Source organism: Dipodomys merriami, unplaced genomic scaffold (assembly GCF_024711535.1).
Source record: "Dipodomys merriami isolate MVZ:Mamm:240054 unplaced genomic scaffold, mDipMer1.0.p SCAF_91, whole genome shotgun sequence".
In the NCBI taxonomy this organism is placed as follows: Eukaryota; Metazoa; Chordata; class Mammalia; order Rodentia; family Heteromyidae; genus Dipodomys; species Dipodomys merriami.
Window position 1 is genome coordinate 5,073,335 of NW_027206524.1, and position 144,179 is coordinate 5,217,513.

Consider the following 144,179-nt stretch of genomic DNA (forward strand, 5'->3'; position numbering starts at 1 on the left):
TCTGTAAGTGGTTGGACAATGGAGTTGCCATTGAACAAAGCAGTTGATGAAAACAATATATCTTGATCAATGTCACCCCTTTGAATATTCTTACCCATCCTTCCCCTTCCCCCCTTCCCTCACTCATCTTAATTTTATAGGATATACCTTGGATTATTGTCTCATTTTCCTCCTTTTCATTCCTATACCTCTTTCCCCTTGGCTCTGCCCCACCCCTTTCGAATATTTGTTTCCTGGTATTTTATTCTGCTGAACTTTGGTTTTGGCTTTCTAAGGAATTACACTGTTTGAGATCAAACAAGGTTCATGCCAGGGATGCAAAACTGGTTTCACCTACCTAAATCAATAAATGTAATACAGCATGTCAACCAAAGTAAGGTCAAGAACCACATGATCATCTCAATAGATGTAGAAAAAGCATATGACAAGATCCAATAACCCCTTTATGATGAAAAAAGTCTCTAGAGAAGCTAGGAATACATGGCTCAATATAATAAAGGCTGTGTTATGGCAAACCTACAAATCCATCTTCTGTCAGTAGTGGTAGTATTCTGGTAAAGCAGGACCTCATTGAGTTCAATGTCCCCATTCCTTCCCTATGTATTCATTCCCACACTTGAATTCAACCAACAAGGATCAGAAGCTAAATTCATAGGTGGAGCTATGGTTGAGAAGGACCCAGTCCCTGTTTGCAGGTTGTGGTTTGGCTGATGTGAGCACATCAGAGTGACTGAAACCCAATCTTGAGAGGTTGGGGAAAGGCCTAGAGAAAGAATGGCCTAGCTGAGCACATGGACCCCTGGATGAACTTGGAAGAGATGAGGGGTAAGGTGGAGGAGGGCAGCATCCAGAAAACAGGCCATTGTGAGTCATGATAAAGGAGTTGGAATTTTAGTCTAGGTTAGTGGGAAGGCCTGTGTGTGTGTGTGTGTGTGTGTGTGTGTGTGTGTGTGTGTGTGTGTGTGTGTGTGTGTGTGTGTGTGTGTGTGTGTGTGTGTGTGTGTAAGTGGAAATCGGTATGTGAGGACGAGTTGAGATTTAAAATGCAGTCTTGATGGACTGGACATAGAAAAAAATTCTAAGGTCAGATTTTGGTGGGCTGGGTTTGCTTACGCAAAAGACTGAAAAGCCAGCATCCTCTTTTGTTTCTGTGGCCAGATAGAATTATAATGGATTGTGTAGGCTGATGCCATCCACAAGTTGTTTAGATAAATTGTATTTGTCAGTTCTCCAAAGACAAACAATCTGGCGGGATGTGTTTCACAACGTGATGAGTGAGGGAGATGCCGGAATCTGTGTTTTGCGAGTGCGTTTGTGTAGGAAGTGAGATGTCTGCTTATGTGCAGAAGTAGAAATGTCTTTGTGGAGTGAGTGGAATCTGCTGGTTAGGATCTGGAGAGAGGCGGGCAGGAGTTGGAGGTGTAGAGAGAGTGTGGTTCAGTCAAGCCAAGAAAGGAGACCTGGACACCAGAGCTTTCTAAGTAAGAGCCAAGTATCTGCAAGATGAGGGTGACAGACTTGACAGGCACAGTCCGGGGGGGGGTGAGGGGGGGGACATGTGGGTCTGTGTGGGTCTGTGCTGGGGCTGAGAAGTCAATGGGTATAGACATGTGACTTCCCACACTGCTAAGTGAATTACCAAGTGAAGAAATGACACCTCAGAAACAGCTCACTCTGCCTGGGAACAACAGAAAGCAGAGGTGGCCGGGCAGGGCAGAAGCCCAGGATGTTCACCAGTGCCCTGGATGAAGACATGGATTCTGGTGACGATGGATGTAAACGGTGTGCTCCGTTTTGCCAACAGGAGGAGATGCATGAAGTGAGACTGCGATTGTGGAGAATGGCACGTTCCTGCCAAGGAGAAGGTGTTGCTAGGAATTTGTGGGGCCTCCCAGGAGCAAGGGCGGGGATGGAGAGATTCATGTCATCCGTGTCCCCCGTTGTTGCTGGAATGGAATCATGTGGTGCTAAGTGGTCAGCCGTGATGCAATCTGGGCGCTCCACAGCCTGCTGAGAAAGAGCAGCCACAGGCACACAAAGGGCTTCTGCACCCAACTTTGAGTCAACCAGAAACCCAAGCACTAACCATCTGCCAAGCACTAAGCAACTGCCCTACATTACTGAATTCATTCCTTGTGCCCGCATCTTGTGGTACATGCTAGTCATACCTCCATTTTTATAAACAAGGAAACTAGGTCACTAAAGGAACTCCATTTGGGGATTTTGTAATGCTCAACCTGATCTCCTCTTCCTCACAGCAGTTGTATTTTTTCCTTGGGAGGAGTGCTCTTACCTGCTTTCACAGATTTTTTTGCCCCCTTCCCAGAGCTAGAGATTGAACCCATAGCCTTGTGCATATCAAGCATTCTACCATATTCACATCTTCATAACCCTTCTGTTTGTACTTTGTATTGTTAGTTTTGAGACAGGGTCTCATCACTAACTTAGCCAGGCTGGCCTGGAACTCACAATCCCTCCTGCTTCCATCTCTTGAATAGCTCAGATTACAGGCATGTACTACCATGCCCATTTTGGTGGCTGAATTTCCCAAGTCTAGGATGCAAAGTAAGCTACCAAAGTCAAGAGAAGCAAATTCTCCTTCCTGGGACTTTAAGGAGAGAGACACTGAAGAGGGGAATTGGTAGCCGTGAACTCAAGAGCAGCAGCTGCAGGACTACCTCGTGTGGGAGCTCCAGCCCCAGCCATCATGTACCATTCAAGCTTATGACTTTCCTAGTTCCTTCACCACTATCTAGCACCCACCTAATACATTTCCATTGGGGTAGGTCAACCAGGACTGATTTCTGTCTCTTGTGACCATTGAGCCCTAACTAACCATTGAAGGGTGGCAAGCAGAGGCTCTGGGACTTGAATCCAGGCAGCCTGACTCCACAGCTTACCTTCCCAATCCTGTGAGGCCATAACAAGGAACAGTGGTCCTTACACAGTTTGCACATATTGAAGCATGTACTGGGACTTTGGGAGAGCAGGGTGGGGTGGGGTCACTAAGTTGAGTAATGAAAACTACTGCTTCTCTTCAATAGATGCTATAAGGGAAGAGTCCATGTCTTGGATCTGTCTTCCCTATATCCCCTGTGTTGCTCCCTCCTTCCTCCTCCTAGAAGAGCCTACTACCAGCCTGATTAGCTGTGACGTGATTCTATCCTTGGTTAGTAGCTTCCTCTTCTGCCATTCTGCCAGGAAGGAGAGGCCTAGTTTCCAAGAGAAGAGCATAAAGTTTTGGGAAGCAGGTGAGAGATAGTGGCTGGGGCAGTAGCCTGACCTGCACGAGAGAGGACAGGTGGCCTGTACTTTATTTATGGTAGCCTTCTCTTATTGGCTTTCTTAATCCCTCAACGTTTATCTCCCCCCCCCCCTCCCCATTAGATCTTCTGTATAAACAAGTCAATTTGGTCAGGAAAATGCCAGCCTGATCATTTTCCAATCTGGTCAGTATTTTTCTTGCCCAACCTGAGATTCAACCATTTGATGTGAATTTTTTCCTATTTTTCCTGGCTTATTACATGGTTTCTTGGCTCCTCTCTTCCGTCAGCCCTTCTGGAGACCTCTATTCAGCGCCATTGAAAAGAGGCCCAAGATAGAAGATACAGCTTTAAACAACAATAACAACAACAACAAAACCTACTTAGGAGAGAAAAAAGGTAAAGCATGTGTGATTCTGTGAACTCATTTCAGCAATATGGAAGAGATTAGTTTCCAATTACTTTAAACTTGAAAAGCAAAATAAACACTAATAGACTGAATTCATTAATCTTGTGCTCTTTCTTGTCACTTTGTACAGGGTATAATTAATTACATTCTATTTATTTTCCTTATTATAATTTTTGTGCCAGTCCTGGGGCTTGAACTCAGGGCCTAGATAATGTCCCTGACCCTTTTTCCTCAAGGCTAGTGCCCTTCCTCTTGAGCCATAACTTCACTTCTGGCTTTTTGTGGTTAATTGGTGATAACAATCTCATATACTTTCCTTCCTGGATTGGCTTCGAACCAAGATCCTCAGATCCTCCTGAGTTGCTAGGATTACAGACATGAGCCACCAGTGCCCAGTTTAATTTTTGAAAAGATGATAGATGCACATGGTTCACAAAACAGTTAATATATCATAATTGTTCAAGCCTGTTGTGCTAGTTACTTGGGATGTGGAGATTATGTGATCTTGGCTCGAGCTCAGTCTGAGCAAAACAATCTTTGAGACTCCATCTCAACCAATGACTTGGTACCATGGCACATGCCTGTCATCCCGGAGATTTGGGAAAGCACAAGTAGGAGGATCACAGTCTAGACCAGCCTGGACATAAAGCAAGATTCTATTTCAAATTATCAGCACAAAAAAGGTTTGCAGGGTGGATCAAATGGTAGAACTCCTGTCTAGGGCATGTAAGGCTCTGAGCACCAGCCTTAGTACTGTCAAAAAAAAAAAAAATCCAAACTCACAAAACACAGAAACAAAATCCCTGTGTTTCTCATCTATCCTGCCCTGTAAACAATCACAATTTCAGTACTTTAATGATAAAATCTTTTTTTTGGGGGGGGTCCAGTTGTGGGCCTAAACTCTGGGCCTGGGTGCTGTCCCTCAGCTCTTCAGCTCAAGGCTAGCACTCTACCACTTGAGCCCCAGCGCCACCTCCGGCTTTTTTTCCCTGCTTATGTGGTGCTGAGGAATCGAACCCAGGGCCTCATGCATGCAAGGCAAGCGCTCTACCACTGAGCCACCTTCCCATCCCAATGATGAAATCTTTTAAACCAATATTTTTGCCTCCTGTAGGTTTATTTTAAACTTAATTTTGTATTTTCTCACATTAGTTTCATTGATCACTGCTTTAAAATTAAGAAAAGGCATGCGATATATCACAGACGCTATGCTGCCATTTCCCAAATTTGTGTCTTTAGTGTTTCCACTGTCCCTCAGATGAACCTCAGAATCCCAAAAATAATTCGCTGAGTTTCATTGTGCATCTCAAGGATCATGTAAGCAATGATAAATATCATGAAAAAAAAAAAAGATCCAATCGCAATCAGATGTTAAAAGCCACAAGAAGCCATTCCGGCTACTCCTATCAAACTGCCAGATGACTGTGTTCTTCTAGATCAAACTAAAGAAACAGCAGGGGCTAGCGGTGCTCTTCTGGAATTGGTTTTAACTCAGATCAACAACTACGTACCAAGTCAGTGCCAGATCCCGAGCAGGGAAAAATAAAATGCTTTTAAGGCAGTTCTAAACCAGAATGCTTTGGCTTGCATGATGTTGAAAAAAGGAGGGAGAGAAAGAATATGCTAGAACAATAGAGAGAGCAATAGAATAGTCTGCTAGCCACATGTTAAAATCACCTAGGAGAGCTTTAAAAAACAATTGGTCCCTGAGATTCTAGATTCTGGTATAGTTGACCTGGAGTGGAGCCCAAGGATGACTGAGCTCTCTGGGAGATTCTGCTGCGGTGTGGCCGGGTGAACCCTAAGGTTGTTAGAATCTAAAACAGTTGCCCAGAATTCATTGAGAGGCAAAAGCATAGGCCTACACTTAGTTTAGGCATCGTATTATAACTATTATTTTGCTTTCAGAGAATATGCTGAACAATAAAACAGGCCTGCTGTGGTTATCTGGAAAAATCCCTTTACTGTCTGCATGAAATGGACCATCTACTAAAACAAGCAGTTCAGAACTAGTTCCCCTGAGAGTTTGGATACATTTATGGCTTTGTGTCTTACCATAAATGTATACATCCCTGTTTTTCTCTGTAAAGTGATCATTACTTCTTCCTTTCTACTTCAAAACAAAGCCCAGAGCTCTCAGCAGCTTAGAGAGAACACTACTTAACTAAATTGGTCTCAAGTCATATTATGCCAGGGGAATCATAATGTACATATGCGTGCATGTATATGTATGTGTGTGTATACAAGGGGACAAAGTATGTGACTTTTTAAAAATCTTTTTGTGGTATTGGTATTTGAACTCAGGGCCTCATACTTGCTGGGCAGATACTGTCGCCACTCTACTAACCCCTGCTTGCATTGATGACTTTTGGGATAGGGTGTCACTGTTTGCCCAGGATGACCTGGACTGTGATCCTCCTATTTGTGCTTCCCTTTGTTGCTGGAAGGTCTACTGGATACCACTAGGCTGAAACATGAAACTGCCCCCATAGCTTGGGGGTTGACTGGCACAGGCCACTGTACGCAGCCATTGATTGAGCTGAAGTCTTGAGGGTTTTTGTTCCTAAGCTGGCCTCAGATTTCTGAGCTCTGATCTCTGCCTCTTGAAGAGCTAGATTATAGGCTTGAGCCACAACTCCCAGCATCAAGATATGTAATACTTCAAATCTAGTGTTTCCTAAACATTTTTGAGCACAGAACACTTTTGAGTCCACAGGAATTAATAAATGCTTGCTGTCAAATTAAGCCATGTGGTTTGTGGAGACTGGTTATTGGGCAACAGGCAATTAATGCACCTGAGTGTTTTTCCCTGTGGGTCTTGGTTTCCTCCTCTGTAAACTGAGCCACTTCATTACCTTCTTCATAAGGCTAGTGTAAGAAATTGGAAAGGAGAGACTGCCAGACATATAGTTCATGTTCAATGATCAATAGTTGCTTGTGGATTAGTATCTCTTTATTCTGACTGTTCTTTTGAGTTTCCACCCTCTTAAAACTTCCTTATACCTTTCATGTTCACTATTTATGCCTCTTTTTTTTTAATCAACTAGATGGGAAGTTCCTAGTCTTTCTGTTGTCTCCTATGAGTATTCTAGTCTCGAAATATAAGCAATAATAGGTTGCCCATCAAAGATCTGGTTTGTCGTATCTCCTCTGAGGACCTTGCAGACTAATAATCCTACAGCCAAATGGAGCCAGTCTACTTATTTATGAGCATCCTTTGGGTCCATAGGACACCCTGCTTCTTATTCAAGTCTTGTGGATCTCATCTTATGGGTTAAGGGCAGGTGGATGTCTCAGGAGATAGTGATAACTTGGTTCTTTAGGACCCTTCCTACTTGTATTAGTCCAACTTTGTATTGCTTTAACAAAATACCTTCCATAAACAACTTAAAGAGCACAATGATTTATTTTGGCCTGCTTAGGCCATCATCATGGGGAGAGTGTGGAAAAGCAGAGTAGCTCACATCAAAGTAGCCAGGAAGCAAGGAAAAGGAATATGGAGAGGGGCCACAGTAATAGCTAGCCTTGAAGGACTTGCACCCAATAGGTTAGGCCACAAGCACCTCTCATCAGATACCTCTTAAAGAAAGACTCAGTTCAAACACAGAGGCCTGCAGAAACCTTCCCTGACCACTACCAATCCTCTCTCCCTGGGGTGAGTGTCTCCATGGTGGATGTTCCACATTTCAGCCACTATTGGCTGACTGGGGTAGGAGTGGGTTATGGGGCTTAGGAGTTAGGAAGTGCTATGAAAAAATCTGCCCAGCAGGAGAATCATAGAACATGGACTAGGTCCTCTCCCTCTCTAGCTGTCAACCTTCCCAGGACCACAGGAAGACCATCTGCTGACACTGTTGTAGCTCTGTGTTCTTCATTGATGGTCAAAAGACAGTCTGAAGCCTCTGTTCTGACTAAGTAGGAATGGCCATGTATGCTTTATCATTTCCAAGGAATTACAATAGTCTAGATGCAAGTTATATGATAATTATATTAAGCATCAATATAAAACAATATGTTAACAGCATACTGAATAGAGTATCTTTGGTCACTCAGAAAACATAATCCTATCCTATTACCCAGGGTAATAGGAGAATATGTAAAATTGACAACTTATAGATCCTGACTTTAGAGTTAAATAAGAAATTTATATATTTTCTTTTTTTTTTTTAATTTTATTTTATTTGAGAACATACTGTACAGAGGGGCTACAATTACATGGGCAGGATAATGCATACATTTCTTACCAAGCATTGCAGCCTCCTCCTTTGTTTACCCTTCACCTCCCTTCCCCGCCTCCCCCCTCCCCCCACCCAATTATACCCCCCTCCCCCCACCCAATTATACCCCCCTTCCCCCCCCCCCCGACATTGTAAAGCTGGTTTTGACATGACATTTTGTACTTCTCATTGTTGCAACAGGTCCACCTGAATCCTTAAACGACTTGTTTGTCCCCAGCTCCTCCACATGTTATACTGACATCAAATATAGTGAAAGCGGGGGTTACACTGTGGGGGAGGGACATACAAAGCAACAAAGAAATAATCTTATAAATGCGTTAGAAACACATGCATGAAAGAAACGAAAACATTAAAATACATATTTAAGGGTTCATTTTCCTAACATCACATTATCTGACCTTTTCCGCTTGACTCATACCTAACTAGATATTGCAAATAAGGGAAACCATGGGACCTATGCTTCTTTGGGCCTGGCTTACTTCACTTAATATAATTTTTTCCAAACCTTTCCATTTCCTAACAAATGGGGAAATGTCATTCTTTCTGATGGAGGCATAGAATTCCATTGTGTATATATACCACATTTTCTTGATCCATTCATCTACTGAGGGGCATCTGGGTTGGTTCCATATCTTAGCTATGGTAAATAATGCTGCAATAAACATAGTTGTGCTGGTAGCTTTAGTGTGGTCTTGTTTGTAAACATTTGGGTAAATGCCCAAAAGTGGGATTGCTGGATCATAGGGGAGATCTATGTGAAGTCTTTTGAGGAACCTCCATACTGCTTTCCAAAGTGGTTGAACAAGTTTACATTCCCACCAACAATGAAGTAAGGTTCCTTTCTGTCCACATCCCCTCCAGCATCTGTTGTTGTTAGAGTTCTTGATTTTTGCTGTTCTAACTGGAGTGAGGTGATATCTCAATGTTGTTTTGATTTGCATTTCTTTTATGGCTAGGGATGTTGAACATTTCTTCATGTGTCTATTGGCCATCCTTCTTTCTTCTTCAGAGAAGTTTCTCTTTAAGTCTTTCGCCCACTAAACTGCTCAGCGGAAACCATCGGCCACAGGGAAGCTAATTCCAGATTTGCTCTACTTTAAATCTGGTACCAACACTTGGATCCTTAATCTACATAGAACTAATAAGAAGCTGAACAAGGCTTCTGACTAGAAGAAATTAGTCTGAGGGATAGCGCTTCTAGAACCTCCTCCCAACCTTCCCTGCCTCTTGCTTTAGTGACAATCTTGAGGAAATTTTGAGTATGTGTTGGGGAGGGGAGGCAGTAGCGAGAAAGATTCTTTAGCATAGATGGCCAGAGGCTGGAGGGAAGGAAGGAGAGGGAGGTCCAGGACTCTGGATTGAAGAGAAAAGAGAATATCATCCATTAAAAAAACCTCTACTACCCTACTTGTCATTAGCCTTGCTTTCCCCTGAACTACCAATCTAGAATCCTGCTTCCAGATTGTCTAGGAAAGCAAGGAAGTGGGGGTAAGGATGGAAGTGTGGGTACACCCATCTCTTCCTGCCTTTAGCCATGTAGTCAACATAGTTGATCACAGAGACACATTTTCCCACCTCAGGCACCTCCCATTTCACCTGAAAACAGTGTGTAATTGAGCCCAGATGTGAAGCCCATGGCGCCGGGCACCTGTGGTGCTGACTGGGAGGGAATCCAGTGCTGGCCAGGGTCAAGATGCCCAGCTCGCTCACCCCTGCACATGCCCCTGCACTGTCTGCAGGGATGCGCTCCCAAATCCTGCATTGTGCTTTTTAACCAATCCAAAAAGGAGTTAACTTCTCCCGAAGAGTTTTTGCATAATTGAAAACACGCATGCTGGCAAGGACAGATGGAGAAATTCTTGGTACAACTCCAGTGAAAAGGCCAATCTATCAAGGTTGTGAGACCAACAGAGGCTGGTCTGCTGAAGCCTGTGCATTTGGACAGGAGATGGAATATTGCACAGGCCCCCATCTGTGGGTATGTAGCTAGCTGTCTGAGTGTTGTATAGATCTGAACAGAAAGGAGTTTTGAAAAAACAGGAGAAGCAGGGAGGACCAGAAGAAACGAAATTGTTCCGTCTAAATGTACAGCACACTTTATTCTCCCAGGAGAAAGGTACCTCGGGTGATCTGTCAGCAGCTCACAAATGATTTAATCTTATGCTCAGGTATGGAGGTGATGAATGTGGACACGGTATGTGGTGGGGGCTGGAAGGGTAGGTTCTCTGTGCCATTTAGTAACATATTTCTTAGGGTTGGGAGGTTTGTCTCCTGATAGCTAGAGCTATCATTGTGGTTTAGGAAATTCTTACAAAAGACAAACATCACTTACAGTGTACGCCTCGTGTAGTCTCTAGCACTTTAAGGATGACCTAACAAGAAATTTGGTTTTGATCTGACTTCCTCCTATCATGGAAATTGCATTGGCCACTTAATGCAGGAAGAGGCCTTTGCCACCAGGCTCCACAGTCAGGGTTTCAGGGCTCTCTTGTTCAATAACCTCTGTGGCTCCCGCTGGTCATGTGCTCCCAGTGGCCTTCCATGCTCTGTGGGGGAGTCCCATGATGCCTTGCTTGACTGTGTTCTTCCAGGCCCCTGACCTCAGCCTCAGATCTCTGACTGGGCCTCTCCTCCCACCTCCCCAATGCTGTCCTCTGACCTGAACCAGATTGCTCTCTCTTCCAAATCACTCTGGGTATCTTTAGTCACTGAATGTTTCTGCCTCCTCCCTTCTGGATTTGCAAGATATTTCCAGGAATCATTGCAGTGACTCAATTTCTATTGAAGTGCAAAATCCTCTAGTAGCAGCCAGCCTTTCCCAACATGACTTCATTTCTGAATTAGACAGGCAACTCCTCCTCCCCCCACCCCGCTCCTTTTTTTTTAGTGGTGAAGAGATAGGTTTTAGTATATTGAAGTTTGAGTTCAAATTCTGGTTTGGTTACTAACCAGCTTTATCACTTTGGACAAGTTACTTTTGTTCCTTCAACTGTAAAATTAGGACAACAAATACCTGACAGTGATATTATAAGAATTAATTAGGATCTAGTATCGGGAAATGTTCAATGAGTAGGAGTTAAAAAATGATATGCCTTTTGGTATCTGTAATTATGTGCATGTATATACAAACACCTGTATTGTTCCACCTCTCCTCTGACATTCAGCGTTATCCCTGGCTCACAGAACTCTAGCACATACTGAGCCATGTTCTTGTTTCCCTAGCTTCTCATAAACTGAGTGACTCTAGTTAAGCCACCCCCGTTTCTGTTCTCTGGGCACTTCCATGCAGTCTGAGCCTAAAGCAGTCACTTGCCATAAGCCAAGACAAAGGGAACCCTGTGCTGGGGACCGAGGGAGCCAGAAGAAAGACTCCTGTAGAACCAATAAGGAAAACAGTGTAGAGGGTTCTCCAAACATCATTGAAAGGGGTGACATGGATCAAGTTGCATTGTATTCATAGACTGCCTTGTTCAATGGCAACTCCTTTGTATAATACTGAACATAATAATAATAAAAGACAGACAAGAAATAGAACTATTGACCATAGGATCCAGCAATTCCACTGTTAAGTATACATCCAAAGCAAAAGGACTCAGCATGTTATGCTCTCCTCCTGCTTACTGTGACGCTATTCACAATCGCCAAAAACATGAAATCCTCTTTGGTATCTATTGATGGATGAATGTGATGCAATGAAATACTATTCACCCTTGAAAAGAGTGTCATTCTATCCTTTGCAGCAATACGTGGTGGTAGAGGAGGACCTTATATTAAGTAAATAAGTCAGGCACACAACAGAAATACTTCCTATCTGTACTGACATGGGGAAGTCAAGAAAGTTGGTCTTAACAGAAGTAGACAGTGGTGGTCACTAGAGGCTGGAAGGGTAGGAGGGATATAGACAGGATGGGCACAGGGAAGGGCTGTTAGATGGAGGAACAACACAGTACTATCTTACTACTCCACAGTACAATAATTATGGGTGATAAAATTAATGAGATATTTCAAAGTGACTAGGAAAGAGGGTTTTGAATATTCTCAATACAGACAAATAATAAGTGTTTCAAGTGCTGCCTCTAACAATTACCTAAAACATATGGAAGGAAAGATCACACTGTACCCCATAAACATGCACAATTAAAAACAGAAAGAGAGCTGGGTGTTGGTGGCTCACGCCTCTAATCCTTGCTACTCAGGAGGCTGAGATCTGAGGATCGTGGTTTGAAGCCAGCTGGGGACGAAAAGACCCCCTGAGACATGCTGTGGCTCAAAGCAGTAGAGTGTTAGCCTTGAGCAAAAAGAGCTCAGGGACAGCACCCAGGTCCCGAGTTCAAGCCTCACAACTGACAAAACAAAGAAAAGATAGTGAACTGTGGGAAAGAATGAGAGAATGCTACCTTTTGGCTCTTTGATTCCCCACCCTCTTTGGTCACAGCGAACATGTGGATGACGGGAAAGAGACCTTCCAGTCTCCCTTTCCCCCTCTCAGAGCCCAAGGCTGCTGCCAGTTGGAGCCTGCTTGCTTCTGCAGAGCCCTTGACTCTTGCCCATATAGCAGATAAAAGTCGGGACCTCTGGAGCCATGGGACCCCACCAAGGGCCCCATTTGAATCAGGCTCTTGGTACCACACTTACCTTGCTTAAAAACCCAGGCCTTGGAAAATATAAAAACCCAGACCCTGGCAAAGCAAGAATAGGATATAATTGACCTATTGAGATAAAGAGACAACAAGATCCAGAATATGAACTGGATGTGTATGTGTACTTGCACGCACGCACATGCTATCTGCCTCCTGACATTGCACAAAGATTCTAGTACATCACTGAGGTTCTAAAACCACCCTCCAATGCAGCACTATGACAAGTCCCAATTTAGAGGTGAAGAAGTTAAGGCTGAGTTAAGTGTCCCAAGGTCACCGGACTAGTGAGTCTTGGGATGAGGTTGGAGCTAGGTCTTTCTGACCCGACAGATGAACAGGGCACAGGAGACAGCCATGAGAGATTCAGTTCTCTTGTCGGCTTGATGAGGTTTAAGTGCTGTGAGCCTCTTTTTTTGCTATTCTAGGAACTAAGACTCATTTCCCAAGGATGAGGATTTCCCCAGCAGGGATTTGAACCTGGATCCCATCTCCCAGCCAAGCCTCCAGCTGAGGTAGATAGTGTGGTGTTGGCGAGGCTTACATCAGGTCAGGGTGTGCATAAGGGCATCTTATAGAAAGAGTTCAAAATTGTGTTTTTTTTTGGGTCCGTCATGGGGCTTGAACTCTGGGCCTGGGCTCTGTCCTTCAGCTCTTCAGCTCAAGATGAGCACTCTACTACTTGAGCCACAGCATCACTCAAAATAGTATTTCTGCTGGGCGCCAGTAGCTCACGCCTGTAATCCTAGCTACACAGGAGGCTGAGATCTGAGGATCAAGGTTCTAAGCCTACCTGGGTAGGAAAGTCTGTGAGACTCTTATCTCCAATAAACCACTAGAAAACCAGAATTGGTGCTATGGCTTAAGTAGAGTGCTCTCCTTGAGCTGAAGAGCACAGGAACGGCACCCAAGCCCAGAGTTCAAGCCCCATAACTGGCCCCCCCCCAAAAAGTATTTTTTAGCCGGCATGACAGTCTGATGATGACAACCACACAACCACACAGATTTGTGAATAACTCCATCACCTTCAAATGGAAACCTTGGCCAAAGACCCTCTTTTCTGGTCCTTGCATGGATAAAAACATCTCAACATCTTCAACCCCACTGACCACTTGAGTGTGTTTTAGGAAAGGAAATTGGACATCAGGCAGAGGCAAAGGATTGGTGAGGGGTCTGTTGGATCTGTGATTGTGTGGGGCACCCAGCTTCAACTCACTGTAAGTATGACAAGCATCCTGCATTTAAGCAAACAAATGTCTCAAGAGTCCCCTGGTAATTATACAACCCCAGATTTATAGCTCTGAAGTCTTGTTGGATGAAACGTGTAGTAGAACAACAAACTTGTTAGATTATGACATATTCAAAGAGGAATGTGAAATATTCATTACAGCAACAGCTATGATGAAGGAGACAGCTTCAGGCGTGATACTTGAGGAGAAGAATAGAACATTGAACAACCACCAGACTTGGGTTTTTTTCCCCCTCCTCTTTTGTGATGTTCATTAATATCTGTTATAAAAGATCGATGGACCCAGAACATTATCCTCTACTCCCAAAATAAGATTAACCACTGAATGGAAGTAAGTGGGGGGAAGTGGGGAAAGAGTGGAGGAGATAGAAAACCTGGCCTGGAGGAGGTGTGAAATTTTCTCAGAATGCCTGGATGTTGTTTTCCTTATGTGTGAGCAAGGAGCTTCGAGTCCAGGGACAGATGCCTGCCCCACACTTCACCAGCATGGAGGTCCTGTGTCATTCTACAGCCTCATCATCTATGAAATACCATTTTGTGCCTTCTCTTAAAGTGACTAAGTTCCATCTTGTCTGCTTTGAACTCACCCATGCTTAATACATGAGCACTCAGATGAGATCAGATGTAGATGAATCCTAGAAGTTTGGGTAAGAGGCTTAGTCTGATAAATACCCCCCATTAGCTCTTCCAGCCCCCTCCTACCCACTGCCATTACAGTCTTCTCTGCTGAGGTCCTCTGCTTAAAGGAGAAGAAATTTGCTCCTCATGCTTTCTGTCCAAATTCTGACCTGCATGAGCAGGATGATTGGTTGTATGTAAAACACTTGATTCTGAGTAGTTTGTTGTGCTGCAGTATATAATGAGCACATGGTGGAGTTTGTAACACCTAATGTAAGATTTTAAAATCATATCTCATGTTAAGCCAGTCACCAGTGCTTACACCTGTCATCCTAACCACTCAGGGGGCTGAGACCTGAGGATCATGGATTGAAACCATCCCTGGCAGGAAAGTCTATGACACTCTTATCCCCAGTTAACCACCAAAAAAGGTGGAAGTAGAGATATGGCTCAAGTAATAGAGCAGTTGCCTTGAACGAAAAAGCTCAGGGTCAGTGGCTAGGCCCTGAGTTCAAGCCTAGTGTTGGCACAAAAACATAATAAATTAGATAATTTATTTTTTTTAATCTACCTGTTATCTATCTATCTATCCATCTGTCTGTCTCTCTACTCTTTCCCTAGATTTCATGACTATTCACAATATTAGAATTTTTGCACATTGAGGAAACACACACACACACACACACACACACACACACACACACACACACACACACACACACACACACACACACACACACACACACACACACACACACACACACACACACACACACACACACACACACACACACACACACACACACACACACACCCATGGCTCAGACCTGAAATCTCCCCAAAGGCTCATATATTGAAGTCTTGGTCCCCTTTGCAGCAGTCGTCTGAAGTCTTGGTCCCCTTTGCAGCAGTCGTTTGAGGTGGATGGTTCATTTTTTGTTCCTGGCCACAGCCTCCCTCTGTCCTTTCCCCTGTCTCTTCGCCCATGGCTTCTTGGCCACCATGAAGTAAACGAGTGCTCCACCACACACTTCTAGTCATAGCTCAGAAGCAACTGAGCTAAATGACCAGGGACTGAAAACTCTGACACTGTGAACCAAAATAAACCTTATCTCTCTTATGTTGTCTACCTTGGGCATTTTGTCATAGTAACAGAAAGCCAATTAACACAGTATGTGTGTGTATGTGCATGTATACACATGTATACATAGTAATTCCTGCTACTTGCAGTAGTTGCATTCTGTACATTCTATAAAGTCACAGTGAAGTAAGAGAACAAGTAACCATTATTCCCAAGGGCAATATAAGGTTAGATTTCTGCAACCCTCTGCTCATGTATTAACTCCATGTCACGTGTGTTTTGGTTTAAGGACATCTTAATATATATCATTGATTCATGAGTATTGGGCTCATAGCCAATAACACTACAATTTATATTTGAACTAATCTTGTCTTATATAACTATTTTCTCCCTTCCTGCACATGAAGCCCTGCACCTGGGCATTGTGCTTAGGGCTATTCCCAATGGAAAATCACGACCACCAACACAAAATGCTAAGTATGTCTTAAAAAACCCAACAATCTCAAAACCATAGCTCAAAGTGGATCACAGAAAGGACTTACAGTAGGAAACAAGAAGGCAGAATGTTAAGTCAACTTCCTTGAGATTGTGGACAATTCTTTGTCTTTTTTTCTTTGTGCTGATACTGGCACTTGATCTCAGGGCCTTGTGCTCTTGCTTGGCTTTTTGTGTTCAATTGCAGGTACTCTACCGCTTGAGCCCCATCTCCTCTTCCAGCTTTTTGTTGGTTAATTGGAGATAAGAGTCTCTTTGATTTCTCTGCTCAGGCTGGCTTTGAACTGTGATCCTCAGATCTTAGCCTTCTACCTAGACAGGATAACAGATGTGAGCCACCAGCACCAGGAGACACTGCCAAATCCCCAAGTATGTTGATTTAAGGGATACAAATTTTATAAATAAATTTAAGCAAGCAGGAAAATCTGCACATATACAATTTGTGACTAATGAAGGTTGACTATATATTTTTGGGGGACTAGAATCTAATAGAGGCTGACCTACCCATGGCATTTAGTTTTCTCTTTAGTCTCCTTTTGCTCCTGCCTTTTTATAAATACCACATCAACTTACTTGCAGAATTCGGGCCATTTGTCTTTCAGAATGTCTATAGGGAAAATTCATCTGATTGTATCACCATGATTAAATCACAGTGAAATCTTGTGCGGGGTTACAGCATAGGTGAGTAGTGGTTGTCTGGTTTTTGTTTTTGTTTTTGGTCTGAGGGAGAAAGAATGTGATGTCAGTTTGTTCTTCTGCAAGAGATGCTAAATTTGGCTCTCTGGCTTAAGTGCTGCTGTGCATGAGGCAAAGGCAGTGTGGTGATACAGGAGAGGACAGGTGAGGCCCTGGGAGAGGCCAGGGGTGAGTGCAGCAAATGATGCAGGTGATAAAGGGACCAAATCCCATCACTGACAGCTATTTCCCCCCCCCCCCCCCGCACACATCTCCCCCCTTCCCCCGCCAAGCCTGTACTGTTCCTACAGCCTTTTGCTGGCCAGGAGCACAATTTTAGTGTCTGGAGACCTAGTTTTAACCGGTAGTGAAATTAGGAGAAAAAAGAAAATCTCTTTCAGCTTGATATGATTTTCTTTCTGAGCTGGACACCGGAGCCTGCTGAATGCCGAGGCATAGGAACAGAAGACAGAATAGCTAACCCCTGACATCATTTTCTTCTTTGCCATGGCTGCTGGATGGCTATATTTAATATGATTGTGGTCAAACCAAGTCTGAATGGAGAAAGCCTGAAGCAGACCTAGGGCCCCGGCCAAGTGGCCCTAAGCCCACAGCGGTATCGTCATGGTGCACTCAGGAGCCCCCGGAGTAAGCTTTAGAGCTGTGTGGAGTCGTACTGCCTTTAACATTTCCCAACAATGATCTGGAATGCATCTGGGAAGCCTGCCTGAATCACCTGATTAGATCATGCTTCCTAAGGAGGCCTCGATGCAGAAATGGCAGGGCCCAGCTGCTCCCCTTCATTGAGCAATAGTCTTCTCATATCAGAATTACTCTTCCCACTTGTAGACAAGCAGACTCACTGCAGTGCAATGACGGGCAAAGCCACAAATCCAGTGACTAGTGGCCTTCCTTCCCCCTCCCCCATCTTGAGCTGTCAGTCAAGTGCCCTTGAATCCCAGTTGGGAGTGCTAGAATGATAGGCATGCACTACTATGCCTGTTTCACTTGTTATATTATCGAACCTAAGCAGTTTCATTGTGTGAATGTGTATGTTCTGGCCATGGGGCTTGACCTCAGGGCCTGGTGCTCTTATTTGATAGTTCCACTCAAGGCTGGTAACTCTACTGCTTGAGCCACACCTCCACATTTGGCTTGTTACTGGTGAATAGAAGAGAAGAGTCTCTTGGAATTGTTTGCATCACTAGCTTTGAACCTCGATCCTCAGATTACAGCCTCCTGAGTAGCTAGAATTACGGGCATGAGATATTGGCACCCGGCATAAGCAGGCTTGGAAAGAAATCTCTGGGATACAGTGGGGCGTGTCTACTCATTCTTTTTCTGCATGTAGAAACCACAGGAAGAGTCAATGTCAGAGTAGTTGTGAGCAGCTAGCTCTTAATCCCAACCCCTGCCATCTCTCCTGGTGATTAGGAGTCTGCTTTTCCCTGCCCCACAAGGTCTAGGGGCAGAGGGAGGGCTTGCTCAGGGTACTCTGCCCACATGGCCCCAGCTGGAATCAGAGCTTAAGCGAGCTGCAGAGTCTCACCTATATTCTTTTGCACAGGGGATGATTAATGGCATAGGAAAGCGAGTACGTATTCCCTCCAGTTGGCTGAGATCCCTCAGCCCTTATGGCTGACAGTATTTCACTCCTAACCTTGCTGTCTGCCCAGGTATGGCTCATGGCCACCAAGCCTGCATGCTGGACCATCTCTCACTGAAGATCAAGTGCTGTAAGTCTGGGGACCAACAGGAAGTGGTGTGGTTTGTTCTGAGGGCCGGAATCCCCGAGTTGGTTGTGAGTGATAGATTTGTGTGTGTGTGTGTGAGGGAGAATAGGGTGAGAATGGAATCATTCTGTTTGGTTTTGACTTTTAAGCATCACACGAATGATCTCTGGAATCCCCTGGCAGCTGGTAGACTTAGATTCCGCCAGCAATGAATTATATCCTCCACTTTCGATAGAATTACAAATGTCTTCAAGATGTTCAGTGCTCTGGGAGCAGGCAGCCAATTCCTGTTGGCTCTGTGGGATCCTGCTGTCTGAAGAAGGCAGCACCTCTCTTTCCAGAGGGGAAATGGGGAGAAGGCTGTGGGGAGACACACCAGAGACCAGGGAGAGGGGTGTGGTTTAGGGACCCAGCCTGGGCCAAGCCTGGGGGCGTCAGGGATAGAAAAGTGGAAGGAAGCCCCGGGAATCCCTGGCAGGCTATTCAGGCTGGTCTGGGCACCAGCAGATTGGTAAGGAGGAATAGGTACAATGGACTCAGCCTGATAATGTCTCCCTCATCACAGAAACAAAAATGACCCAAGTGCTCTCTATCTAGGAATAGATAATCAAGGAACCACAGTCACCTTTAATTAATGAACAAATTAATTAATTTATTTTTAGTGCTGCTCCCCGGGCTTGAATTTAGGGCCTGGGTGCTGTCTCTTGAGCATTTTTTGCTCAAGGCTAGCGCTTTACCACTGAGCCACAGCTCCACTTCTGGCTTTCTAGTAGTTAATTGGAAATAAGAGTCTCATGGAATTCCCTGCCAAGTCTGGCTTGAAACTACAATTCTCAGATCTCATCCTCCTGAGTTGCAGGATTACAGGTGTGAGCCAACCAGCACCTAGCCCACATTGCCTGAAAAGATATTCGGCAAGAACTAAACAAGGACAGGCTTTCACAAGGCAGATCTATCTATCTATCTATCTATCTATCTATCTATCTATCTATCTATCTATCTATCTATCTATCTATCTATCTATCTATCTCCTGTCTATTTAATTCATTTAACAAACATTTACTAAGATATTTACACATATGCTGACATAGGATCATACTTAGTGATTTTTGCTATTCAAAACACTCACTTAGCTGAAGCCATGTTCATGTGGCATCCCATCCTAATATAGTGTGAACTGGCTAGAATTGGTTTTCCATTAACCTGTGACCCACCCCATGGCTCATTTGCCATCAGAATGCTTTCTCCTCTCCTCAGCACTTTTCATGGCTCAGTAACTAGGAGCATTTAATAAAATTTTCTGCATAAGTGAGATGAAGTTAACTTTCCTTTGTCTCAATCGATGAACTTGGAGAGACAAAGATAAAGGAAAATGGCTAATTCCCATGGCAACTGTACTTGATTTTGTTACCCAGAGTTGAAATGGGCTGTATTACTTCCTTGGAGCGCCTTTGATACAACTCAAAATTCCCCTTTCCCCCTCAACCATTTTGGAGTCTGATCTCTTAGTACTCTCTTGGAAAGAGAGAAGGGAAGGGGTTGTGAATCCTGCAGTTGATGGTGAGGTTGATTTAACAAGCATTTGTTTAATAAAACCTTGGCCAGACTCTGTGCTAGTTGCTGTTAATGATGAGAGAGGTGACTTTTATATCAGTAGCCCTCAGTAATTGTGTACAGTATTGAGCTTTTAAGCGTGGCTGGCACCCTTGTGTGACCTTCCAGCAGTGTTCTCTAAAGCATGTTCATAGTGTTCTCCAAGAAGACTGCATCTTCTTGGCAGGGTCAGGTGTATTGCAGAGGAAGAGAGCTGGAGCAAGATACTTGGCTGGGGAGACTGCCAAAGGGCCGGGTGGCTGGAGATGGGTTCCAGCCTTAGATGTTTCCATAATCAACACCATACAAAGAAGGCAACAGACTTTTATTAGTGAATAAGACAAAGAAAATAGACACCATTTACCTGTGTGAATTAGTATTCTGCCCTCTCAGAGAACAACATTAACACTGGTCATTTTATTTTTATCTATTAATTAATTAATTTTTGTCAGCCCTGAGCCTTGAACTCAGGACCTGGGCACTGTCCCTGAGTTTCTTTTGCCCAAGGCCAGCACTCTACCACTTCAGCCACAGCACCACTTCTGGATTTTTCTGTGTATGTAGTCCTGAGGAATGAAACCCAGGGCTTCATGCATACTAGGCAAGCACTCTACCACTGAGCCACCTTCCCAGCCCCGACTATGCTATTTGTTTTATATTGCCTCCGGATGATGTCATCATTCTCTTGGCCTAGCATGTTTCGTTTTTCCTTTTTTTTTTTTTTTAATTTTGATCAGTGGTGTTGACCCGTAGTGGGAAAGAAGAATGACATTTAGGAGGGCCAGAAATAGAAGAAAAACATACAGGAAGCTTCTTAGATTTTGAGAATCTCTTTCTCTCTCACTCTCTCAGTCTCTCTCTATTTCTCTTGTGTGCCAATAGTGGGGCTTGAAATCAGGGCCTTGCACTTTTATTCATCTTTTTCACTCTTAGATAGCACTCTATCATTTGAGCCACACCTCCACTCACAGATTTTTGCTGATTAATTGAAGAGTCTCTCAGACTTATCTGCACAGGCTGGCTTTGAACCCTGATCCTCTGATCTCAGCCTTCTGGGTAGCCATAATTACAGGTATGAGCCACCAGTGCCTGGTAACTGACGAAGGCTTTTAATGTACCTTTATGACTGATGATGGGTAGAAAGCTGGTTTCTCCATTCTCATTACAGATGGAGATGCCCATCATCTACACCTGAGAAATGTCACTTCTAGAAATATACCCTATATAAACTCTTTCTTGTGGCATGTAGAGCAAAGTACTAGGATACATGTTTTAAATTAGAAATCATCTAAACACCACCAGTGCAGTATTTTCACAAAATGAACAATTGTTCTTAAATAAGTTAACTAGATCAAATTTTATCAGCATGGATAAGTCTCACATATGTTGAATGTGAAAAAAAGGAAGTTAAAATGAATATATATTTTGTTTGAAACTTTTCACATGACTTTAAAAACACTATATAATTTGGCATGCTAAAAGTTTAAACGTGTCTGGAAGGATCCATACTTGCTTCAGACTAGTAGACACAAAAGAGATGCTCACTGAGACATAAAAAATTATTCAGGTCTCTAGTGAGCCCAGAGGAGGGAACAAAAAAAAAAAAAGAAAGAAAAGAAAGAGATGACATGAGATGAATTACAGCTGATTCTATCATGGTTTATAAAATAATTTCATGTGTGTGTGTGTGTGTGTGTGTGTGTGTGCGCGTGCATATGCATATGTGTCAGTCCTGGGACTTGAACTCAGGGGCTGGGCACTGTCCCTGAGCTTTTTTTCTTTTTTTTCTCTCAAGGCTAGTGCTCTACCTCTTGAGCCACAGCTCCACCAGAGTCTCACAGACTTTCCTGCTCAGGATAGCTTTGAACCAGGATCTTCAGATCTCACCGTCCTGAGTAGCTAGGATTACAGACATGAGCCATTAGTGCCAGGCTATATGGAAATAATTGCAAATAAACACTTTCCTAGGTGTTTATCATGATTGTTAAACTTCTTGATGCTGCAGATAACTTTTTTCTGGGGCCATATTGACCTCAGTCACATCCTTTTTCTGGGGTCATATTGATCTCAGTCAAGGCCAGGCTTTGAATTGAACAGCCACAAGAATGTATGTGAGGTTCTGACCATTGGATTTCTCATCCGCTTAATAGGAACAATAACTCCATGTATTTCTTGAGGACTGAATTATGTTAGGTATGAAAATGGTTTGGTGCAGTACCTGGTAAGTGCTGAATGATTATTAAATATTAGTTCTGCTCTCTCTGTCTCTGTCTCTCTTGTCAGTAGTGAGTGCTGTTCCTGAGCTTTTTTCCTCAAGGCTAGTGTGCTACCACTTGAGCCACAGCGCCACATCCGGTTTTCTGATGGTTTATTGGAGATAAGAATCTCAGGGACTTTCCTGCCCAGGCTGGCTTCAAACCGTGATCCTCAGATCTCAGCTTCCTGAGTCACTTCCTGAGTTACAGGAGTGAGCCCTGGCTCCCCAGGCTTCAGCTCTCTCTTTCTGAGGCTATTGAAGCCTACAGGAGGAGCAGGTTGGAGGTAGACGATGGTAGGCCGGGAGCAGGGACACAGCTGGACGCATTTCTGCAATGATGACCCCGCCCAGCCCATCAGCCAATCCAGTCCCACGAGCTGCGCAGCGAGTCAGGGCACCTGGAGACCGAGGGCAGAAAACACATTTGACCCTAGAAGAAAATGCAGTTGCAACAGAAATTCCCTGTGAGTGTGATGGGAACTGGGTCTTGTTGGCCCCAGGCCCTACCTTTTGCAGGCTGGGAGCCAGAACAATGGGATGGCCTGGCGTCTTTACCCACCCCACCTGGTGACTTGGGTAAGAATGATCGCGGCCAGGTGTGGAAAATGAGGGAGAGAGATTAGGTCAGGAGACCTCTGAGAAGCACAGGAATAGGGTCTTTATAAAAGCCTTGAGGGAGGGGTTTGTTTTCCCTTGGTTCTGATGGAGGACACAGCCAGAAGGAGTTGGAAGACAGCACCCTGAGCCGGACTCTCCAGACTCCAGAAATGTGAGCAAATGCATTTCTGTTCTTTATCAGTTACCTTGTTACAGCCTTAGAGAGACTAAGATGCCCAGAAGGCGTTAGGTGTAATTTTCTAAGTCCTTCATCAGATACAAGTCCTGGACTGGCGTGAAGGAGGACGAAGGTTTACTCTTCTAGCTTCAGACAATGAGGTAAAAGGCTGGCCTGGGTGACTTCTCACCTTTAACCTTCAGGGCTGCAGTCCACGCTTCCCCTCTTCCTGTCTCCCCCCGCCCCTCACCCCCTTCTGGCTTGCTTTATTTTATTTTTCTGCTTCTCATTTGTTCAAACAGAATCATCCCTCTACTCAAAAGCAAATGCCTACCCAAGACCTTTTGTAAGGGCCTGAAGTCCTGTTCTTCACCTTGAAAGCCTTCTAACCTACTCAACCTCAAAAGCGCCCTTTTTCTTTTTTGTCCTCAAACTGAAGGGCCCCTTTCTGGGTGTCATCTAGAAGGACTTGTCATCATGTTACCCAGTCCGTTTTCCTGATCTTTTTTCACTTTATTTACCTTCCGTTCCCGTTTCCACCATTCCTCCTGGCTGCTGGCTGAGCCCATTTCACTCGCCGTTGCCCATTTGTGGTGCCTTTCTTGGATTTCTGGTTCCCACAGGTCCACTTTTCCCTTCCATTATAGTCTACTTCAAGTGCCAGTTGCTTTCTAGAACCTTCTGGGATCTAAGTTCCTTCCTCCTTTCTTATAATTGGGTATGTCCTTAATAATTATGTCCAGCTAAAGGACATAACCAATTACTGCACTTGGTAGGTCCGAGGGAGGAGAGAAAGGCAGGTGCATCACAGATCTTTAACCTTGGAGACAAGTGAGATGTCACCAGCTCTTCTGCCCTCTTGGCTTGTCTCTTGATGACCTTTCTTCCCATCTTACGATCACTGTGGGCAGCAGAGCGCTGATGAATGGATGTGGTCTTTCTCCATGCTCAAGCCCCTGAAGAGCCCGTTCCTTAAAATATGGGCAGCAATCATGCTCACCATCCCGACTCATAGCCCTGGAACCGGCCCACCCTGCTGAGTGCTCCACTCCAGAATTTCCTGCTCTCCCTTCCCTATGCTGTACTGACCTTTCTACTCCAAGAGGCCAAAAGATTTCCTTCTTAAGTCTTGGAACCTGTGTTCTGGCTAAGGCTCTTCTTTACTAGGCATTCATTTAAATATCGCCTGCTTGACCCACCTAGCCATCTACTCTTGCCCTTGGTATTTTTCCTGCTTGGATGTGGATCATCTTTCTCTCCTATTAATGTGAGATCTGCAAAGACACAGGCCCTTCTATAGGACCACAACTCAGAATATGATTGTTGAATGCGTGTGGACAGGATAGTAGTGATGGGAAGAGCATTTGGGGCAAAGGGAAGAGAATAAGTAAAGGAATGAAAAGAATAGTGAGCCGGCGTTCCCTGTTCCTTGTTTAATTGACTGTTTTTCCCTTAAGGCTCTGTTTCTGAGGGCAGTGACTTCATCTAATCTCAGTTACTAATGTGTCACCTCCACTCAGTTCATTGTGAGCTCTCTGGTTATCGAATGAAGGAATGAAGGAAAGGTCTAGTAAGTATGAACAAGACAACGAGACAAAATAAGCCTCTGTGTCAAGGGCCCTGAGTGCTGAGCAAATGTGTTTGTATTTTTTTTTCCCTGTAAAAATGAGGAGGGCTGGGAAGGTGGCTCAGTGGTAGAGCGCTTGCCTTGCATGCCTGAGGCCCTGGGTTCGATTCCTCAGCACCACATAAGCAAAAAGAAAAAAGCCGGAAGTGGCTGTGGCTCAAGTGGTAGAGTGCTAGCCTTGAGCTGAAGAGCTGAGGGACAGCATCCAGGCCCAGAGTTCAGGCCCCACGACTGGACCCCCCCAAAAAAATGAGGAGCCACAGTTTTTTTTTTTGCTGTTTTTACTTAAAAAAATTATACATTTATTGCAGATGAACTCTTTTTTCTTCTTCTTCTGAGTGGGTGCTGGTGGTCTAATGTTCACAGCAGAGGCTGATTTCAGCTAAGAGACACGGTAGCTCTGAGAGCCCCTTCCCACAAAAGAACCTGGAATAACTGAGGGAGAACTTCTACATTTCAAGTGCATCTGCGCTGCAGCTTGGTTGTTGGTCCAGGCCCAAGTTAGCGAGTAAATCAGAAGGCCTGGGCCCCTCTGAACTCTGGGTGGCCAATGTGTTCCTCTGTATGATGGAGGTTAATCAGACTGCCTCAGCTCCTGTCCTGATGAGCCTTGAAAAGTGGATGGGAATAAACGCTTAACAGCTACCAGGTGCTCAGTAGGTGCTCATACATATTAATCATTCACCTTACCCTTTACCCTGCTTGTGTTGTCTAATGCTCCAAACCTCAGCTCTGAGCATCTAGTGCTCAAAAGCACTGTGTGTGTGTGTGTGTGTGTGTGGCGGGGGGGGGGGGGGAGTGGGGGGGGCGGCAGGGACAGAAGAGAGAAGGCCCGCTCCTATGAGCACCTCCCATCATGCCCGCTCAAAAGCACTGTGTGTGTGTGTGTGTGTGTGTGTGTGTGTGTGTGTGTGTGCGCGTGTGGCGGGGGGGGGAGTGGGGGGGGCGGCAGGGACAGAAGAGAGAAGGCCCGCTCCTATGAGCACCTCCCATCATGCCCGCCCAGTGCCTGGCAGGTTGACAACTGTTGGGGACGCAGAATAAACTCCCGGGCAAGTCACCGAGGGCGTCCCGCCTTACACCCTCTTTTCCTCTCCAAATCCCATTTTGCATTAACATTCTCTTCCACCAAAACGCTCACTTATCTGATTGAAGTAGCTGCTTTTGTCAGACTATCTTATTTTCCTACAAGTTATCTATTGACCACGAGTGAGGCCCAGCCCAAAGCTAAGGCACCCGCATTGCCAGTCACTGTGCAACTGCCTTTGCGGTTTTTTCTTTCTTCTCTTTTCTTTTTCTCTTTTTTCTTTCTCTTTTTCTCTCTCCTGATTTCTCTCTCTTCCATTCTTGTTCTCTTTCTTCTCTTTCTCTCCTCCTCTTTTCCCTCCTTTTTCTCTTTTTCTTTCTCTCTTCCTCTCTTTTCCTTTTTCTCTTCTTCCTCCCCTCCCTCCCCCTCCCTTCCTTCCTTTCTTTCTTCCTTTCTTTCTTTTTCTTTCTTTCTGTCTTTCTCTCTTGCTCCCTCTTTTCTCTCTCTTTCCCCTCCCCTCCTCCTTTCCTTTCCTTTCCTTTCCTTTCCTTTCCTTTCCTTTCCTTTCCTTTCCTTTCCTTTCCTTTCCTTTCCTTTCCTTTCCTTTCCTTTCCTTTCCTTTCCTTTCCTTTCCTTTCCTTTGCTTCCCTTCCCTTCCCTTCCCTTTCCTTTCCTTTCCTTTCCTTCTCCAAGACTAGGACTTAAACTTGCTCTCAGATGCTTACCACACCTACAACCCAACTCGTACTATTTCTAACAGGTTCCCCTATGTTGTAAGCTGGCTGGGACCTGGGAAGGCCAGTCCCTGCCCTCTTTAGTAATGTCTGAGAAGAGCTACCTGGAACACAATTCACTTTTTTTCCCCCTTCGAATCCAGCCTTCCTTCTTGGAAGGCATGAAGGAATCAGGAAGGCAGAGACTATTTTTATGAAGCAAATTGTCAGTGCGTGATGGGACAATCTGTTTCTCTCCCTGGGCACACTTGGCAAACTCTCTGCTGAGCTGGTAACTGGGGGAGCCCTTAGTTTCCCCAAAGTGTCAAGTGGGGACACACCACACCACAGCTCATCCTGCTGCCCTCTGCCAGCCAAACCTGGGGCCCCGCAGATGGTGATGATCCCAAAAGCTTCATCATGCAGGGACAATTCTTTTTTGTTTGTTTTTTCGGTCGGTCGGTCGTGGGACTTGAACTCTGGGCCTGGGCGCTGTCCCTCAGCTCTTCAGCTCAAGGCGAGCGCTCTACCACCTGAGCCACAGCACCACTTCTGGTTTTCTAGTGGTTTATTGGAGATAAGAGTCTCACGGACTTTTCTACCTAGTCTGGCTTTGAACCGTGATCCTCAGATCTCAGCCTCTTCAGTAGCTAGGATTACAGGCGTGAGCCACTGGCGCCTGGCTTACACAGGGACAATTCTATCTCTTCTAGGTCGGGCCTGATTGCCCTGTGCTTCTCATTTTCCCCCCTGGGAAGATGATTGCAAGCTAAGGAAGTCAGCAGACTAGCTTCTTCATAGCTCTTTGAGTTTGAGCTGAACAAACTCCAGGTGATATGTTCAAATCCAGGTTGTCTCCACCGTAGGACGGGGGCTCCAGGGTCTATGGCGCATGGGCCTGCTTGCAGAAGACACTTAGTCACTGAGAAAGGGAAGGAAGGACTGTGGAGAAGGTGGGCAGAAGGTAGTGGAAGGAGATTGGGTAGCTTCAATCCTTTCATGGCTGCAGCAGGCAGCAGATAAGGGTGTTAAGGGCAATGTTAAAGGCTTCAAAGAAGGAGTGGTCCTTTGTGTGTGTCTGTGTGTCGGTCTGTCTGTGTGAGAGAGGTGAAAAGTGGGAGTGGGGGGGGGAGGAGGAGAGATAAGGAGCCAATGGGCTGGTGTTATATTGCAAAGCTGAGTGGAAGTCACAGAGAAAACTTAAGGACTGGCTCAAGAAAGCTCAGAGCGAGCTATCATGCGTTATACCCATCACAGGCAGACAGACAGACGGCACAGGGTCTTCATCTTTTCTTACCCTCCGATTCCTAGAAACTTTTTGCTGTAGGCCGCTCAGTCTCACACAGGCCTGGGCTGGGGTGAGTGTGAGCATGCGCCTTGTCAGATGGCTCTGGACAGAGGGTGAAGGTCCTGGGACACGGAAGGCTTCTCCAGTTTAGGGGCTCAGCCCTCATCCTACATAGCATCTTCTCCCAAGTCACCCTTGCTATGGCTTGTGTCCTTTCAAGCAGGTGTCCTGCTCAAGTAGGCCAGTGAGAAAGTGGACTGCCCACTTTTTACAACTTTCAGTTGTGGGGCTTGAATTTCGGCCTGGGTGCTGTCCCTGGAGCTTTTTTGTTTTTGTTTTGCTCAAGGCTAGCATTCTATCACTTTGAGCCACAGCGCCACTTCCAGTCTTTAGATGGTTAATTGGAGATAAGAGTCTCAGGGACTTTCCTGCCTAGGCTGGCTTCAAATCGCCATCCTCCGATCTCAGCCTCTTATGTAGATCTAGCTCAGGTTAGCCGGGCCTTGATGGCTCACACCTGTAATCTAGCTACGTGATCACCACCATGGTGCTGAGTATAAATGCCTTTCATTAATAGCTAGAAGGAACTCAGAAGCAAAAGCTGGCAGACACCAGTTGTCAGTTAAGTGCATTTGGGAAATGTCTTCTCAGAGGCAGTCTTTAGACCACAGTGTGGTCTTGGTATAACCAGGGCTGGGTTCTAAAGAAGCACTGAATGACAGCTGCTCAGCTCAGCAAATGCCAGGGATGAATGTGGGCCATGGAGAAAACAAGAGGAATGTCCTGCCACTTCCTGACTGTAGAACTCTTCCCAGATGTGGCCTCTCAGGTCATTTGAGGCTGGTCTGTTGATATCTCAGGTCACATCAAATAGTTCTGGCTACATAATATTTTCTTTTCTTCTTTTTCTTTTTCTTTTCTTTTTTTTTTTTTTTTTAGGTCCGGTCGTGGGGCCTGGGCGCTGTCCCTCAGCTCTTCCGCTCAAGGCTAGCGCTCTACCACTTGAGCCACAGCACCACTTCTGGCTTTTTTCTTTCTGCTTATGTGGTGCTGAGGAATTGAACCTAGGGCCTCATGCATGCAAGACAAGCACTCTACCACTGAGCCACCTTCGCAGCCCCTACATAATATTTTAAATTTCCCCCCTTCACTCAGATTCAGGTTTTGGGCACTGTGTCAGAACTGCTTTTGTTCAAGGCTAGTGTTCTACCACTTGAGCCACAGCTCAATTATGAGTTTATTGAAGATAGAGTATCACAGACTTTTCTGCCCAGGCTGGTTTCGAACCATGATCCTCAGATTTCAGCCTCCTGAACATCTACGATTTACAGGCATGAGCCACTGGGCCCCAGAATTATTTTAAATCTTTTGACCAGATCTGGAGGCAACACAGATCAGGTTAATTCTCATCCACACACAGAGGATTTTAAACTTGTGGACACGTTTCCTTTTTGTCTTGCCAGTTATACATTTGCCTTAGATATCCTTAGAGCACATGGCCTGCTCTGGCCAATGCTCTCAGATGCCTGTCCCAAAGTTCCCACCATGCCTTGTTTCCTGACAGTCCATCTTCCTTCCCAGCATTGCTTTTCTCCTTCATGTTTGCTCTGTGGTCTCCCTTCCTCAGGACAGGGAGCTTACTACTATACCTAGCAAAGCACAGAACCTGACCCATCGTCAGAGATACCCATACAGGTTTGTTGAGTGAATGGATGATGGTTTTCTGTCCTTGGAGTAGATAACCTTCATTTTACAAACAAGGGAGTGGAGGCAGAGTGTGTGTATGCATGTATGCTCTTGGTTCTCAGAGTTTTGAGAAAACCTGTTTTCAGCACGTGGGCATGGCATGGTGGTGCTTGCTTGTAATCCCCAGCTTCTTGGGAGTTGGTGAACAGGAGGATCACGGGTGAAGGCTCATCCAGGCAAAAATGTAGTGAGATTCCCATGTCAACAAATATATTGAGCATGGCGGATGGATGTATGGTCCCAACTACATGGAAGGCATAGATAGGAAGGTTGAAGTCAAGACTGGCCCTGGGCCACAAAATGTGAGACTCTGTCTGCAAAGTAACTAGAGCAAAAAAGGAGGTAGGGGCATGGCTCAAGTGGCAGAGCACCTGCCAAACAAAAGTGACCTGGAGTTGAAACCCCACCCACTTCCCCACCCCATTTAAAAAAAAAACTGTTTCCAGTGATTAGACTTGGGGTCGCTAGGGAGTTGGGCTTTTTCTGTTGAGAAAGGTTCTCATTTCTTTTTATATATATTTTTTATTGTAAAGATGCTATACAGAGGGGTGACAGTTACATGAGTAAGGTAATGAGTCCATTTCCTATCGAGCATTGTTACCCCCTCCTTTGTTTTTTCTCCTACCATCCCTGCCCTCCCACTTCCATAGCTCCTCCCTCCCTCCCCCCAAGCTGTAAAATTTGTTTTTAACATACTGTCTTGTACATCTCATTGTTACTATGGGTCACCTGTAGCCTTGTTTCAGCATTTTGTTGTTTCCCTTCCCTTCCCCAAATTAGAAAAATGTATATACAAGATGCACAGCACCTGAATCAAATACAGTGAAAACAGTGGTTATACCATGGGGGAAGACTGTACAAAGAAACAAAAAAAAATCATATAGTACATTAAAACAACAGTAACAAAGAAAAAGCCTCTTGTGTCCATATCTTGGGGTTCATTTCGCTTAGCATCATCTTATACGGTCATAGGTATGTAGCTTTTGACTTTTCTGCTTGTCTGGTAAGATTATCCTAGACATATACTAGTTAGTGCAAATAAGGGATACCATGGGAACTATGTTTCTTTGGGCCTGTCTTAATATAATTTTTTCCAAGTCTTTCCATTTCCTAACAAATGGGTGGTATCATTCTTTCTAATGGAGGCATAGAATTCCATTGTGTGTGTGTGTGTGTGTGTGTGTGTGTGTGTGTGTGTGTGTGTGTGTGTGTATATACATACATACATACATACACCACATTTTCTTGATCCATTCATCTACTGAGGGACATCTGGGCTGGTTCTATATCTTAGCTATGGTAAATAATGCTGTGGTAAACATAGTTGTGCTGGTAGCTTTAGTGTGGTCTTGTTTGTGATTATTTGGGTAAATGCCCAAAAGTGGGATTGCTGGGCATAGGGGAGCTCTATGTGGAGTCTTTTGAGGAACCTCCATACTACTTTCCAAAGTAGTTGAACAAGTTTACACTCCCACCAACAATGCAGCAAGGTTCCCTTCTGTCCACATCCCCTCCAGCATCTGTTGTTATTAGAGTTCTTGATTATAGCCATTCCATCCGGGGTGAGGTGGTATCTCAATGTTGTTTTGAGTTGCATTTCTTTTATAGCTAGAGAAGTTGAGCGTTTCTTCATGTGTCTATTGGCCATCCTTCTTTCCTCTTCAGAGAAGGGGTCCTCATTTCTCTTAAGTAGCTATGCTATACACCTGGAGAAATTCTTCTTGGCCATAGTGTAATATTTTCATTGATTACTAGATTCAGGTTTCTATTATTCTGAGTTTTGATTTTGGTATGTAATTTCATGAGACTTGATTTGTAATTTTTTTTCTGCTGGTCCTGGGGCTTGAACTCAGGGTCTGGGTGCTGTCCCTGAGTTCCTGTTTCTAAAAGCTAGCACTTTACACTTGAGCCACAGTGCCACTTCAGCTTTTTCTGTGAATAATTGGAGATGAGTCTTAAAGACTTCCTGCCCTGGGTTGGCTTTGAACCATGGTCCTTAGATCTCAACCTAATGAGTAGCTAGGATTACAGGTGTGAGCCACCAGCATCCACCTTGTAAATTTTGTTTTTGTACTGTCTTTGTTTACCATTTGTAATAGGGGAATACTGGTTTCATGAAAATGATTTAGAAGTGTTCGGTTCCTACTTTTTTAAAGAGGAGATAATGTGTTCTATGGGCAATTGTATTAAACTGGTATTCTGGTGAAATTGTTAGGTTCTGGGAGATTTTCAGGTTTTGATATATTTAATATATATTGTTAATATATTAAAATATATATCAAATATAATATTTGATATATTGAGATACTTCGTAATCTGTTTTCATCTTGTGTAGAATATTGGTAGTGGTATCTGAGGAATTCATTTTTATCAAATTTATATGTGTAAAAATGATTTGTGATCTTTTTTTTTTTTTTTGTCGGTCGTGGGGCTTGAACTCTGGGCCTGGGCCCTGTCCCTCAGCTCTTCAGCTCAAGGCGAGCGCTCTACCACTTGAGCTACAGCGCCACTTCCGGTTTTCTGGTGGTTTATTGGAGATAGGAGTCTCACGGTCTCTCCTGCCCGGGCTGGCTTTGAACCGCGATCCTCAGATCTCAGCCTCCTGAGTAGCTAGGATTACAGGCGTGAGCCACCAACGCCCGGTGATTTGTGATCTTTTAATGGTTATAGATCTGTAATGTTCTGCTTTATCGTGTGGTGATTTGTGTATGTGCAGATATGCTCTCTTATCAGTCTTGCTAAAAGGCTTAGTGACTTTATTGATTTTCTTCAATGGACAAGTGTTGAATTTTTTTCTTCTATATTCAGTTTCTTTTGCTTCTGTTCTGATCTTTATTATTTCCTTTTTCTCTTTATCCTGAGCTTTGCATTTATTTTGTCTTTCTAGTTCCTTGTACCAGAAACTTAGCTTATTAGCTTGTGAACTTTACTGTTTTTTTTTTTTTTAGTGGGGCAGTAGAAAGGCAAGATTGAATTTCGGGTCTTTGCATGCTAACGCAAGCTCTTCCACGTGGATTATGCTGCTAGACCCTCTTTTGTTTCTGAGACCAAGTCTTACCAAGACCTTTGCTAGGCCCTGTATGAAACTCTTGATCTTCCTGCCTCTCTCCAGAATAGGCTGGAATTACAGGTATATAGCACTATACTTAGGTTCAATATAAAATACTTTTATTATATCATTCACTTTTACCTACTTAATTCCCCTTCTCTTGATTCACTTCTGCCTCTCAAATTGTCTCCCTAGTATCTTTTTTTTTTTAATCTGTCTTAGATTCCACAATGAGAGAACACGTGATAGTTGTCTTTCCGAATCTGGGTTATTTCTTTTAACATGAAGTTCTCTAGTTCTGCCCATTTTCTTGAACAGAACATGATTTCTTTTTTTTTTTTTTTTAAATTGTGAAAATACCGTACAGAGTGGTTACAATTACATGGGCAAGGACATGATTTCCTTAAGGCTGAATAATATGCTATTGTGCATATATACCACATTTTTTTTTGGTGGTACTGGGATTTGAACTCAGGGCTTTGTACTTGTTGAACTTGCTTGGTTGACACTACCATTCAAGCCACATCTCCAGCTCTGGTTTTTGCTGGTTATTTTTGAAGTATTTGCTAGTATTTTTTTTTAAAGCTATTATGAATGGGATTTTCTTCTTGGTTTCTCTCTTAGCATGTTTTTTTTTTTTTTTTTGGTCAGTCGTGGGGCTTGAACTCTGGGCCTGAATGCTGTCCCTCAGCTCTTTAGCTCAAGGCTAGTGCTCTACCACTTGAGCTCCAGCACCACTTCCCGTTTTTCTGGTGGTTTATTGGAGATAAGAGTTTCACGGACTTTTCTGCCTGGGCTGGCTTTGAACCGCGATCCTCAGATCTCAGCCTCCTGAGTAGCTAGGATTACAGGCGTGAGCCACCTTCGCCCGGCTGGAAACCTAATTTTCTATGTTGATTTTTTTCTTTTTTGTCAGTCTTGGGGCTTGAACTCTGGACCTGGGTGCTCTCTCTCAGCTCTTCAGCTCAAGGCTAGTGCACTACCACTTGAGCCACAATGCCAGTTTTCTGGTTTATTGGAGATAAGAGTCTCACAGACTCTCCTGCCCAGGCTGGCTTTGAATGGTGATCCTCAGATCTCAGCCTCTTGAGTAGCTAGGATTACAGGCGTGAGCTACCAGTGCCTGGCTTCTGTGCTGATTTTGTGTCCTGAACTTTGCTCAATTTGTTCTACAAATCTTCTAATGGAGTCTGAAGGTGTTTTAATTATAGGATCATCTTACTTTCTATAGATATAATTTGACTTCTCATATTTGTCTCCTTTCTTATTCTCCCTTGCCTTAATGATCGGGGTAAAATCTCAAGTGCTACTCTGAGTAAGAGTGGATAGTCTGGTCTCATTCCTTGTGTGTGTGTGCATGTGTGTGTGTGTGTGTGCACGCGCACGTGCGTGTGCGTGCTTGCGCATGCATACACGCGTGCCTGTGCTTATCCTTAGGTTTGAACTTGGGCCTCCATGTTGTCCCTGAATTTATTATTCTCAAGGCTGGCACTCTATGCAGCTCCACTTCTGGTTTTGTGTGTGTGTGTGTGTGTGTGTGTGGTAAATTGGAGATCAGAGTCTCACAGACTTTGCTGCTCAGGCTGGCTTTGAACCACAATCCTTGGATCTTGGCCTCCTGAGCAACTAGGATTACAGGTGCAAGCAACCTGTGTGATCCATTCTTAGTTTTAGAGGAAGTGCATTCTCCCATTCAGTGGGGTGTTGAGGGGGTGGGGTGGTGCCAAGGCGTGATAATTTTATATCTAGTTTCCTCAGCGCATTAATCAGGAAAGGATGTTGAATCTTGTCACAGGCCCGTCTCTGTATCCACTACTCTAACTATATGATTACAAAAGAATTCTCGATTATATTGATGTCTGAATGACATTTATTGATTTCCATGTGTTGAACACCCTTCCATCTCTGGAATGAAACCAACTTGGTTGCATTGTATGCTGGTTGTTTCTTTTTAATATTGCTAAATTGGGTTTGGAAATTTATTGAGAACTTTGGAGTCTATTTTCATCATCAAGGATATTGTTGAATAGCTTTCTGTCTACTGACTTGTTTTGGTATCTGGTTCATACTGGTTTCATGGAATGAGTTTGAAATGTTCTTATTTAAAGTTCTTTTCAAGTCCTTATAGGATTTAGCAGGAAATCTGTCTGTTCTGGAATTTTCCTTGTTGGGAAAGGAGATTCAAGCCTCTTCCAAGTTGTCTAGATCACAAGTTTTGAAATTATTGCTAAGACAGAGTGACTTTCTTGGAATATAGACGCCCAATCTAGACATAGTAATTTAGTAAAGTTGGGAATGATTCTCTTGCATATAATCCTGTATGCTTTATTGTGGAAGGAGAATTACCATCTCCATTTTAAGTGACCGCATGTGACTTGGGGAGATGTCAAGGTAAGAATGCAGTTCAAGCTGAAGGCCCACCAAATAAGAACTATTTTGAGTATTAAATAGTACATGCAATGTATTTATTACCAGTACGTGAAGGCAACAGTAAGTGCCCAATAAATGTTAATGATGTTCTTTTTCCACATTTTCCCTTAGTTGGTTAAAGGTCTCGAAGACAGAAACCATTTTTTTTTTCTCCATGAGTACCATTAAGGTCTAGAATAGTTTTTAATAAAAACTAAATGTCTTGAATAGCATTTTGACCTTTTAATACTTCCCATTTCTCCTTGCCATGCTCTTTCTAAACTTTCCGAGATCCCTGTGGTTCAGTTTTCGTTTTGAGCTCTGTTAGAGGAACAATAAACTCTATTCATGGCAGTGTCATGGAGCAGTACGCTTCTATATCCATTGGCCTGTGACTCAATCATTCCAGTATTGGGCAAAGGTATAACATAAATTTCTTTTTTTTTTTCCTTGAAAAGTATATGTAGAGGTTGGGTGCCAGTGGCTCATGCCTGTTTTGCTAGCTACTTGAGAGGCTAAAACCAGGAGGACTGAGGCTGGAGGCTAGCCCTGGCAGGAAAGTTTATGAAAAGGGTCTAAAACCATAGTTGGGTGCTATGGCATGCACCTGTTGTCCCAAACTATGTAGGAGGGTGAGACTGGGAGGACTGTGGCTAGTTAGTCTGGACAGAAAAGTCTCTAGAGGGAAGCTGGATGCAGTAGCATACGCCTATCAGCCCAGCAGCTATAGGAAACATAAAGATGGCAGATCACACAGTTCAGGCATGCTCCTGGGTGGGAAGTGAGAACTTATCCTAAAAGTAACCTGCATAAAACATGGCCAGAGGCATGGCTTAGAGCACCAGCCTAGACTGTGTGAGGCCTTGAGTTCAAACCACAGTATGGCCTCTCCCCTCTAGCCCCCATTCATATACATCAAGAATCACAGATAGGCAGCTATTTAGAGCACACAGTTAATTTGCTCAGTGCTGAGGGAAAAGTTTTACCCCCTTCAAACAGAAGATCTAGAGGCAGCAAAGAGAATTCTAAATTTAATTCCAAGTTCACGTAATCTAAAATCAAAGTTAGATGAAAACAACTACCCTTTGAGATCAGGCCTCAGGACACGCAACCCCCCTCCCCCCATATTCATCTAATCCTTTTTTGGGTGCCAGTGCTGTGGCTTGTACTTGGGGCTTTGGTGCTCAAGGATAGTGCCCTATGACTTTGAGCTACAGAGCTGCTTCTGGTTTTCTGGTGGTTAACTGGAGATGAGTTTCATGGATTTTCCTGCCCAAGCTGGCTTTGAACCGTGATCCTTAGCTCTCAGCTCCCAAGGAGCTAGGATTACAGACATGAGCCACGGCATGCAACTCATTCAAAAGCAGAGGAGGACTTAAAACTCCCAGGTATTTTTCCTTTTAGCAGGAAACTGAGAAGTACTCACAACCAGAGCTAAAGAAATACAATAAAGCATTTTCCCCAGATTTTATTAGACAAAATTTACATACCAAGGATATGTTGGTAATGAGTTTTCTCTGTACCAAAATAGGCAGTTTGAAAAAAAAAATTCTCTCCAGTCATCAAACATGATCTGGTAGGGAAAATAAACACTGGCTAGCAGAATTTGGATCAAGATACATCATAGTCTTTGAAATTTTCAACCAAGAAAGTATGCGGTTGGGCCAAGGATACAGCAGATCATTGTCATTCAATGTTATGCCTTGAAAAGTTGGAAAATACCTTGGAAATAATGTCTTTATTTATGCAAAACATTAGATTGCTACAGGTAAAATTCTATGTTTCTGTACAACTTAGAGATAAACCGCATATGTAGGTCTACGCTGCTCCCCGCCCCCCCCAAAAGAAAAAAGCCTTTGTGCAAGTGGATTTGTAGTCCTTGCTCCTTAGAGGAAAACAATTCTTTTTTTCTGGATTAAGACAGTATATTTTTTGGAATCCCTTCAAAATGGGGTCATCCTTAGAGGAAACCTGAAGGGACCTCAAGAAGGGGAAGACGGAGCAGGGATGAAAAACCAGTGGTGTTCACAAATTCATGACTCCCAGAGCACTGATGTCCTGGTGTATGTCTAAAGTCAACTGGGTACTTCAGCCAATGGGTTCGGTCTTAGGAAAATCTCTGGCAATCAGTACAACTGGGCTTACTGTTCCTTTGATATAAGCTCACAGGCCATGTATCATTTGAGGAACACGATGGAGGTGTAATTCCTGATATAAATAGTTGTCTAAAACCTCACTTGTTTGGTAAACAAGATTTAAAAAAAAAACAGTGAAGAAAAACCCACTCTTTCTTGAGAAATTGTGACTTCTGACCCCAGAGCTTCCAATCAACATGGATTATCCTCTATGAAGTGTTCATTGCAAAGTGAGGTTTGGTTGTCAAACCACCTCTCCCAGTCAATTAATGCGCCACGGGACTGTGAACTCTGCAGAAGGATATTTTATTTGACAGACAGCATGGACTTCATACATATCCATTATCAGTGCCTTTGAAAACCAAACAACTTTAAAAGTTAGCAGCAGTTTTCTGCAAGTACAAAAATACACATTTGTTACATAACGTATCGTAATAAAATTCTTCAAGATATATTATACAAACTCAAAGCATTTTTTAAAGGATCAGTCCAATATATTATAGATTGATGGGAATATAATAAAGTGACACATAGTCTGTCTTCCAATCATACAATAATTTACAGCAATATTAACAGATTATTCACATTAAGTATCACAGGAGTATCTAGGGAACACTGAGTGTAGAGATGGTTGCTAAAAAACACTTAGTGACTATTTTCTTTTATGTGTCCAATGGGGTGGGTGGGTTTTTTTTTTCCTTTTTCCTACCTGCTATGATGAAAGACGATGACGATTTTTAAGTGTAGAACTAATTTCTTCCAGTAAGACACTCCAGGCCAGAAGATCTTCATTCACATCTTGCAGTTCTGTCAGTAGTATGCCCTAAGGTAAGGGGAGTCCCTGCTGACTTCCGTATTATAGACCACAAAAGATGCATGAGCAATATGGCTAGGTATGTGGTGGAATCTGCCTTCTATCCGACTGAGAGGGCCAGTGTCATGGGGGGAGGGGCTGGAGGCTCTTTGGGCAGAAACTTCTAAACATTAATTATAATGATCCAGAGCGTACAAGGCCAGGTTCTGGAGAAGTAGGATGAATCCTTAGCTAATACTAAAATAACTCCTTAGAGAAGACAACATTGTTCTTATCCTATAACTGAAAAATCCAATGTTTAGGAGAAGAGTAAAACATTGGATACAACAGTTGCCGAATGACGTAAGAAAATAGTTTGGAATATGCACAATTGTGGCAGGGACCAAGTCCTGTGGTTGAAGTTGAGGCGGACTCTTGGAGGACAGTAGTTAAAATAGAGGAGGCGGAGTTCATAGCTAGCTCTGAGACTATCCTCCTACTCTGGTTGGCAAGGCCCAAGAATCTCATGTCCTGGAGTGAATCTTCAAGACAGAAGAAGGATAATATATCTAAAACCAATCTTTTTTTTTTCTTTTCCCCAAACTATTTAGAAACCACACATCATTTGGGACATGAATATGAGAAAAAAAAAAAAAGAATTCCAGAGGGACACTGAAAGCCAGTGACCATTTGAGAAAACCCTTTTAGCTCCTTAATTCAGTATTGCAGTTTGTGACTCTAGCCAGCCACACTCTGAACTGGTATCTCCATTGCAAAGCTGTGACAATTAGAGAAGGCATGATTTAGAAGTGGTGTTTGTGGTTCCTGGCTAACAGCAATCGAAGAGCCAGGGCTGCCACTGAGCCATGCCGCGTGCGGATGACATTTGTGCAATGGATAAAGGGGTGTTATTGTACTGAGTGCAAACCCGAAGAAAATCATGAGAAAGTTTGCACGCAGTGCAGGTCAGTGCGGGGGGTATAATGGAGAGTAGCTGGGTGGATCTAAACAAAGGGCTGGTTCTTGGATTAATCCTGAGGTCATTGTGATCTTTCACTTTTTAAATTATTTAATAATAACTGTTCTAAGGCTTGAACTCGGGAGCCTGGGTGCTGACCTTGAGCTTTTATGTGCAAAGCTAGCACTCTACCACTTTTGAACCACAGTGCTATTTCCAGCTTTTTGGTGGTTAGTGGAAGATAAGGGTCTCTGGATTTTCCAGTCTCGGCTGGCTCTGAACCACAGTCCTCATATCTCAGCCTCTTGAATAGCTAGGATTTGTGAGTGACTGGCACCTGGCTTCATGGCTCTATTTATATAGTTGTAAATCATCTATTTGGGCAGTAGCCTGCCTCTGCCTTCATCCTTTTCTTTAGCCCTTGCTAGCAGTACTCACCCCGACAGAAACTTTTAAATATTGTAATGAATTTTTAATGAATATTTAATAGTTTGTTTTTTTCTTGCTGATACCAATGCAATAACAGTCTTGAGCAGCTCTGTTGAAACATGTCTCTGCAGCTTCCATGCATTAATTAGTAGACCAGGGAAATTTTACTTCCAGAGCAGTCTTTTCCTGTGTACTATGAGTAATGGCTGTCAGATGGTCACTTTCTACATAAAGAGTTGCAATTTTTGGAGTATGCTCTTTGCAGAGATACCTTTTTGAGAAGGCCCTGAAATGAGAAAATATTTTCCTCTTCCCCCACTTCCCTTTGCTCCTTTCCCAGAATATGTTTCCTGGAGCTTTTGCCAACCAGTTCAACACTCATGAGAAAACAAATCCATCAACACAAATGATTACAAAAAACAAACCAAAACCATGATATCATAGTACTCATTCATGGCTCTTGAATTAACTATTCTTTCCACTCTAGCTGGATCCTAAAATGATAAGTTGTAAGGACATAGGAGTAAGAAAGTGCTAGAGAAATGGCTTAGATTTGGGGGAAAGGTTGTGTGTGATGTCCTTTATGACCATATGTAGTTTTCTTCCTAATGCTTTGATTAGTGGCCATTTTCTTGGCCTGTCTCTTAAGAGCATCCTAGGTGTGCTGATGGTTTCACTGTGTTGTTCCCTCACTCCATGGGTCATAATCAGGACACCAATCTCAAAGACGCTGACACAGTCGGCAGAAAGGATGTTTTCTAGCTATCTGTTAGGCTATCTAAAAAGAATATATCAGAAAATGACCAAATCCCCAGCATTAATAGGAAAAGTCTCCCAACGCTTTCAAGTGATCACATTTTTTTTCTATTTTTAGCCTGAAGACTTTGCCAAGGAATCTCAATTGAGCATTTTGTCCTCAGTATTAGCATCATAAATGGGGGGTGGGGAGAGGGGTATCACTGTGATTGTGATATTATTATTATTAGCTCAGTTCCTGTCCTTGTAGACAACGTAAGATTCTGTGGTTAAATGTCTTTGGTTAAATGTCTGTCTGCATCACCACCAAGCACTGTAGAGCCTGGGCGGCGGTCATCGGGGCTGGCCATGGGATCTGAAGCCACCAAGCAGGATGAAGCGCCTTCCTGAGGCCAAGGATCAGAAGGGCACCGCCCTTGGTCCTCTTCTCCCTCACTGGGTCTGCTCTCCCCCAGGAGGAATGGAGAGTCGCAGTGATTCTCCGAGTCCTGACAGGGATAGGAAGCATACCACTGGCTTGGTTGCACGGCGGCCGTGGCCAGTTCTTCAGCTGCCCTTAGGGGTTTGTCTTCCGGTCTCTGTGGGACAGCGCTGGCTTCGGGGACATCAGAAGCCTGGGGCAGGGACTCTGACAGTTCTTTGAGAGAACCGATTTTCTTTTCCTCGGGCCTGGCGGTCTTGACTTTCTTTTTGAGGGACCAGTTTTTCAAACTGGCTAAGCCACTTCTCAGCCACATGCTGGGGTGCAGCGTCACACAATGCCTCTGTGAGTGCCACTCGAAGATGTCTTTTCTTGTGGAGGCCAGATGGCTGCTGGCCGGCTCTGTAGAAGGACCGGGCATTCCCGAAAGGAGGCCGGAGCCCAGAAAGTCTTCAGAAGAAAGCTCATCCTGTTTGCCTGGAGCCTGGAAAGTGCAATCGATGGGAGAGGAAGTGTCTGTGGGTGTGAACACGGAGTGTTCGGAAATCTGTGAAAAAGCACTGTCCTGGGAGCTCACCGAGGACCCCGAGGGGGAGGTGCCCGGGGAAGATAAGCTGGAGTAGCTAGTCCTGGGGCAGAGGTTGAGTCTGGGAGGTAACACCTTCTCAGTGCCCTGACTGGTGGCGCTGGTCTTGCCCACCTCAATCCCCAAGACCAAACTCTGGTTAATCAGCTTTTGCCCCTCCATCTGTAAAGACTTATGCCGCTGGAGATAATCCTCCTCTCCGTGCAAGAGACCCCCCTGGCAGCTGCTTTCATGGAGTTGCTTGGAGTAAATCCCCCTGAGATAGGTCAGCTGGCAGCTCTGGTCATCGATGTTGGGTTCTGAGCTGCGCCTGCGCATCAGGGAACTCTGGCGGGCACCTGCTGGACGGTAGCCTTCTGCCTCCGTCCCGAAGGGTTGATGGCCACCAGGGTCCTGGAAGGTCATGTGACTAAGGGAGGCCACAGAAATCGCCACTGGTTTGGACTTGGGGAATTTCCCCGCATGATGTCCCTGGGGCGCGGGGGTGTGTTTCTTTCTGGGGTTTTGCTGAGGGGTGTTTTTCTTGCCATCATCCGTGCCCGTGACCGAGCTGTGTTTCCAACGTGTCTGCCCCGCGTCGTGCAGGGGCTGGTGATTCTGCTTCAGGGAGTCTTCGTCCTTCTGAGACAGCACCACATCGCAGCTGGACTTGCGCATCTTCTTCTGGTAAAACTCCCTGAGATAGGAAAGTTTTGAATCCAGGTAGTGGATGGTCGGCTCGGAGCAGCGCCGGTGTCGCCGGGGGGCTTTGGGGGCATGGGGTGTCCCCACGGACTGGGAAGTGGGTATGCACGTGTCAGGGGGGTCCCCAGCATGCTCACCCAGGGATACCTCCCCGTACGTTACAAGAACGTTCACCAGCTTGGACTCGAGGGACGGTGGCAGCTGAATGTCTTCCTCTTTGGGATGCTCCAGATCAAAATCGTTGAGGTTCAACAGGCCTTCGACCTCGGGCTGGTCGAGGTCGTAGTCGCTGAGGGTTAAGACCGAGTCCATACTTCTGCTCCCTTGGCCAAGTTTCTTGATGAGGTCGCGGCCCGGGGCATCAATGTCCTCGTTCAACTCGTTTTCCAAGCTGTCGTAGGAGGAGTCATTCATTTGGAAGCAGGATGTATCTGTCAAGAAAAACCAAACCTGCTATTCACACTGTGGCTGCCACGAATACAGCCCACGATACTTTCAAAACCAACCTTCCATTCTATTCACAAGAAGGGGGAAGAATGCTTTCCTAAGTGTAGAAGATAAAGCCAAAAAGCAGACCCCCCAAAAAAAATCCTGTTAGGATATATTAGATATATCTCAGTTCCTCTTGAGATAAGATTTTTCTAAAAGCAATGACTATTCACCCTGAATCTAAGAGGGTGGTTGAACCACTTATGAAGGAATGAATGTTAAGTAGAGCTCTATTTTTAAAACTCTGCCTGCGAATGTGGACAGCACTGCTGGTCATACAGAATTAACTGTAGTCTTGGTGCAACCATTTGCGAATCCTATCCATTTCTCATACACCAGTTCTTCGAAGTTAAGTTCATTGTTAATCTTTACAACCAGAGCAAATAGTCTGGCGCCAGTGCCTCATGCCTGTAATCTGAGCTACTTGGGAGGCTGAGATCTGAGGATTTCAGGTAGCCCAGGTAGACAAATCTGAGAGACTCCTAACTCCAAATAACCAGAAAACAACCAGAAGTGGAATTGTGGCTCAAAGGGCAGAATACCAGCCTTGAGCAAAAATAGCCAAGCAGGAGCACAAGGCCCCAACTTAGAGCCTCAGCATGGAAAAACAAAGACATCATTATAATCTACATTTTATAGATGGGGATACCGATGTTCAGTCAGTGGCGTAGAATACTTGGCAAAAGAGAAAATAACCAGTGGCTCAGGAATTCATATTCTATATAGGTTGTATGCCTTTGAATCCATAATCCATTCCATAGCTCCTAATGATGCCAGCTGTGTTCTGGCTGTTTAAGAGCATGCTAGGGAGGAGGAGGGGAAGGGAGGGGAAAGAGAAAGAGGAGGAGGAGGAGGAGGAAGAGGAAGAGAGGCCCTTGACTTCCCTATTGCCTCACTCTAGTTTGAACCACTGTAGTGCTATTATACATATTAATATATGCTACAGTTCCTCATCAAGTGTCTTTAACAGAGTCAAACTATCATCATACCATAATATAGTAACAGTGCCAACTTCTGGGACCTCTTTTTGCATACTTTTTACCCACCCTGCCATGCTGAGAACACGTTCCATCTGCATAGCCTGCCTTGTAGAAGGGAACAGAAGCAGCCCCACAGACCCAGGTCAGACGAGGCTTTCTTCTCCCCTACCCCCCATGGGCCCTTGGACAAATAACTCATAGACACAGGCCTGTTTCCTGGAGAACTTCTTCACCATACCTGACGCGGTCTCTCTCGAGTCACAGCTCACAGAAACCTCTCCTAAGAGGGAAGTGATTTCTTCTCCAAATATCCTACAGGCATTTTCTATCAGAAATTGTATAAGCAGAGAAACCTGTGCAACAAAAAGGACACAAAGTACTATGTTCACATATGAATTATGATTTTAACCAATAAGTGCAAAAAAATGCCCGAGGGAAAAAAATATAAATGTCCTTTAATAACGAGGATACTGTTCAAGAGTAGTTTGGGCGCAGACATTCTAAACGGTGGACTAAAGCTGCTATTTGTGGCACCACTATGCTACAAAAAAATGCTACACTTTACCAATGGTTTTATCTCTTTTTGTCAGTCATGGGATTTGAACTCAGGGCTGGAGTGCTGTCCCTGCACTCTTTTAGCAGGTGAGTGCTCTACCACCTTGAACTACAGTGCCACTTCCCAGTTCTAGGTGGTTAATTGGAAATAAGAATCTCATGGCATTTCCTGCCTGGCTTTGAATTGTGATCCTCCGATCTCAGCCTTTGGTGTAGTTAGAATTACAGGTGTGAGCCATCAGCGCCCAGCAGCACCTTTAAAAATCAAGTATTTTTCACAGGTGGTTTGGGGTAAAATAAAATACATTTTATCAGGAGCTTGGGCTTCTCTGTGGTTATACCATGAAGGAATGAGCCAGCTAGAAAGGCAATTTGGGCTTTTCCTGATGAATCTCTTCGACTTAGTCATTGCCTTCTACTCTGCTCTCTGATTGGGTATTCTTGAGGAAGAGAGAAGAGGCGATGGGCTAGTGGGGTGGGGGAGTGGGGGTCTTCAGTACTACTCCACAGCGATGTACTGGAGGCCATCTGTAGTGCCTTTGTCCCGGTAGATGAGGCCAAGGGGCAGAAGAAATGCTGGGAGCAAAGGGGAACTTTATGTGGAATCTCCTAATGAACAATCAGTGGGGGGGGGCAGTGATTTCTATATTTACTGTATCATCACCTTGCTATTTCAGATGAGAACACTGAGTATAACGCCTCCTGCCCTGCACATCACCAGGTGGTAGGGCTAAGAACTGAGTCTTCTATCAGTGTTTTTTCACAAGTGCTTTCTTATTACTCTTTAGTTTTAGTTAGTCCTATTGTCTAGAAGGCTAAACTTTAGCTTCCTGCCTAGGCTAGAACCCCTGGGTGTTAACAAGTGCCATGTGTAAGGAGGTACACTTCCACTATTTAAGAAACGGCTCTGAATGTGTTTCAGAATGAGCATGGAGACCCTCTGAGGCATGAATGCGGGAAAACCCTTCTTTACCTTCTTTGTAAATTCATTTTCTAGTGTTGGGCTGGAGGAAGTAGGAGGCCAAAGAATGCTCGGAGCGATACACACTGCTAAGTTAAAGGCAGTCATCTGATTAGCTGAACAATGTCGGTGAATGTTGTACAGCACCCCAAACAGATACCTTAGGAAGACCACGTTGGCTCTCGGAAGTTGGTCTAATAGCCTAAAGACAGACAAAAAAAAAGGACTTTTAAAGCAAAGCGTTTAATTTAAAAATCTGGTCAAGGCAGACACACTTCACTTAGCGGAGGGAGCCAGGCAGGGTGAAAAGACCAATCAAGAACACAGCTCAGACACGCAAGGCATTCAGTTAATGTGGTACTGTGCAAAGTGAAGTCTGAATATACAGAAAAGGAGCAAGTCAGCGCTTTGAAATTGTTTTTTAAAATTTTTGTACATTGTCTTTATAAACTCAATGAAAATGTGAAAGAATGCAGAAAATGCCTACTAAAAAATGCTGCCTGTGGGATCTCCCTGAGCTGGTGCAGTTGTTTAACTGGGGCAAACCCTGCAACACCTTGGAATATTCTCAACTAAAACCCACAAAAGCTTTCTGATAAAATTGCTCCTTTATTTCTAAGTAGCAACACAGGATTGCTATCTCTTGGTGAGGACCCAATCTTCGACCTTAAGACTTCCAGATCCATTCTGAAAGCCTGTGATCTGCTTGTAGGTCAGCTTCAAGGTCAGTTTCTGTTCCGGGTCAGGGTCTCACACACAAGTCAAGCTTATTGCAGTCAGTTATACTCCATTCAGATTTTAAAGTGATCATTCATGGAAAGTAAGTGTTAACTATGTAGAAAACACACACTTAGATCTCTCCATATGCTCCTATTGGTGATTGTTGCTTTTTTCTTTTCCTCTGAAAATCTTGGGGAAATGAGATAGGTTGATACTCATTGAACAACCAAAGGCCTTTCTTCAAGACTTAAGGTTGGGGCTGGGAAGGTGGCTCAGTGGTAGAGTGCTTGCCTTGCATGCATGAGGCCCTGGGTTCGATTCCTCAGCACCATATAAGCAGAAAAAGCTGGAAGTGTCACTGTGACTCAAGTGGTAGAGCGCTAGCCTTGAGCTGAAGAGCTGAGGGACAGCGCCCAGGCCCAGAGTTCAGGCCCACAGCCAACAACAACAACAACAAAAAAGACTTAAGGTTGATAAGAAGAAACCAAAACACGCTGTAATAGAGCAGGCGATTATTGTGTATATTCAGTGGAAAAGCATCTCATTCATGTGGTATCTGATTCTTTGGGGCTCTAAAACTTTGGATTATTTTAAATGTCTAAGGTATAGAGAACGGATAGCAGTATATCTACATTGTGGTACTTTAAAATCTTATTCATTAATGAGTTAAACAGAAACTTTGGCATGTTTATGATTGCATGAATGTCAGTTTTACATTTTTCACAAACATCCCTCTATAGGAAACAGTATTTTGGATAATATACAACCGAGTATAGAATTTGATGGTTTTGGTTTACACCAAAACTGTAATGGAAGTGGAGGAAGTACCAGATTACCTGGGTTTGGCTTCTGGTACATCTCTGACAATTAGACTACTATCAGTCCAACATCGTATGTCAATAATTGTAGATAACTGGTATTTGAAAACTGTTCTAGGGAAAAAAAACTAAGCAAGTACAAGCAACTAAATAATAATGGGATGCAAGGGTTTTCACAGAGACTGAAGTATTTTTTTTTTTTTTTTAGTACAAGCCTAGGATTCAAACTCAATACCTGATGCTTTTACTCATTGGCTAGCACTCTACCAACTGAGTCTTCCCTCCAGGCCCTGGAGTATATTGCTTTGTGAATAGGCATTTCTTCCCTATTCGCTTACAGTGTAGAGAGCACTAGGGAATATGGGGTGGCCAGCTCTCCCCAACAATCCCCCTGTTCATGAGCCTCAGCATCACATTCCTTGTGATCAGGTTGAGACTATGCAACTTCCCAAGTCCTTCACTCGTCCTTCTGCTGTGTTCACAAAGCACTTAACAAATACCTTCTATAGCACAGATGATAGGCATTTATCTACCTCTAATCCACTCTCTACTCTACCGGACCTGTAGTTTCCTAAAGAGGATGGAACAGGTAATTTTCTCTGCATGATTTCAGTTACTGGATGAAATCCCAAAGGAATTATCTTATTAGCTGAGTAGCTCTACCCAGATTAAGATTATTAGCTAGTGGACTAATGTATTTCAGCTACTATGAGATTCAGAGGATGTTCAGTTTAAGTAGCCCACCCTAAGAAAAGTAGGGAGAAAAGCAACATCAATGACAGAAGCAGTAAAACCTCAATGGACAAGCTTATAACAGACATGTTTTAAAAGCATTTTTGAGACAGGATAATTTACCTTTGAATTACATTTATCTTCTGTTCATCATTTCCTTGATCCATTACACAGACCCAGTGACCATAGAGATCTGATGAAAAAATACTTCCCGGAATGTTTCGTAGAAAATCCTTGCATAGATTAAAACAAAACAAATATTTGACACCATTATTTCTCATGTAAATATGTACTGGAGAAACTACAAAACATTTTTGTTGGAGTAGTTAAGGTCTACTACTCTACTACATAGAGCTTTCAGCCAACTCTTGACTTTGGGGGGGGGTTGGTTGTGGGGCTTGAACTCAAGGCCTGGGTGCTGTCACTGAGCTCTTCTGTTCAAGGCTGGCACTTTACCACTTTGAGTCAAGCTCCACTTCCAGTTTTCTGGTAGTTCATTTGAGTCTCACAGACTTTCCTGCCTAGGCTGGCTTTGAACTTCGATCCTCAGAACTGTTTCTTGACTTATTTGTTATTGTTAGAATGAAATCACTGAAGTAATCAGAGACTAGATTATGGTGCAGAAAAATGAAGGCCAGTCTATTGGGGATGAAACTTCTGGAAGTTTACTCCCTGTCTTAAATAACTAAGTCAGGGGAATGTACATCACTGTATCTGTGGCAATCATTCTTCATGTACTTCCAGCTCAAGGCATTGTGGGAAGTGCTTGATACAGAGGAGTCTGAAGCAAAGTCTGCTCTCTTGGAACATTTTATTCCAGTGATCTTGGCACACACATGCATTAAGGCTTACGTGGGTTCTCTCGTCCAATAGCTCTCGTATGTTTCAGGGGTAAAAGCAAGTGGATGGATGCTTTACTATGTACTGGGAACCTGTGGGAGGGACAGCACCTGCCCTTACCCTGGAAGAGCTCACCTGCAGCTGGAGGTGGGGAGGAAGGTCTCTAATTGTAATTAACGATGATCATCGTCACCGATTTCCTATTAGTGATATAAACCTGCTATGCAAATAATGAACACATCCCTTCCTGCGGTCAGCCCTAGGCTGAGCGCCCCGTGCGGGCTGGTGTGGCGGATCAGGACTATGACACAAGCCATGTGGTCTGGTCATACGTGGCTTGTGCAATTCTCCAGCTGATTTTAGGAGATCCGTCTGCAGCATCCCGCAGGCTGGAGTCCCAACTTCGGGCTCTCATGCCTTCTTTACCTGTGTTGCTCCAACAGTTGATTCTGGTTTCTTCTTCCTTCCTCTCCCCCGTCTGCACCCCCACCCCTACCTAGCTCTTCCATCTCCCCTCCTAAATCCCAGCTTCCCTCTCTCCTCTCTGCAGCTCCCTCTCAGGCCTCCAGCTCACCACACCCCACCACTCGCTCCTCCTCCTAGCCTTCTTCCTCTTCATCCTCTCCTCCTCCTCCTCCTCCTCCTCCACTAGTAATCCTCCTGCACCCTTCCCCACCACGTCGCCTCCTCATCCTGGTCTCCTATTCCTCCTCTTGTCACCCTGCACTCCCCCTCTTCCACCCTTCTCCCCTCCTCCTTTTCCTCTCCTTGTCCTCCTCCTCTTCTCATCCTTGGCTTCCTCCCATCCTCATCCTTGTCTCAGCTCCTCAACCTGTCTCCCTCCCCTTCTTGTCCTCCCATCCTTCTCTCCTCCTCCTCAACCCCTCCTCAGTCTCTCCTGGTCCTCTTCCTTCCCTCCTCCTCCTCTCACCCCCTCCCCCATTTTCTTCTCCTCTCTTCTTAACTCACTCCTCCTATCCGCCTCCTTCCCTCTTTTTCTTTCTTCTCTTCCTCCCACTTCTTTCTTCCTCTTGCCTTCCTGTCCTCTCTTCTTCCCCATCGTCCTCCTCTCCCTCATCCTGTCCTCCTATGCCTTCTCTCTTCCTCCTTTCTACCTCCTCATGCTCCTCCTCCCCTTCATCCTGTCCTGTTCTCCTCCTCCTCTGGTGCCGTCTTTTCTTCCTCTGTCCTCCAGTCTTCCTCTTTTCATCCTCATCTCCTCGTGCCTCCTGTCCTCCATCTCTCCCGTCTCCTCCTCCCTGTTCCCATCCTGCCTGCCCTTCTCTCCTCTCAACTCTAGCTTGGTTCAATCACTCTCCCCCATGTCCACTTCTCTTGTTCCTCTCTTCTCCGCCCTCGCCCTTCTCCTTTCCTTTCGCCTCTGCCTGGCCTGCGCGCCCTCCCCGTCTCTCTCCTCCCCTCCCCACTCCTCTCCTCTCCTTCCTTCTGCCCCTTCTCCCCCTGCCCCATCTGACTGTTCTCTCTTGCTTTTCTCTTTCTCCCCTCTGTCCCCTCCCCCCTTTCTCCTTTAACTTGTGCTTCTCTCTTGTTCACGTGTCTCTTTTCTTTTCTCTTTCCTTGCCTCTCCCTTTCTCCGCCTCTCTCTCACCTACAGCCCTGGCCTCTTCGTTGCTCCCCTCTCCTCCTCCTCCCTCCCCAGCAGGTTGACCTTATACAGCCCTAGCTGTATACAGCCCTAGCTGGCCTTGTACCTTTTAGTCTCTAGTCTTCAAGTGCTAGGATGACAGGGGGCTTACCATCCTCATACCTGGCTGGCAGCAGCTTTTAAAGCCCAATGATGACTGTGTGAATTAAAAAAGACAATCTATGGCGATTCTTTGCAGATAGGAATAAAGCTCATATAACCAAACTCCATGTTTGGTGCTGCAGGCCTAGCCCACGTGGCAAAGAAAGGGGGGGCTCTTCCTACCTTCAAGACAGATGCTATCACAAAGACAGACTCGCAGTCGAGGTTGACTTCAACTCCAGAATTCAGTTTCTCCTTTAGCTCTCTGCAAGATTTCACGTTGGCAGACTGCCTGAAGATGCCTTTTGTGAGCGGGCCTTTGTGGTTCAGAAAGCAGAGCATGGCCTGTGCGGAAGCAAAGGGAGAAAACCCACCATGGGCACGTGGCTCACACCCACGAGGACAGGTTCTTGGCTTTCCTGGCTTCTAGAGTCAGAGTGGACGCCTTGAAGGACAGGGAGCTGGGCCAGGGACTCGAAGAACCCAAGTCTCATTGTTCCTGGCTGATAGTGATCATGTGAGAGGCTAAGGTAGATTCTGTCTACAGAGCAAATTCTAAGCTATCTCAGTTTTGGAAATCCGTAGACTAGATGGTCAACGTCTTCTGAGATTCTTCAGTAGCCAAAGCAGATTTCTATTTTTATTGGAAGAAGGAAGATTCTTAACCAAAGCCAGAGTGGGTGGGGCCAGATTGCCTTCCCTGATTGCTCACTTCCCGGTAGTTGCCATGCACCAAGGAGACTCACCAAGATAGGTTTGGGCAGATTTTCGTTCTCACAGATGTCTGGCAGAGGAACTCCGAAGAGCTGTCCTGGCATGGGCGACGTTGGTGACATGGGCAAGTTGTCCAGGTGAGTGCTAGAGCCCCGCCAGAAGGCCCAGTTGATGATAGACCTTCTCCTTCGATACGTCTTCTGACCCGAGTCTAACAAGATGGGAGATCATTGGGGAAAGCCGTTTAATTCACTTCACCTTATTTCTTTCTACAATGGCTCAAAAAAAGAGAAAATGGTGTATGGAAGCCCTATCAAAGCAATCTATGAAATTTCATTATAATACTTTACAAAATAAGGAAGAATCATGTGGGATTTTATCCACGGGGCAGGGGGAGGGGGAGACTAAAATGGGTATCTTTTTAGAACTTTGGTCCTGAGTTCATAGGTAAAATGAAGGGTCGATTAAAAACTTAAAGCAAAATGTGCGTCTATGCCCACACAATTTCCCCCTTAGCTCTAAGAGACAGGAAAGGAGAAAGGGGAGAGAGGAAGGAGAAAAGGGGGCAGAGATAAAAACAAGATAAAAGCGTAGAAGAGGAATGAGAGAGGAGGAGTTTGCTCCTATTGTTTTCTAGACACAAAGAATTCTCGTTTCCTGATTTGCTTCTCTACTACTGAGACAGGAAGCTAATGTTTTACAAAAACTCTTATGTATCTTTTTTCAGTTCACAAAATATGTTTACAGCAGGACAGATCCCATGCAAACTTGAGAGGAACCTCTAGGCCCCAGGGTAGTTGGTGATAAACTCTAGAAAGAAACTTGAACTCCTACTGGCTTGAACAAGTAGAGACAAGAGATAGTCCCAGCCCCTGGAGAATGGGGCTGAGGGGAGGGGTTGGGGGTGTTAGAAAGAGAAAGCTTGATTCTGGAAGCCCCAAGTATTGTAGGTAAATTTATTCCACATCCCCAGCTGACACCTAAAGCAGGGATTTGTAATTCAAGGGGAAAGGGGTAGACAAATGGAGAGAAGGGAGATGGTACAGACAAGAATCCAAAATGAAGAGCTTGAGGGAAGGCTGGGGAGGAAGAGGGTGAACAGGAAGGGCGATGTTGGTCTAGAGTCATCATATTCACAAACTGCTTTACTGAATGGTGACTCCTTTACAACTACTTAAAGATAATAGAAAAAAAATCTGGGCAAAAGCACAGGCTATGATTCTTTTCATTAGTGCTTCATTAGTGGATGACACCGCTGGAGAAATGCAGGTGGCACTCAGCAGTGTGGGTGGGGCTCTGGCTATGTCTGCAGTCCCGGCCGCCTTCTCTTTTAAGTGTGTCCTTCCTAAGTTTGCTCATTTGCTTAAGCCTCTTGTTTGGGTTAGGGCAAGTTTGGGTGGTTTTATGTGAAACCTCACTATTCTAATACTAGAGCCTTTATTATGGGGTAAGGGAAATCTGTGTTCACAGAGAATCTGGTGCAATAGAAGGCTAATAAGGAGGGAGAGAGGTTTCTGCAGAAACCATTAGTCCTTCTGCTTGCTCATCAGGACGGGAGGTACAATCAGCTTTCTAACACAGCACTGACAGCCTCTTTTCTCTTTTGATAATGTGATCATAAGGGAACACACAGTATGGTGTGTTACAGTCAGTACAAAAGAGGCATTGTAGCACCTGCAGCGCTGCCTGAGCCTTTGGCTGGACCCGGGAGGAAGGTTAAAGCAGAAAAAGTACCAAGGATAGATGGGGCAAATGAGGGTTACTGGCTACAAGTTGGTGATGTTCGGTATCAGTTTATAAAACCACCTTCTGAAATGCTCTCCTATCAATTAGCAACTTTCAAAAGAAAAACAACAATGTACCTGCTTGGGGTAGAGAGTTGGGTCCTGGCTTGAGTGCTACATTTATGCTGGGGGAAGGAAAGCTTTTGAGTCAGGCTGGCTGCGTGGAGGAGGGAGAGAGCTGCTCACCACTCAGTTGCTGGCTTAACGCCAGGCGGCTGGGCTTGAGGATGAACTGGCACTGCATGTCGCGAGGAAGGTGTTCAATGAGGAAGGGTTCTTGGAGGTTTGGAGGCGTGCCGGAGTCCCTGGATCCCCGTGTCAAGAGTGCAGTGTCTCGAAGGTGGCTCATTTTAATTCCATAGGGGAATTCATGCCCTACCAAGAGAAGACAAAACGAAATACAAACATGGACTTGGGACTGATGAGCATCGTGAGTACGTGTATGACAAAGTGGACTGTGCTGCCCGCCATTCATCCCTGTGACTTTGGGGTACAGAGAATCTTTTTGTCCCTGTGGACCTACTTGTATGCCCTGACTGTTAAAGAGACCACTGCAGGAAGGCAGGGGACCCTCTGGGAAGTTAGCGCCACTATGTTGGGGGAGGGGTAAAGGGAAGGAGAAAAAGTATCTTTTAAGAATCCCTTACTGAGAATGATGGTCTGCCTTGGAGATGAGTGCATATGCTGTCTTTTTTTTTCCTCCTAGGTTGGCATTTAAGAAGGGCATTTTAAAGGGTATTCTAGTTTCTCCTTTGACACTAGATCTGAAAAATCTTCAGGCAACCCATGATTTAAAATAGTTATCCTGCATCATGAGCTCCATAATACACAAGCATTGTAAGGTTTGGGCAAGGAAATGTTCGTGGCCAAGATGATTTAAAGAACAGGATGAAAACGATCCTTGAGGAACATTACTGATTGTTTTGTTACTGTTTATTAGTTATGTAATTGTCTGCCCAGGAATATTATTATATTATTAGCTATGCAATTGGGAGTGGTTGTTTTATACTTCCCTCCCACTGACTCCTCCTGAGGGTGGGTTTTTTAGAGGATTAAAGTCATAGTAATAGATACAAAAAGAAAACCTTGGCCATCTGATTGGAACATGGTTGTTTTCCTCTGCCGTACTGTAAGTCATTCCATTCTCCCAGTGTAGTCCCTAAATACTGTTACTCTCTGTGCTTAAATAATGGCACAGAATAAGTTTACTTATTACAGAACTCAGTATACTCTTCAGGCTCTTCCTTGCTACCTGGCATACACATACAATGAAAGTGTATTATTAACTGCCAGGGATTAAGGCAAAAGGCTCTTATAATGAAAAAAATATGAAATTCATTTATCAAAATAGCCAGCAGCTAATTTACAGTTGTTTTCTAATACCCACTGAGACACAGAATTAAAACCTTATGCATTTTTTTTTTTCTTTTTAGTGTACCAGTCCTATCCCTTGAACTCAGAGCCTGGGCCTGTGTGCTGGTCCCTGAGCTATTTTGCTCAAGGTGGATGCTCTACTATTTGAGCAGCTCCACTTCCAGCTTTTGGGTAGTTAACTGGAGGTAAGAATCTCAACAGATGTTCCTGCCTAAGCTGGCTTCAAATCTCCATCCTCAGATCTCAGCCTCCTTGATGTATGATCTGGTGGCATAATCTTATTAGGACAAGGTAGCAGTAGAAGCTTTAAATCGCAATGTTCCTAAAAGTTATCATCTCCTTAGTCTTCATTGCTTTTTAATAAATTACATTAAATTATATTGTTATTTTAGATACTTGATTCTATAATGACAACTTACATTGTTCACTTAAAAAAATGACATCAAAAGAAAAATACACCTGAAATGCAATCAGTCTTGCCTTTAGCTCTGCTGTCTAGCCTCCTCTTCTGTATTAGAATAGAGAGAGACATTTTGCAGGAACCTTTTGTCTTATATGTCTGGGGTCAGTGGTGGTGACAGGGTTACAGGAGATGATGCAAATGCTTGCTTTACACAAAGCCTAGCAGGTACTACTCACTCATTTCCCAATCTGCTATCGACACTGTCCCTTGTAACTAATCTACGTCAATTAGCTACACTGCATGAAATTATTGATCAAGATGTATTTTTTTGAAGTGAGGTGTCACCTGTTTATAATTCCTACCAACAACAGGAGGAGTGTAAGGTCTGAAGACCAGCGTAAGCTAGCCTAGTGAGACTCTGTCTTAAAATAGCATTCCTTACAACAAATGCTGGAAAACTTGGCTAGAGGAACAGTATAGTTCATTAGTTTTGTAAATTACTCTCTAAAGACACTTAGGAATCAGCATGGGTTATTTATCTCATTTTTTAAAGAGGCTTAGGAAAGTTCTGGGCACAGAAAAGATGATTAGATGCTCACTGATGATGGATTATAGGAGGTTTCCTATAGAAGCAACATAGTAGGAAAGGAGGGAACAGAGACTTCAAGAAGTGAACATAAAAACTTACATATGGAGAAGAATACCAGTACATATTGCTTTCTCACAGAGAAATTAGAAAACGTGACAAGCTAAAGTGAAAAAGCAAAGTGAATATTTTATATTTCTTTCCCTAACTGTACCATTAGCTTGTGGCATGAAAAAAAAATCCAATTGTCTAGCACGCAGTAAATGGTTAGTAGGTATTAAATGCATACCCCATGAAAGAGGTATATTATGGATTGGGACCACTTCCAAGACATTTAGAATTATAGTTATGACAGAATGCCGGCTTAGATTTCCCCAGAAACTTACCAATGAGTGGGTATGGTGCGGCTTCTTTTCCAGAATTAACCCATAACTGGTAATCTTTCTCAGAGCCCTTGGAGATAAAAGAATTAAAAGTCACCATACATCTTTCATGTTTGACACTTGCATCATAAAGATACACTTGGGGGGGGTATTTTATGCTTTGCAAAAAGAAAATTCAGGGTCATGGGGATAGTTATGGTTTTTCAAGATGGTTTTGCTAGTTCCTACAACTCATCTCCCATGCACGAAGGATTGGCTTCCTCTTTACCAGGCTACAGATTCCCCGCCCCCTCCCCCACAACTGCAGTGGGGTCAGGGTCTCACTACATAGGTGATGTGAATGAGAAATCAATATGCCACTGCACAGATTGATGCAAGAAGCTTGGAGGAGATAGATAGATGGCTTCAGTTGGGACAAGAACAGTCCCGGAAACAGAACAGAGAGGTTTACCTAGATAAGGGACTGGGTCAAGGAAAAGCAAACCCGTCACCAGCACTATTCTAACCCAGTAATACTATTAATCCATGAGAAAGAGACAACACTCTATCACTTAGCTCCTGCTGAGTCTGCCAGCCAGGGACAAAGCAAAATGTTTCACACGAATAGTCAAGTGTGTTGGTGATATTTCCTATTCTTTAACTGCTCTTGGCTATGGCAAAGGCCCAACAGACAACTGCTGGTCACACACACAGATTGTCCTATCTATCTTCTTCGTCCCATCCCTTGATCAGAGAGGAGGAGCAATCTAACAACTCTTTTGATTTTTAGGCAGTATTGAAAACACCGTGAAAATCTCTTTAACCAGGATTAACTAAGGTAACTCGCATTCCTGATTAAATAAAACTTAAGTTTTGTCTGGTCTAAGCAGACTAAAATCCGTAAAGAATTATAGATAGGAAAAATGATTAATGTATTGAACTCTTTCCCTACCCCTTAAACTACTCTTCTCTAAGCTCTATTGATAGAGGTCAGAACTCGATTCAGTCATCTCCTTTGCTAAACTTTTATTAATTAGGTTGTGTGTCCCAAATTGCGGTAGCACTGAGTTCTTTCAGCACAGCATGGTGAAGAGCAAATCTAAATACATCAGCAATACTACGGCAGATGCTAAGTGTGCCAGACCACATCATTGTCACCGGAGTATCTTCCTGGAGACTCTGACTGAAATGTTTAGGTTCTTTGCTTGTTTGCACACCTCAGAAGCCCTTGCCTTCAATTAAAGGACTCATCACAGGCTTTGCAGAGCTCGCAGGGAGCCATGGGATGAACCCCCCCCCATCCTTAATCTTCTACCTCATCCTCAGGTATACGCCAATCTTTCCCACTAATAAAATTTCCAAAAGTTTCCTCTGCCCCAGAAAGCAAAAAGTGAGAAACTACAAGCAAAACAATGTGGACTGCACACTAAGGATCTTCAAATTCATGACAGCGTCCAGAGCTCTCCTCACTTACAAACTGCCCTGAGTCTCATCACCCACAAACCACCATATCGTCAGGACCTGTAGTCAGTGAACAGGGCCTGTTTATGTTAATCATACAAAAGGGTCTCACTGCATTCTTCCCATACATGTATATGAGGTGCTTTGATCAAATTTGCTACTCTGTAATTCTTTTTATCCCCCATTAAATTTTTTTAATGTGCTTTACTATTAGTCTGTTTTCACACAGTCACCCCCCTCCCTGATACCAGCGCCTCTTCTCCCCACCTTTCGCTGTCCTTGATGTAAAAATTCTACTACAGAACACATTATTCTGAATTTGTCATTATCCCAAGACCAACTCGTAGGCAAACTGTCAGATAATGCCAAGAAGGAAGGGGGAAAGAAGGCTGAAACTCTATTAAGAATTTTCTAGCAAAGATGTTTTTGTGTGTGAGTGGAGATATATAGTGCACTTAGAGTAAAGCTTTCCTGTCTTTATTTTCTACATATGGGGGACAAAATAGGACAGATATGTTATCTTACAAAGCACAGTATTTACATCTAAGTTTACTAAATACTACTTTGAATCAAAAATTTCTTTATAATTAGGATGTAGGAAGTAGAGGCAGGAAGACCGTGAATTCAAGGCCAGCCTTGAGATTCTGTCTCAAAGCAAAACAAATAAAAAATATCTAGCAGAGTAACTTACGGTTATCCCTAGCATTTGTAATGACATGTTGATGACTTCACTCGCTGTATCTGAATTCATTACTGTTATAGTTTTGGACTGTAGGGGGGAAAAAAAAGAAATAAGAGATACATCTACAAATAAGGAAATTAAAGACAAATAATCATTGCTAAATGATGATCCAAAGACGAATCTTGCTTTCAAGCACAAATAGCATAAGGCACGAGACTTTAAGTAGGACACAGACCCTTCTTACTTTTACCCCTTGATATGCCCTTTACTAAAACATTTCTTTTTCTTGTAGAACCTAAGCTCAAAAAATACAAGAGCTTAAGCAAAGAGTATACATGGACCCCACTTCACATCATATACACACACAGCAAATCAGTCAGGCTGCCCTCTGCCTCATTTGCACATTGCAGTGGGAAATCTAAGAACAGAGAAAGTGCTGGGTCTCTCTTTCTGTACTCATAATATCTAAGTTTTTTCTATGTGTCTAGCCCTTGTGGTTACTAAGACTTTCATGAGAGGACTTAATCAGTGAGCACTGAACATACTAGAGAGCTCAATTCTCTTACCGGCTATGCAGATAAGTTTGTATGCAGGATAATTATCAGATAAAGCAGGTGGCTCTGATAGCCAAGGATTACATGATACACTCAAAAAAAGTGGCATGAAAAAAACACGTAAAATTAAAAATAGAGAAGTTTAAATCTCCTGAGAATGTATGGGTTGTCATTGTGTTCTAGTCTTTCTTTACTGTGGGCCAAGTACTTGTCTGGACAAATTGTTTTTATTTGAATTTTAAAATTTTTTTTTAAAAGATCATTGTAAATGCACTGATTTCAAAATGCGCTTCTTATTGTCCCAAATACAGCTTTAGAAAGGGCTTCTGCATCTGTTTTTCAAGTCAACAAGCCACCTTGATTCCACTTAAAGACACTCTCTCGTAAAGTCTTTTGTACAGAATCTTTCTAATTACCTGGATACTAAGCTAGTTTTGCTAACCATTAGACATATATGCTCCACAAAGTAATTACAGAAGTATATTTTCCCCTGCATGGCTTTCTGGGAGTCAGCACAAATGAATGGTAGAAGGTAGAGCACTTTGGCTAGAAATCAAATAACAGAAAATGGAAAGACCTGGCTATCCATTCCAGATCGGCAGAATTCACTGACAGGCTCTGCAACACAAGAGGCCAAGAATAATCTATTTCCTCCACATGCACTACTCTTGGGGGTGATCTTTTAGAAGCAGTGCTGGCCGAGACATTGGCTCTGTCACTTCATCCTGGATGTAGCCTCGCTTTTAATGATAAATAAGTCAGGGGACTTTCCATGAAAATTCTTTTCATACTGAACTATCCCTCCACTGTACTAAAGCAAACAGATCATGGCAGTCTCCTACCGTAAAAATGTGAATAGTTCCTGCAAGAATTTAAGTCAGATACCTGAACTGGTTAGAATATATGCCTAACTTGGGTTTTGTCCAATGCATAACTCATTCAGACTACATAGCTTTCCACAAAACTATTCCATGCGATCTAGGGCTACTAGAGGGACAGTCCACAGCATAAAAATATAATTTTCTAGCCAAGCACTGGTGGCTCATGCCTGTCATCCTAGCTACTCAGAAGGCTGAGATATGAGGATCAACATTTGAAGCCAGCCAGGGCAGGAAAGTCTGAGAGACTCTTTATCTACTATTAACCACACACACACCCATGCACAAAAAAAAAGAGCCAGAAATGGAGCTATGGTGCGAAGTGGGAGAGTACTACTAGCCTTGAGTAAAAAAGCTTACTTGGTTCTGAGTTCAAGTCCCCAGGACCAGCGCACACACAAGCACACACACACAAAGTTTCCAACTTGTTTATAATGTTTCTGCTCTTGAACTATAGCTTCAGCCAACCCACTACACAGACTGGTATTAAAGACCATACCAAAACACCGGGAGCCAGAAGCATGCTATCCCTTACAAAAGCCATCTTCTGCAAGTGACCCATTTTTTCTTCACCTGAGGGATTCAATCCTCCAAATCTCAAAGAATGAAGGACTTTTCCTGAGCACTCTTGACTTAAGAATTGACAAGCAGGGGGAAAAAACCCCTGAAGAATACTTCCCTGTACAGAAAATATCTCCTTGCTTACTAACTGCCTTTTGCTAACACAAATCTCGCAGAATCATTCATGCCAGGGAGAGAAAAGACACATCTCACAGGCCAGAATCTTTCCATGGGTGAGTGTTAAATACTATGGTGAACATAGATCTCTCGCTGCTTTTTCTCTGTGGTTTCCTTTCATACATACAAAGATTTGCACAGACTCAGGAAAAAGCATTCCCCCCCAACTATGGTATTTCAGTAGCACATTCATACTTTGTCATCTGTCTGTCTGTCTGTCTGTCTGTCTCACTCTCCTTGACTCCATGCTGTTCTCTACCTGAGGCAGGGACTTGGAATTGAATTTTCTGGCCGAGAAACACTTACATAGGCACAATTCCCAATGTCCTTGGTGAAGATTTTGAGGGGAATGCTCTTCGGGTAGTCCTTCTCTTTCTCTAGATTGATGTATCTAATCAAATGCAACGACAACCCAAAAAACACTGAGTCAGATGGAATTCGCTGACGGCTTACTTTTCAAAATCAATCGCTTTTGATCACATTCGAAATCGGCTTACGTACTACTTTTAAAAAAGACACGGGACAGACTCAGCCAAGTCAGATTACATGGTGGGTTGAAAGAGAATTTAAAAAAAAAAAGGTTTCTTCAGGACATTAGGCATGGACACCAAAAAAACCAAAAACCAAAAACCAAAACCAAAACCCAGAAAGAATGAGACATGCATTTTGCCAAGTGAGGTTCGAGAATCATGATCAGGGTCATATAAATAAATATATAGATCGATTTCTCCTTAAAGTCTCCCTGCCTATTCTGAACAGGTTTGGCCCCATATACTTACTAAGTGTGAGAATATATTCAATACTTCACTAGGCCAACCCAGAGCCATGGCTTCTCATTTCCCATTTAGTTTTCTACCAGCCTGGAATTCTTAACTCTCCCGTAGCTTGTGGAGGGGGAAAGGGCAGGAAGGAGGAGAGCTAGGGGTTTAGCTGAGGAGCTGAAGTTAGCCATTTTGGTCTAGATACTGGATTTGTGAGGTGGACTATAGAAAATCGTGCACTTTTGAACAAATCTATTAATTGGTAGTTTGAGGATGACAGGAAGAGGTAGAAGAGATGACTTAATTTCAGTCTAAAATGACTGAAACAAACCCCAATTTTCTCCTCCCAGAAAGGCTTACACCGAGAACATTATTTTACAGTCAGTCGTTGCAACTATACAATCTAAACAACCGATGATATTTTTTGAGGGCAAGCGAGTAATTTCTAGTAAGGGTGAAGGGAAGCGTTTGGGGATATAACTCTGCAGCACACGATTTTAAGCTCTTTTACCACAGGTGAAACATTAAAAATCAGAATATTGAAAAAAAAATTACCTCTGAAGGAGAGTGAGCCACGTGTCCTTTTGTTCCGGACAACTGCCAACAAAGAAAATAAGAGTGGAAGATGGAACCACAGAAGTAATTTATACCAACATTATATTCACAGACACCTCCCATTTCCACTCTGTAAGGAAGCTACATGGTTTGTGTAAAAAAACAACAGCAACAACAAAACATGTTCTGCACGTTTCTGTTGTAGAATTTTCCTTTGGCTTTTTCTCGGTTATTCTGTTGCTCTGCCAATATTTCTCATCTTTTCATGCATTTCAGTTGGATTTTTTTTCTTTTGGCCTCTTTATTTGTATTTAAAAATTATTTTCTGGTAATCTGGGGGATGAGTCACCTCGGGGTGGGCTTCTGTTACTGAGCTTCTTTCTCCTTTTTGTCCCTTCTGTATGCCAAGGAATTTTCTGTTGCCTTCTTGACACTGTTCTAACTGTTCGACTGTCTAGTCAGACTGTGTCGCTGCTCTGGTTTCAGCAGACAATGAATTTGGTGGGATGGAGTTACAAATTCTGTCTCACCGGTTCACCAAGGAGTATACTCACTGAACAGCGTCTGCACATGGACAGTGGAACTCCCCTTGTCTCGTTCCTCTTGCTTTCCATTCACCTCTGTACTCTGCTTCTTCAGGACTTGCAGGGGTTTGTGAGTTTTAGTGACCCTGTACCCTCTGGTGTCTTAAAAACCAGGAAACTCGCCCGACTGAGGTTGGTGCCTTCTTCCAAGTGCCAACTCTCCTCTCAGATCACCCCAGGTTTGTCACCTCTTCAGAACCCTTAGGTGAGTTACAATTGTGTGTATTTTGCTCAGCTTTCCGAGCTGTTATCCGTAGGCTGGTCAGTGTGCTAAGACTGCACTCTGCCATACCAGAGGCAGAATTCCTCAACCGTTGGCTTTGAGAGATCAAGTCATTTTAAAATCAAATGTATGTTTTTGCAAGAAAGTATTTTTTTTCATTAGTTCACATTAACTATACAGTGTGGGATTTCTTTTGGTGCTATGTCAAGACAAGAATACAATATACATTGATCATATTTACTCTCTCTCATTCTTTAGACCAGTATGGTCACAGAGCTTATACAGTGAATTTCTGTATTCATCTCACATCCTTTTACGTTTTTCTGATCCAATTCCTAAACACTGGCACTCACATTTAAAATAAACTCTTGACGTGACTTAGATTTTGTCGGTTTTTCTTTTGATGGTCTTTTTTTTTCTGTTCTTGAAGGCAATCCAATATCCTATAACATTTACCTATTCCGTCCACCCCAGGGTTGGTGTAAGGACAGTTGCTCAGTCTTTCCTGATTTTGGTTTAGCTCTTCACAGTTTTGAGGAGTACTGTTCAGAGATTTTACAGACTTGTCTTCGCTTTGTGTTTGGCAGATGGTCTTCTCATGGCTAGATTAGCATTTATTTATGTATTTTTGCTTTTGCAGGGAGGGAAACACTACAGAGGCGAGTTGCTTTCTTTATCACCTTATAGTAAGGGGTTCCATGTCACCACTGTGACATTATTGATGATGTCAACTTTAACCACTTGGCTACAGAGCCATAGTTTGAGCAATGCTATGTGAGGAAAACATGTCCCCATGTCTTCCCCCTCTTGAAGTTGCATAGGAATTCTTTTCATTAAAGAGATCACTTGGAATTCCTCCTTTTACCAAACGGATTCAACAACAGGAAGTGATGATATCTGTAGAAATCGGTTTTTTTAAACCAAGAAACTAATATGCAGAAAATGACCCCCCAATAACATGCTTTTCCCAAATAAGCTCTTAAAAGCTCATGGTAGGCCAGCAATGCATAACAGAATTTAATGGCATGCTTGTCCTTATTAAAAGATTAACAGCTTGGAAGATATTTTAGTTGTCTGGTTTCAAGACAATGCCTGAATAGTTTGTTGCGACTGGAAAGAAAAGCAGAACAAAAAGCCTCAGGTGCAGGTCATGCGTATTTGCCTTGAAGCGTAAAACAAAGACTGGAATATGGATACAGTTGCTGGAAACGACAGATGTGAATCAACAAACTCTAACTAATCATGTCCTGGCTAATAAGGACACATATTCTGAATTTATGAATCTATTCACCACTCTCCAGGCTTCAGACTGAGTCTTAGGAAACTCATTTTCACTCCATAGTATCAGAAATTCACTTTTGATGGTCATATCTCTGCAGACACCAAATCAGAAAGACAGTTCAGGGAACTTAGTCTTGTATCACACTTCATTTTGTTCGCATAACACAACACTACTGCTTTGGACAATCTGGGAGTAATATCAGGGAAAACTCATTCCTCAAACTTAGACTGGATTATTCTATAAAAATTGCTTGGGTGAAGATTTCTTTCAGTGGCTTGCAAAGACTGATCAGGTTTAATAACCAATATGTAAAACAGATACGTTGGCACTGCGGAAGCAGGGAGGATCCTAGAGGTCTGACGACTCGATTCCACACTCCTAATCCAGGTAGAACCCTTTCACAAAAATATCTCAGGCCACGCCAAGGAAACAGCTCTAAAAGTTCCCAATATTTATCATTTATTTTTAAACATTCGAATGAAAAAGTATGGCTTTAAAAAATAAGGCACATGAATAATTGACTTAAATACCTAAGCAGAATACAAGGTTTTTCCTTAAAAAATTAGAGGAACAAAATTTGTTTTTAATGGTAGCCAATCCAGCTAGGAAGGTGGCTCAGTGGTAGAATACTTGTCCAGCATGCATGAAGCCCTGGGTTTGATTCCTCAGTACCACATACACAGAAAAAGCTAGAAGTGGCGCTGTGGCTCAAGTGGTAGAGCGCTAGCCTTAAGCAAAAGAAGCTCAGGACCCTGAGTTCAAGCCCCAGGACTGGCAAAAAAAAAAAAAATTGAAAAATTAAAAAAAATTAGCTAATCCAAGCAAAGAGGAAGAGGAGCTGCGGTTCCTACCTGAAAGTAGCCACAAAGTTCACCGTGGGCCAGCCCAGGACAAAGGACTTGGTGGCATTAGTGTGGCCTTCTCCCACTTCGTCCACACAGCTAGCTGTCCACATGTCAGTCAATTTTATTTTATTTTTTATCTTAAAGTTATTGTTGTATCTAGAAAGAGAAAAAACAAAATGGTTGTGAGCTCACCATGTAAGGACAAGTTATAACTGTAGGATGCTTTTCAGACTACCGTTTCTGTATCAAAGGTAGTTCAAAACCACCTAGGCCAAAGTGCCTTTCTTTTACTATCATTATCTTTAAGTAGCTACACAAAGGAGTTGCCATTGAACAAAGTGGTTTATGAATGCAATAGCTTTTGATCCGTGTCACCCCTTTCAACATCTTATCCCTCCCTCCCCGAGGTCGGTGCCTTTTCTCCAAAGACAAGAACATCTCTTCGCTCCACTCCAGGCTGAAATTAGAAATCTCAGGAAAGAACAGGGTATGTGCGCATATGTTTTGGAAGACATCAAATAAGGGATTTCCAGAGGCTTCCTTGAACAATCTGGCTGCTCAAGTTAGCATGCCGATAATTTCATTTTCCAAAAAAGCAGCTTTCCTTAAATCCAAGCAGCCAGCTGCGGATGGCTCCTACCTGTGATCCTTGCTTCTCAGGAGCCTGAGATCTGAGGATCAAGGTTTGAAGCCAGCCCCTGGAGGGAAGGGAAGTCTGCGAGACTCTCATCTCCAATTAACTACCAAAAAAGCTGGAAGGAGAGCTGTGGCTCAAGCGGTAGATCACTAGCCATGAGTAAAAGAAGCTCAGGGACAGCACCTAGGTCCTGAGTTCAAGTACCAGAACCAGCCCATGCATACGCACGCATGCAGGCACACGCACTTGCACACACATACACGTTCACACACACAAAGAAAATAGAAGAGAAAAACAACAGGCAACAGGATCTCTTCATTTTATTTCTTTAGCTCTACCAGGGTATCTCTAATTGTTACAAGAAGCCAGTTGGCATAATTGTGGGCGACGAATGTCTGAACATTGCAGTGTCAGGTGATTGTCACAGTAGATTTTGACGTGGTTGGCCTTTGAAATGCTGGATGAAAGGTTGATTCCTCAGGCCTACGTGTATGACAGAAAGCATTCATAAACTGGCCACACTATTTTTCTATACACTGAGCACTGGATTTGGAACAACAACTTGCCTGAAATTTCCTGCTACTACAAAAATTCTCACTTGCTTACTTTCAAAAATATTTAAGTGGCTGAATATTAAAGTGTACAAGTGTACAATTTATTGACAAGTTGAAAAACATTGCTATCTTGTGAAAGATTAAAGAAAACCCCTTAGAATTTACAATACACTTTGAACTGAGTTGTAGCAAGACTTTCCAACCTTTAAAAAAGCAAGTTTATTTTAACTTTAGTTTTCATCCATTTTACCTCGCATTCTGGCAAAAGAGCAAAAAAAAAAAAACCCCAAAACTGAACCCAAAGGACAAATCAAACTGAACCCTGTAATCTAAAATTAGAACCTAAACTAGACGAGAATACAAAGAGAGAGAAAGCGAATAGACTTCACGTGATTATCATTCATCTCTGGGGACCTGGAAGATGACCTACTTTTAATCAGCAGTAAAATTGCTTTTTGACAATTTCTCCCTGAGCCTCCCGTAAGGCCCTGTGATGTGGAAATGCCATATATTTTGACCTCATTGACATATTTCATACAAATGGTGGGGCTGAGACTTAATGAGTTAAAAAGCACTGATAGACAAAATACCCAGGGAAATTCAGGACCTCCTATACATAAGGAGGTGGAGCCAGAGAGATTACCAAAAGCCAAATAGCTTAAGTATCACAGCTGCAATCTGAACTGGGGGGAGGGAGCTGCTTCTGAAGGGTAGTTCTGAATCACTACCCTTCCCCCTCCCACCCCCATCTTCTATCTTTGGTCTACTTTCTTGTCTAACACAGAGAGCTAAAGACTTAAAAAATATTGTTATTGTAGAGTTGATATACAGAGGGGTTACAGTTACATGAATCAGGTAATAAGTGATGAGTACAATTCTTTTTGAACCATGTCTCCCCTTCCATTGCTCTCTCCTGGATTTTCCCTCCCATCCCCAGCCACAAGATGTACAGTTCATCTTCCACATAGTGTCTAGTGAGTATTCCTGTTGTATTTGTTCACCCTATGTTCTGCCTATTCTGTGCCCTCCCTTATTCCCCCAACTACAAACAAACCAACCAGACAAAAGGAAAAGAGAACAAAAACAGCAGCAATGCTAATTTTACAAAAATGTCTCTTTTCCTTTTCTTGGAGTTCGTTTCATAGACTATTGAAGACCTTCTTGATAAGAGAGAGAGGAGAAATAGGTTAGGAACATTTATGGACATAAAGCTAGGTGAACCAAGCTGGTAACTCCTGCCTGTAATCCCTGCTACTTGGGATGATTACAGTTCGAGGTCAGTCTGGGCAAAAAGTTAGCAAGACTCCATCAGAGCCAGGAAGCTGAGTGTGTGTTGGTATGCAGAGCGATTCTAACTGCATGCGAGGCACAGGAAGAATCATGGTCCCAGGCTGGCCTGGGACTCATAACAGAGAATACCAGCTGCCTTCTAAATAATTAAATGCTTGTAAAACAGATCCCATCATTAAAGTAAAAAGGAAGGCCCTAATTTTATTGGAGAAACTATTTATCTTTCTAATGAATATCAAGAGTGGTCAGGAAGGCCCCCAGCTGGCTTTCATACGTGTTCTAATTTCCTACAGGAAAGAATGACAAGACTGGCAAACCATTTCCAGCAAGTGTGGTCAACACCGGGCACAGACTGGAGCAAATGTAATACCTGAGTCAGTCACAGGGGGCGCCCGCCCATGTTCTCTACTGCATCTGCTCCAATTCAACTCAGATTAAAAACAATAATAAATGTGGCAATAGGGGCCATTGTTTAGCCCCCTTGAGTTTGCCCCTGTAAAGGCGAGCTGAAGACTGAACCGCCCTTTCTGAAGGAAGCCTGAAGATGAGCTGATGAAACACCAAGTCCACCTGCTCCCCTCCTACCTGCTGCTGTGACCAGCAGGGCTAAGTGCTCGTCTCAAATTAGTTCAGCAAATTCAAGGGTGCCAGGGCTCCAATTATCCTCCAGTTGAGGATGACAAGGGACATGCCAGACTCAAGTTTGGTATTGCAGAGACGTTCCTCTTGGTGGTTGTTTTATTTTTTAAAAAATGTTAAGTTCCCATCTCCCCTCCCCATGAAATAGAAAGCCCCCACATTCGAGGTCAAGCTAGAAAAGAGAATGATCATGTCCATGACATTCTTTACATAACCCTTACCTGTATTTAGGTCCCAGCACACATAGGGACCCAGTACTTTTCTGGGGGAAAATTATTTTAAAAGATATAAAAGACTTCTGTCATTGCAGCTACTCAGGAGGTTGAAATCTGAGAATCAAAGTTCAAAGCCAGCCCAGGCAGGAAAGGCTGTGAGACTCTTATCTCCAATAAACCACCAGAAAACCACAAGTGGCGCTGTGGCTCAAGTGGTAGAGTGCTAGCCTTGAGCTGAAGAGCTGAGGGACAGCGCCCAGGCCCAGAGTTCAAGCCCCACGAACAACAACAACAACAACAAAAAGATATAAAAGAAAACTCCTTTTTTTTTTTTCAAAAGCAAAACAAACAGGAAACTCCAGATATTAGCTATCAGAGCAGAAGGCTAAACATTCTTTTGGTCAGTGTGGTCTCCCTTTGTGGAGATGCACTTTTACAATGATAACAGGAAGAGAGGGTAGCAGTATACTCACTTGATTTTGGTCGCCACGAACAGATCGTTGAATAGGAAGAGGTGGCGCTCCTGCCTCTGCAGGCCTCTTTTGAGTTCCACCTGGCCATCAATCAGCAGAGTCCTGTTGGAGCACAGGAAGGATGACAGGAACGCACACGTGTCGATGCCGGCTGAGGGACTGTCCCTGTAACAGGCCACGGGGTGCAGATCTGTTACTCAAATGATCTACTCCAAGACAAAGGTTGATAAAACTGCTGCTTCTATAGTTGGTCCCTGGAATAGATTGCATGCTGCAGATCAGCCAGTCTAAGACAAAGCTTTACAAAATTGTTGCTTATAGTTAGCCAAGAAATATGGAACAGGATACATTTTCAAACGCCACATTAGGAAGTGGCGCTGTAGCTCAAGTGGTAGAGCGCTAGCCTTGAGCTGAAGAGCTGAGGGACAGCGTCCAGGCCCAGAGTTCAAGCCCCACGACCGACCAAAAAAACAAAAAGAATCTCAAATGCCACATAGTGTCTTAACCGATCATATACACTATGCACATGCACATATACATGTTTTATACATATATGTATATAAACATACATATATATGCATGTATATACACATATATATACACACATATACATATATATACACACACACATTAAAAATTTTGTGCTGCAATACCCAGCTCAACACTCACATTTATAGGAGGAAACAAAACACAAATAATCTGTCTTTTCAAATTGCAACCCCAGTCAGTGCTTCCTGCTAAAAAATATATTCCACAGTAAGATGACTCTGAAGTTTTTATTTTCATGTGGCATGCAGTCTCTTTCAGTCTCTTGTAGTGTGGAAATGAGGGAAAGGTAAGATGATAACCTATGTATCCTCTTCATACAGCCCGGGAGTATTGACAAGTTCTAATCTGAACACAGCTCTAAAATGATCTAACAATGATGGCAAGCAGAGGCGATGAATTAACCTTCTACTGCCACTTACTTATATATTAACATTCCCTTTTCCAATGGATTAATGAAGTCATTTCTGAAAGGCAAGGACCATATTTATTTGTTTGCTTTTTATTTGTAGTAAAAAGCAGCTAATGGGCTGGGAAGGTGGCTCAGTGGTAGAGCACTTGCCTTGCATGCATGAGACCCTAGGTTCGATTCCTCAGCACCACATAAGCAAAAAAAAAAAAGCCGGAAGTGGCGCTGTGGCTCAAGTGGTAGAGCGCTAGCCTTGAGCTGAAGAGCTGAGGGACAGAGTCCAGGCCCAGAGTTCAGGTCCCACAACCAGCAAAAAAAAAAAAGCAGCTAACAGCTTCCCTGAAACCTGATCAGAGTAATCTCTCTCCATGTTATCACTAAGGATTAATTTAAAAAAGAGTTTACCTTTAGCAACAGCCTTTTTTGGGCGGTGGGTGGGAGGGGGGTTGTGGGGCTGGAACTCAGGGCCTGAGTGCTATCCCTGAGCTTGTTTGCTTAGTGCTACCACTCTACCACTTTGAGCTACAGCTCCACTTCCATTTTTTGAGTAGCTAATTGGACATAAGAGTCTCATGGGAACTTTTCTGCCCTGGCTGGCTTTGAATCATGATCCTCAGATCTCAGTCTCCAGTAGGAACACTTTTTTAAAGTGCTATTATTGCTTCTTATTGATCACCAAAGAAAGTCAACTAAAACTCTTAGAAAGGGCTATGTTTAGAAGTAGCCATCAATTAGAGATTCTAATGACAAGCACTAGATAGGATCCAGACAACTGGCATACTAACTAGTACAGAGTTGTCACTCAGTACTTGTTCAATAGCTGAACACAATTTACCTTCTAAAGCATTCCCCACATTTCAAAGCCTATTCCAAATGCCATCTCTTCTATGAACATTTTCTCAATTGAATGTTTGCTTGTCATCGCATGTACGGCTGATCTTTTGCTTCCTATCTCTCAAGAATTCTCATTCACCATCTATTGCACACACCATGCAGTCAATTGCTCATAGTAAAGGATGCGTTGCTGGGTTCCTGACATGTCACAGGTACGGGGCGTGGATTCGGCCCATGCCTTCAAGGAGTCAGCAGTCTGACAGGGGAATAGATGAGTGAACACTGTGATACACCACAGTCAGAGCAGTACAAGGAACAGAGAGGAGGAAAATGGGGCCCCGATCTGAGGCTGACTGACTTCCATTTCTTGGAGGGTGGACAGACAGATGGGTGAAGAGGCAAGGAGCATCACAAAGATGAGCGGGTGTTTGCACAATTGTTGGGAATTCAGGAAGGCGGAGGCAACAAGGGTCTGGGAAGTATCCCCGTAGAAGGAGCTTGATCAGGGGAGTTTTCTTTCCACGTTAGGGGTTAATCAAACCTTGTCTCAGCCAGCTGGTCACTCACACCCAGTTACTCAGGAGGCTGAGATCTGAGGATCATGCTTCAAAGCCAGCCCAGGCAAGAAAGTCCAGAAGTGGACCTGTAGCTCAAAGTGGTGGAACAAAAAAGGTCAGGTACAGTGCCCAAGCTCTGAGTTCAAGCCGCACAACTGACAAAAAAAAAAAAGGCAAAAAACAAACCTCAAATCACTTTGTAAGCTTTTAAGCAGGACACTGTGATTTGAAATAAGTTGAGGAAAGTATAAGAGGAGGGCAACTTAGAAGAAGGGAGAGCCATCAGGGAGAAACAGTTGAAAACACATTAAGAACTACTGACAATAAAGACCAAGTGTGTAAATGAATTAACCATGGGCATGATGGGAGTGGGCTGAGCTGTGGAAATGAAGAAGGTATAACTGAGCATGAGAAAAAGAATCTAGCTTCTATGTACTTCACCATACTATTTGTTTACCCAACAAATATCCACATTAGCATCTACCTGTGTGCGCTAGACATTGTGTTAAATAGTGAAGATATGGGAGAAGTACATTACTCAGGAAACTTTGGCTATAGTCCCAGAGCTCAGTTTCTAGCAAACACTGAAACCCACTGTTCTATTTGGTTTTGGCATTTTGCAGAAAAGGATGGTAGCCACGAAGGTTGGGAGAACTAGCTATATTCTGGATATGTTTCAAAGGCAGAACTTGTTACGATTTGACAGTAAATCAACCACTTAGGTGGAGGCAGAGATAGGGAATTTTGTTAGGTTTGAAATATCTATTAAATGGTATCAAAACAAGTGTTTTAAAGCTAGAGGAAGAGATTGGTTCATCTAGGGAGGTGGGATAGATGTAGAACTGTTTCAAGTGTTGAGTTCTGGGTACTTCTAATGCTTCTAAGACTTAGGCAAAGAAGGAACCAAGTAGAATGAGCTGTCTGGAAACTCAGCAGACAAGGGAAGAGAGGAGAGACTCGGGAAGTTAATGGCAAAGAAAAGCTCAGCTGTTATGGATGGACACTGATAAAGACATGATTCCAATTGGATTTACCTTGACATCAAATTGTAGGAAATTTATTACTCTGCAAGGACACTAGATTCCATTTTAGGAAAAAAATTATTGAAAAGATATTCAAAGAAAATTGGAAGCACACAAAAGACATCTCTAAGTAAAAGGAAGTACCAATAAAACAGTATTGGTCATTAGTGCGGAGAACTATTTACAAAGCCCCAGTATAATAGATAAAAGAGTTAAAATTTGTAAAGGCATTTTTTTTATAGTTAAGGGAGACAATTTTTAGGTATCCAAGAGACTTCTGTCCATAGTGTTCATAAACCATCTTCTTTCAGATGATGTTGTAAAAGATGTTCTAGATTTTATCTTTGTGGGGGAGGATCGTGGGAAGAGAAGGAGCAAGAAGAGGAGGAGGAGGAGTGGTCAGGACAAGAGAGGAGAGCAGGGAGAATGTGTGCACGAGCACACACATTGTGTCTTTATTTTAGATGGTCAGCTATGGAGGAAGTTGACTGTTATGTTGGTAGCAACTCAATGGAAAAACTCATAAGGCCCAAACTGAATCCTGCCAACAGTCAGGGGAGTGTGCATTCTTTCTAGTTAATGGTGGAGTGATAGGAGAGCTTACAGTTCTATTCTATAAACGTCTCTTCATATTTTAGAATTCCTTAACGAACATGTAAGAAAACAATTGAAAGGACACTCCCCAAATAAAGCTATCTCTAACTGTCAGAATGAAAACAAATTCACCCCAGTGAACACATGGTCCAGATCTCTACACTCAGAGTTTTGCGACTCAGAAGTTTGAGCAGTTCTGACATCAATATATCAGAGCTCTATTGTTGAACCAGCAATTCCAGTTGAGTTATCCAATCTGCCCAATGCTTACTGGAGGTTAAAACATTAAAAAAGGAAGGTGTTCTTGGTTCCTTTATCCTATTTTCTCCTATCTCCATCTTATTTTTCTTTTAATAAAAAATAGACAACAGGATTAAGTTCAGGATTAAGAATTAGCCTACTTCAGGCTGCAGGTGCACAAACATAATCATAAACACATTTTTATATAATAAATGAAAAACATGTGTTTAGCAAAACATAAGAGGAAAGAAAAACATTGGGGATAATAATAATAAAAACAACAACAGCAGGACGACAAGGAATAATTCACATGTAGAAATTCACCACAAAAGCCCTTTAAAGCCAAGGAGCTGAATTTACAAGTTTATTAGTCAGATTTTACTTCTTGTAATTTTGATATGGAAATGTTATATTTGTACAGTGAATAGTTTAAGAAAAATTCAACAACACTCAGAATGAACACATCCAAATTATACTTTAAGGTGATATAGTTCAAATAAGTCAACACTCCTTTTTCTTTTTCTTTTCTTTCTTTCTTTCTTTTTTTTTTTTTTTTTTGGCCAGTACTGAGGCTTGATACTGGGCCTGGGTGCTGTCCTTTTTGCCCAAGAGTAGGCTCTACCACTTGAGACTATGCATCACTTCTGGCTTTTTCTGTGATTTCACTGGAGATAAGAGTCTCACAGACTTTCCTTCCCAGGCTGGCTTTGAACCGTGATCCTCAGATCTCAGCCTCCTGAGTAGCTAGGATGACAGAAGTGAGCCACTAGCATCCAACATTCCAACATTCATTTTTAAATAAAACTTCATAAAGATTCTGTAGATTATTACATGGATAAGAGAATATTATGAAGAAATATGTGGCTATAGATCCAGCTACTGAAATGAAATAAAAAAAAAGATTTTAACTACGTTTTATCTATTACCACTTACTAAAAAGAAATACATAAAAAGAAAGAAAAAGAAATGAAAGCTGGGCACCAGTGGCTCACAGCTGTTATCCTAGCTACTCAGAAGGCTGAGATCTGATAAAAGAATATTATGTGTAACTTTGTGTTCATTAAGTTGACAACAGGATGAAATGGATTCATTCCATTGAAAGGCCAAATAACTAAAAGTGACCCAGGAAAGTACTGAATACTCAATTAATTCTTCATTTTATCTATGAAAGAAACTGCCACAGTAATAAAAACAAAAATTTAAAAAAAACCACTCCAACCTTCCCAGAAAGAAAACTCAATCCTTAGATAATTGCACTGTGTTTACTATCAGATGTTTTAGAAAGAAATAGAAGCACATTCTCTTTGAAGCTGGGGTTTGCATTTCCCAGGTTCTTTCCCCTGTGGGTGTCCCTAGGGGGCTGTTCATGCAGATGCCCCAGTCCAGTGACCAGAGAAAGAGGGAGGAGCCACCATCAAGATGGAAGATTCGTTTTTTATAACCTAATCGCTGAAGTGACATGCTATTGTTGTTATTGTTGGTCATGGAGCTTGAACTCTAAGCCTGAATGCTGTCCTTGAGCTCTTCAGCTCCAAGTGAGTGCTATACCTCTTAAGCCACAGTGCCACTTCCAATTTTCTGGTGGTTCACTGGAGATAAGAGTCTCATGGACTTTCCTGCCGGGACTGGCTCTAAAACATGAACCTTAGATCTCAGCCTCCTTCCTGAGTAGCTAGGGTTACACGCGTGAGCCACCAGTGCCCACCGTGACATACTATTGTATGCTTTATAACAGATCAATTCTGATACAGAGTCACATGAGATCAGACAAGACTACACAAGGACTCATTTGGGCCCGCTGTAGGGTTTGTCTTACAAAATGAACTTGCAAGAAGTCACACACGGACGTATACTAGTTATTGCAAATAAGGGAAATCATGGGACCTATGTTTCTTTGAGCCTAGCTTACTTCACTTAATATAATTTTAGTGTGGTCTTGTTTGTGATCATTTGGGTAAATGCCCAAAAGTATATGTCTGAGTCAAGCAGAAAAGGTCAGATAAGTTGATGTTAGGGGAATGAACCCCAAGATAAGTATTCAAATGTTTTTTTGTTTTTTTTTCCTTTCATGCAATTGTTTCTAACATATTTATAAGATGATTTCTTTGTTGCTTTGTATGTCCCTCCCCCATGGTATACCCCCTGCTTTCACTGTATTTGATGTTGGTATAATTTGTGGAGGGGAAGGGAAAAAACAAATAGTTTAACTAGGGATACAGGTGGACCCATTGCAACAATGAGATGTATAAGACGTTATGTCAAAAAACAAACTTTACAACTTTGGTGGGGGGGGTGGGGGAGGATGGAGTGGGGGGAGCAGAGGAATATGGGAAGGGATGGGAAGGGGAAACAAAGAGGAGGCAACAATGCTTGATAAGAAATGTACTCGTTATCTTGCCCATGTAACTGTAACTCCTCTGTACGTTATTCTCACAAAAAAAAAAAAAAGTCACACACGGATCCCAGATAAGCAAACGCTTGGCTCTACACGGGGAGGGGATACTTATTTTTCTTATTTTTTTATTTTTTTTTTTATTTTTTTATTTTTTTTGGTTCCAGTCGTGGGGCCTGAACTCTGGGCCTGGGTGCTGTCCCTCAGCTCTTCAGCTCAAGGCTAGCACTCTACCACTTGAGCCACAGCGCCACTTCCGGCTTTTTTCTTTTTGCTTATGTGGTGCTGGGAATCGAACCCAGGGCCTCAGGCATGCAAAGCAAGCGCTCTTACCACTGAGTCATCTTCCCAGCCCCTTCTTATTTTTTTTAGAGAGTGATGGACGCACACTGTGAGAAGTCTCAAGGGGGGTGCTGGTGGGTTAAAAGAGCGAACGTACAGAAGTTTTATGCATATAGATGGAATATTTTTTTTGCCATGAAATTAAAAGTACAATGCTTTATTTTTAAGTTATATGCAAAATCAGGGATTTACAAAAGACCATGCCTCGCGTTTTTCTATTGTCTGTGCTACCGAGTTGCTGTTAGAATTGTTGGGGGTTGGTGAGAATAGGAAAGACGCCATGCAGTCCAGTGGTCCCTCCCTTACCCCCAGCTCCGCCAATCTTGTCACATGGCTGGCAGAGGAGGAAATGGTCTACAGGAAGGACACACAGTCCCAACCAGGCCATAATGCAATTGCAACAAAAATGTATCCAGCCATGAAACGATACGAAATAGAGCATGGTATTCACTCTTTGAACGGGTCAGTCCCATTTTACAGGTAAGGAAAGTCCACAAAAGGCCATGTTGAAGTTCTCGCAGTTACTCAGAAGGGCTGAAACTCGCTCCAAAGCTGGCCCAGAGCTTTCTCTGAAGCATAACAATCTGAAGCGCCTCCTTAAGTCGTAACATCTGTTCTTCTGTTTCCTTCGTGTTTTTTTTGTTCTCAAGGTTCTGAAGGAAAGTCAATCACGAAGTGCCAAAAACACTCTGGGAAAACCTTCAAGTTGCACTGGGAAGGGAGTATCTAGCTCAATAAATACAGTAATGGCATCTTCGGACGGCCTTGCTGTTCCTTTGGACAAGGGCGAGGAAGGGGAAACAGGCATGCGCTAATGAAGCAATGCTTTCCCGGTGCCAAAACCAAAGATAAAATTGAATCATGACTGCAATTAGCAAGAAAATAAGCTATAACATTGGAATGGAGAAATTAAATGGACATGCTGTTCTGCAAGTATTAAAAAAAATAAACTAATTTGATCCTGTCAAAGTCCAGGAGAACATGGAAAAACTTAACACAATCTCCTAAAGATCTCCACCCAGAACTGCAGCTGAAGAAATAGCACACAGCATCACACACACACACACACACACACACACACACACACACACACACACACACACACACACACACACACACACACACACACACACACACACACACACACACACACACACACACACACACACACACACACACATCTGGCCATTTTGAAAGAATCTAAAGTTTGAAAAAGCATCAAAAGCACTATGGGTATCTAGGAAGCCTTTTGCCTAACAAAACTCACTCTGTTTGGTAAAATAGGACCAATTTTTACCACTTTATGCAGTGTCTTTCCTTTACATTGACTTACTCAACTCAAAAAGTTTTTCATTGCAATGATAAAAGGGATAGAAGTATTTGGCCAAAGCTTGAAGGGTATGTGTTTAGGAAGCAGCAATTAGGATTCAGGGTATATGGCTTTCGAGTGCCTACAATTATGACAAATAATTAAATAACTATAGGATTAGAAAGATGTCAATAAGCTACTATAGTTCAACCTTCATTTACCTTTTAGGAAAACAAATGCCTTTACTGGATGTGCCCTGAGGCTTATCAGGGAGAATTTCGGTACATAAGCGAGGCTGTCCTTATACCCAGAACTGAACGCTGTGGTGCTAAAGACTAAGGCATCTGGGTGTGATGAGCGACGTTGTGAATGCTCACCTTAGCAAACCTTTCATGTCTTAGTGTCCAAGACGTTTGTCATGCACTATACCACACAGTGTAACTACAACACACATCAACCGCTGATCTGAGTGGCGATCACACACCAAAAACTCGTTAAAAACCTGGAACTTCTCTTCCTTTCTACACTCCCTGGTTCATCAAAGACCGCTGGGGAGAAAAAAACCACCATTCAAGGCACCAACAGTTAACTCAGCCGCTCAGCTAAGTCTTCCTTCTTCTTGAAATTTAGCTTGTTTGATAAATTTTTTCTTTTTAAATTGTGATGCAGCTGTTGTCAGATGAAAGCCTTCTTTTAAATCCTCTGCAGATGTCTGCTTGAAGTTGGATAAAAGTTTTGTTTTTTTTTGTTTTGTTTTGTATCATCTACACATTATTATTTTAGAAGATCCAGGAGGCATCAGTAGAGAGAAATCGGGGCATGAAGCAAGGCCTGTAAAATGCCAGTAGAAAGAACCTGCTTCTTTGCTGTCTGACTCTATACTGCAAAGAAAATCATTCATATCCAGGAATGGATCCCTTTTCACTTCTCAAGAGATAGTCATGACTTGGAAGCAGGTACCAGGATTTTCCTCTATCAAGTGCTGCCTAAAATATGTGCCGATCATCTTGGACTTTGGAAAAAAGTTCCATATTTCCAGCATGCAATGATTAGAAATGCAAAAAATCTGTATTGTTTTTGACCCCTATGGAAAACAGTAGTGACATCTCTTAATAAAACAATTTGCTGATAATTCATAAAAATCTGACTTAATAGAACTTTTCAAGAACATGTGTTATGCAATGATGGATGAAATTCAGACTTTCTTGCATACATCTTGTAGTGGGATTTGATCTCCAACTTATTTTGCTACTCATTTTTGTGCCAGTACTGGGGCTTGAACTCAGTGCCTTGAATTCTCACTTGGCTATTTTGCTCAATGATTTAAACCACACCTCTACTTCAGGCTGTGTGCTGATTAATTGGAGGTAAGAGTCTCTCAGATTTGTCTGCCTTGGATAGCTTTAAACAATGATTCCCAGCTCTCAGCCTCTGGAGTAGCTAAGACTAGGGGCCTGAACCACTGGCACCTGGCTTGATGTTTAATTTTAAAAACACACACAAAAAGACAAGACACACAAAAAATGGAAAGAACCAATCTCAAAATCATACTAGTAATTAGCAGAACTAGTTATTACTAGTTAGTTACTAGTTAGTAATTACAAATATTGTGTGTACATTCAGCCTAATCACTAACTGTTATAGGCCATGGTCCTTTTGTTCACTTATTCCCCTAGAGAAATGGGATCAAAGCATATACAAAATTATGGAGCCATTGTGATCCTCTCCTAAGAACATCCCCCTTTAGTCCCACTGTGTGAATGTCTAGAATCTTGTATAATTTATCACGTCCAAATGTATTTTTTGTCTTTTACTGCCCAGCGTGTTTACTTATCAAATTACAGACACATTCTAGTTACAACAAATGAGGAAAACCATGCAACTTATGTTTCTTTGGGTCTGGCTTACTTGGGACAAAGGGTGAACAAATTCTGCAGTGATATTCACTAGCTACTATGTTGAAAATGAACTATACAACTCATGGGAGAGAGGGGTCAGGAGGGAAAAACTGGGAGAAAACAAGGGAAGAGGTGACACTGTTCAAAAATAAATGTATTCATTACCTGACCCAGCTATACCCGCACTGTACACCCCCTTTAAATAACAATAAAAAACGATGTATAGTAAAATCATAAAATATGCATTAAAATAGTAATTCATAAGGAAAACATACACCACATTAACTTAAGCTGTTTTTCCTTACTGTTGGCACAAAAATCATATTCTGCAACTACTGGGGAAGGTCTATCTGAGCCTGTAGAAGGAAACGGCTCTACCAGAAGTAGCAAATATTGCAGAGGTGCTAGGGGAGGCCTGGGTGGAGGAGCATGGCTGTGCATTATACTGCTTCACTGAGCCAAAGTAATCCTAATGGCATGTTCCAGTCACTCATGTGTTAGCATTTCTGCTAGCCTGGAGAGGATCTCTGGGCCCTACACCTAATTCCCTTTTGTTCTATGAAAATCTGTACACACATTTATTTTAATGTCACCTTTGGCATTCTGGAATTCACAGGTCTTCAGCATAATTTAAAAAATATAGGTAAAACATTAACAAAAATATAAAGGAACAATAAAATGAATAATAGGTGCTACATTTCCGTGTGTGTGTGTGTGTGTGTGTGTGTGTGTGTTCAGACACAATTCTCCTGAATGAGGATGAAGCAGTTACATGAATGACCTCCTTATAATCGGTATATTTGCTATATTTAAATTTAAGAGCAGGATGCTAAGAAGTTGCTCAATGTGATGAGAGCACAAGATAATGTACATCCACATGGCTTTGGGAAAGGGTTCTAAAAAGAGCAAAGCAGCTGTGCTTTTATAAAATGTAGCAGCCATTAAAATGTACAAAAATACTTGTGTTTACATATAAAATAGGTAATATGCATGAATAATTAGACACAGTGTTCCCCCCTTCTTTATTTTTTTTTAACAGATCTACTGGACACAGGGCATTTACACGTGATACAGGAATAAAATACTCTAGACTACATGGGCTGTTTCATGGCTCACATCATCTGTGTGAAGGCTGCTCGCTAGAGTCCTCAGAAAAATCCAAACCAACAAACAACACTCTAGGAGCCATCTTTTCTATCATGACACAGACACCATTGATGCTTATAAACAAATGACCCCACAGCTAAAAAACCAAGCTGTAGATGTGCTCTGAGAAACCTTCACACAATACAGAGTCCCAAGTACCTCCCAGCCGAGTGCGCTGAGCTCTGTACTTACTTGGTGCTCGGCCTCTTCTGCAGAGCTTTATCCAGGACTAGAGATGGGGCGCTCCTCCTCCTCTCTGCCAGGGTTTTCATTTTCTGTGGAGGAAAAGATTGCAACACATGAAGACCAGATGGCTTGGGAGGGAAGGAATGGTTGCTTTCCAATCCAATTGTGCATGTTTGGTTTTGCCTATCAAGGAGCCTACAATTGCATCATGGATTGTAAAACTATCACATCTGACTAGGATGGTACCGTACACTGCAGTGTCTCTCATGTCAGGGATGAAAGGCATTATTAGTCAGTTGTCGGGGCTTGAACTCAGGGCCTGGGTGCTGTCCCTGAGCTCTTTTACTCGAGGCTGGTGCTCTATCACTTGAGCCACAGCTCCAGTTCTGGTTTTTGAGTGGTTAATTGGAGTTAAGAGTGTCAGGGGGACTTTTCTGCCTGGGCTGACTTTGAACCTCAATCCTCAGATCTCAGCCTCCTGAGTGGCTAGGATTACAGGTGTGAGCCACCAGTGCCTGGCTTAGATGTGAATTATTATGTCACTCATACCCCAATACACCGCCAGGAAATACACTACCATTTCATAGGCAGGGTATGTCCTCAGCTGGGTTTATAGAAGAAAGGACATGACGAGGTCAAGTAGAGGGAGGAGAAAAACCACTCAAAGCCACACACAGATGAGATCATTACATACATCGGTGGACTAGCGTTTTCATTTTATTTTAAATTTCAATATTTACACCTTTGGGAATACCTTCTTCCAAATAGACTCGTTTTCTCTAAAGTAGGAAAAAAAATACAGTATCTTCTTTTTAGGTGACATCTAAATAGAAGGCAAACAGGTAGGTAACCTTGTGTGTTCCCTTTCAATGACCTCTCATTTTTGGCAAATGAGGTTTTATTCAACTTGAACGATCTGGGTAATTACTCTCTAAATTCAGGCTTATATATTTTAACAATTCTAGATACAGCCGTAGCGTCTACGTCCAAGAGACAGATGAGCATATTTAACAATAAAGGCCGTGCCGTCATCAAAGCCATTCTTCCCACCATACCCATTGGGCTGCTTGTGGTCTTGCTCACTGCCTAAGGGCCCAGGCAAGCCGTGCTTGCTCAGGGAACATTCAATATTCAAAACTAACCGGCTAGCTCCGTGTTGGTGTCCGATCACAGGATCACAAAAGAACCACTTCTCAGATAGAGGATTTGAGTATGAATCAGAGATTGACAAGCTGAACGTCCTTAGCACGTTTTTCTTTTCATTTTTAAACATTTCCTACATGCATGCAGTAGGCCTTGATCCAATTCACCTCCTCTCCCTCTCCCTCCCTGCTTCTTAAGACAATTCTATCAGCTACCATGGTTCTCCTTTCATAGTGCATACCAAAGACTTCAACCATACTCAACCCCAAATTTCCTCGACATAGTTCTTATCCCACAAATTCACTGTGTGTCCAGGGGTCCCTCCCAACCATTGGTCTCATCTTTACTCAGTACTGTATTCCCCTGCTTAATCTCTGGCTCATGATTTGGAAACGATAGGCACAAATCAACTTAGCTGGAACAATTATAGAAAACATCCATAGGATGGGAAACAAATGAAAAAGTACCGATGACCTCAATCGAGCATTATTAACCAGGAACCAGTTTCAGTTCCAGTTTACAGAAAAAAAAAAAAAAACAAATTCTGTAGCATGTGTATTTGGGGCCTTTCTATTTAAGTTGTCCTCAGATTATTAGCAGATACTAAGCCTTCCTGGGGTGAGTGATTTCAGTAGCCTCTTACTCTTTGTAACCTCTGTTACATCCCTCAGAAACAGAATTCGCAGCAATCTCACATCTTGAGGCAGAGGAAGAAGGGAGAAAGCTGGCTCCAAACCATGACTCTTCTGAATCTCGGCCTCTTACACAGTTAGGATAATAGGTAGGAGGCACCAGTGCCCAGCTTATAAAAGGGGCTTTTATTACCACTTTCTTATGGAAACCTAATGCCAGGAGGTCCCTTACACACAACATGATTAGACTATGTTTCCTCAGTCATAAAACAGATGTGCAAAACAGGCACTGGCGGCATCTACTCAATGCAGCTGGATGCATTAGCAAGCACGAAGTCAAAATACAGGAGTCTATTCTTTTTATTCCAAGTCCTTTTATTTGTACACAGACTTACTCAGCTACTAATGAGATATTCCACGTAAGATAATCAGTCACTTCTCTGGGCATCTTTCTTTGTCTACAAAATGGGAAAATAGGGACTGTAGAGTTTCTTAGGTCTTTCTAGCTCTAATATTTGCCATGAATGTGTAAGAAAATAAGCATATGTGCACCATGCATTTAGGATTCACATAATTTATATTGTTGAAGGGTAATGAAAACTCGTAGCATCAGCCCAGCGCATTGAAACGTAGCCTAGAGATTTAGGTATTAATTCATTCAAAATATACAGGTCTCTCCTGCTCATGTAGCAAACAATAAGGACTGGGAGCTTCTGCATGTTCCTAACAACTACTTGAAATACAATACACTGAAAGAGAGCAAGACTATTGATTGACTGACAAATGTACAATAGTGCAGACTTGTCAGGACAGGTTGAGGGAGCGTCTGTGCTAGCACCAACAACAGATTTTTTTCCCGTTGTTCTGTGACATGGTTCATTATGAAACTTTGCCTCACAGGAAAGAAAAGGTGAGCTTCAAATCATGCCTATTTCCTTTGTTAGCTTAAAAAGATCACTCTCCACGCTACATTTCAGCATTCATAAGTACTTGATGTTTGGACCCAGATGATACAGGATAAACAATAAACAGTTCAGGAAGGCAATATTTTAAAAAGATCAACTTTTAGAAAATCAGATACATCAGAGTAAGAAACGGAAAAAGGCAGCTGCATTGATTTTTTGGAAATGGTTTTGATAATGTATGATTTATTTGATATTGACCATCCCCTTCCCTCCCCAAATTAAACTGGCACATGTCTATAATCCCAGCACTCAGAAGGCTGACATATGAAGATTGTAAGTTCAAGGCCAGTCTGGATTATATAGTGCCTCTAAAAACCTAATTAATCAAAATTGTATGTGTCCTAACAAATACATGAGCAAACATGAAGTTGTATCATCTATTCCTCCACAGGGGAAAAGGCAAGGAAAAACCTGGAGAAGTTGTAGAAGAGAATAAGGGTACAGTAATTAAATTTTTAAAAACTTGTTTTCTTTCTTTTTTTTTTAACAAACAGCCATCTATTAAGAAAGTATAATATTCATATTAAAGAGAAATCAGATTGTGAATTTTCTGTCTTCTTTCCTCTGACGTTGTAGTCAGTTTTGAAGATCACAAAGCCCAAGAGCAAACAGAAGCCTAAAGATGAGAACTAAAAGCTCTAGTTCACTTTTTTGTTTATATTTCAATAATAACACAGAAGTGCAGCAAGACTCCATGAATCGCAACGTGCTTTCTATCTTGTCATTTTTAAGCAACTAGAAGTCTATCATTTATCTCTACCTATCTCTATATGTATATCTATCACACACACACTCAAGCTCCTTTTATATTTCATATATTACTGCTCAAGATTTTCTTTGTTATATTATTTAATTTTCTGCTCCTTTCAAGAGAGCAGAGACTCTGTCTCCAAATTTTCTCCCTTGCTTCTGCAACATTGTTTTTTTCTTAAAAACTCTTAAGGCTTAGTATAATGTCTGGCACAAACTACAAACTCAATAAATGGGGGTTTTAGATGGACAAGAACCTAACCCATCCACTACACCAATACCACCATCACCCCCCCACACACACACACAAAGAGAGAGAAAAGCAAAACAAATCTCTAAGGAAGGAATCATCAAGCAGTTGTGAAGGGGCTAGGTTGCAAGTGACAAGCTTGTGCAATGAAAACTACATCATTTAAACATATCGTTGGCATGGTACACAACTATCTCATGAGACACCCACAGGGAATTACTTGACAGCAAAGGGCGCTGGGGTAACTGGATGACTGTGTGCAGAAGACCAGAGCTGGGCTGCTTACTCAGACCACACACAAAAAATTAACTCAAAATTGATTCATCACCTGAAAGTCCGAGTTTGAAACGATGAAAATCTTAGCAAGCTGAGTGCCAGTGGCTCAGGCCTGTTAGTCCTTGCTATTCCGAAAGCTGAGATCTGGGGAACCCATTTCAAAGCAAACCCAGACAGACAAATCTGAGAGATTCTTATCTCCAGTTAACCAGCAAAAACAAAAACAAAAACCAAAACCCCAAACAAAAAAACTAGAAATGGGGCTGTGGCTCCAGTAGTAGAGCACTGGCCTTGAGTAGATAAACAACAGAGAGAGACTCGAGTTCAAGCTCTAGTACCAATACACAGGAAGGAAGGAAGGAAGGAAGGAAGGAAGGAAGGAAGGAAGGAAGGAAGGAAGGAAGGAAGGAAGGAAGGATGGAAGGGGGAGGGAGGGAGGGAGGGGGAGGGAGGGAGGGAGGGAGGGGGGAAAGAGGGAGGGAGGGAATCTTAGCAAAAACACAGGCCACTGATAGGTCACCTTGGATGAGGCAATCGATGGGATTCTAGAGGCAGCACCCAAACCACAGCAGCAGCAGCAACAACATCAATTAAACAGACAAGCTGGACATTGGCAATAAGGGGCATTTCCATGTTTCAAGAGATATATACCAATGAAGAGAGTGAATACAATCCACAGATTGCACACCTTAGACCTAATAAGCAATGCCCAGGAGAGGCCAAAGAAATGCCACAACTGGATATGCAGGCGATAAAAGCAGGCCAAGGATCAGAATAGGAAATTCTCCAAAGAAGATATCCGGGCTGCACATAAACATTTGTTCACCAAGATGAGCCACCAAGAAGTGCAAATGGAAACCACAATCACACACACTGCATACACATTTGGATGGTGATCCTGAAAAAGCGAAGGAATTCACTGGTAAGGAGGTGGAGAAACGGGACAGCCATATACTGCTAGCGGGCATATAAGTGGGTGCGGCTACTTGGCAAAACCTCTCGGCAGTTCTTCAAATGGTCACACAGACAGGTGCCATGTAAGATCTTGCAATTCTACTTCTAGCTCCATACTCAAGAGAAATAAGGACATATATCCACACAACGCTTTGAATACAAACATCCAGAACAGCATGACTCATAATAGACAGAAAGCAGAAAACAGAGCCAAGTCTGACAACCGATGAATGGATAAACAATGGTATATTTATGCAACAGAATATTAATGGAGATAAAAGATGAATGACGATGCACCACAACACAGTTGAACTTGGAAAAAATATTATGGTCATGTAGAGAAAAGTCTTGAAAGACCATCTATTGCATGAGTTCAGTTATAGAAACTGTCCAGAATAATCGAATCTATAGACATCATTGACTCCTGTTTGTCTGTGGTTTTTTTTTGGGGGGGGGGATTGGAGCTTTGGGAAACAATGACCAGTTAATGTGTAGTGTCCTTTTTTAAGGTACAGCTCTAAAACCAATTGAGGAATTCTGCAATGAATCTAAAAGCCATTCAGTGTCAAGTGGGAGAATTGTTTGATATATGAACTATACATGCTAAAAACAACAACAAAAAACTTTTTTCACTACTCAACTCCCAAACCGCTGGCTTCTATTCCAGCAAACTTGTTTATAGACAGAAGCTGTAATTTTCTTCTTTCTTGTAACCATTGCAAAGTACCACATAGGAAAATGTAAACCCGCGTCGTCTCTGCTTTCTGCCTAGCCATTTTTGCATCACAATGGTGTTCCAGTGGTTCTCTTAGTTGAATTCCTCAGAGATTTCAGGGATTCGCTGACCTGGTTACCATACCACCATGCCTCCCAGCTCTACCCAGGGGTGGCAAGTGGCAAATTCTCAGGAGTAGTGCATCACGTCAACAGATTGATGTGATGATGGTAGAGATCAAGATGGGTATCACACCTATCATCTGCTTTGTTGAATGGCAAGAAATTCAATACATAAAGTAAAACTAGGGTGAATGAGAGAAGGGGTGGGGAGAATATTGAAAGGGGTGACACTGATCAAGATGCCCTGTGTTCATACACTGCTTTGATGAATGGCAGCTCCTCTGTGCAACTACTTAAAGATATTAAAAGTGCTTTAAATATGTTTAATTATTTCATTTTAATTATTAGTTTTTGCAGCAAGCACATGATACTTAAAGGTGCCAACCCAGGCATGCTTCTGTAGGAAAAATGAAATTGTAATCAGGTAACCCAAGAAGACAAGCTCTCTGTTCATATTGCCAACAATTCAGAGAGACACTTTTCATATAACAACTGAGGACAGAATCAGATTTTTAACTTATGAGCCAAGAGATACGCCCTCTGCATTTTTTTTTACAACCTCTCAATCATTGTGAATCGATATCCTTCTTAGCACTCCTAGCGATGAAAGACAAATAAAGTGTATCAAAATAACGAGGGAGCAGACTGAAGTCAGAGGTTAACGGCAACTTTTCATGATTTGTCTAGAATCAAAATCTACGCACTTGAGTCAAATGTAACTGAGATGGAAGGAAGTGACTTTCAAGCATTTGACATAAAATAAGCAGAGCATTAAAATAAGGGCTCTGAGGAAAGTTGTTTTTTAAAGAAGAAATCCACACTTTCAAGGCTAGAGAAATATGTCATCAAACTATCAAATTTACAAACTAGTTTACTCAAATTTGACTATGCTTCCTTTACAGGCTAGTTGGTACAATCTGGTGAGCAATATACTCATTTTTTTTTCTTGCCTTTCTTGCAGGTCTGAAGCAATTTTTTGTGGAGTCATACTCAAGCCATTGGACAATTCTAGTTAAAAATATTAGCTCTACAATTCAAAAATATAACCTCACTTCTGGCTATGACAACATGATCTAGAACACTCACTCAGCAAACCAAAGCCTCTCATTATTGTCAATTGGCCCTGTGATAAAAAGCAATCTTTTTGAAAGGTATACTACATAGTCCAGGGGCTGGTCTTCAACTTATTATACAGCCAAGTCTGGCCTTGAACTCAGGATCCTCTTGCTTCAGTCTCCCATGTGCTGGGATTATAATGGGTGACACTATGCTCAGCTAATATAGTCTTAGATATATTTGTTCATCAGCCATCCTATCCAGAATCAGTTTGTGCATCTACCTAAAACAAGTATCATCACAGTACAGACCACAGTGGGAGGTAAAATTCCTTCTGAGGTTAAAAAAGAAACAAATGTTTCTTGGGGCTATTTCCTCTTCCCACAAGACAACAATAACCCTGAAGTACAACTGAGCATGTGAAATGGAGTGTAAAGAGATTGGCCCTAGCAGACAGTGGGATCCAACTATTGGGAGTCCTATGGCATGACTTCTCAGATTCTCTCTAAAGTGACTATGATCCCTGTGCTACCTGCCACAGGGAATCCAAGGGAAGCATACAGATGAGAATTCTCTGAAATGAAAAGCACTTTGACAATGTAACATTCTTAGAGGCTCTGAAGTGCCTATGCATAAATAGACATGCCACCATGGAAGTCCCTTCTTCTCTATTACCCTTTGTCCCTCTCTCTGAATCTCTGTCCATATGGAATTCTGGGGTATCCCTAATGACCTTTGGATTGCCTGGGTCTTGTTCTTTTTTTGGGGGGGGGTCCGGTCATGGAGCCTGAACTCTGGGCCTGGGCGCTGTCCCTCAGTTCTTCAGCTCAAGGCTAGCACTCTACCATTTGAGCCACAGCGCCACTTCTGGCTTTTTTTCTTTTTGCTTATGTGGTGCTGAGGAATCGAACCCAGGGCCTCATGCATGCAAGGCAAGCGCTCTACCACTGAGCCATTTTCCCAGCCCCTGGGTCTTGTTCTTTAGCCTGGCTACTAGACTCAAGATTTGGTCACAATTCCCTTAGAATAGCACTCAAGTACACAGGTCAATTGCCAATGGGATGCTCCCTGTCTACTAATCCCCAACAGGGCAGGTCTCCCACACCTTCTCCCACCAAGACTCTCTTGAGATGATAGCACTCATTCAACCAGGGCACCTATGATAAATAGGGGAAACTCTGGACACTCCAGAGTTTTTATGGTTTTGTTTTTCCTGGTTGTCGGGCTAGAACTCAGGACTTGGGAGCTGTCGCTGAGCTCTTTTGCTTCAGACTAGCGCTCTACCACTTCTGGTTTTCTGGTGGTTTATTGGAGATGAGAGTCTCATGGACTTTCCTCCCCACGTTGCCTTTGAACTGTGATTCTCAGATCTCAGCCTCCCGACCAGCGCCTAGTTTCCTTCTACTTTTAAGTGGCTGCCAACCCATGCCCTAAACTAGGAAGTGGTACAAAATAGTGACAGGCGAAGGTGCCACACGTATGTGTAGATACACTCAGGTGACCTGTAGAGTTTTGAGGACACGGGTATGACGCAATGGATTCTCAGGAAGTGTATGCATGGTGTCTCCAGAGATTTGGGTGAAAAACTTTTCAAATAAAACTTGCACTGAAAGAACAATTTGCTCTCCTGAAGAGGAGTGAGAGGTTTTTTGTTTTTCTTAGCCAAGATATTCTCCGGGAGGGTACTGTGGCTCTAGGGACGGGTAGCACATTGCGTCATGGTGACATTACTTTGACATGAAGCAACAGCTGTGATGCACAAAGTAGTTACAGACCTGTGAATTGTGGATTTTCAGCCTGCCAGTTCTGTCTCTATTCACCAAGGTGGACTCAATTTTCAAAATTCATCATTGAAGGCCTACCACCAAAATGGTATCCCTAACTTTTATAAACATTTTAGTTTATTCTAGTCTAGTCAGAAATGACTTAGTTGTTTTTTTTTTCTTTCATGCTAAAATGCTTAATGCCCTTTTTTTTTTTCTTTCTGCTGTTGTTGTTCAAGTCCTGGGACTTGATCTCAGAGCCTGGGCCCTGAACTTTTGTACCGAAGGATAGTGTTCTACCACTTTGAGCAAAAGCACCATTTCGAGCTTTTTGATGGTTAACTAGAGATAATTTCATGAACTTTCCTGCCTCGGTGGACTTTGAATCGCAATCCTCAGATCTCAGCCTCCCGAGTAGCTAGGATTACAGGTGTGAACCACCCGCACCTGGCTTCCAGTCATGTTTTAAGTAAGAATAACTTGATGTGAGATCATTTTCTTTCTTTATTCTTTCAGACTCAAGACATAACATTTACTGAATTGAAAGCGTCTCAACTGAGTTCCCACACACAATTTCCCACACCAGAGTCACCTGAGGCTCAGGGCTCCTACACATAACTTAGAAATACAGTCTTGAGTCTATTTAGAGAATATTTCTAACCCTTCCCAGCAGTAAGCAAGGCTCAGGTGTCAGCATGGAGGTAGGGCCTGGCTGATGAGTTCCCAGATTACTTCTGCCTTATACAAGAGCCTCAGAGTCGCAGATATCAAGGCCTAAAACCCAGGGAGTTCCCAAAGCAATTAGGCCAGTCGGGTATCAATGCGGGCCACCATTAGCTAATGTCCTACTAGTGGCTGCAGTGGGTAGAACAAGAATTTTCTGTACCTGATTTTATGTAATTCACCTTGTGAATTAAGGACAGAAAAGGACCCTAGTTCAACCATGAGCGAAATGTTTTGTTCTCAGTACCAAAGAGCAAAGCTTACTAAGACACTTTAATTAAGTCCCCAATACCACACACACACACACACACACACACACACACACACACACACACACACACACACACACACACACACGATGAAAGTTAGCTCGTTGGAAATGTTCTAGACAATGCTAGAAACAGACTTGGATCCAGAGAATGTAGAAAGTAAATAGTAAAGTAGAATGAAGTTTGTAGCAGAAGTTGCTACATTTTATTTTTATTTATATGTTTATTTATTTATAGTGGGGGCTGAACTCTGGGCTTTGGCACTGATCCTCAGCTCTTCAGTTCAAGGCTAGTGCCCTACCACTTGAGCCACAGTACCACTTCCGGCTTTTTCTGCTTATGTGGTGCTAAGGAATCGAACCCAGGGCCTCATGCATGCGAGCCAAGCACTCTACCACTGAGACACCTTCCCAGCCCAGAAGTTGCTGCATCTTAAAATGCTAGAGCTATTTTAAAATAATTTTCTCTCACCCCATGCCTTTAAGCCTCTTTCCTACCCCAGCACTCACCTAGTTCAATAGATTTTAATTAGTATGGAAACCAAAAGGTCAGTGTGTTTGACCCCAAGTCTTTCCTGAAACTGAATGCAGGTTTGAATATATTCTTCTATGGATCCCAAACTATTTGGTTCAAATAATGGCTGTTTTCAAGCATATATGATTCCAGAAGAATTTAAAGCATTATCTGCATGATGTTATTTACTGTAGAGCCCTCATTTTAGGAATTCCTGTGCAACTTAATTGTCTAGTCTTTTGAAGTATCCCAGTGATGGAAAAATCTTGGTCCTCGCGGGGTGGATTTGATTTTTAGAAACAGTCAAAATTTCTGATTAGAAAACAAAATAAAGAGATCCAGGCAGGCTAATTCTACTAGAGATCAAAAGAATACATGTGGCTGGCGAACAGAGACATCTTACATAGCATCTAAAAGCGAGTTCCTCAAAATCAGCCACCTTAGGACCTTTGAACATGCTGCTGTTCCAACTCCCTAAGAACTTTCTGTTGCATGCTCCTTTTTTAAAAAATTTTTACGTAAGGGCTAAGGATAAGAGTTAAAAAACATACCACCTGGATGGCAAGCACACGGAGAGACGTTCAGAGCATCACTCAGTAAGGAAGCTGCGAACCCAAACCATGAAGAAGACTATAGTCCAAAAGGCAGATAACAACACGTGCTGGAGAGAATTCTGACAAGATGGACTCTCTGTCTGACACACTGGCGAAAATGTGAAATCACTTCAGAAAACAAGTAATGGAACATCCCTCAACTGCTAACGATACACCCCTAATGTATGACCCTGTCATTCTGCACCGAAGTATTATACAAAAGAAATGCGAGTGGTTGGGAAGGTGGCTCAGTGGGAGAGCGCTTGCCTTGCATGCATGAGGCCCTGGGTTCGATTCCTCAGCACCACATAAGCAGAAAAAGCCAGAAGTGTCACTGTGGCTCAAGTGGTAGAGTGCTAGCCTTGATTTGAGGGACAGCGCCCAGGCCCAGAGTTCAGGCACCATGACCATCAAAAACAAACAAACAAGAAATGCAAAAGTGGGTCCATGCAGACTCACAGGTGAATGTTTACAGCTCCTAAAAACTGGAAATAACCCGAATGCGCACCCACAGGCGAATGGATAAATGAACATTCACAGGTGGAGCATCCTTACTCTGGAAACTTGACATCTTCAATGTTCCAAACTCTGAAGGTTTCCAAGGGCTGATAAGTCTTCAGGAGAAATGTGCATCCAGATCTCACAGTGTGACAGTCCAAACACAGTGTATAAAATGATCTCCAGGGATGTATAAATGAGTTTCATGCCGTGACTTCAGTGTCATCCCTGACATATCCCATTATCCATAAGCAAATAGTTCCAAATCTGAAATTCCTCTGGTCCCAAGTGTTTTGGATAAAGCAAAACTACTCAACAATCAAAGGCACTGCTGTATACAGTATGAATATCAAAATAATTATATTGAGTGCAAGAAGGCAGATGAAAAAGAAAAACTAGAATCCTTTTATAAAAGTCCTTTAAAGGCCAGGCTCCATGGCTTACACCTGTCATCTTACCTAATCAGGAGGCTGAGATCTGAGGATTGAGGGTGGAAGCCAGCTGAGGCAGGAAAGTCTGTGAGCCTATTTCCAATTAACTGCCGAAAAGCTGGAGGTGTAGCTGTGGCTCAAGTGGTAGAGTTCTAGTTTTAAGCAAATAGCAAAGTTCAGGAACAGTGCCCAGGCCCCAAGTTCAAGCCCCAAGACTGGCATATACACACAACAAGTCTTTAAACTGAAAATGTAATCCATAGTGACAACCTTAGACTAGTGATTGCTCGGGAATGCAGATCTGATTTCATAGGTTCCTATTTATTTATTTTTTTGGGTCCAGTCGTGGGGCCTGAACTCTAGGCCTGGGCGCTGTCCCTAAGCTCTTCAGCTCAAGGCTAGCGCTCTACCACTTGAGCCACAGCGCCACTTCCGGCTTTTTTCTTTTTGCTTATGTGGTGCTGAGGAATCGAACCCAGGGCCTCAGGCATGCAAGGCAAGCGCTCTACCACTGAGCCACCTTCCCAGCCCTCATAGGTTCCTATTTATTGTACATCAATTATACCTCAGTGAAGCTATAAATCAACCTTAGCTCTTTAGGTGCACCAGCCACAATGCAAGGGTTCAACAGGCATATGTAGGTAGTGGCTACTGAACAAGACATTACAGATAAAGTTTCACCATCGAAGTCCTCCTCAACAACATTGCTCCAAACTAGGGGTCAGGAAGCTGCTCACAGGGACCCCACAGCATGTTTTTCTATATAAAGTTTGATTGGTACACAGCTAGGCCCATTCATGTACGTATTGTCTATGTTGCTTTTCTAAATAAAGTTTTATTGGTACACATCTAAGCCGACTCATTACATATTGTCTGTGCTGCTTTAGGCAAAGCTAAAATAGCTGCAGTGAACCATAAAGCCTGAGGCCAGGGCCCATGCCTGTCCTGTTAACTGTTCTACAATTAACCCCAATGATACCTATTAGGCAACAGTCTGGAAGCCTATAGATAAAGAGCCTCTCTCCTCATGGTTCTCATATTCTGGTGCAGGTAACAGGTAAGAAACAAGTGAATACAAAAACAGCAGGTGACACGCAACACTAAGATAACAGTAAGAATGGCTGCACCGCTGGCGGGGTGACCCCCTTTTATGTAAGAACTTCCCAGTGAGAGGCTCTGTGGTCTGAACAATACGAAGGTGTCAACAGCACAGGCAGGTGTAGGGGAATCTGGAAACACCAATCTCTCAAAACAAGAAGGAATAGGATAACTTGATCATGAGAAAGAAGGCCCACACAGCTGGCTAATAAGGAGGAAAAGGAGAAAAAGGAGGAGTAGACAAGGCTAAGAAAAGAAATCTGAATTTTGTCATGCATGGGATGTCAAGTGCATCAGAATTTTAAGCAGGTAAGTAACGCGATTGATTTACATTTTGTGGTGGTGGTTGTTGGTTTGAGACAAGTTCTCACAAAGTAGGCCAGGCTGGCCTGAACCAAAAAAATGAAAATAAAAATAAATCCTCCTCAAGACTCCAGAGGGCAGAGATTGTACGCATGTACCACGTGATCAGCTTAATTCCCATGCATACACAGATCACAGGTGCTACTAAATGGGGGCTGGGTCATAGGAAAGACAAGAGAGGTGTCAGAGAGACCTCATGACTTCTGCAAAGGAAAGGGAGAGATGGAGGTGGTTAGCTGAGCCTTAAGCATCAGCAGTATTACTAAATGGGAGGAAGTCAAGCTCCTTTCAAGGGAAAATAGCTCTCTCTCCTGAACTGGTTGGTGCAGAGGAAATGAATTGAAACAGATCCTAGATTTGGAGTTCAATTGAGACCCAATTTTATACGATATATGTATATATGTCTCTCTCTATACACACATATGTCTGTATATACACATACATTATAATCCTTTCAATTTGATATTTGCTTTACCCAGCCATCTTGGCAAAGGTAGGCACTGGTTTGGTGAAGCATAAACCTGTTACGCTTTGTGATGTGTGGTACCATCTTAGAGACAGGGGCTCTCTTCATAGCAAGGACACCGGAAGGAGGCAGAGCAAGTCTTCATTTATAGGACAAGTGCCATGGGCAGAAGATGTAGCTGCTCTCCCGTGCTTGCTTCCCGGGCCTGCATGCTTTATAGTTACATTTAGTTACAGGCTTAGTTACTGCTTAGGAAGATAATCCTTTGATTTTTCTTTTCCTTTCCAATTCCTTAAGATGATCTAAATAAACAATTCTTTAAAAATCAGTATCAATTATGGCGTCTTCACTTGTCATCCTAAATGTACTGAGACCCTGGTAAATTCACCGTTTATTTGGGAAGACCCCCCCTCTCTCTCACACACCCCATCTCTGAAGGGAGAAAGAGACAATCAGCAGCCTCCATACGTCAAAGACTGAGAGCCAGAACCACAACCCATACATCAAGTTCACACACACTCCTAGATGGCTTTGCTTCAAGGTCAAGGCTGTTGGGCTGCTGGCTGGCGCGCGTTTCCACGCTCGCTTCCCCCTCCCGGCCCCTTCCTAGCCTCCCTTCACCTGACCTTTAGCCAAGCCGCCAACCTGCCAGGTGGGAAGATTCATGACAGGCTGTAAAATCTGCACGAGCTTCAAGGGAGCCCGTGTAACCCCCTCATCACAGCAATGCCACGGCTTCCAATATTTCCCAAGGGAGAACTAGGGGATCCCTTTAATCACCCCGACTTGTTTTTCAGAGAGGCTGGAAAAGGCCATCACCATAATAAGCAGCAGCAACAACAAAAATGAGCCAAATATCAGAAGGTCTGGGGCTGGAGGAGGGGAGGAAGGGGGGAGGAGGAGGGGGAGGAGGAGGAGGAGGAGGCGGTGGCAGATGGGGGCCAGAACAACCCCCCCCCCAGCAATTCCCAAGAGGACTGCCACAAGCCAAGGCTGGCTGCCCTTGATGGGGGGACCGGGCCAAAGAAACCCGACACGGGTTTATCCGAACCTCCTCCGGGCCCCGCGGCTGCCGCCTTTATCCCCAGCAAAAGCTACAAGTTGTGGCCTGCGGGGTTCCCAGGGCGCCGCCCCGCGCTCACGCCCACCCCGAATCCGGGGCCGGCTCCGGGCGCCCCCTCCGCCCCCCAGCCCAGCTCCCGGCCGGTCCGCGCCCCACAGTGGGACCGTTAGCGCCCCCTGCCCGCACCCCCAAATCCCGCATCCACCTGAGACCCCTGGGCGTGGGAGCGGCCAGGTGAGGCGGCTCGGACGCTGGGGCCCCCTCCGAGCCCGCTGCCCAGGGAGCCTGCAGCGGGATTAGAACTCCAGACCGCGGGGATCGCGGGGAGCAGGAGGGGGGGTGCCCCCTGGGATGGGGAGCGGGAAGGCGGGAGCGTAGAGGACCCGCAGGGCTGTTGCCTCCTGCGGTCGCCCGCGGGGCTCGTGGTGGGGAAGGCGGCCAAGGAGGGGCGTGGGAGATGGGGGGTTAGCGTGGGCATGCGGGAGGGGGTGCGGTGGGGGGCGTGGGGATGCGGGGTCGTGTGGAGAGATCATGCGGGGGGGGCGGGGGGCTCTGCGGATTGTGTGGGAACGCGGGCTCCAGCGGAGACACTGAGGTGGTGCGGGGATGCGGGGGGTGCGGGGATGCGGGGGGAGGGTGGGGATGCGGGGGGAGGGAGGGGACGCGGGGGGGAGGGGATGCGGAGGGTGAGGGGATGCAGGGGGTGCGGGGATGCGGGGGGGGGTGAGGGGATGCGGGGATGTGGGGGGTGCGGGGATGTGGGGGGTGCAGGGATGTGGGGGGTGCGGGGATGCGGGGGATGCGGGGTGCGGGGATGGGGGGGGTGCGGGGGATGCGGGGGGGGGGTGCGGGGATGCGGGGGGGTGCGGGGATGCGGGGGGCGGTGCGGGGATCGTGCGAGGACAGGGGCCTTGCGGGGATGCGGGGGTCGTGCAGGATCGTACCCGGATGCGGGGTCCTGCGGGGATGTGGGCTGGGGTGGGGGGGAACAGGCCTCCGCCCGCTCCGCGTCCTCACCTTCCTGGTGCCCGGTCCTCCGGCGAGCTGAGATACGCCCGTCAGGGAAGAGGAGCGCCCCGGCTGCCCCCCGAGAGCATCCTGCTGGGGGGACATCGCTTCCATGAAGACAACTGCAAGCAAACCCCCGGCCAGGAGAGGGCTACGCGGTCATGTCCACGGGCGGGAGAGGAGGCTGCAGGGGCGAGGACGCGCGATCCGAGGCTGCCAGGCTCGGTCCCGGGGCGCTCAGCTCAAGCGAAGAGCCGAGCTACAGGGGTGCAGAGGCTGCGCCTCCCGTCGGGGCCATGAACCTCGGGCTGCGCCGGGCTCCGCTCCGCGCTCGCTGGGCCGCCGCACCGCCCCGCGGGCTGCAGCGGACGACTGCAGCACCGGCCCGTCGCCGGCCCCGCCCCTCCGCAGGGCAGGCCCCGCCCCTCCGCGCAGGCCCCGCCCCTCCGCAGGGCAGGCCCCGCCCCGAGCCCCGCCCCGCGGAGCTCCCGCCTGGAGATCCCAGGGCAGGGGGTGTCTCCTTGGGTCCCCCCAACCGCCGCCGCGCCCCTCCCTGTGCCCGCCCGCGCGGGGGGGGGGGCGCGGGGGTACCGGCGCTGCCCGTGGAGACCTCAGCCAGAAGGCGGGAGGGGCAGTGATTCTTGCCTAGATGTCCTCGGGTTGCTAGGGGGGACCGCCGGCCCCCCTCCCTCCCCCCATTCCGCGACACCCCCTCTTCCCTTCTCCTGAGGCCTGGGGATAGACTTCTCCGGGCCCGGGCTGTGCACGTGTGCAGCGCCCTCACCCTCTGGTGCAATCACGAGCTGGTCTAGGTGACCCCCACCTCGGGGAGGGGAGAGGAGGGGAGGGAGAGGGGAAGGGGAAGGGAGGGGAGGGGAGGAAAGGGGAGAGGAAGGGGGGGAGGGGAGGGGAGGTCCGCAGCCTCCCCACTGCTCCAGGCACCAGGGCTTCCTGCTGTCTGTCTGCCCACGGAGAGAAGGGGAGGGGAGGGGAGGGGAGAGGGGGAGGGGAAGGGAGGACGGGAGGGAGGGGAGGGGAAGGAAGGGGAGGAGGAGGAGAGGGAGAGGAGGAGGGGAGGGGAAGGAAGGGGAGGGGAGGAGGATGAGAGGGGGAGGGGAGGGAGAGGGGGAGGGGAATGGAGGGGAGGAGGAGGAGAGGGGGAGGGGAGGAGGGGAGGAAGTAAAGGGAGGGGGAGGGGAGGAGGAGGAGAGGGGGAGGGGAGGGAGGGGAGGAGGAGGGGAGGGGAAGGAAGGGGAGGAGGAGGAGAGGGAGAGGAGGAGGGGAGGGGAAGGAAGGGGAGGGGAGGAGGAGGAGAGGGGGAGGAGGAGAGGGGGAGGGGAGGGGGGAGGAAGTAAAGGGAGGGGGAGGGGAGGAGGAGGAGAGGGGGAGGGGAGGGAGGGGAGGAGGAGAGGGGGAGGGAAGGGGGAGGGGAGGGAGGGGGAGGGGGGAGGGGAGGCCGGGATGCTGGTCCGGCTTGGGAGAAGATCACCCCGCGTGGGAGCGTTTGTCAGCTCTCTGCGCGGAGCACAGAACTTCCTGTCAGCGCCAACAGTGGCCTATTCTCTTCTTTTCTTGAGGCGCACACATAACATCCGAGGGGGGGAGTCTGCAGCCGGCTGGGGGGGGCGCGCCGCTCCGCGGGGCTGGCCTCGGTAGCTGGCATTCTTCCCTTGGAGTCGGAGGGACGGAGGGACGGGCGAGGGAGGCCCTGGCCCGACGGTGAGGCCCTGGCCGTGGGACACCAGGCTGGGGGGGAGGTGGGTGTGTCTGGGCTCCTCCGGAGGTGACGGCCAGTGCGCGGTGACTGGGACGGGACTGGGAAGAACAGGCTGCTGGCTAGCTCCAATCCAGAGCAGGGAGTGCTGTCCAAAACACACCGCTGCTAGCTCCGCCATCACCCAAACCCTGGCGTCCTCAGTTATGGGAGAACTGGGGAGACCAGGTCCCCGCTCCTTGCTAAGCCTTGCGCACATCACGGCGTTTAAAGTAGGGTTAAAGGATTTGCTTGGTAAGTATGTGCAACGGCACGCGTGTTTCTTCAAGGGGAGCTCATCTCTCAGCTGGTACCAGAGCAGGGACCGAGTTTATCAACCGAGTTTACTATCCGCGTTACACCGAGGGGACCTGCGGGGCCTTTTATTTATTGCTGAAATTTGTCCTATGACTTGAAAGTTGTTTAATCCCTGCCATGAACAGACACTTGGAATTTTCCATTTTAATTTCAGTGATATGGTCTCCTGATATTTCAGGCAACTTATTAGATGTAGTCTCTATTCTGTGCATCTCACAGAAATGTAAGCTTCCAGTGGGCAGGGATCTTTTGTCTTTTTTTTTCCCCTCTTGTCCATAGTCAGGCTTGAACTCAGGGCATGGGCACTGTCCCAGAGCTCTTTTGCTCAAGGCTAGTGCTCTACCACTTTCAGCCACAGCTCCACCTTTTTTGGTGGTTAACTGGAAGAAGTAAGAATGTCCTCAAATCTCAGCCTCCTGAGTAGCTAGGATGACAGGTGTGAAGCACCAGCACCAGCCCTTTTGTCTTTTTGTTATTGCTGCTGCTGTTTACTGTTGAATTCTAAGACCTAAAGAAGTATAAAAATAAAAGCTGCAAGTGGAGCTGTGGCTCGAGTGGTAGAATGCTAACTTTGAGCACAATAGCTCAGGAACAGTGTCTAGGCCCTGAGTTCAAGTTCCAGGACCAACACACATTCACAAAAAGAGTCAACATAATAATATGTATATTTTTGGTTAAAATATACAAAAATACATTTTTTGTTAAAAAAGGAATAGTTGTTTGGGTCTTAGACTGCAAGAAATTGGGCTGGTAAAGACTAATGTGCAAATCAAAGGGGGAAAGTTGAGGCTTCTTATTAAAGAAGCTTAGCTAGCCATGGAGATGGTCAAAAGCAGTCTCAACTCAAGGAAGTGGGTCTGTCTTGTTGCTAAGGCAAAAAACAGATCTATTAAAGGTGGGAAGGAAAGAGCTGTTAATCTTTACTTGGAGGACAAGGACAGCAGAAAGAAGTGTACTTCTAGGAAGAGAAACTGATCAATAACGCAAAGAAAAAGACTGAAAACTCTACTTATTAGCCAGGAAGTCATTATGTTATCTAGAACACCTGGAGGGAAATGAGTGGGTTAGAAACTGATGAGCAAAGATGAACAGAATATAGGGTATGCACAACTCTCTAAGAAGTGTGATTATGCTAGGGAAGAGAAAGCAGCCACTGGGGAGAAGGGATAGGGACTTTAAAGAAATCCACAGGGGTGGAACTATAGATAAGAGTATCTTTAAATACTTAAGGGAAGGGAAGATATTAGGGGTCTGACACAGAAGCCAGGGATGCTGGAATGGATGGGATGGAAACGAGATGTACTATTGTCCTATCCAAAATAACCCTAAAAGGCTTGTATTTTTCAATGTCTATTATATGGATGAAGAACTTGGTATTGAGAAATACTAAAGTACTTGTAAAAAATCATATAACTAGCTGGGTGCTAGTGATCACACTTGTAAATCCCACTGAAGTAGTCTGAGACCTAACAGGATTGAAGTTTGAAGGCAGTCTGAGGAGAAGAGACCTGGAGGATTGAGTTTTGAATAAGTCTGGGCAGAAAAACCTGTAAGATTCTAGTTCCAATTCATCAGCAAAATACCAGACTGGATGTGTGACTCAACTAGTAGAGTACAAACATAAGTGCTGAACAACAGCACAAGGCCCCAAGTTCAAACACACACACACACACCACACGCACACATGCATGCACGCACACACGCACACACACATCATATAGATATGGAAAGCAAGAGCCAGCTTCAAGCCCTGATAATATAATCTTTTTTTTGCCAGTCCTGGGCACTGTCCCTGAGCTTCATTTGCTCAATGTTAGCACTCTACCACTTGAGCCACAGTGCCACTTCTGGCCTTTTCTGTGTCTGGGGTACTGAGGAATGCAACCCAAGGCTTCATGCATGCTAGGCAAGCACTCTACCACGAAGATACCTGCCCAGCCCTGGTATAATCTTCTTTCCGTTTCTTATACCAGGAGACTTCCTGCATTTTGCTCCATCCATTTGCACATAAGATAAAACTAGAGAGGACCCCAAGCCCTCTACTTAGATCATAGTCAATGGCTGACTTAATGACTTAATCACTTAAAAATATATGTTCTAAAGCCATGATATTTCTACCAGAAACGACGAGGGGGTGGTGAAAGGAGAAATGTTTAGTTTGTTCTCTGATCTAGACCACATTAATGAGTACTCATTTATCAATTATGAGTCACTTCCAGTATTTCTATTCATTTTCTGTTGTCAATTTGATTTCTTTTGCACTGATTCTTACTATTTCTTCTTCGCTTGGATTAATTTATTCTTCTACTTCTAGCTGCCTAAGGCAGAAGCATCACTGATTATAGCTGCTCCCTCTTTTCTAATATTTGTTTTCAGTGTAAACTTACAGTGCTAGGTAGTGAATACCTGTATTGTATTCAGCTATTTGCTTGCCGCGATGCTAGAGCTGTTTTCATTGTATCCCACAAATTTTGACATTCCTTTACATTTTTCTTTGGCTCAAAATATTTAAAACATTCTCTGGAGATTTCTTCTTTGACTCATGCATTATTTCATCCTATTCTGAGAGACTATGATGATTTTTCTGCTCATTCTTCTGTTACCGAGTTCTTGTTTAATGCACTGTGGGTCTGAGACTAGACACGTGTCTGGTGCGCATTCTCACAGATTTATTAAGATGTATCCTTTGTTTTCTAGTTACCAATTTCTTCAGTTGGTGCACCTGCACAATTGATGTCATAAAAGATTATTCTTATCATTGGATTAATAGCCAGTCTATTTGTTTTCTATTTATTACCTTAGTATTTGTCCTCATTTTTGTCTTCTACTCTTTTTCTGGTTTGAATTGAGCATGTTATATGATTCCATTTGCTCTCTCTCTCTCAGCATATTAGTTATATTGCTATATACCAATAATTTATTTATTTATTATACTAGGGGTTGAATTTAGGGCCTTGAGATTGCTAGGCCAGGGCTCAACTACTTGAAATAGACCTCTCCCTATGCCCAACCCCAGCCCTTTTTGATTTTGTTGTTGTTGTTTTGCTTTGTTTTTTAGTCAGTCATGGGGCTTGAACTCAGGACCTAGGTGCTGTCCCTGAGCTCTTAAGCTCAAGGCTAGGGATCTCCCACTTTGAGCCACAACACCACTTCCAGTTTTCTGGTGGTTAATTGGAAATAAGAGTCTCATAGACTTTCCTGCCAAGGCTGGCTTCAAACAGAGAACTTCAGATCTCAGCCTCCTGAGTAACTGGGATTGCAGGCATAAGCCATTGGCACCTAGCCCTTTTTGGTCTTTTTAAAATAGGACCTCATGCCTTTTGTTCAGGCTGGCCTTGGATTGTGATCTTCTTAACTATGCTTCTTAGATAGCTGGAATTATAATCACAATTATAATTATACTCATAGGGCCCATCATGGCTAATTTCTTTGTTGAGTTGGGGATCTCGCCAACATTTTTCCCCCAGGATGACCTTGAACCACAGTCTTCCCAATTTCCACTTCTTGAATAGCTGGGATGATAGAAGTGTAGTGCCATGTCTGGCTTCCTTCTCAATCTTTTTAGTGGTTGGCCTAGAGCTTTACAAGTCCATTGCCACAGGCCTAATCTATGTTCCTGGAAGAGGAAGAGCTAATGAGAGAAGGAAGAAGAAAGGACAGACTCTTCCATGCATCTTTCCTGAGTGATGCAAAGGGGCCTTCCAAAACCAGAGTATGAAAATGAGAATGAGACAAGAAGAAGAAATCATTTCCCCAGTCATGAAACCTGAGAATGGCTTTGCTTGGGCTTTGCTTTCCCATGTCAGCTGATCTTTAAGACACAGAAGGCCCTCTCCACTGATGCTGAGAGAGCGCACCGTTCACGGCGTGCTGAGTGCTTCCATAATTCAAAGCACAGAGCAGAAAGAGGTGACAGATGAGCAAAGAAAATGCTTATGTTGACAGCCAGAAATGTTTAGTAGTCATCAAAGAATGGAAGGAAATGGGCTCTACATGAATCTTTAATGGGGTTTGGAGCAAATTAAATTCCACAGAAATGTGCTGAGGCACATGGCATTGCCTAAGGGTTAGCTAGAGCCCCAGGTCGGGCGATCAGGGGGAACCTCCAGTGTGCATCCCTGTGTGTGGCAGGGAAGGGAAACAAATGTGGATTTACTTTTGGTGAGTGCATTAAAGCCATAATACATTTTCTCTTGAGTCTTTTGGTCAGGAAGAATTGTTGGGTGTCATCCATAGTGAACCCAAAGACAAGGGGAGAAAAAGAAGATGCTTGGTAGAAAGAGACTATCAAACACAAACATGTCCACTGCATCACAGACAATGGCTACGGACCCACTATTCTGTGCAGAGTTCAGAGAAGACAAGGTAAAATTACAGCTTTGACAGGAGCATTGGCAGGTCTGAGCTTAACCAAATATTAGCACTCACCCCAACTGTAATGAAATACAAGTAGAGCAGCTGGGGAAACACGAATGTCACCATTTCACTGGCTGAGGCTTTACACAAAGACCTTGGTCTGTGCTAGAACACAAGATCGAGTCTCCACAGGGTGATGTCTCATGAATTGTCAAGATCAAGGTGCTGTCTTTTAAAGCTTTGGATCTATATTTAGAAATGGAGGGGAGATAGGAGAAGGGAAAGAGGGAGGAATGAGGAAAAGAAGGAAGAGAAGAATATATATATATATATATAGATAGATAGATAGAGAGAGAAAGAGAGAGAAAGAGAGGGAGGGAGGGAAGGAGGGAGGGAGGAAGGAAGGAAGGAAGGAAGGAAGAAAGGAAGGAAGGAAGGAAAAAAGAAGGGAGGAAAAGAGGGAGGGAGGAAAGGAGGGTGGAAGGGAGGGAGGGAGTGAAATCTATAAAAGCATTGGTTTGCCGAACTTGTAAGGATTGGCCTAAGGCTGCAAGGTAGAAACAGATCTTGAATTGTGTGGATCCTGACAGCCTTTGGTAGAGAGTAACATGATCAAATGCTTTAAACCCTCTTCTGCAGTACATTGTGCAATTTGATTGCAATCACCCTCTGCAACTCCTGTGGCTACCTTTTCCTAAAAAAGGAAATCTATAGCAGATGAATTGCTTAATGGCTAAAAGAGCATGAGAGAGAGGTTCTTCATAATTAAAGTTCAAAAGCAGAGTTTACCCCAACTACAGATGGAATATATAACAGAGGAAGCTTTGACCATAAGATTGTCTTGTAGAGTCTCTGTCATGCAGACTGATAGGATTTGGAAGCCTCTGACAGATCTCTGCTTTTAAAAATTACTTATCCCCATGTCTGGAAAAGAATGAGAGTCTACCTTCACTCTGGAGAAATATGTTTATAGATCACTCTATTGAAATCGTGGTCTGGTCTGGTTAAGATTTTCCTATTTATTTTACAAGTCTATCTGGTATATTGTATAATCATGCTCTGGTCCATTTTATTTACAACGTTTGATCGTTTCTCAGAGCAGTCCCACAAGCAGACCTCAAGTCTGGAAGTGGAACAATGAGAAGTCAGTTTAGTTTTGTGTTGTCCTTCCTGTTGGGGCCTAGTGACGCTCACCTCCGTGACCCATAGGCCTTGTGTAAGAGAAGTCAGTTCACGAGGAGGGCTGGGCGGCTGATGTAAGCCGCGCAGGTATTTTCTACTATATATTTTAGCAATCCCATTTCCTCCAGATGTACACATCCCCTTAAAAGACGCAAAAATGTCCACAGAGCGTTTCCTCGTTCCCACTAGAGTGCTTTTCTTTTTTTTTTTTTCTCTCATCTGTACTTCTTGTTAATCACTCAGAAGTGTAAACTTGGGCAACTTCTTCTTCTCTCTTTCTTTATCAATCAGAATATGAAAAATGGCATCTTTAGCCATAAAAGAAATGCAAAGCAAAACCTTATGGAGATTGCATCTCAGCCCACTCAGAATCTCAGCCCAGTCAGAATGTTTATAACCAAGAAAGCAAACAACAACACAACAACAATAACAGCAAATCTTGGTGAGGCTGTGGAGTAATGAAAGTCTTACACATTTTGATGGGGATATAAATTAATGCAGCCACTATGGAAATAGTATGGGGGTCCCTTGAAAAACATCAACAACAACAACAACTAACACTAGCTGGGCATTGGTAGCTCACGCCTGTAATAGTAGCTATTCAGGAGGTTGAGATCTAAGGGTTGTGGTTTGAAGCCAGTCCAGGCAGGAAGGTCTGTGAAACTCTTATCTCTAACAAACTACTCAGAAAAAGCCAGAAGTGACACTGTGGCTAAGTGGTAGAGTGCTAGCTTTGAGCACAAAGAGGTTCAGGGACAATGCCCAGGCCCCGAGTTCAAGCCCCAGGACCAGCAAAAAAGCATCATTAACAAAACAACGCAAAACAAAAAATATCCTAAAAAACAGAATATATGATGCAGGTATATCATTACTTGATAAATACTGATCGGAGTCAAAGTCAGACTATAACAGATACCTGTATATCTATGTGTAAGACTCTTCAATAGCCACGCGATGGAATCAGCCTAGGTTCCAATCAATGCATGAGTGAATAAATGAAACATATTGTGCACATGCATAATGGTATGTTATTCAAAGAAATGAAGTATTAGTCAAAAAGAAGAATAAAATCAAATTCAATTTTGTAGGAAAAGGAATGGAACTGAAAATCATCATGTTAAGTGAATTAAGCAGATTATTTCCGAATTAAGTGGACAAGAGTCTCCTAGGTGGACTGTAGAGGGGAAAGCATGAAAGTAGAAGGTAGCTATTAGAGATGAGGATGGGGTAAGGAGGTGAGAAGATGGAGATGAATAGAATCCAGGTACATACCAGGCATATATGAAATTGCCACAATGAAACTGACTAATAGTATATAATTAATTGTATATGAATAAGAAAGGGGGTAGTACATTAAACCCAGCTGATTAAACAGTCCATCCCCCAAATACTCATATGGTATTATCCCTTCATTTTTTTTCAAAAGCAGGTAATTTATCACCAACAACATAATCATACTCAAGGAAAAATGCTTAAAAAAACTGAATCCCACCATGGCCACACCTCCTCACACACTTGGGAAGAGTGAATCAAGTCACCAGTCCATCCAATAGCAATGACTCTGTGTGTAAAAGATTTTTTTTCAAGAGAAGATGCATTATTTCTGCAAATAGTCCTGGAGATCATAGGTCTTTCCGTGGTCAGAGCAGGCGGCTTTTCAGAATTATATAACAAACATAGCTAAATTTGGTGATACAAAGATTCAAGACAATTTCTGAGACCAATAAGTCCCAATAATGACCAACTGCATCTATGAAACTTACTGTGAGCCAGAGACTGACTCCATATTATCAGCCAATGTTCACACCATTTCCAAGAAGTGGTATTAATGCTGTAATTTACAGAAGTTCAGAGGCCTTTAAGTATCTGTCCTCAAAGCCACTCAGGTGGGAAGGGGGGAACAAGTGTACTGAAAGTTAATTTAACTTGGCCAACAACCATGTTTGTAGTAGACTATGTTGTTTTAAGTATGGCGGGTGAAAGGTTTCATACAGTTCACGATCATGCCTAAGACAGTTGAGCTGAATTTTCTGTTTTATACGGCCTTTGGGCGGCAAACTAGGAGCCTGCCTAGATGACTGAGAAATACATTTTGTTAGGAGAGTTCTAGGAAACTGCTGTTGTAGCAGAATGAGCATAATTTCAAAATAATATGTCTCTAACATTTGATATAATTTTTTTTCTATTTAACAAATTTTTCAAATTTTTCAAATTACCACAGTTTTTCAAATTGTGGTAAATAATACATGTCATCTTAACTAGTATCTACAATACTAATACTAATGATCATTATTATTATTGCTATTTTTTTGTGCTGGTCCTGAGAATTAGACTCAGGGCCTGGATGCTGTCCCTGGGTTTTTTTGCTCAAAGCTAGTGCTCTACCACTTGATCCAAAGCTTCTGGCTTTTTGATGGTTAATTACACATAAGCATCTCACAGGACTTTTCTACCCAGGCTGCCTTTGAACCCTGATCCTCAGATCTCAGCCTCCTGAATAACCAGGACTACAGGCATGACCAGCAGTTGGCCTATTATCCACTTTTAAATGTACAGCTCAGTGGTATTAAGTACATTCATATCACTGTATCCACTGCTACCTAGCCTTAGAACTGTTCTCATCTTGCAATGAACTCTGCACACATTCGACAATAAGCCTCCATACCAGAAGCATCTCTTACAATTTTAAAACGAATTATTTCAACTAACCAACCAAGTGGAATAAAGGTAACATAGTCAACTAACAACAACACATGTTGGTGCTATTTGCGGGGGATGGATCTTACTTTTCCATTATATATATATTTGCTTTCTTTATTAGATTCAGTCACCTACAGCTTGCTGGTGGTGGTGGCGGTGGTGGTGGTGGCGATGCATGTGTTACATGGGAACGCTGGCCATACACACATTGGTAAACAGAGCTGAAGAAACGATCCAGGATACTACTCCCCTCTCTGTGCTGAGGCCTTTGCAAGAGACCCACCTAGGCCCGCAGTCCTCAGCAAAGTCAGTGCTGGGGGAGCGATGTCTCAAGAGCGGTCGCCCTCCCTGCAGGCATCAAAGCCCCCAATCAGAGAGGAGGCTTCAGCGTGCTCCCAGGCAGGGTGACTTGTTTATTTAGTGTCCCTAAAGGCATCTTACACCCATGCCTGGCCTAACTTTAGATGTTCAGAAGTATGCTTATTAAACAAACACACAAAAAAAACACCCTTGTTTCCATATCTTGGAGTTCATTGCATTAGCATCATTTTATGTGGTCGTAGGTAGGTAGCTATTGGGCTATTGTGATCCTCTGTTAGGACTATCCTAGACATACTATGTCAAGTTATTTCTTATTTCTTTCTCCCCCTCCCCTTTAGTTTATCTCCTGTTGTCACTGTTTTTGATTTTGGTACCCTCTGTCTTGTATATGCATTTATCTGATATGGGGAAGGGAAGGGAAGGGGAATAACACAATGGTGAGACAAAGGACAAAGGGTGAACCAATGCAACAGCGATACTCACAAGACACTAGGGTGGAAATGAACTTTACAACTTGGGGGGATGGGAGTTGGGGGAGGAGGGAAAGGGAGAGAAGATGAGGGAGGGGGTAACAGTGTTCCACAAGACATGTACTCATTACCTTACTTATGTAACTGTAACCCTTCTGAACATCATCCTTACAATCAAATCAAATCGAAGAAGTATGCTTATTAAATTGAGCAGTCGACAGTGGCTGAGGCTGAGAAGTGAACTTGTGACCTAGGGATGACCAATCAAGAACTCATCACCATGCTCAGAACATTCTTGATCTCCATATAGCCCTTGGGGACCGAATTATTTATCCCTTTGCATCAGAGATTTCCCTTCATCCCTCTGAGGCCACTACAGAGTCACCGTGAGATTACCGTGAGATTTCTCTTTACTATTTATTTTTCAGTATTGAGTGTTGAATTCAGGCCCTTGTGAGACAGCTGCTGTACCACTTGAACCACCCCTCCAGCTGGCTTTGCTTTCAGGTTATTTTTCAGCTAGGGTCTGACCTTTGCTTTTCACCTGGGCTGGCCTCAGGCTGCAATTCTCCTACGTATAGTTCCACATGGCTGGGATTACAGGCTTGAGGCACTGTTCCCCACTGACAGAAAGCTTCTGTCTCAAAAGGAAGTTAACTCTGGTTCAAGGCTGACAAAGTACCCTTGATCCTGATAAGCAGTAGACAGCAAAAGGACCTGACTAGGATCCCTGGGGAGGTTTTCTAGACTATTCTTAGGCTGCTACCACTTAAATCCCGGGGCAGATTGGTGGTACCTTTGAGGCCTGTTTTGTCCTTTAAGAAAGTCTACCTCTTTGAAGTCACACTCTCTAGTTTTCCCTTTTACCTCAAAATAAGCAAGAAATCTAGATGATCATATTAAATTCCAAATCAATGCAGCAATGAATTACAACTCTATCAGCCTAATGTATGCTTGGTATGTATGATTTGTGAGCCAGTGTCAGAATCCCTGGGGTCAAGATTGGATGGGAAGGGTTGTCTTGCCCTGCTGGCTGTTGAAGACCCAGCAGTTGGTAGTGTCTAACACAGAGTATGGTTCAGTAACTGTTGAACAACAGCCAAGTCAGTTCAGTGACACTGTCAAAAGGAAAAGGAGAGGAATTGACGGAGGCTCTCTAGATACCACCCCATCTCTGCTAGGTGTTCATCAATCCTGGGAAAACTCCAATGCTACTTAATCTTTACTTCTCGTTTTCTAAGACCCTCCTGTCAACCTCTCATCACAGATCATTGTTACAGATGCAATGATTTTGTCTGCAGTATTTCTGAATTCCCCGGTTTTAATCTATGTGGAGAAACCTGCTCGTTAAGAGCAGACAAATGACTTCTCTATCCTTCTCACCCATTTTATTTTTACCCCTCTCAGTGCAGCTGTTAACTTTCCTTGAGCAGGCAGAAGTAAAGCAGAAATGGAACCATTTATATACCACCATTCGTACATTAATACCTATAATTATTACTATTAATAACATAACCTCTAACTCCATAAATTCCAAAGTGTGATCACATACTTGGCCTGGAACCCTTACTACAGTTTTGCAAAGCGATGTTTTGTATAAAGCTTGACTCTAAACCAAATAGAACAGATGGTTCTGTTCAGTTGTTCAACGAAAATGTATTGATCATCTGTCACATTCCAAGAAGTACAGACATAAAGTTACGTGTCTGGCCTGGAGGAGCTCATGATTTAGATGGTGGAGAAGTTGGACAGGTGGGGTAGTCATGGGGCACAAGAGGTGGTTGTTAGGAATTAAACATTTCAAAAGGATTAAATCCCAGCCTTTGATCCAGCCTTGGGTGTAAAAGATCTAGGGAATATGTCTTGATTTAACAAAACAATATAGTCTCCCATTACCAAAGGTGATTCCTTTGTAAAATGTCTGGTCAGCAAAACTGAAAAAAAAAGCATGGACTACGAAATGAAATTTACAGCTGGTTGAATAACAAAAGGGTAATCATTTCTTAAGTAATAACATGAATGGATGTGTTTCGGGGTGTTATGAGGACCCGTCCTTGGTGAAGATGTGGAAGGCACAGCCATCCAATTTGCAAATGTATCCAACTTTGCAAGGAAAGGGAAGGCCAGGGATGATACTTAAGACAGTTTTAAAAAGTAACTTGGTATCAAAAAGGCAATGGAGGGGGAAGGGGGGAGGCTGGGAAGGGATATGAAGGATAAACAAAGGAGGAGGCTGCAATGCTTGGTAAGAAATGTACGCATTATCCTGCCCATGTAATTGTAACCCCTCTGTACAGTATGTTCACAAATAAAATAAAATAAATTAAAAAAAAAAAGAAAAGGCAATGGACAGAGGAGTTACAGTTACCTATGTCAGATAAAGAGTACATTTCTTTTAGTTTTTCCCTCCCATCTCCACACAAAAGTTGTTCAGTTCATTCTCAACATAGTATCTAGTTGATTACCACTGCTGCATTTGTTCACCCCTTGTCCCTCCATTTCTGTGCCTCCCTTATCCTCCCAAAGACAGATAAAGGAACAAACAAGACAAAAGGAAAAGAAAAATAGCAACAAAGAAAAAAATAAAAACCTTTCCATTTCCTAGAGTTCATTTTGGTGAATATTATTTTGGTGTCTTTCATCTGTGCTAACTACAATGTGCCTATAAATCTACAAGTCAATACATGGGATGGTAAAAGAAAAAATTACTCTGGGACATGATCAATGATGTAGGTCTCTAGGTATTCACACACAGTGAAACAAAGGAGGCTGTTCTTAGGAGAGGATTACAAAGGCATAATAGCTATGTGCATCTGATACTTAAGATTTAAAGCAACGCCACCACATTGGAATGCTGAGCTCGATGTACGTGCTGTGAAATACAGATTGAGTAGTCCTTATTTGAGATGTTTGAGACTAGAAGTATTTCAGAGTTTGTAGAGTTTTTTTTTTTTAAAGAATATTCTCATACACCTAAGAAGTTTTTTTAGACACAAGACACAAGTCAAAATACCAAATTTATGTCTCTTACACCCTTATACAGTATTTCTAAAGTTAATTTTATGCAATATTTTAGTGTGCTTGTGTTTTGGCTGAATGGGATCAGCGAGGAACTGTTTAACCTATAATTTTTTTTAAAACCCATTAAAATTGAATTACACAGTATAAGATTGAGAAGATTTAAGTAACTAATGATTTACATGGCAAAAAATTGACCAGAAATCTTTTAGCTATAAACTTTGTTTAAGCCAGAGATTGAGCTGGCTAGCAAAAGCCAATACACACTTAAGCTACAAAAAGTAAAAGTGTAGAAATATGCTCATGCATATGGTTAACCAGCAAATACCAATGGACAAATATGTGATAATAGATAGATAATATAGATATATAGATAATAGATAATATCTATCATATAATAGATAATAGATAATAATAGATCATATATATTATCATATATTTCTAATAATTTTATGGGTACAAATCTCATTTTCTTTTTTTTTCTTTCTTTCTTTTTTTTTTTTTTGGTTTCAGTTGTGGGGCTTGAACTCTGGGCATGGGTGCTGTCCCTCAGCTCTTCAGCTCAAGGCAAGTGCTCTACCACTTGAGCCACAGCGCCACTTCTGATTTTCTGAATGGTTTATTGGAGATAAGAGTCCCACAGACTTTTCCTTCCTGGGCTGGCTTTGAACCATGATCCTCAGATCTCAGCCTCTTGAATACCTAGGATTACAGGTGTGAGCCACTGGTGTCTGGAAAATTTCATTTTCCTAATGATACTGCATGCTTCTTGAGGCATCTAGTTTGGGCCCTTAATATAATGCTTAAATATACCATATAAGCTACTGAAATGAGACTCATTCATTGGGAATTCATCAATAACTAACTTCTGTTCTTTCCCCAAATCCTTTTTTTTTTTTTTTTTTTTTTTTTGGTCTTTTTCTGTCTTAATGGTCAAAATTGATACTTCCCTCTTATGGAAGGTGGGGTGGATGAAATTCTTTTCCTTTTATACTACTTTTTCTAGTATACCTTAATAATATAAGGGAATTTCACTGTGATCATTCTATAAATGCATCCAGTATACTTTGAACAAGTACACTGACTGAGATAGCAGGAAAAACAATCTGGGTGATGAAACTTTTCCTCATGAAGAAGAAAATGGGTGAAATCAGTTGTAATAATGAGATCCAGGAATTTGTGTGTCTTGTCCCTTTATAATGGCAGCCTAGTAATGAAGCGTATATAACCAGACTTACTATCTGGGTCTAGATACTAGTGGTTCTGCCACAGAGACATGCAATTTTGAGTAAGATATTTAAATAATATGTCAAAAGCACCTGCCTTGCAGAGCTAGCGTGTGAATTAAAAATTCATGACCTTGAAATAGATTGGAATGGTGCCTTGTACCAAGAGAGTACCTAGGGAAGTCGTTTGCTATTATTATTATGACCCCTGTCTTTAAAAAGATTGAATTGTTCACATTTTGTACTGCAAAGTGTGTAAGAGTAGCTATGATTAACTTGCCCTTTCAGAAGATACTGGAACCACTCCAGGACTTACTTTTGGCCAGGCACTCTGTATTACCTACAGCGATGCTGGCTGCAAACGCAATGCTCATAGAAGATAATGAAGTATGACACAATTGCAAAGTCAAGAAGATTTAACCCCTAGAAACACCCAAAGGGACTTGATTTGGATTTGTCCTATGCTTGCTGGTATGATTGGCAAGAAGCAGGCAAACAGTGGACTAATGGGTGGTTTGGAGCCCCTGGGATGGGAAGATGAGCCTGTAGAACACCTTCACTCAGCCCTGATGTTCTCACAGATGGACAGAGCTGCTGGCTTCAAGATCTGGGTCCACGTCTACAAATTCCTTCAGTGAAAAGTGATGGACTGGAGGCCACTGAAGCCATGCTACATTTTTAATCTTGTAGTAATGGGATTTACACTCAGAATCTCATACTTCCTTGGCTGGTGGTACTCTACCACTTGAGTCACTCCTCCAGCTCTGTTTCTTGCTGGTTATTTTTTGTCAGTCCTGGGGCTTGAACTCAGGGCCTGGGCATTGTTACTGAGCTTCTTTTGCTCAAGGCTAGCACTCTACTACCTGAGCCACAGTACCACTTCCAGCCTTTTCTATTTATGTGGTACTGAGGAATGGAACCCAGGGCTTCTTGCATGCTAGGCGAGCACTCTACCACTAAGCCAACTTCCCAGTGCTTTGCTGGTTATTTTTGAGGTAAGGTCCTGCTTCACTCTTGGGGAATGTGCTTGAGCCATGATCCATCTACTTTTGGCTTCTGGTAGTTTCTAGAATCACAGATGCCTACCACCGCATCTAGTTTTTCTCCATGGAGATGGAGACTGATGAATTTTACTATCCTCCCATGCAACCTAGGATGGCAGATCTATGCCATTGTGCCCAGAATTTCTCTGCCTGGACTATAATCCTCCCAAATAGGGGGGATTACAGATGTGAGCCATTGGTACCTGGCTTATACTTTTATTCTTATAACAATCAATGAGAAGAAGTATGGCATCTCAGAAATCAGTCCCAGGCTTGGGCTCTGGACCCTGACCTCATAACATCCTTCCACATCTATAAGCTCCGGTGAGCATGTGCAGCTTTGCCAACATTTCTGCAGGCCTGGGATGTGGTTTTTCTCAGGGAAAACAAGTAAATGCTGCTGGACTTGAGTGTTCTTGAATAGCCGGCCATTCTGCAGGCTTTTGATTTGCAGCATTCACCCCAGGGGAAGCTAATGCTTCTAAGTGATGCCTAGGCAAACAGCCAATTGTTTTTGCTTACCATTAATATGTGCTTCTGATTTGGTTACCATGGTTACAGAGCTGATTTTCATTGTAACCAAGTCCAGTCTTTTTTTTTTTTTTTTTTGGGTCCAGTCATAGGGCCTGAACTCTGGGCCTGGGTGCTCTCCCTCAGCTCTTCAGATCAAGGCTAGCGCTCTAACACTTGAGCCACAGTGCCACTTCCAGATTTTTTCTTTTTGCTTATGTGGTGCTGAGGAATCAAACCCAGGGCCTCAGGCATGCAAAGCAAGCACTCTACCACTGAGCCACCTTCTCAGCCCTCCAGTCTTTTTTTGTATGTGTGCTGGTCCTAATGCTAGAACTCATGGCCTGGGCACTGTCCCTGAGCTTGGGCACCAGGCTTGGTAAAAGAGATCCATTAAAAAAATATCTAGCCGGGTGCAGGTGGCTCACACCTGTAATCCTAGCTACTCAGTAAGCTGAGATCTGAGGATCACGGTTCAAAGCCAGCCCAGGCAGGAAAATCTATGAGACTCTTAATCTCCAATAAACTACTAGAAAATCAGAAGTGGTGCTGTGGCTCAAGTGCTTGCCTTGAGCTGAAGAGCTGAAGGACAGTGCCCAGGCCCAGAGTTCAAGCCCCATGACCGACAAAATAAATAAATAAAAGTATGGTGCACTTTTATAATTAAATGAGATGCTACCACTTGGAATCAAAATAATATTTGCTCCTAATGAAAATACAGGAGCAGCCAGATGCCTGTGGCTCACGCCTGTAATCCTAGCTACTCAGGAAGCTGAGATCTGAGGATCCTGGTTCATAGCCAGCCTGGGCAAGAAACTGTGTGAGACTCTTATCTCCATAAACCACCAGAAAACTGGAAGTGGCGCTGTGGCTCAAATGGTAGAGTGCTTGCCTTGAGCTGCAGAGCTGAGGGACAGTGCCCAGGCCCAGAGTTCAAGCCCCATGACAAAAAAAAAGTAGAGGAGCAGTTTTGGGAGTGAGAACTATGTCCCCACAATGGTGAAGTGAGTACATTAGCCCAAAGGGGAAAATTCATTTTCTTTGCATTTCTTTTTTTCTTTTCTTTTCTTTTTTTTTTTCCTGCAGAGCAGGATTTGATCCACATCACTCTTCTTCATCCCTACAAAGGGGGGATCTTAAATATTGTATTTGGCCTCAAGTGTGTCTATCCTTACCCATGGCAGAAACACCACCAGCCCATGCAATGCCTTCCCATTTAAGCAGAATGACCTTTCAGAATGAGGAAAGTGGCTGTGCAATCCCCAGCCCCTTCTCTTGCTCTGAGGCTCAGCGTGCTCTGCCTTTCACAACCCATCCACTCACAGTGGACACCAGCTAAGCCGCCCAGAGCTTCAAAACAAGCATGTACACCCCAGAGGCCTGACTGATGTCAGCCCACTTCTACCCACGCAATTCGTGGGGGCTGTTCCTCTGGTTTCTCATAGCTACCTCGAACATTCTTTTCTGCCAAGTTAATCTATATACCAATGATGGTTGGAATGGGAGAGAGACCGACTCAATGTCTTCCAGTTGACTATCATTTCTTTGAAAGATGTTTTTCCCCTCAAAGTATGTTTTGATTTATCTGTTTTTTACCTCCCACCCCCCTGCCCATGGCTTCATCTTGCTCATTCTGAGAGGACCCACAGAGAATGACTTTGAGAATGTCAAATAGGAACCTTTAACTCAGCCCCAGTGAAGGCCAGGCAGCAGGCAGCGCTGGCAGCACCCCAGAGCAAATAATGATGGGGCATTTCAATATTCATTCTGAGTGTTGCCTATTCCCCTGGGCACACGGTCCTTTGGAAATGAAGCAACAGTAAGATCTAGTTTGAGCTGGTTAAAGCTAAGATATTTCAACAAGTGTGTTCCCCCACACACACACAAGTATAAATCCAACCTCATCACAGTGTACAGATTCTCCTCAAAGACAAGTGAAGTTACCAGACTCAGGAATGGGTCTGCCTTAAGGCACTGGGCACATCTTAACCATTTCTTTTCTTGCCAATCAAAATACATCCTGAGCTGAAGTCACAGCAAGGATATCTACTGAGGAAGGCATAGAAAACAATTATTATTATTATTATTATTATTTTAAGATTCAAGCCTGGGATTTGAACTTGGTACCTGAGGCTTCTGCTCCTTGGCCAGCTGAGCCATGCTTCCAAACCCAATGATTATTAGTTGCCTGTGGCCTGGTTGCATTTGGGAAGAGTTTTGATTAATCCTTGTGTGGGTGGCTATATGTCAATCTGCACAAACATTTGCATGAATCCTTTATTTCCTTGTTCTTTTGGAATTTGGTGGGCAGCCTGACCACCAGCCTAACACCCAGCCAAAGTAGAGAGCAAGGAAGGTTTATTTTAGACAACCTCACTGCTGCTTCTGAATCCTTCTTTCTATATCTGTGACATCTCCTCCCCCAGATGCCCTGAGCTATTATGTTCTCCCTCTCTCCTTTCTCCTCCCTCTCTCTCTCAAAAGTTGCTCAGGGTGGAATCCGAATAAGTCACTGTTTGAAGTTTTGAGATAGGATCCCAAGGGAACAATAGTTCCTTTTTTTAAAAAAAATTCAGCAGTGTTAGAAAATGAGGCATCCCATACAAATAAAACTTCCAGATAAATGAAAATCAGAATTTGATGTGCTAATTAAAGAATTAATTGGCTTGGATAGAAACATTAAAAATTATTACATATTTATCGCTGTTTTTATACAAAGGGCATTAAATGAACAGTTAACCAGTTGTGTAGCATTTCACATATAAGTGCTGTTTGCTCAAACTTGCTCATTGATTTTTTGCAATGTTAAAGGAAGATGCCCGGGTGCTGTTTGTGGAACAGGAAACACTGTTTCAAGTATAAGTTGTTACAATTTATACCACACTATAATACAAGGACATCTTGAACCTCTGTTGAGGTGTGTACAATATTTGTTCTCCAAAGTTTGCTGAGATTTCCAGTCTGTTGGCCTCTATTGAGTCAGCATCTAGTTCCTGTTGCTGGAGAACTTTTATCCAGTGACTTGGACCTTACAACTCAGTTTACTCCATATACTTCTTTGAATTAAGCATTTTAAATCTCCTGTAGGCTGGGAAAAACAGATACATTAACTTGCTAGAATGTTTTACAAAGAGGCGGAACAACACGTATGTCAGCTTGGCTATCATCTCTACAGTTTGGCTGTTTCACTATCTAAAGGGCTAACGTTTTCTTCTTTGACCACATTTTCTCAGACTCTGACTTTAATCTGGATTTTCCTATTCTGCCCCCCCAGGATGGAACCTTCTTACACCCAAGTCCATGATTAGACTTCTCCAATCCTTCTACTTCTGGGGAATTTCAACTCTCAGCTTTCTCTAACTCTGTTGTCAGGCTGCTTAATGTGCCTAGGGAAATGCAGGAAACCATATTGAATTGTATATTATGATGTAAAAGCTTTGTAAAAGGACTATATCATTGGTAGAAATTATAGAAGATGAACTTAAAAATGGTTCCCTCACCAAAATAGATGACTCATAGTTCCCAAACTCTACCTCAAGGTCTGTTAAACATTTTGGTATATTTCCTTCCAGCCTCTTCTCTATATATGTATGTGTATGCAGGTGATCACTTTTCAATGATAATCATGTTGCTCTCCTATGTGTTACATTAGACAATCTTCTCTAACTGGGATCATTTCCTAATAAATTCCAAACAGTAGAATTATACTTCCCTAGCCAGGTACTGGTGGCTCACACTTATAATCCTAGCTACTTAGGAGGCAGAGATTTGAGGATTATGGTTCAAAGCCATACTGGGCAGGAAAATAGGAAAATCTCAGAGACTCTTATCTCAAACTAGCCACCAGAAAACCAGAAGTAGAGCTGAATCTCAAAGTAGTAGAGCACTAACCTTGAGCAAAAGAGCTCAAGGTCTCACAACTGACAAAATAACATAAAATAATCACCTTCCCTTCCCATCAAATGCCATGAAGATTTAAATTAAAGTCACTAGAATTTTAAATCCTTCCTTCTTCATTTAAATTTTATTCTTTTCCTCTTAAATATGCTCACAATGTAAACATTTATCTTGTATCCACTTTGTGTCAAGTGCTAGGGATGCCAGTGAGAGTAACACATGGTCCCTGCCCAGTAGAGACCCTCAGTTTGATGTATCTCAAAATCAGTGCTAAAATAGGCATATAGTTGGAATAAGAATGCACAGGAGAGTATGTTCAACTCTAGACACAGGAGAGAGTTGCTCTGTCTCTTTCCTTCTCTCTTTCTCTCTCTCTGTATGTGTACATATGTGCAATGCAAAAGGGCACTTCTAAAATAATTCTTGGGCATAAAACTGGAGCTCTACATGGTGCTCAAATTGAGGATGTTCCTGTAGCAATGAAGAAGCCAGGGCTCAGATAGATCAGGTCTGGTTTCTGCACTGAACTGGTGCCTTGAGATCAGGATCAGAGACTGGCTGGTCCTCCAATCTCAATGCCAAGCACCTATCTGACCCTTCTTAAATGTGTGAGCTTAATGATCACAATGACAATTTATACAAAGTCGAGTGGTTAGGGAACAAATTAGGGAACATAGTTTCTAGGTATGGATTAATTGCATGTGGGTTGCATAATCCATTGATGAGTTATTGATGAGCAAAGGTGGTTGTTCTAAGCCATGTTCTACAGACAAGAATTCATGTTGCAGAATGGTGTATTTAACAGGCAGGAAATAAGTGGTTAAGGCTTTGATCTAGACTGCCTCATTTATTTAAAAAAAATCTTACAGTAATGATTAAAATAGTTATTTAAAAATCATATGACCAACAATGCCTGGAAATTAGAAGCAAAATTCCTTTTCATTAGTGAAAAGACATTTATAAAGCACATTCACAAAATGGTTCCATGTGGTTTAATTTTCTTAAACTGTTTTTGCAGTTTTGCCACATTTCCAGCGTTTTCATGAAAACTTGAGGGGGTGGGGAAATATTACCCTGTGAACTTCTTTCTTTTCTTATTCAGGGAAGTAAATAAAGATGAAACTATGTGTATGCATCTGAGATCCAGATAAGGGTTCCTTTGTGGCGCTCGCTAATATAGACAAATCTATTTCAATTTTTCTCACTTCCCTTTTCCTTTCAAACCGGGTCCAGTTAGCCTTGGATTCCATCTTCTTCTTCCCAGTTACAAAACCGAATGGGATGTTTGTGCTGAAGGGACATGTCTGTGCAGTGACTCAGAGGAAACCAGCATTTGTAAACCATGTTTCTCTAAAGTATAAACACGGCCATGGCTCCGTTCCACGAGGAACAAGGCCCACTCACTGGTGTGGCCCCTGGCGACACGGATTGCCAGAGAAGCTGGGCCAGAAATAAGACCAGGTTTGCAAGTGGCCTTGGAGGCCCCGCCACTCTTTGGTGATCTGTCATCTCCGAGAGTCGAGATAACAATGGCTAAAATGAAATCAGACGAAGAAACTGGTGCTTTGCCAGAATGGACTGGTCTCTTTCGAATCTTTCATGCAGTTTTTGAGGCCTGGAGACAACTTCCTTAATGGCTAATGGTTGCTAACTTATGTCCATGAGTTCTCTTCTTTAGAAAACACCTTTGCTTCCGTGCCTCAGCTCACCAGATCATCTGCCGGGAATCTCAACAATTACAAGGACATTTGCTTTTAGTTCTGGAATGGCTGAGATTTACTTTTGAATCCCAATTGTTGCTTTGCCTTTCCACTTGACATAGGTCTGTGAAGGACCGGTGTGGTTTCTAAACACTGAAAATGAGGGCGTGAGCTGCGGGCACCAGGTCCTTCCTCTCCAATTGGGAAGGGGAAAAAAACAAACTGAAACCAAAATGAAAACAAAAACCAGAGAGATGTGCTATCATGTGACAATGAGAACATTAGTCCTATGGAAATAAATTAGGGAGCTAGTGTGGGTTAACAGAGAAAGCCATCAGATGATGGTGAGGCGGTACCTTCTATGAAACTGCAGCCTAGCTGAGATCCCAATGATGCACAAGAGTCAGCAGCCAGGATAAGAACACATCTGGTACGTGCACGCACAAATCCCTGAAAAGAACCGTCTTGGCTCCCTTGAGGAACCCACACAAATCATGTGGTGATTGGCAGGAGAGGAGGTGGGACATGGAGTGGATCAAAGCCATTCTCTGAGATATCTCTCATGGAAAGGTGGAACTCTTTTTGCCTTGTGTTGATTCTGGGCTGGCGTCTGACTGTTGTGACCATTAGTACGCATGGCTAATCTGGAGTTGTCTTTAAGATGCCTAGCGGTATCTTCCTTCTTGGTCCTTTGGGGTCTGAACGCGCATGTAAGAAGGCTCACCACTTCTGAAGAAGATGCATAGCGAAAGAACACATGAAGAACAAAGAGGTCCAGCTAAGCCCAGCCTTTTAGCTGTCCCTGCCAAGAGGCTAGACAACTGAGCAAAGCCACCTGGGACCAGCTTAGCTGCCCGCTGAATACCACTTCGTGGCTCCAGTACATGTTTCATAAAACATAAAAGCCATCTGGTTGAGCCTTGCCCAAAGACCTGACAAATTTATGAAATATAACTCAATGGTGGCTATTTTTAAGCTACAAAATTTGGGAGCAGTTTGGGTCTCAGCAAAAAGATATCCAAAATAGACAGATAGGTGGGAACAGGTTGTTTTGACCTTGAATGAGAATACAGAGTGCATTTCTACGACCTTGAGCCTGGATGCAGAATTCAGTTTGGTTTGGATTAGGGACCACAAGAGGTCTTGCACAGAAAGTGTGGAGATGATCAGGGTTATGTTACATTTGAAGACTTACTGTTTTATTCCTAGCTCCCTTGTTCTTTTTCTTGTGCAAGAAAATACAGCTGTGTTTTAGTTTAACTGTATTTTATATATATATATATATATATATATATATATATATATATATATATGGGCATAAGATTATTATCTCTCTATAAAAATAACATTATCTACATCAAAGGATTGTTGAAGGCTTAAATAATATAGAATTAAATGCCATAAAGTCATTATGAGAGTGTATAGCATCTATCTAAGTATTCAGTACATGGGAGGTTATTTTTTTCTGGCTTAGCTTTTATCTGAAAAAAAAATAAGAAACTTCATTACATTAAAATTCCTCTCAATTAGTCCTTAGAGGAATCCTGTGTGTGTTCACATATAGAGTCCCTTGCTATTCCAGTTACAAATCGATTTGATTTGGCCAGAAAAACCATCACTTGCAATATTCCATCATTTCCTCTCTTTTCTTGGGATTGGCTCTTTGGGTGTTCCAAATTAGCAAGCCACGGTTAGAACTGATGATGGTCCAGGTGCCCGCTGGGATTGCTGTGCCTTCTCCAGTGTGGGGTGAGCCATACTTCTGTCTCCTAACTTGCAGGCCACCCTAATTAGCCTAGCACTCGAACAAACTATAGAAATCTATTAAAAAAACCTACAAAAAGAGTGACGCATTAACCTTCCAGATTCTTACAGAACTTTCTGTGGTCCGGTCAGAATCAAACATCATAACATAATGCCATACCAAATTATGTTTCAGGGATACCTGTTAGGTTTAGGTATATTTAATGATATTGGGCTGGCTTTGAACTGTGATCCTCAGATCTCAGCTTCCTGAGTAGCTAGGATTGTAGGGGTGAGTCACTACTACCCAGTAGAAATGATTATTATTTAAAACAAAGGCCCACAGTTGAGTCTGTACACTTTCCTTTTATGTTAAAATTTTACTACAGGAACAAGTTACTGAAGTCAGGTTTGTCTAACTTGAATGAAAATAAATTATCTTTCTTCTTATTATGTTTTTATTATTGTTTTAAAATTTACTGTATTGTATGGGCTGGGAAGGTGGCTCAGTGGTAGAGCACTTGCCTTGCATGCATGAGGCCCTGGGTTTGATTCCTCAGCACCACATAAGCAGAAAAAAAATCTGGAAGTGGCACTGTGGCTCAAGTGGTAGAGTGCTAGCCTTGAGCTGAAGAGCTGAGGGTCAGCGCCCAGGCCCAGAGTTCAGGCCCACGACCAGACGCCCCCCCCCCAAAAAAATTACTGTATTGTTCTTATAGAGGTAACATACAGAGGGATTACAATTACCTGAGTCAGATAATGAGTACATTTCCTTTTGAGCGGTGTCTTCTGTTCCCTCATTCTTTCCCAGACCCTCCCTCCTGTCTCTACCCACAAGTTATATAATTCACTTTTATCAGTGTCCAGTGAGCTCCACTGCTGTGCTTTTTCACCCATTTTCTCTCGAGTTATGTCCCCTCCCTCCTCCTGAAGATATACATGCGAATATACCATACATAAAGAAGAATCATCAAGAGATAATTTTTTGAAAAAAGAGAGAGAGCTTCTGTTTCCATAGCTTGGAGTTCATTTCAATGTATACATATACATATTATTTTATGTAACCATAAAGAGACACATAGGTATTGTGTCTTTATATTTCTCTCCTAAGAGTATCCTCTTTTGTGTGTGTGTGTGTGTGTGTGTGTGTGTGTGTTGTATCTCGAATCCTGTTCTTATTTTTTTTAATCTTTTTTTTTTTAATACTAGAGTTGAACACAGAGTCCTACGTGTGCTTGGAAGCATTCTACCACCACACTCACCCCAGCCTACTGTTTTGTTTTGTTTTGTTTTGTTTTATTCTGAATCACACAGTTCCACAGCACCATCTGACTCAGGACAGGTCTATATTACAGTTTATATCACTGCCTCCATTATGAGACCCATATTGGCTAATTAATTCTCTTCTCTCATTCCTAACTCTACTTAACAATTTACGGTGATTACTTTTGCTATTTTACAAGTGTGAAGGCTGTATTAGAAAAACCTAGTGTTAATGGTCTTTTTAAAATACTGTCAAGTGCTGAGGATAACGCTCGGAGGCAGAGTATTTGCTTAGCACCTGTGCAGCCCTGGGCTTGATTTCCTGGACTGCAGAAAAAAAATAAGAAAAAAAAACCCTCATTAGATGTGTCCAGAATATTCCAGCCAGTACACACCAAATAGCCTTGAAATAAAGAGTGCAAGCTTCCTGTGACGCAGGGGCTAGTTCCAAGCCCTTGAAGCATTCTCCAGTTTAGCTGCTCCTATGACCCAGAGCTGTGAATGTTAGGGTAGGAACCAGCACTAATCCTATTTCCTAAATAAAGTCTTACAGGCAGGCATGTGGACATTTCAGTTTTACACATCTGGTGGTGGAAGTAGGTAGTTAAAAGGGCAGAGGAACCCATAATGACAACCGTGCCAGGATTAGCAGCCATTATTAGTTGCTTCTGTTTGGAAAGTCTAAGCCAGCCTCAAAGAATGGGAGCAGGGCTGGGCAGGTGGCTCAGTGGTAGAGCGCTTGCCTTGCATGCATGAGGCCCTGGGTTCGATTCCCCAGCACCACATACGCAAAAAGAAAAAAAAAGCCGGAAGTGGCGCTGTGGCTCATGTGGTAGAGCGCTAGCCTTGAGCTGAAGAGCTGAGGGAAAGCGCCCAGGCCCAGAGTTCAGGCCCCATGACCGGACACCCCCCCCCCCAAAAAAAAAATTAAGAATGGGAGCAGTAACCTTCCAGTGCCAGCCAGCAGAACCAACTTAGGATGTGAGATCTTTTCACTTGGTAAGATTATAATAAGGCCAGTGTTTTCTCTTGGATGCGAAGAAGCGTGGACCTGGGTTGGACTGAATATAGAAAAATGAAACTATATCAGAAACAAGAGCTCATGGACGGAAACCTATGCTATGTCAGTTTTTAAGATATTAAAAAAAATCTTGCCCTGTGGGGTGGATTTCCTTAAGTTGTGTGCATACTGTCACCTTCCCTAGTCCTGGATTCTGTACCCATAGATTCAACCAGTCAGAGACTGAAACTATTTTAAAAGCTGCATCTATATTGACCTGTTTTCCTTATCATTGTTCCCTAAACAACACAGCGAAACAATAGTTGCATATACATGGTAAGAGGCATTATTAATCGTCTCCAGATGGTATAAGAATGCAGGAAGATGTGCATAGGTTATCTGCAAACACTTCTGTGTTCTATCTGAAAGACTTGAACACTTGAGGATTATGGACTCCTTAGTGATCCTTGAACTAGTCTTCTGAAGATACATGTAGCAACAAGTGGATTTTCACTAGAGAAAAAGCAGGCTAGGTGTTCTGTTCAACTTCCCGTGTGTTACCCTTCAGACAAGATGCCCAAATAGAACGCATTCTGGATATGATGAAATACTCTCTAAGGCTGTCCTGCAAAACACAAACCCATACGAATGCCAAATGCGCAGCCATTTAGTCATCAGCTTTGTTGCCATCAGAAGCAATCGCGTTTCAGGCAAATGTTCCTTTGACCAATGTGATGTCAGAAGTGACTTAATAATACAAAGCCCAAGTACCTTTTATAGAGCTATTTTTGGTATTGTTATAATTGGTTCTGGCTGATTTTCTTGGCTAAATTCTCACACTTCTTGAACAACGTATGATTCTCTGCTTATCCTAGTCACCACTATGAATAAGTGCCTGACATGAGCCAGCCTTTGGCAATGTTTGTTGAGTGACTAGAGGAAGGAGTTAGTAAATATTGCATATGCACTTTGAGTTATCTATGTAAACAAGTTTGAGGTCAAATCACTGGATAATTTTTCAGTTGTCCATTCTTCCTGGGCACTGAAGGTTGCTTTTGAGAAGTCAAAAATAAAATTTGGAGCTGGCCGTCAATGGCTCACACCTGTAAACCCAGCTACTCAGGAGGCTGAGATCTGAGGATCATGGTTCAAAGCCAGCCAGAACAGAAAGTCTGAGACACTCCTGTTTCCAATAAACCACCAGAAAACTGGAAGGGGCGGCGCTGTGGCTCAAGTGGTATAGTGCTCGCCTTGAGCTGAAGAGCTGAGGGACAGCACCCAGGCTGAGTTCAAGCCCCATGACCGACCAAAATAAAATAAAACAATTCTCGCTAGAATCTCGCTAGGAATGTAAATATGAGACATCTTTTTAATTTTTTCCCTACTTACTGGTATTGTCTACAGGACAATTTCATATGTAACAAAAGCAAGAAGACAAACACTTCTCAAATGCAAAGCAGACAATTGCCTACTGCTAGTTAATAAAAAGGAAACAATTGATCCTGGTATTTTTATATAAATAAGAATATTAGTTAAACCCTCAGGCTAGCAAACTTCCTTATGGTAATATTGAATGATTTCTTGGCATTTCTTTCTTAACATAAAAATATCAACATCAATGTTCTAATTTATGGACTTTAATCTTCTTTTGTACAAAGTCAAACCATTAAATAATTATTAGAATATACAATGTAAGTTGTATATTCTTTACTAGAGATATCAAAATCTAGTACCCAAAGATTTATCTCAAAGGGACTAAAAATGAAGTTATAAGAATATTGCTATTGGCAATATATTTTTTCCTGCTGTTTCTAAAGACCAAAAGAGTAGGAAAAATATTCACTGGGAATGCATTTGATAATAATTTACACATAGAGTGTCTTGGAATATTTTTCCTACAAATGACTTTATATTGGAGATGAATCTTCCTATAGCTTCTAATTCAAACCATATATTCTGGACTTAATATTAGGATTCAGCCTTTTGCCTGTCTTGCATGAAGGACAGAGAATAGATCAAAGACCCCTGTGATAGATAATAATGAAATAGAGTTATGAAAACAAAGAGCTCAAAACCATGAGAGAGACAGCGCCATAGGCTTCAAAATGTATAAAACTGGCATTGGGCTCTCTGCTTTGAGTATTTATGAATGCAGGTTATAAGATTCTTAATGAAAAAGAAAGAATCTTTAAAAACACAAGCACAGCTTATTTTCCAGCTTAAAAAAATTCCTTTTGTCATTACTGGTAACCAGAACATATGTCATACATGAGTTTTGGAGAGTAAGTCTGGCGTTCCTCCTTTTGGAGTGTGTATGTATGTATGTATGTATGTATGTATGTATGTATGTATGTATGTATGTGTGTGTGTGTGTGTGTGTGTGTGTGTATTCTCATACATGTGTGTATAATTGTGTGTTCTCTTCAAATTAAATGAATACTTCTATTATTTTACAAAACACAAAATACAGGACATATGGGAAAAATGGCAATGGGGGGGTGGAAACCACACCAATGTCTCTATACCAATAGTCTCATTAATTTAAACCATTTTTTTCTGTGCAGATATTTTTATACATTCCTTTCCCTCTCATCTGGAAAACATACACAAAGCCTCCTTTAGAAATACACCCGTGCTCATTTCCTGAACCCTCACTGTGAACCCAGGGCAGCTTTAGACTCAGTGAGGGGATGCTGACACTCAACCGCCTCATGGTATTCGCGGTTAGTGCATTTACTAACCTGGGGAGAATAGAAGTACGATCACAGAAATGCAGGTGTCCACGCTAGAGATATAGGTTTAAGGTCTTGATGATGATGGAGGGTAGGTTTTTCTTTCTCAGCCTTAGTTGGTGTTTTCCTCTCCATTTGGAATGCCATCTTTCTCCTTCAGAAGTTCTCTCATCCTTAAAAATGGCCCAGTGCCATCTCTCTGTATTATATATTTATATATATATAAATAATATATACATATATAAATGTATCAGAGAAAGCAGATGCACATGCATAGGGGTGTGTGTGTGTGTGTGTGTGTGTGTGTGTGTGTGTGTGTGTGTGTGTGTGTGTGTGTGTGTGTGTGTGTGTGTGTGTGTGTGTGTGTGTGTGTGTGTGTGTGTGTGTGTGTGTGTGTGTGTGTGTGTGTGTGTGTGTGTGTGTGTGTGTGTGTGTGTGTGTGTGTGTGTGTATTTCAGGTTTCCTAAAGAAGAGAAACGTAACTGATATATCCAGGACACTAAACTGTCAGGGCCCATTGAACATGAACGGGAGAAATTGCCTTGAGCAGATCAATGTCTTAGCCTTTGGCCTAAGACTCCCCGATGGCCCCCCGCCTCCTCCCAGCTCCTCCCAAGGTCATTCATATAAATATCCATGCAGTACCCCATCCCTCCACTCCCAGATGCATATTCACTTCCTCAAAGACTCCACAAATCAGAGGCAAATTATTCTAGTCTTTGGGTATGGCGAGAGAAGAGTCGCTAAAAGGGGAAAAGCATTCCAAAGGATTTTCCTTAAGATGGTGAGAAGTAGGATTCCAGTTGAAATGTATTTCCCATTTCAAAGTCTAGCTCGTGTGTTTCTCTCTGCTTCCTATCTAGGAGACCTTGCAAAGGCTAAGGCTTGGCCTTTTGATCTGGATAATGGGTATATTGCCACACAGCTGTGTGTCTACACCCTCAGAAGGATGGGATGAGAAAAGGAGTGTAGAGTGCTTAGCTCTGTTGTAGGCATTAGCCAGGGCTCAATGCATGTCAGCTGTTTTTATGGCTTCTGCTTTTATTGCCTTAGCTAATTTTATTACCTCATTTATGAACTCCCCAAACATGTCACTTAATTAACATCTATTGAGAGCTCACTCTGTGCAAGATATTTCACTAAAGCCTCCCCCCCTCAGGCACCCAAATAAACTAAAAATTTCAAAATTAAAAGGGTGATTGGCCCTTTCTAATTTTTATTTTTCTAAAAAAGGTTTTCACCACACATGTAGAATCCAATAAGATCAGTGAGTTTGGGTTAATTCTCTAAGCCAGAGATTAAAGAATTTTAAAAATAAAGTTTACTGTAACACGTTTATGTAATTGAGGTGGAATGTTGCTTGAAAATTAATTTATAAATAATGAGGAAAGTTTATCACATTTAAATAGCCTGAGAAATTGGGCCAAAAACCAGACATTGTCAAGTGTTGGAAAGTACACATGGCTTAAAGGTTATGAAATCAGTGTGATTCTTATGTGACATTTCTTCTCAAAACAAATATATGTGTTTTTTTTTCCTTGAATGAAAATTCTGTGCTAACTCATATCCTTCCTATTTGCCCCCTGCCAGGCAATAACTTATCAGTGTGTGTACAGGATGTGGGAAAGGAAACTAAGGAAGTAGTTTTCAGGTTTTCAAAGGATCATTATAAATAACAACCAGCATGTTTGAACAATAGGCTTTTCTAGTCAATTAATTTTTTTAACTTCTTTTTGAGTTCACCCAAATACCAACCTTCATTTTGGTTCATGTTGAAGTTTACAATGGTGAACATAAATGAACCCTGGGCCATTCAGGGTAACTTGGCCATGATCATCAATATGAATTCAAAGAATAGTTCATGACTGTACATAACTGTGTATTACATGATACCCAGGAATGGGCACACATTGTATAATAGGACCCATTGCCATAACCCATTCCCAAATCCATCACTGAAACAAAAAGCAGCTTGCAAGAATTCATATCCTTAACTTGTTGTATTGGAAATGTGATGTACATTTGCTGCCCTATTCTTGGAAGGAACACTGTTTGCGACCTACTGAATTGATTCCATGATTCTTTTAACATAAATCCTACTGCTCTGTAAAAACAAATTTCTTATATTGGTATGTTTTGTTGTGATTTTATATAAGTTCACCAAGTGTTGACTCAAGGAGGAAAAAAAGGCTCTGTAGCTATTTTTCTTTCACTTTAGAAAAATGGAGCTGGAAAATTTCAACTAACAAACTTTTATGATTTGAATCATTTAAATTGGTTTATGGTTTCTATAACTACAACAGTGACCTATTCTGACCATCTGAACTTCAAGAACTTGTTACATTTGATTTACCAATTCAGATTAATAAAATTTGGGAGGAAAAAAGAAATTCTCAGTTCAGAATTACATTAAAAATTATGACCAAGTGCTTGATGTGAAATTAAAAATAAAAATCATCTGAGGAGGGCTGGGAAGGTGGCTCAGTGGTAGAGCACTTGCCTTGCAATCATGAGGCCTTGGATTCAATTCCTCAGCACCACATCAGCAAACAAAGCTAGAAGTGGCGCTGTGGTTCAAGTGGTAGAGCACTAGCCTTGAGCTGAAGAGCTAAGGGACAGTGCCTAGGCCCAGAATTCAAGCTCCACAACTGACAAAAAAAAAATATCTGAGAAGAAATATCTCATCAACCTACAGAACAACTTAAGTACAATATTCTCTTCTTGTCACTTATACCTGTTTGCTTTGTGTTGGCATCAGGAATTGCTTCCTGTGAGGTTGGCAGCACATATATTCTCCCTCTCTGTGCTTTGGGGGTACTGAGATTTGAACTCAGAGCTTTCAGCTTGTCAGGCAAGTGTGCTACTATTTGAATCACACCTTTAAACCCAAGATACATACTCTTAAATATAATTCATTAACACCAAGAAATATAGGATGCCAGACCCTTAAGATCATATTAAGATATGAAGTGGCCGGGTGCTGGTAGATCAAGCCTTTAATCTTAGCTATTCAGGAGGCTGACATCTGAGGATCCTGGTTTGAAGCCAGCCTGAGCAGGAAAGTCCTGAGACTCTTATCTCCAATTAACCACTAGAAAACTGGAAGTGGCACTGTTGCTCAAGTGGTAGAGCTTTAGCTTTGAGCAAGAAAGTTCAAGTCCTACAACCAACAGGATACAAAGAAAAGATACAAAGTGCTTCTAGCTCCCTAGGCCTTCTGATGGAAAGCTGAGTTATGGTGTTATGAGTATGGTCGAATGTAGTGGGCATGGAGGAGCCAATGTGGCTAGTTTTCAAGTTCAGGAATGTTCTATAAAGTAGGCAGGTTGTCAGCAATTTATGGGGTGCCTAGTCGTTGTTTAACTAACCCCATGCTTCTGATACTAGTAAAGCTTAAGCCTTCTTGATATGTGTTGGAAAGTCACCATTTTTCTTTATCCCATGGCTACTAAGGGAGAAGTTGTACAACCAAACCTGGATCTTCCAGGCACAATGTGTCTCTGATGCCAGAGGAAGTGGTGGGCAGGCCTGATGTCGCAGTGGACCTGAGGAATTTCCCTAGTCATGCTTCTCATTTCCCCGTGCAGTTTGGGCTGATGGCTCTGCATCTCCCATGGTGACCACTCTCCTGTCACCATTATGCTGAATCCCAGGGCCTTACTAACTGCCTTGTGGTTGTGTGGTGTAAAGTCAACAGCTCTAGCCCCCAGGGATGAACCCTGCATTGAATTTCGGTTGAACCACACCAGTTCTGGGAAGCTGTGAACATTACTTGAATTCTCCAAGCACCTGGAGACAATCCTCCACTCGAGCCTTCTGACTTCAACAGATGTACACTCTCCCTAGTCATTATCCCGCCCACAACTCCTTCTATAGTCTTTACATGGAATTAGGTCTCACGTGATCTATAGATGACTTAAAGTACACAAAGGGGATTGTATAGGTTGTAGGCAAATTATACATGATTTTATATAAGGGACTCATCCTTTAAACCTCATTTTAAGATAAGAAGTACTTCTTCCATTTCTGTAGGCATTGAATTAAGGCTTAATTGACAGTGTCGTGAATCTAGGTAACATGGAACATGCAATCCTTGTGTTAAATATTCTTGGAGTTTGGAGGCCAGGTCTGCTGGCTCATATCTATAATCCTAACTACTCAGGAGCCTAAGATCTGAGGATCATGGTTCAATGCCAGCCAGAGCAGGAAAGTCCAGGATATTCTCACCTCCTCTTAACCACAAAAACAGAAGTGGAGTTGTGGCTCAAGTAGTACAACACTAGCTTTCAGCAAAATGGGCTACGGGACAGTGCCCAGGCACTGAGATCAAGCCCCAGTCCTGGCACAAGAAAAAAAACTTCTTGGATTTTGACATTTTTCTGGGGTCCTAGAATCAATTGACTACTAATACTAAGGGAGGACTATATCTGTCAAGTAAGAAATAAGAACATCTTCTTTCTTTACTCATTTTAAACTCCACGGATCTGCAAAACAGTTCTATGAGGCAGGTGTTAAGACCATTTTCATCTTACACAGGAGGAAACTGAGGTTGATTTGCATAAACTCACACGTGGAGGAAGTGTCAGAGTAGGGATTAGAATCCAGGCAGCCTGGTGCCAGAACCTACGCTCTAAACACCAAAACACTTATGGAAGAATTCAGAACATAAAACTGTTCACACAGGGTTCTGCTACCTCCAAAGCCCATGCAATGAATATTCAGCAAGATTTGCTCGCTGCCAACTGGGTGTGAGCCCCTGAGCTAGGTGCTTTGAGAGAGGAAGGAAAGGGATTGCTGCCACAGACCGCAAGAAGAAATATTCACAGTTATCTCTACAAGGGGGTGGTTATATGGAGATTGCTACAGGAGGCGGGGACACAGACGTGGAGTTCCTGGCCTTGCCGGCTATTGGCTGAGAATGGGGTAGAACAAGGTTGAAGGTCAAAGCCCCTGCTGAGGTATCAAGCATGCAAGATCCAGGGAACACTGGATGATGGGAGCACTGGCATTGCAGGGGGTGGTGTGCAGATCCTCTAGGACTGGGCTGGGTGATGGTCCCAAACCCAGTCATGGTGATGCTCCCCAGACATCCCCAATTCCATCCTACCCACAATGCTATTCATGGATCTGAACATGCAGTGAGTCTGTTGTTCCTTACTAATTCATTCCACAAGGTGTTTAACAAACATTTATTTTGTATCATGTAGTCTCTGAGTTCTTCTCATACCAGGATGCACAATGCATGTGAACTTGGATGGAAAAGGGCTTTTAATTTATCAGCCATTTATAGACTCTAACATCTACATTCTCAATTTCACTTGCTGACCGCTGCCATGACAGATTCCTGACATTACGGGTACAATAATATGAATGGAATCTAGTGTTCTATACTTGTCTGGAAAGTTTAACTTATAAATGAGGGTAAGCAACTATTCTGTGACAAAAATACTCTCTAGGACTTGGGAGGTCGGGGCTGAGTTTATAATGATTAGTTATTGAAACATGAGTCAGGGGAGATGGCCCCTGACCTTGGCGGATCTCTCCATGTACCAGTAAGGGAGCTTGGGCATTCTTCGTGGGAAGACTTCTCAGCTGTGTGTAAGCTTGGTTTATCTCCTCACCCGCTACTTCTTGGCACTCACTTGGGCCTAGTCCAGTCTGCCCTGAAGAGAATAAGATCTAAGAAATGGGCCGTAGTTGGCCCTAGAATTAGAACTGAGGACACTGTGGCGAGATTCTACTGGAGAAAACAACAACCTACAAATGCTCTGAGACACAGGTTCCAGGCACACATGTTCTTTGGTAGAGTTGCGGGGCAGGGCGGGTGTGGGAGGTAGAAAATGGATGCCAGAAAATAGCCTTAAACTGTGGTGCTAAAGGCAGCATCTTTTGGCCAGTGTTCAGCAGTAGCACCAGCAACTGGGATCATCTAGTTGAATAATGAGAGCATGTATGTTTCTATGAGATATAGGACCCCTGACCTCCCTTTTATTTGTCTTAACTCAAAGTTTTCAAATATTCACTTTTACAGAGCTTGCCAAAAATGAAGCAGCGAAGAAAAAAAAAGGCATTCCTGTCTCTGGACTTATTAAAGACAACTCTTTAAAACAGGTTCTTTTTCTTTTTTAATAATCAAACCAAAAGCAAAGCAGATGTTGCTCTCTTTGCTGCATTTTCTGCAGTCCACAGAAATCGAGAGTCGCTCCTAGATTGCATGATTGGATGATTATTTTTTTTTACGGTTTGAAATTCTTGGTTCTTTCCAATGGCTTCTTTCCTATATTTGTATCATTTGTTTCTTTATTTTTTAGAGTGACATCATTTGCTGTGGATCTTGTCTGAAAAAATCAAACATCACACCTCTCCTGTGGCTAACACATTTTAGACTTTCTAATCTCACCAGCTGTGGTCCAGTGGTTCAAGCTGGGTTTTCTGCCCTTTGGAAAACCAGAATCCTACCCCAGGAACATGTAAGAGTTGTAAAGAACCGTAGGGTTTTTTTCTTCTTGTTGATGAATTCATTACACTGGAAATAAGATAGGACAATTTTATTCACCAGAAGGCAGGATTTAAGAGGGGGCAGAAACCAAATAGCTGGGGTATGAACATGCTGCTATTCTTCATATATATGGGAAACATTTTCTGATCAATCCAGACAAGGTGGAAGGAGGAAGACGAAAGGAAGAAGGAGATGATGTCAGAGGCATGAAGTATCGAAACCAACCCAAACTCACATCCCTCAGTCGCTGGTGAAGTTGTTTTAGTTGCTTAATGCTTCGGTGTAGTGGAATTGAGGAGTGTGGCATAAGGGGCAAAGGAGGCTGGGCTGAGGGCCTCAACCGACATGACATGGAACTGAGGCAATATGATTGGAAAGGGGGAGAAATACCTGGTAGAGAATGTTCTAGAAGTCACAGAAAATGTGGCTGAAGCACTGGCTACCTCTCAGGCTATGAATTGGGGATTCAGGTGATTTTAGTCTATGTGTTCTAGGTACAAAAAGAGTTCAAGATGATGTGTAGTCTAGCTAAGTGCATTGTCTTCTATTAGATTCTCAGGTCACATTATTCATGTATTAAAATTCATAACTATCTACACATACACCTATTCTATATTTTATCCTTCTGGGTTTATGTATATATTTCTCTTTACTTTGCATAGAAACTTTTATTTCCCCCAAAGCTTTTTAGTTTATCTTAGCAGATTCATTGTATTTTCAGAATTTCAGTTTCTTTTAGACGTACCATCCCCACGTTCTGTGACCGTCATGGGACTGTTACAATCATACCCTCCTGAATGGTTTCACAGGAAATTGTTTTCCTTCTCCAAACACAGCCTCGTGCCAGAACCTGACATGGATGTCCAAGCCAACGGGGTCAGCATCAACTTCAGAAATAAATTGTTAGGAAACTCTCAACGTGTTTTATAATCCAACCTTTCTGAAATGATGGATGCTGTTTTAAAAGAGAGAAGTAGTCACAGTGTATGCTGGGCTCTGTGGATTGTCACCCTGGTGGTTCAGAAGAGACCCCAGCCAGATCCAGGGAGCACAGAGCTCAGATGCTCCGTGACCTGGGCTAGAGGACAAACTTCCTTAGGAATGCTGCTTGTATGGATATCACATCCTTATTATTGAATTCTCTTCTACAGTTCACTGTGTAGAGCATAAAATGATGCGGGGCCAGGTGTGTGGTACAGGTCTATAATCCCAGTACACTGCAGGTTGAGGCGGGAAGATTATGAATACAAGAGTAGCCTGGATTACATAAGAAGACCCTGTCTCAAAACACTAACAATGACAGCAGGATTAAAAAAAGAAAAGACCAACAGCTGGGTGCCAGAGGCTCACACCTGTACTTCTAGCAACTCCAGAGGCTGAGAGCTGGGGATAATGGTTCAAAGCCAGCCCAGGCAGGAAAGTCTATGAGGCTCTTATCACCAGTGAACCACTAGAAAACCAGCAGTGGTGCTGTGGTTCAAAGGGGTAGAGCACTAGCCTTGAGCAAAAAGAACTTATGGACAATGTCCAGGCCTTGAGTTCAAGTCCCATGACCAACAAATTAAAAAAAAAAAAAGATGGAAACATTATGATCTTTGTGGAGGAGGTTAAAAGCAATTAAAGATAATGATTTGGGTTCAATCCTAATGTCTTCCACATTAAATCTCTTTCCTAATTTTTTAAAATGTTTTTGAGTTGTTACTATAAAGGTGGTATACCGAAGAGTTGCAGTTTATGTAAGTTAGGTAAGCTGTACATTCCTTCTTGGACGATGTCAACCCTTTCCTTGCTCTCTTTCAGGTTTTCCCTCCCATCCCCACCTACAAGTTGTTTAGCTCATTTTTGGCATTTGTGCCTCGTGAGTACCACTGCTGCATTTGTTCCTATTCAGCCTTCCTCTTTCCTATTTAACTCTCCTTTTTAAGCCTTCGTTTTTCATCTGGAAGGCAGTGGTAATTAGTACCTACCCCATAGAGTTGTTGTAAGGACTAAGTGGAGATCATGGGTAGGAACCCCTGAACTAGGGAAGAGCTTATGCTATTACTGTTACCAGAAACAAATGAATTCATTGGTAGAACACAAATACCTAGATAGAAAAAAACAAGAGGTGCTTGCAGAAAAACCAGCAAGAGTGACAGAAAACATCTGTGCACCAAGGACATGCGCCATGGAGATGACTGAAAATGTTTTGATCTCTCCGCTACCTTGACAGTGACCCCAATATCTAGCAGATAAGATGGAAAATCAGATCCTCGGTTATTTCACTAAGCTCAAAGAAATCACCAGGCTAGTATACTTAGGGGAGGAATCCAAAGGCATAACTCCTCTGCACAATGGATGCACTATTTATCAAAACGAATACCAAGAAGTGGGAACATGGTGGGGGGCGGCGAAGGTGGGGGGTCGGCGAAGGTGGGGGGGCAGGAATAGAGGGAGGAAGGGTGAGCGAGTACAGTCATTGTAGTCAATGTATACGATGCAAAAAGGGAACTATGTAACTAGAGTATAGGGATGGGGGGGGACATGGGGAGAATGAAGGGAGGGAGGCCAATGACCCAAGAGCGTTGCCTTCATAACCCAACTTAAGGAATTGTAACAACTACTCCATAATCAAAAAATTGAAAAAAAATTAAAAAGAAATTACTGTAACATTGAGAGACAATTTTCTTTTTAAAAAGCATCATTTTCTATACTTCTCAGCTCCAGTTCTCTACCTTTGCTTGCTAGGAGGCAGGGATCATCTGAGGCTCTCCAGTGCGAAGAAGTTAAGCTAAAATGTAGACAAGGATCAATCTTTGCATTCAGAAAATGGTCTGGCTATGTACATGATAGCTAGTGAGCTTTCTGATTGAAAATTTCATGCTAATAAAAGACAACATGCTGGTCTTCTGCTCAGCTTATCAATGACACACTCAAACATCTCAAACACGTCGCTATCATCAGGATGCCGTTTATGTTCAACTCAGATGTTCATCAACGGAGTACTGGTTAGTTCTGCATGTCTCAAAATATGATACAGACATTTAAGGGGGTCCCAGAGAGTCTATTTTAGGGGGACCCCTAAGACATTTTGGAGGGCATCCGAAGCCTCAGATTCTTTTCTTTTCCCATTTTCATGAGCTTATATTAGTTTTACAGAAGGGTTTATTTCCCTTAACATGAGGCTCTCCATGGAACGTCAAATTCTCAATAAGATCATGATGTCTTGAACTTTAAAAATCCTCACTCTCCCATGAGCTTATGGTGGAATTTTCCAGAAGTGACATGGCACATGGGCTCTCAGTAAAACTCTACTCCTCTCCAGACCTGAAGCCTGGGAATGGCAGGCTGTGGCAAAGCCCAGGGTGTGGCACTGAATCACCTCATCTGTGCCTGTCACTAGCATTACCTTCTCCAGGCCCCAGGTCACTCATCAGTAAAAAGTGGAAAGATAATCATACCACAAGCCAGATGATGCTCATCATACTCAAATAGTTAATGCAGATTGACTATCCGCTGCATGACAGGCACAGGGCCATGCATGCACACTGCCACCCTTTCTCACCAGCCATCCTTTATGGTGAACAAGGTTTCCACTCTCCATTTACAGATGAGAAAACCAAGGCCAAGAGAGTTAAACCACATGCCGAGCTCACAAATCTAGCATATATTGCACCTAAATTTAAAAGAAGAGCCATGCACCCCCTAAACCTTTATGGCCTCTCAAACTCTCTACAACTCCTTCAACTCTCATTTTGGAGACATACAAGCCAACAACAACAATAACAAAGATCAGTGAGTAGGGGCTGGGAAGGTGGCTCAGTGGTAGAGTGCTTGCCTTGCATGCATGAGGCCCTGAGTTCAATTCCTCAGCACCACATAAGCAGAAAAAGCCGGAAGTGGCACTATGGCTCAAGTGGTAGAGTGCTAGCCTTGAGCTGAAGAGCTGAGGGACACTGCCCAGGCCCAGAGGTCAAGCCCCATGACCGACCCCTCCCCCCCAAAATAATCAGCATAGTGATTCTCATGCCCTCTCTGCCGAAGTCAAACAACACTGCCAGAAGATTCCTTTAAACCATAATTAAGGCCCACACTTGATTTGAGTTTGTCCTCTAGCCTGGTCTGCCTCCCATGGAATGGCAGACATTACTTCCAGGCCTGTGGGCTCCGAGATGTCAGCAACTGCACGAGAGCGTGCTTGCTCCGCTCTGCTCTGGACAGTTACATGCCACCTCCGTCTAGGCTTTCTACACCATCTCTGTCCCTGATCCACACAGAAGAAAGCGCAGGGTCCTGAAGCTCAGCTGGTTGCATTGGTGGCTGAACCCTACTGCCCTGGGAACATTCCCAAAATGTCCTGTCATCATTGAGTCCTGTGTGGAGTCTTTAGTACCACAGAAGAGTCTGTGTCCAAGTAGTAAGTTTAGAAATCCACACCCCCATTCCCCAGCCCCTGCCAATAAATTAAAGTCCCTGAGCACCTCCTAGGGGTCAAAGTACTAGGTACTAGGTACTAGGTACTAGGTACTAGAGACTTGAAGCTAAATATTTAAGTAAACTACCCTTTCAGTATAACCTTAACTTTGGTTTAAAAACAGTATGTAGATTTCTATCTTATAAGCCCATGTGTATTCTGAAAATGCAGAAACTAGCTTATAGAAGTGTCAAGTCTTGTAGCTGGGCCTTTAATGCCAGAAGCCACCTTATTTATTGGGGATCAGTCATGGGGCTTGAACTCTGGGCCTGGGCACTGTCTCTGAGCTCTTTAGCTCAAGGCGAGTGCTCTATTACTTGAGCCACAATGCCACTTCCAGTTTTCTGGTGGTTCATTGGAGGTAAGAGTCTCATGGACTTACCTGCCTGGGCTGGCTTTGAACCATGATCCTCAGATCTCAGCCTCCTGAGTAGCTAGGATTACAGGCGTGAGCCACTGGCGCCAGGTCCTGAAGCCATCTTCTTTGATCAGAGATGACTGTATAATAAAGAGGCATATAAGGTTCCAGCTCGGGTCAACATGACACTTCTATGCACAAACATCTGGCGGCTTTAAAGGCATGAGGGTTTTGGATGGCTCTGTATCTGCTTCCCTAGTTTGTCTCATGTCCTGGGTACTCTGGTGGCAGTAGGCTTTGCTTTTTCTGTGAAGCCGATAAGACTGTTTCCACACTGAATGCATAGCAAGATGTCATGGAAGATTTAATCACACTTGATTATGGGCCAAATATGATTTTCTATTAGAACAATCAGGTTTGGAAAATTCTAATTAGGCTCTTCCCTCCACCTTCGTGAAAAATCTGTGCAGCTGCAGAACACAGGGCATTTAAAAAAAAGCCCTGTATTGGCTCTTGGTGGCCTAGATAAGCTTAAAGACTCTCCTTCAGACTAAACAAAGGCACTAAACTGCATCTACAGTGATGGTTCTCCCAGCTCTCCTGCCCGTTAAAGCCCGCACGATTCTGCCGACAGCCGCTGCTCAGAAAAGGTAGTGGTGAACGTCTTCCGGAACTCTGAGCCTGGGCACTGTATTAGGAAATCTTACTAGACTAACGTTATAGAATCGCACTGACTTAGGATGTGTTGATTATTCAGGGACTGAAAAACCGACCTGGAGAGCTGACTTCCTGCCTTCTAAGTCAGGTGTCATCAATCTCCCAATGGCTCTGCCTTAGAAAGATCTTCCATGCACCCAGTCAGCAGCTCTCTCATTCGAATGCACCCCTAATTGTTCTAATTTCTCTTCCATTCTCTCCTCAGAGAGGTACACAGCTGGAATTTTGGCCCATTCTACACATGCTAAGACAATGGATGATAGCTACTTCATTTCTTCCTTAGCATGATGATGAATAGAACAAATAGTTCCTCCACAGAACTTGTTCAAATGGTAACTGCCTAGGTAGTTTGGGAGAATTCATAGAAAAGAAACAGAAGACCAAAATCAAGTAAAAACACAACTAACAACCACAATAATAGTATTACCCATCAAAGCCAAGGAGCAGGGACTCATGGAGCAGGAGCAGGAGGCTCTGACTTGATAGGCTACTGTTTGAAGCCAGCCAGGACAGAAAAATCTGCAAGACTCCATCTCCAATTAAGTAGCAAAAAGCTAGGTTGGAGGCATGGCACATGTGGTAGAGCACCAGCTGTGAGTGAGCCAGCCAGCCTAGTGAGTGTGAAGCCCCCTGAGTTCAAAGCCTCAGGACCCATAGATGTCACATAATCATAATAATGTAGTCATCACCAAGTGGAGGTGAAATTTCCCTTCCTTTGAATATGCATGGCTGTGACTCTGTTGGAACCAATATAAAATGCAAGTGACAGAGGGATTTTGGAAGCACGCTCAGCTGTGTGGTCCTGAACTTGAAAGCAAGAGGGTCTGTGATCTTGAGACAACCATGCATGGTGTGAAGAAGTGGAAGTCACAAGTCATTTGTAGGAACTGTGACTCACAGTGCTACATGAGGTCCTCGCAACAGCCGGCATCAACCACTAGACATGCGCGTGGAGACGTTTACAGATTCCAGGCTCCAGCTGCTTTCAGTCTTCCCAGTGGAGACCCCAGAAACAGATGGTCTTGCCCATCATCTCACTGAGTTTCTGAGTTCTTTTTCATGCCTCCAAGTTTAGGGATGACTTGTTATACAGCTATAGTAACTGGAGAGTGTGGTTGTATGGTGCAAAAAAAAAAAGTTGATCAAACATGTCTGGAGTTCATAAAGTTATTCTGCAGGGTTTTCTACATCGTGAGAGTCAAAGGCTTAAGAAGTAATGGGGGCAACCTAGGGAAGAATGTAGGATGAAAAGAGAAAAGGGATGAGGATGAGACTTCAGGAAAGAAGAACACCAGGTGGTGAAGGAACAAGAAAAAGACCAAGAAGGAAGCAACAGAGGAAGGAGCAAACCTAGAAATGGGGAGACCAAGGAAGGCAGAAATGAGACTTTTTATAAAACACAAAGAGCTCAACACTCAGATGCTGCATAAAAAATACTAGCCACCTGGGTGGCTCATGCCTATCTATAATCCTAGCTACAGAGGAGGCTGAGACTTGAGGATCATGGTTTAAAGCTAGACTGAGGAAGAAAGTCTGTGAGACTCTTATGGCTAAGTAACCACCAAACAAAGCTGGAAATGGCTCCATTGGCAGAGTTCTATCCTTGAGCAAAACAGCTCAGGGATAGTCCCAGGCCCAGAGTTCAAGCTGTAGGTATGTGTACATACATATATACACATACATGCACACATGCACTTGTGCATACACACACATACTAGCAGTGTGATCAGAAAACAGATGACCGTGTCCAGAGTGTTTAAAAGAGTGTGACAAGGGATGCGGTAGTGAACATTGGGTTCCTTGTAGGTCTATAGATATAGACTCAGATATAGATGATGTACATATCCATGTAGTTGCTTAATATGTATCGAATGAATTGATCCAAGATGATGAACCAGAGGTAAGTTCTAAGTTGATGATACAGAGGAGAAGACAGAAACAGCTGGAGAAAAGTAAAGATCAAGAGAATTTGGGTAGGGGGGAAGGGAAGAAATTTTAGTACTTGTGAGTTGGGCTGTGAGCCTTCTCACTTCCTGAGGCCGTCCCTGGCAGCCATGGAATGGGGTGCAAACCGAAGTTATACACTACCCTTCTTCCCCTCGAAAATAAAAACAGCTAGAGCCAAGTTCCAGCCCTGGGCTCCCACTTCACAGCACTGCCGGTATGACAGTTACAGGGTGGAGTCGGTAACACTCCCCAGACCTTTCAAGTCTTTTGTTGAAGAATGGAGGGCTGAGGGGAAGGAACTGGGAAACAGGATCACAAACTGCGTACACATAATCCAGAGCCGACGACAAGGTTAAGAGTCATTTCTATTCTGACAGCATATTCCTTCTTCTCAAAGCTCATGACACTTGATAACTTAAGATGTCTTCTCCAGTCACCTAACCCAACACAAACATGCCAGTTCCCTTGTGAGTATTTGGGGTAAGGGCCGAAGAGGAGGTGGGGATCAGAGAAGGGAGCATTTCAGAAAACTTGTATTCTGATTTCTCCTTAGGATCAGGCTTAGACCCCAACATTTTGGATAGTTTTTTTTTTTCATAGCAGAAAGACATTTTATTGACTGTACAGTTTCTCTTTTATATTGTCAATTGAAGGTAGTCTTGAAGCAAATTTGCCTGCCTTAGAGTCTTCACAATTTTGCCTAGGTCCAGTACTTACCAAGTAAGTAGAATCCTTGTCATACATATTGCATCATATATACATATATATATATTTACATATATGTTTTATAATTCAGTATATATAATTACATACATATTTAATACAGTGTTAAATATAGTAATACTGTATTTAATATTTAATACTGTATACAACATACTGTATATAATATATACTGTATATAATATATACTATATGTAATAATATCTAATACTGTATGTACAGTATTACTGTGTTTAATACTGTATTATAATGTCTTGTAATACAGTATTAAAGGGATATATTATTTTCATTTTAATTAATCTGCCATTTAGGCCTCACTGACACTGTTGGGCCAAGGTCTTTTCTGGGCTGGAGAAATTCTAGGTCAATAGAAAACGATGATTACTTGAAACAAATAAGAAAGATGAGTCAACTGTGGATCTTTGCCCTGTCTTGTGCTCAAGAGTTCATCTTGGACTAAGCAGGATGGCAACAATCTTATTCACAAATGGTCATTAAAGCTGGTGCTGGTGGCTTATACCTCAATCCTAGCTACTCAGGAGGCTGAGATCTAAAGGTTATAGTTTGAAGACAGAGAGGATAGGAAAGTGCAAGGGACTATTAGCTCTAATTAATTACCCCAAATCCAGAAGCAGAGATGTAACTCAAGTGGTAGAGCACCAGCCTTAAGTGAAAAGGCCAAGGGGTAGCTCTGAGGCCCTGAGTTCAAGCCCCAGTACTGCTATGTGTGTGTGCATGTGTGCGGGCATACACACACAGAAATATGATGATTATAAAACCTTTTCCTGCCAAATATTGTAAGAGGATAGGTTTCTTTGGGCTATTATATTCTGAAGCAGCTTCTTAAGTAAAATGGTTAGAATCTCTATTAATATCATCAAGTTATTCTACAGAAAAATCAGCCTTTACCCATTCTCTATACCCTGGGAATTCTATGCCCTCCAGATGAATGCATAGCCCTGGTGTTCTCTTACTATGCTATTGAGATTCATAAAGCAGCTGCCAATAGGATGCCATTTCTCCTGGCAAATCATCATGAGACACAAAGGTCTCATAATTTTCCTCTCTCCATCTTGTTATACATCTATAGGTCATAAACATGCCCCAGAACATGTCTTTCTTTCTCAACAGGTGTTAGTGATCAAAAAGCCATATTACTTCCTGTCTGCAATCCTCACTGGAGAGACACAATGGAAGGCAAGTCTAGGATTGGTCAATGCATCCCTAGACTGCTTGGTTCCATAATGTGCTCTGAGAGAGGCACTCTGGGTGATATCAACGCCCGACTGTGTCTGGAATGAGAATTCTCCAGGAGTCCTCATAGGCAAAGACTGGGAGCTTTATAAAGAATGCCAGGAAGAGGTAAGGAAGGTCTCTTTCCAAACCCTCTGTTCCATGTGGCCCATCTGACACCTTCATGTTGTACTTCTAGTCCCCAAAACCATGAGACAATGAATTCCTGCTTTTTTTTTCCTCTTAGACCACCCAGTTTGAGGTCATTTGCTGAGAGCCCTTAGAAGCTATAGAATAGAAAGACTACTTTAAAAAATCCCAGAGGAAAATCTATTGCTTGTTAGTGTTCTGAATAGGGCCAAACTCACATAAAGGACCTACGACCTGCAAGGTCTGTCCAACCCATTGCTTAAACATGTCTAGAGAAACTGCGATCCTAAATTTGGTGTGATGGGCCTCACCAGGCACATATAGGAACAATTTTCATTACAAAACAGATAGGCGTCAGAGCTACTGCTGTGCTGAAATAAGCTGAAACCAAAAAGGAATGCCCAAGATGAAGACCAGAGGAAGCAGTCCTCAGGCAACTGGTAGACCCAGTGCCACAGAAAACTCAGGGACTCTCTGCTAATGGACAAGGGAGTAAGTGTTTAAAACGCTGCCTTGTATAAGTTCAAGCCAGGTAGAATTGGCTACTTATCATGGGTGGGAGAAAAACAGTTTCCAAATACATTCCATGTGAACGTCTTTATGAAGGTATCTTGTGGTTTGGAATCCTATGTGCTATTTCTTCCTGCAAAACTAGGAAACCATCCACTATTTACACCTCCTTAGTCTCCCTCTTCCAAGCCAATGCCTAAGGGAAGCTGTGTCGTTTCCCCCTGCAATAATTTACCTTTAGAGGAGCTCAAATATTCCTTTCATTGAAGAGCAATGCTCAACTCAGACTCTCCTGTATCAGTCAAAACAACCACAAAACCTTCATTATGGACCAATTCAGGAATAGAAGAATCCCCCTTCCCTGCCCCCGCTCCCCTTCTTAGTCCGAATTCACATACCATCATTTTTGTTGTGTTTTTACTACTGAAGTGGACCAAGAAAGAAGCCAGCTTCTACAGTATGGGGAATGAAGTCAGTAAGCCTGTTGCTCCCCCTACACCCCTTCCCCCTGCAGCCCCACTGCGAGGGCTGGCCGGACGAAGTCCCAGAGGCCAAGCAGAATGGTTACCTAGGAGTGGATGCAAGCGGAAGCCTAATGAAAAACCTGGCCTCAGGGAAGGATGGAAGCCCGACAGCCAGGAAAGCCATTTCAGGTATCAGATCTGGAAGTGAAGACCAGAGCAGGGGTTTGTGGCCTAGAAATGGGTCCTGAGCCATAGTGTGTGGAGAGTTGGGAGTGGGGTGTTTGGAAGCATTTTCAGGTAACATTATCTATGTGTGTAAGTCAGGTCGAATTTTGAAAAACACATCAAAGCAGACAGGATTGGATTGGGACCGTGTTCCAGCCTGTCTGAATCTGAGGCTCACCCAGACAGAAAAGCTTTTTCTCCTAATTCTACCAATGACACAACTACTATGACTTCTTTCCTCCTCCTCTTTTTCTTCTTCCTCCTCCTCCTCTACCTCCATCTTCTTCTCTACTTCACTCACCAAAGTACCTAATCTATCAAAGATAGATGCAATGTTAATTGGCATTTGAACATGAAATAAAAAACGATGGCTGGTTAAAGGACTATGACAACTGAATTCATTTTAGTTCTTCGAGAAGAATCCTGATGATTATTATAATATATATGTAATATAATTATATAATAATATATTATATAGTATAATATTCAGTTAATGTCTTGTGATTGATCAAAACTACTTAGTCTGCATGCTACTAGGCCAATAAGTATCTACGGATGATTAGCTTCACCACAGTACTTTTCCAAAGTGTTTCTCATTCCTTACACTGATCCCTTTTTTTTTTTTTGATCCCTTTTGAATTCTCACATAACCATGTAACAGTCAAGTAGGCTTAGCTGATTTCTTTTTTTTTTTAAGATTTAAAAATCCCTCTTAAACCTCCAGACAGCAGTGCACGGTGCAATCATAAAGGGTTCTTTTTACTATTGCTATTGTTGCATTCACCATATGTTGTTCTGAACATGATTTTTTTCTGAGAGCCTTTGAAATGTGATCACTTCTACCTATCAGAAAAAGAGAAACAAAACAAAACACCACCACCAACAACAACAACAAGAGACACTCATATACCTAGTCCTTTTGCCGTAAGATTCCCCTGGAGGCACTGAGCATATCTAGATCCAGATGAGGCTGTATGAGCTGAACTGCTGGAAACACGAGGAATTAATAGATCAAGCAGGAAAAGGCAGGCAGCTGAGCAAAATGATGCATGACATACGACTGAGAGGAGGCTGCGGCTGGAGTGCGGCGAAGCACTGACCCATCCCTGGTGAAAGCTGTTGGGTGGCTGGCAGCTAAGCAACACAATGGATGTGTTGGATCAAATTTATGTCCATGCCCTAAATTGTACTGCAAGCCCAAACTAGAGCCAAAAATAAAACTCCATTCTAGATTGGGGGGATTGGCAGTACTTTGCATTCCTGAAACTAGCAAAAAAAATTAACGAAAAGAAATATTTTGAGTTCAGAGGATTTAACATAGATCCACCTGTAGGGAAAAAAATATCCCTCCCCCCACATTTCTCTAGGTACCCTAAGGTTTTCACAGTGCCCTTATTTCAGATCCTAAATCTCAGGACATCATATACTGAATTGAGTGTCTTAGGAGAAGTTCTTGTTGTGGCTAGCAAGACACTGACAGAGGCGGTGGCCTTGGTGAACAGGGAAGACCATGTGGTATTTTAATGTTCATTGAAATAATTATTCGAGCCAGGTGCCAGTAATCTTAGCTACTTAGGAGACTGAGATCTAAGGATCATGGTTCAAAGCCAATCCAGGCAGGAAAGTCCATGAAAACTCTTATTTCTAATAAACTACTTAGAAAAAGCTGGAAGTGGTGCTGTGTGGCTCAAGTGGTAGAGCACTAGCCTTGAGCACAAAGAGCCTCAGAGACAGCATCCAGGCCCTGAGTTCAAACCCCAGGGCCAGGAAAAACTAATAATTTTATTATTATTTAGCGAGGATCATAAAGTACCTATTATGTACCAAGTTCTGGGCTAGGCAGATGGGGTATTAGCAAGACATGGTCTCTAGCTTGGAGGAACTTGACATTAGAGCTGGAGACAGAAGACAAATACAGGGTGAAGAATAAGAAAGCAGTCTTCTGGGTTGACATCCTGGCTCTATCACTTCCTACAGTGAGGAGTGACTTCACCTGTATCCTCGTCTATGATTTATAGGTAGGAATCATCCTGGATGAACTGGTAGAGATGAGAGGCAATTTGCACTCAGAGACTGGCCTCACACACTGAGCATGCGCATACTAGTCCAATGGCAAGACAAACAGGTGCTGGAGAAGAAAACCCAGGGGGAGCTGAGCCCTCTGCCACGTGGGAGGCAGCGAGGACTTCTTCCTAGAAAATGACATCTCAATCAAGAGCCCAAGGCGAGTCGGAGTCAGTGGGCGTGTGGGAGGCTTGCTGGAGCTTGGGGAGAGAGGGAGACGGTGTGTGGAAAGCCCAAGGTGGGAATGGTGTTGGCCCACATCCCCACAAATAATTTACTGTTCCTCATTGCCTGGTTCATTTGGCAAGGAAAAGAAGTTCACAAGTTTGCTGCCTTCCCTGGATGACAGATGATAGTTTCTCTGACACCTCCTCCTGTGTGCAATCTTCCCCGAGAGCTTGGGTTTACTACGCTGCTTTCTGTGTCTCCACACTTCTTAATGACACTTAGCATGTGGGGCTTGGTAATTGTGTATCTGGCTGCCACTGGCTGAGACTAGCTTTTTTTTTTTTTTTTTTTTTAAAAAAAAAAAAGATTGTTTGGTACCTCCATCCTGGTCATCTGAGCATCTAGAACAGGTTTACAGTAGGTACTGGGCAAATGTCTTGAACACACAATCCAGCTTCCTTTATCTTACAGTTCTGTATTAGAACCGAAGGTCAAAAGAAATTAGCAATTTACCTATTTCTGGGTGTTCAACCCCTTACAGATTGGATATTCAGTATCTGCCTTTGAACAGGTCTCTTAGTTTAGTCCTAGTATGGTCAAAATTTTCCCTTCCTAATTAGGCAGCTAATATTTTCCTGCATTGCAAAAGCAAAACAATTAAGGAAATATATTTAATTTCAACAAGACTTGAACTGCTAGGAAACGCAGCATTCATGAGGAGTCTCTGACTCACCACGCAGCAATAATGTAAAAGCAACCCCCCTCCCCCGCCCCTGCCCTGCTAACTTCATCGAACATTTGGGACTCTTCCCTTAGTTTTCTTCATGTTGTCTTAAGTCCAAATACAAACTTTTTTTTTTTTTCTGAGAGCCTGTGCAAAAGAAAAAAAAAAGCCCATGGCAGGCTTCTTCATAGACATTTTTCTTGGTCTTTCTCTTTCCTCCCTTTCCTTGAAGCTGAAGGTGGGAAGTTCAAACCTGCCGAGCAACGAGAGCCAAGAAACATTTATATTGCTCACTCAGACCTCTAAAGCACCTGCATGCATTTCCCTGAGAGACCGTTCAAAGTCAAGGACATCCCCAGCGCATAACCTCCAAGTCGGTTTTCACATCATAAATACCGGGTCTTGTGAAATGGGAGCGAGGCCCGTTTCTGACGGATGGCATACATTGCACACCTTGCAACAAGGAAGGAAAAGATCGTCTAAGATCTTTGCATGAGAGTGTGAAGGTA

The 144,179-nt window shown here is 43.1% G+C and overlaps 1 protein-coding gene across 1 annotated transcript; it reads right to left on the reverse strand.

The window, feature by feature from the left end:
- Positions 1 to 37,312: 37,312 nt before the first annotated feature.
- Positions 37,313 to 94,404, reverse strand: LOC138821297 (rho GTPase-activating protein 20-like). Its single transcript, XM_070013428.1, has 15 exons — positions 94,216 to 94,404; positions 78,562 to 78,644; positions 67,081 to 67,245; positions 63,279 to 63,428; positions 60,339 to 60,380; positions 59,329 to 59,413; positions 56,862 to 56,939; positions 54,734 to 54,800; positions 52,171 to 52,359; positions 50,233 to 50,411; positions 49,670 to 49,831; positions 47,023 to 47,132; positions 44,642 to 44,831; positions 43,352 to 43,466; positions 37,313 to 42,075 (listed from the first exon to the last, which is right to left on the reverse strand). Exons 1-15 carry the CDS (start codon positions 94,318 to 94,320, stop codon positions 40,223 to 40,225), a joined length of 3,573 nt encoding a protein of 1,190 aa, XP_069869529.1. The 5' UTR covers positions 94,321 to 94,404; the 3' UTR covers positions 37,313 to 40,222.
- Between the last annotated feature and the right edge of the window lie 49,775 nt (positions 94,405 to 144,179).

Bases quoted from the DNA above. Each gene is read 5' to 3' on its own strand.
- LOC138821297 (XM_070013428.1), bottom strand. From the start codon at position 94,320: ATGGAAGCGATGTCCCCCCAGCAGGATGCTCTCGGGGGGCAGCCGGGG. The intron at 60,381-63,278 runs GTAGGAACCGCA...CTTTGTTGGCAG, and splicing joins AACTTTGTGGCTACTTTCAG to TTGTCCGGAACAAAAGGACA. The intron at 49,832-50,232 runs GTGAGTCTCCTT...GCTTCCGCACAG, and splicing joins ATCTGCCCAAACCTATCTTG to GCCATGCTCTGCTTTCTGAA.